We start from the raw sequence: 120,044 nt of genomic DNA, 5'->3' as shown, positions 1-120,044 counted from the left end.
AAAGTCCGTGTTGCCTGGCGACAGCCCCAAAACATGACAGATCTAGAGAAGATCTGCATGGAAGAGTGGGCCAAAATACCTGCTACAGTGTGTGCAAACCTGGTCAAGAACTACAGGAAACGTTTGACCTCTGTAATTGCCAAACGAGGTTATATTACAAAGTATTGAGTTAAACTTTTTGATTGTCCAAATATTTATTTTCCACAAGAATAAACAAATAAATTGTTTAAAAATCATACAATGTGATTTCCAGATTCTGTCTCTCACAGTAGAAGTGTACCTATGATGGAAATTACAGACCTCTCTCATCTTTGTAAGTGGGTCAACTTGCACAATCGGTGGCTGTCCAAATACTTTTTTGCCCCACTGTATCTATCAGTGTGTATCCACCTTTAGACTCCTAATGGAGAGTCTCACTATGGCCCTCATTCCGAGTTGTTCGCTCGTAAGCTGCTTTTAGCAGCATTGCACACGCTAAGCCGCCGCCTACTGGGAGTGAATCTTAGCTTAGCAGAATTGCGAACGAAAGATTCGCAATATTGCGAAAAGATTTCTCTCTGCAGTTTCTGAGTAGCTCGAGACTTACTCTTCCAGTGCGATCAGTTCATTGCTTGTCGTTCCTGGTTTGACGTCACAAACACACCCAGCGTTCGCCCAGACACTCCACCGTTTCTTCAGCCACTCCCGCGTTTTCCCCAGAAACGGCAGCGTTTTTTCACACACGCCCATAAAACGGCCAGTTTCCGTCCAGAAACACCCACTTCCTGTCAATCACACTCCGATCACCAGTACGAAGAAAAAACCTCGTAATGCCGTGAGTAAAATACCAAACTTCTTAGCAAATTTACTTGGCGCAGTCGCAGTGCGAACATTGCGCATGCGCAATTAGCGGAAAATCGCTGCGATGCGAAGAAAATTACAGAGCGAACAACTCGGAATGAGGGCCATTGTGTTGATTACTGAAAACACAGGGCCAATTACCAAAGAACTGTGTGAACATACTGTATACACAATTAATCCTTGCTAAAAAATACCATTCTTTGATGTTACTATAGTTGTATATGGAGACTATGGACTATTACATTTTTTTGGATATACATTTTTGTTTTTTACTATTTTACTGTGTACAGTTATTTAGGATCCACCTCCTAAAAGAAACAAATATAAAGTGCTATAGAGCATTTTTTATATTCATTTTAAAATGTGTGATTTTTATTGTATTGTGACCGTTCATTTATAATCTTTTTATTAAAATATATTATTCAACTATAGTAGTTGGAATCATTTGAGTTCTTGCCATACCATGTCCTAGAGTTCATAGCGCAGGGGAAAGTGGTTTAGTGTTCTTAAAAAGTATTACTATATTGATTGAACAGCTACCATTTTATATTGCTATTCTTAGAGGCATAGATTGGACCAGCATTTGGACGGAATGCTGGTCCCTGTAGTGCCATTTGGAAGATCATGGGGTGACTCCAGGTAAGTTGCCTCTCAATGTAGATATATTTTTGTATGTGCCATTTTCATGTGGCCTGACATTAGGCAATTATATGACCCAGAGTGGGCGCTGTTATTAATTTTAGGGAAAGTTTGTGGCGCGGCGCCTCCTTGGTTGGTGTGGTCGAGTTTCTTTAAGGTATCACACTATAACATTTTATTTAGCACTTTTTTTTTAACACTTTCAAATAATTTTTCCACTCTTACTACTTTTGTAGTATTTTATTTAAGACCTCTTCACCTGTATATCACCGTTTAATACATAGCTATTGCTTCTTTCTTATTAACACTCACTAACACCTTAGCCTCTCACTGGTGTGCTGCCCTGGGGTGTATAGCCTTCGCCAGCTTTTGTGGGGTTCCACTCCTGGACTTAAACATATTGTAGGGACCTCCAGTATCAGTGACGCCGTGACGTTGGCCTGGAGGCTTAACCATTTCTTTGCAAATATATGTAACTAAGATCTCTACATTTTCTATTACCACACAGAGTTCAAGTCCAGTTACTGATACCCATTGGTGTTCTGGGGCAAACCCCCGTTTGTTTCTTGTCTAGGATAACCCCTCCCTTTCAGCACCTGGGGGGTATTACGAGATTGATTGAGCAGTTTCCATTCTATATTGCAGCTCAGAGAGGCACAGATGGGACCAGCATTAAAGAGCATGCTGGTTCCAGTAGTGCCATTTGGAGGATCATGAGGTGACTCCAAGTAAGCTTAGATATATTTTTGTATGTGCCATTATCATGTGGCCTTACATTGGGCAATTACAGTATATGACCCAGAGTGGGTGCTGTTATCAATTTTAGGCATAAGTTTGGGGGCCGGTGTGTCCTAGGTTGGTGTGGCCGGGGCTGCTATGGGGTATAACACTATAACATTTTATTTAACACAAATAATGTTTCCACTAATACTACTCTTTTTTGTATTTTAATTAACACCTCTTCACCTGTGTACCACCTTTGAATACATATCTTTCTCTTACGTCCTAGAGGATGCTGGGGACTCCAAAAGGACCATGGGGTATAGACGGGATCCGCAGGAGACATGGGCACACTATAAGACTTTGAATGGGTGTGAACTGGCTCATCCCTCTATGCCCCTCCTCCAGACCTCAGTTAGATTCTGGGCCCAGGAGAGACTGGACACACACTAGGGGAGCTCTACAGAGTTTCTCTGGAAAAAGACTTTTGTTAGGTTTTGTATTTTCAGGGAGACCTGCTGGCTACAGGCTCCCTGCATCATGGGAGTGAGGGGAGAGAAGTCAGACCTACTTCTTCTGAGTTAAGGGCTATGCTTTTTAAGCTACTGGACACCATTAGCTCCAGAGGGTTCGATTACTTGGTGCGCCTAGCTGCTTGTTCCCGGAGCCGCGCCGTCACCCCCCTCACAGAAGCCAGAAGAAAGAAGCCGGGTGAGTATTGGAAGAACAGAAGACTTCAGTGATGGCAGAAGACTTCAGTAACGGAGTTACAGCGGTCGCGCATCACTCCATGCTCCCACACACACACCAACGGCACTCACGGGGTGCAGGGCGCTGGGGGGGAGCGCCCTGGGCAGCAGGTTACTGGTGCCTTTTTTCACTGGCAAAAACGCATATTAGGGGTGCCTGTATAATATTTTAAATTTGAGCGGGACTACAGCGCCCCGGGAGGGGGCGTGGCTTAGCCGCACAGCTTACCAGCGCCATTTTCTCTACTTCACAGTGCATGCAGAGACGCTGGCCTGGACCTCCACTCTCCTTACAAGCACAGGGAGCAAAACGGGGGGGGGGGGGGCAAAGGCAATTGGTGCTATATATTAACAGCGCAGTGATCATATATTATTTGTCAGTAGTATATGGGCGCTGGGGTGTGAGTTGGCATACTCCCTCTGTGTTCTCTCTACAGGCTTCCCTGTAGGTCTGTCCCCTTTGGCCAGTGTGAGTGTGGTGTGTCGGTATCGTGTGTCGACATGTCTGAGGCTGAGTGCTCCTCCCCGGAGGAGGTTACTGGGGGCGCAGAGAAGGATTTGGGAGTGACTCTGTCGGCACCGCCGACTGCTGATTGGGTGAATATGTTGAGTACATTGAATGCAAATGTGGCGTTATTGTCTAAGAGGCTGGATAAATCTGATTCTCAGAAACAAACGTGGAGAAAATCCATGGAGGACGCCTTATCCCAGGTACAGACCCCCTCAGGGTCACAAAAACGTTCGTTTACCCAGATGGCAGATACGGATACCGACACGGACAGGGAGAAATGGGAGTCGTCTCCCAATGTGGACAAGGCTCTGTCCCGACTGTCCAAAAAGGTGGCGCTTCCGTCTCATGACACGGCTGCCCTCAAGGATCCTGCGGATCGCAAGTAGGAAACGACATTAAAAGCCATTTATGTCACTACGGGTGCACTCCTCAGGCCTGCCGTGGCGTCGGCGTGGGTGAGTAGTGCTATTGCTAAGTGGGCTGATAATTTGGCATCTGACATGGATACCCTTGATAAGGATAACATTCTTTTGACTCTTGGTAATATCAAGGACGCTGCAGATTACCTAAAGGATGCGGCGAGGGATATTGGCCTCTTGGGATCAAGGGCCAATGCCATGGCGGTCTCGGCCAGGAGGGCGCTGTGGATTCATCAATGGAATGCTGATGCTGACTCCAAGAAAGCTATGGAAGCTCTCCCTTTTAAAGGTAGTGTCTTGTTTGGTGACGGCCTTGCTGACCTGGTGTCTACCGCTACTGCGGGTAAGTCATCTTTTCTTCCTTATATTCCCGCACAACAGAAAAAGACGCCCCATTATAAGGTGCAGTCCTTTCGGCCTAATAAATACAAAAAGGAAGGGGCTCATCCTTCCTCGCTTCAAAAGGTAGAGGAAGGGGAAAAAGGTCGCCTGCTGTGTCTGGAGCCCAGGACCAAAAGTCCTCCCCCGCCTCTACCAAGTCCACTGCATGACGCTGGGGCTCCCCTACGGGAGTCCGTGCCGGTGGGGGCCCGTCTCCGAATCTTCAGTCAGGTCTGGTTCCAATCGGGCCTAGATCCTTGGGTCTTAGACATAGTGTCCCAAGGGTACAAACTGGAGTTTCAGGAGATGCCCCCCCACCGATTTTTCAAATCAGCCTTGCCAGTTTCTATCCCAGAAAGGGAAGTAGTAAATGCTGCAATACAAAAGCTGTGTCAACAGAGGGTCATTGTCCCGGTTCCCCCGTCCCAACGGGGGGAAAGGTTCTATTCGAGCCTCTTTGTCATGCCAAAGCCGGACGGCTTGGTCAGACTGATCCTGAACCTAAAATCCCTCAATCCGTACTTGAAAACGTTCAAGATGGAATCTCTTCAAGCTGTGATCTCCAGCCTAGAAGGGGTGGATTTTATGGCGTCAGTCGACATAAAAGATGCCTACTTACACGTCCCAATTTATCCTCCTTATCAGGCCTTCCTGAGATTTGCGGTGCAGGATTGTCATTATCAATTTCAGACGTTGCCGTTTTGGGCTTTCCACGGCCCCGAGGGTCTTCACCAAAGTGATGGCGGAAATTATGGTACTCCTACGCAAGCAGGGTGTCACAACTATCCCGTACTTGGACGATCTCCTGATAAAGGCGAGATCAAAAGAGCAGTTGCTAAGAAATGTGGAACTTTCCCTGACGGTTCACCAACATCATGGTTGGATTCTAAATTTGCCAAAGTCTCAGTTGATCCCGACAACTCGGCTGCCCTTCTTGGGCATGATCCTAGACACGGAACTACAGAGAGTGTTGCTTCCGGCGGAAAAAGCTCTGGAAAGCCAGACCATGGTCAAGGAGATTCTGAAACCGGCAAGAGTGTCGATTCATCAATGCACTTGAGTGCTGGGGAAGATGGTTGCGGCTTACAAAGCCATTCCGTTTGGCCGGTTTCATGCCAGGGTGTTTCAGTGGGACCTGCTGAACAAATGGTCCGGGTCTCACCTGCACATGCACCGGAAAATAAGTCTATCTTCCAGGACCAGAATTTCTCTCCTGTGGTGGCTGCAAAGTTCTCACCTTCTAGAGGGACGCAGGTTCGGAATCCAGGATTGGGTCCTGCTGACCACAGATGCAAGTCTCCGAGGCTGGGGTGCAGTCACACAAGGAAGAAGTTTCCAGGGAAAATGGTCAAGCCAGGAATCTTGTCTCCACATAAATGTTCTGGAGTTAAGAGCCATTTACAACGGCCTTCTGCAAGCGAAAAACCTTCTTCAAGGTCTACCTGTCCTGATTCAGTCGGACAACATAACAGCGGTGGCGTACGTAAACCGCCAGGGCGGAACAAAGAGCAGAGCGGCAATGGCGGAGGCCACAAGAGTTCTCCGCTGGGCGGAACAGTACGTGAGCGCTCTGTAAGCAGTCTTCCTTCCGGGCGTGGACAACTGAGAAGCACACTTCTGCAGCAGACACGATCTCCATCCAGGAGAGTGGGCCCTTCATCAAGAGGTATTTGCAGAAGTGACAAGGCGTTGAGGAATTCCTCAAATAGACATGATGGCGTCTCGCCTCAACAAGAAGCTTCCGAGGTATTGTTCCAGGTCAAGGGACCCCCAAGCCAGTGCAGTGGACGCCCTAGTAACTCCGTGGGTGTTTCAGTCGGTGTATGTGTTCCCTCCACTTCCTCTCATTCCAAAAGTGTTCAGGATCATAAGACGAACAAGGGTTCAAGCAATACTCGTCGTTCCAGATTGGCCACTGAGGGCCTGGTATCCGGATCTTCAGGAATTGCTCATAGAAGATTCTTGGCCGCTTCCTCTCAGAGAAGACCTTTTACTGAAAGGGCCATGCGTATTTCCGGACTTACCGCGGCTGCATTTGACGGCGTGGAGGTTGAACGCCAAATCCTAGCTCGTAAAGGTATTCCCAGGGAAGTCATCCCACTCTCCTTAAGGCTAGAAAGGAGGTCACGGCGAAGCATTATCACCGTATTTGGAGAAAATATGTGTCGTGGTGTGAAGCCAAAACAGCACTGACGGAGGAGTTTCACTTGGGTCGTTTCCTCCATTTTTTGCAGGCAGGCGTGGATGCAGGCCTGAAATTGGGTTCCATCAAAGTGCAGATTTCGGCTTTATCTATTTTCTTTCAAAAAGAATTGGCCGCCCTTCCTGAAGTTCAGACTTTCATGAAGGGAGTGCTGCATATCCATCCTCCGTTTGTGCCACCCGTGGCACCGTGGGATCTTGAAGTGGTGTTACAATTTCTTATGTCTCACTGGTTTGAACCTTTGCGAAAGGTTGAGTTAAAGTTTCTCACTTGGAAAGTGGTCATGCTTTTGGCCTTGGCGTCTGCCAGACGAGTGTCAGAATTGGCGGCTTTGTCTCACAAGAGCCCATATTTGATTTTTCATGTGGATAGAGCGGAATTGAGGACTCGTCAACAATTTCTGCCGAAGGTGGTTTCTTCATTTCACATAAACCTATTGTGGTACCTGTGGCTACGGATGCTGTGGCGGTGCCAAAATCTCTTGATGTCGTAAGAGCTTTAAAAATTTATGTCGCCAGAACGGCTCTTGTTAGGAAAACGGAGGCTCTGTTTGTCCTGTATGCTTCCAACAAGATTGGAAATCCTGCTTCCAAGCAGACTATTGCACGCTGGATTTGTAATACGATTCAGCACGCTCATTCTTCGGCTGGGTTGCCGTTGCCGAAGTCAGTAAAGGCCCATTTTACCAGGAAGGTGGGCTCATCTTGGGCGGTTGCCCGAGGGGTCTCGGCACTTCAACTTTGCCGAGCAGCTACGTGATCGGGTTCAAACACTTTTGCTAAGTTCTACAAGTTTGATACCCTGGCTGATGAGGACCTCATGTTTGCTCAATCGGTGCTGCAGGGTCGTCCGCACTCTCCCGCCCGGTCTGGAGCTTTGGTATAGACCCCATGGTCCTTTTGGAGGGCGTTAGAGAAAATAGGATTTTAATACCTACCGGTAAATCCTTTTCTCCTAGTCCGCAGAGGATGCTGGGCGCCCATCCCAGTGCGTACTGTTACTTGCAGTTGTATCGTTGGTTGTTGTTTTGGTTACACGACGGTTGTGTATCGGTTATGTTCAGCTTGTTGCTGTTTTTTTCGTTCATACTGTTATCTGGTTTTCCTGCTAATCCAGTTGTACGGTGTGTTTGTGGTGTGAGCTGGTATGTATCTCACCCTTAGTTTAACAAAAATCCTTTTCCTCGAAATGTCCGTCTCCCCTGGGCACAGTTCCTATAACTGAGGTCTGGAGGAGGGGCATAGAGGGAGGAGCCATTTCACACCCAGTAAAAGTCGTATAGTGTGCCCATGTCTCCTGCGGAGCCCATCTATCCCCATGGTCCTTACGGAGTCCCAGCATCCTCTACGGACGGAAAAAAGTTTAGAAAATAAAGCTCGGAGTGTCTATAATATATACAGTACGGGAAGTACAGAGCTTATGTGATGTAATGAAAAAAGAACATACCAGCACTCACTTTTAGAGATGAAAAAACGATTGTTTATTCCTCATAAAGATTCCGTTGCATATAGACCGGCAGCTGCAGCCTGACAGCTGTTTCAACCAGCACAGAGAGGTTTTCTTCAGGGGCTGCGTACACATGGCTCTCTAAAAGTGAGTGTCAATATTAACCCTTTTTTGACCTTGCACCGCCATTTGTTTAGTTGGTTATATCTTTCAGTGAGTGCTGTCTTTTCCATGTGTGTGTGTGTGTGTATATATATATATATATATATATACAGTATATATATATATATATATATATAGTAAATTTCAATTATTTCTAATAAATATTTAAAATGCCAGCGTTAATATATACTGCAGAAGCAAGGCACATCTTATTACCATATACGATAAAAGTGCGCTGAACGTTGCAGCACTAAATCCCTCAAGGGAAAGCAAACAGTCGCACACATTGTAAGCTGAGGTTCAACGCTCAGAGATATATTTGATATTAAAAGGGGTATGCATACAAAATAACATATGTATAGTATATAATTCAGTTATAATATGTATATATATGGTTACAGAGTTACAATTACACAAGAAGCAGTTGTAGTTACAAAAGAATCAGTTACAGCCAGCATACTTCACCCTGTTGCTCAGTGCACAGTCGTCTCCATCTCTCTCCCCCTCAGCAAGCAACTTAAACTAACCATATCTTAGAAAACTGCCTGTATCCAAACAGTGGGAGTTAAAAGTCTGTTAGTTTTGGTCTCCTTCCATTGGTCCAGAGGCCAGACCTCTCAAGAACTCAACGGCTCATAGGTCAGTGTGAGGGCCTTTATCCTACGTTGCTGGCACATGTGTCTGCCCCCAGGGCCATGCTGTGGAGCTAGTTTCAAGTCTTCAGGAAGTCTTTTGTTCACTTAGAATGTGGCTTCATATTCATACATTTAATCATAACTAATCGTTGCAATGTGCTACAATTTACCCATAGCTATCAAATTGATCCACACATTCTCCTGATCATTTTGACACTAAGCATGATATATTTAACTTGTTCCGTTCCAATAATACATATATATCTGATGTTACACTCTATTATATAAATACATTATAATGTCTGGTGCTTGACATGTTTTGTCTATGTGTAATTTATGTGTTGTATGAAATATGTGTTGAATATATCTTTGTGGCTTGTCTGTGTGAATGCGTACGCTACTGTATATCTTGTGCATGCTGCGTGTATGCGCGCGAACAGAGACCTCTCTGTTTGGCGTTTGTATGTTAAAACATGTAAAACACCCCTTTCTCTGTGACCTCAGCCAGGTGTCTTTAGCACCCCTTTCGGGTGTCTGTAAGGGTCTCATAAGCATCTGCTTAAGGTTCGGTCCACAACGATAGGCCATCAATGGCACTTGTTGCATTTGTCCCTTCAGCATAGGGTCCGATGCCATTATTGGCCAATTATGTTTCATAGCTTTCTGTGCCACCCTGGAGCCTCCATCAAATCGACTGGTATATATCATCCTGTGTATAAGGAGTTTCTGTTCTTTTTGTCGTGTGTCACAAATTCTCTGCCTCGCTTTATGTAAGCACTTATCAACCGTTTTCTTTGTGTAACCACGGGCCATAAAACGTTCTCTCATATCAACGATTTGTTTTTCAGTTTTATCACTTTCACTATTAATGCGTAATATCCGCATGAATTGAGAGATAGGCAAACTCTCTTTTAGATTCTGCGGATGGTGGCTTGTAGCAAACAATAATGTGTTCCGATCTGTCTCCTTTTTATATAACGTTGTACACAATTGTGGGCCTTTTCTAAATACAGTCCCATCCAAGAAATCAATTGATTCCCTATCTAATTTGGCACTGAACCACACGGACTCTCCAGTTGGTTCAAATAAGTGACCATGTGCCAAAAACTCTCCTCTGTGTCATTCCATAGAAGAAATATGTCATCTATAAATCGATTATACATTATAATCAGTGAACCAAATTTTTTTAATATATGGGGGGTCATTCCGAGTTGATCGCTCGCTAGCAGTTTTTAGCAGCCGTGCAAATGCTATGCCGCCTCCCACTGGGAGTGTATTTTAGCTTAGCAGAAGTGCGAACGAAAGAATCGCGGAGCGGCTACAAAATTATTTTGTGCAGTTTCAGAGTAGCTCCAGACCTACTCAGCGCTTGCGATCACTTCAGACTATTCAGTTCCTGTTTTGACGTCACGAACAGGCCCTGCGTTTGCCCAGCCACGCCTGCGTTTTTCCTGGCACGCCTGCGTTTTTTTTCGAACACTCCCTGAAAACGGTCAGTTGACACCCAGAAACGCCCTCTTCCTGTCAATCACTCTGCGGCTGCCTGTGCGACTGAAAAGCTTCGCTAGTCCTTGTGTGAAACTACATCGTTCGTTGTAATAGTACGACGCGCGTGTGCATTGCGCCGCATACGCCTGTGCAGAAGTGCCGATTTTTTGCCTGATCGCTGCGCAGCAACCGAAATCTGCTAGCGAACAACTCGGAATGACCCCCATGGTTAGATTCGTAGTTATGCATAAAAATATTAGCATATGCCGGCGCGAGTTTACTGCCCATCGCTGTTCCGGACACCTGCTTAAAGAATCTACCATTATATACAAAATTATTCTCTTTCAACACCAATTCCAAAATAAATTTTACCAGAGGACTCTTATGTCGGGACGTTATCAGTAATTCTCTAGTACCATCAATTCCAGCAACATGAGGAATGGTTGTATATAGTGAATTTACATCTAATGTCGCCCGTAACCAATTATCACAACCAAGGCCTATATTATTGATTTTCAACAGAAAGTCATTGGTGTCACGAATATAACTTGGTAGTGTTACCACAACCGTTTGTAAAAATCCATCGACATATTGTGCCAAAGGCTGGAGTATGGAGCCCTGTGCCGATATTATCGGCCGCCCTGGCGGGTCGTGATTGGTCTAATGGTCCTTGGGTAGTGTATATAAGTATGGACATTTCTGTTTCTCCACTAGTAGAAATGGCGCTATATTCTGGTCTACCCAACCACTCATGACCGCACAACTTACACTCGCTTCAACCTTTTTATTAATGTTTGCCATCGGGTTCGTAGTACAAACAGCGTATGTATTGCTATCCGCTAATTGTTGTCTAATCTCTTTGTCATAGTCTGCCCAATCCTGGAGTACTGTTGCCCCACCTTTATCCGCGGGGTGTACTACCAGGTTTTGGTCAGCTCTAAGCTCTAAGTGATCGCCATGCCATACGCTGTTCCCTACTCAAGTTGTCAAAATTCACACAATTTGTTCCATTAATTGCAATCTCCTGTTCCACCATCCTAGAAAATAATCTTAATACTTGAATTTTGTGACTGGGGATCAAATGTACTAGGTTTCCTTAGGCCTCTCTCGCTATCAATGTCACACTGACTTTTGTCATTAAAGTACTCCCTCAACCGGAGTTTACGTCCAAATTTATACTGATCAACTGTATATTCAAATGGATCATTCACAACACTTGGAACAAAACTCAACCCCAATGAGAGAAGTGATGTCTCCGCCTCAGTTTATGGCTAGATAGATTGAATATTAGTTTAGAGTCCGTGGCCTGAGGCTTCGTCTCTTTGTAGACACCCCGCCGTGGATGTGGCCTCCTCCTCTTTCGTATAGGGGAGTTGTTCCAATGGCCCCAACCTGGGATCCTGTTTGTCCTAAAAAAAACCACTAGGTGGAAGATTATCCGATTGATCAGTGTCAGGTGCAGTTGCCGATGATGTAGTGTCAAAATTATATGCAGTCCTATTTCTGAAATTTCTCCTACTTCTCATGGGTCTATATTGTTCTTGTTCACCCCCATTCAGCCATCTGTACACATGATGATTTTTGTAATCATTATTTACTGTGATTAATTTATTTCGTTTGTAAGAGATCAAATCATTTTTGTATACATCTATTTGAGTCTGCAATTGTCAGTTTTATCATCCGACAATTGTTGTAAATATCGTTGTTCAAAGGTTGCAATCTCATCCCCCACTTGTTTTAATTTCACCCCTACCTCCTCAATGACCGGTAAGATTAAATGGAACGCACATTTATTTAGTACTCCGCACTATTTTGTGCAAAATGAGGGACTACTTCTCCCAATGGTGGGTGTAATCTCGTGGTATCCTTCTGGTTCTGTGGTACTCTGACAGAAATTGGCCGTGAAGGACCGTGAGGTAAATTTACTAAGATGGGAGTTCTATTTAAGATGGGGTGTTCTCCATAGCAACCAATCAGATTCTACTTCTAATTTATCTAGCACCTTCTACAAGATAATACCTGAAATCTGATTGGTTGCTATGGGCAACATCCCATCTTAAATAAAACAGCCATCTTAGTAAATTTACCCCCAAGTCAGTCTCTCTACGTTTCAGGCTTACTAGTCTATGAAAGAGGTCTAATGGCTTCTCATCTGGTAGTGTCTTAAACTCCTCACTAACAAACAACACCCTCTCCGCATCATCATCTGTTAACGGAATCAATCTATTTTCTGCCTCTAACAATAAAGCATCATCAATCACATTAGCTTTTCTCTGTGACATCTCAGCAAGACAAGGCTATAAACCAAATATCTACAAATACAAATGTGACCGATCTCATCCCCAGAGCTGTAACTAGACATTTTGGTATTCCCCCCGTCTTCTAGATCCATAAATATACGGTCATAAGAAAATTACCTAAAATATAGGGGCGTAAAATCATTATGATGCACAGTAGTCTCCATTATTCGGAATTACACCACACAATAGTACCACTTATCTACATTACGCCAGGTAGTGCACCTTATATAAATTACGCCAGATACAGCCCCCTTTTACATATTGCAACAGCTAGAGCCAGTCACACATTATTCCAGGTAGAGCACCCTTTTACACTGAGCCAGGTAGAGTTCCCTTTTACACTTTGCGCCAGGTAGAGCACCCTATTACACATGCCACTTCCCCCGGCGAGGGGAAGCGCCAAAAATATAGGGACCACAGAGTAGTACCAATTCACATGACACTGCACAGTAGTGTCCGTTATTCACATTACACCACACAGTAGTGTCCGTTACTCACATTACACCACACAGTAGTGTCCATTATTCACATTACACCGCACAGTAGTGTCCGTTAGTCACATTACACCTTACAGTAGTGTCCGTTAGTCACATTACACCGCACAGTAGTGTCCGTTAGTCACATTACACCGCACAGTAGTGTCTGTTAGTCACATTACACCGCATAGTAGTGTCCGTTACTCACATTACACCACACAGTAGTGTCCATTATTCACATTACACCACACAGTAGTGTCCGTTAGTCACATTACACCACACAGTAGTGTCCATTATTCACATTACACCGCACAGTAGTGTCCGTTAGTCACATTACACCGCATAGTAGTGTCCGTTAGTCACATTATACCGCACAGTAGTGTCCGTTAGTCACATTACACCGCACAGTAGTGTCCGTTAGTCACATTACACCGCACAGTAGTGTCCGTTGCTCACATTACACCACACAGTAGTGTCCGTTATTCACATTACACCACACAGTAGTGTCCGTTATTCACATTACACCACACAGTAGTGTCCGTTACTCACATTACACCACACAGTAGTGTCCGTTATTCACATTACACCACACAGTAGTGTCCGTTACTCACATTACACCACACAGTAGTGTCCGTTAGTCACATTACACCGTACAATAGTGTCCGTTAGTCACATTACACCGCACAGTAGTGTCCGTTACTCACATTACACCGCACAGTAGTGTCCGTTAGTCACATTACACCGCACAGTAGTGTCCGTTACTCACATTACACCGCACAGTAGTGTCCGTTATTCACATTACACCACACAGTAGTGTCCGTTACTCACATTACACCACACAGTAGTGTCCGTTATTCACATTACACCACACAGTAGTGTCCGTTACTCACATTACACCACACAGTAGTGTCCGTTATTCACATTACACCACACAGTAGTGTCCGTTACTCACATTACACCACACAATAGTGTCCGTTAGTCACATTACATCTCACAGTAGTGTCCGTTAGTCACATTACACCACACAGTAGTGTCCGTTATTCACATTACACCACACAGTAGTGTCCGTTAGTCACATTACACCACACAATAGTGTCCGTTAGTCACATTACACCACACAGTAGTGTCCGTTAGTCACATTACACCGCACAATAGTGTCCGTTAGTCACATTACACCACACAGTAGTGTCCGCAGCGACTTGGGGCTGTGGAACGCAGACCAGCAGCTGATAGATGGAGTAAGGGGGACTTCCGGTGGAAGTACTACCGGGAGCTATGGTACGCACGCGGCCCTGGAACGCAGAGGTGATTGGCGCGCTTCCCACGTGTATTTAGGATGTGCCGTGCTAGTGAACAGGTAACCATCTGGGAGATTCTGTTCCCAGCTGTATAGCTGTGTACATTGTTTTCTGCTGTAAGCTTGAAAAAGGTCCGGATGGGACCGAAACGTCGCTGAACATGGTATTGTAAGCACTTTATTGATTGAATAAAATCTGTTGCATTTAAAAAAGGAGAGTGCCTGGCTTTGGGATTGTAGGATTAGTACATAGATATATGAGACATATACAGTATATCTAGGATAAGTATATAGATATATATGAGGAATATACAGAATATATAAGATAGGTACATAGATATGAGGCATATACAATATATCTAGGATAAGTATATAGATACATGAGGCATATACAATTTATTTAGTATCTGTAAATAGATATATGTGGCATATACAGTATATCTAGGATAAGTATATAGATATATGAGGCATATATAGTATATCTAGGATAAGTATATAGATATATGAGGAATATACAGAATATAAGACAGGTACATAGATATGAGGCATATACAGTATATCTAGGATTAGTATATAGATATATGAGGCATATACAGTATATCTAGGATTAGTATATAGATATATGAGGCATATACAGTATATCTAGGATAGGTACATACTAGATATGAGGCATATACAATATATCTAGGATAAGTATATAATAGAAGAAGTCCAGCACTCTCATCTTCATAAGCAGCGACGGGGTGCACTATACAGAGAACCACCAAGGCAAAGGAGATTTCTGATAAATACAATCCAGACATAGGCACTCTCCAAACTTCAATAAACTTTAGGGTATTTTTAATCCAATACTCACAACATAGTAATGCAAGGCTTTTTATAGATGCATGGCAGTGAAATCAGCAACGTTTCGGTCCATATGGACCTTTATCAAGCTTATCATCATTACATGCCCATAAGAAATATAAGATAGCAGAGCTACTTACAGTGGAAGTGTCATACCCCATCGCTGGCTGCCCTTTAACGCTCAGATGCCGCTAAAACACACTCAGTCCCGGCGTGCGTTCCACCCATCACGTGGAACGCATCCGGAAGTACTTCCGGTACCGGTCACATGTCATTGTGGTCCAGCACCCGGCGTGGAACGCACGTCCAGGCCGGACACGCACTGTAACACGTACCACACGGACCATATTATGCAAAACATAATCAGTACAGAAGGTGCATAAGTACCATATATATATATCAGGCCACAGTTCCATCAGATAGTATCTATGGCACCAGACATACATAGCGCCACCTACGGGCAACATATACATGTACAAATGAGGTAATTATCTCGCCATACTATTTGAACCACAGAGAAAGCGCAGCTGAGTGATAATAACTCTCACAGCGCCCCCCCATGGCACCGATAATAAGATTTTAAACCTACCGGTAAATCTATTTCTCCTAGTCCGTAGAGGATGCTGGGGACTCCGTAAGGACCATGGGGTATAGACAGGCTCCGCAGGAGACATGGGCACTATAAAGAACTTTTAGTATGGGTGTGCACAGGCTCCTCCCTCTATGCCCCTCCTCCAGACCTCAGTTAGAGAAACTGTGCCCAGAGGAGATGGACAATATGAGGAAAGGATTTTGCTAATCTAAGGGCAAGATTCCTACCAGCCCACACCAATCATACCATATAATCTGGAACATACGCAACCAGTTAACAATATGAACAAAAACCAGTATCAGTCAAAGACCGATCACAACTGTACATAACCCTTATGTAAGCAACAACTATATACAAGTCTTGCAGATTTAGTCCGCACTGGGACGGGCGCCCAGCATCCTTTACGGACTAGGAGAAAAAGATTTACCGGTAGGTTTAAAATCTTATTTTCTCTTACGTCCTAGAGGATGCTAGGGACTCCGTAAGGACCATGGGGTTTATACCAAAGCTCCAAACCGGGCGGGAGAGTGTGGATGACTCTGAGCAAACGCGAGGTCCTCATCAGCCAGGGTATCAAACTTGTAGAATTTTGCAAAAGTGTTTGAACCCGACCAAGTAGCTGCTCGGCAAAGCTGTAATGCCGAGACGCTTCGGGCAGCCGCCCAAGAAGAGCCCACCTTCCTAGTGGAATGGGCCTTTACCGAATTTGGTAACGGCAATCCAGCCGTAGAATGAGCCTGCTGAATCGTGTTACAAATCCAGCGAGCAATAGTCTGCTTAGAAGCAGGAGCGCAAACCTTGTTGGCTGCATACAGGACAAACAGAGCCTCTGTTTTCCTAGCCCTAGCCGTCCTGGCTACATACATTTTTAAGGCCCTGACTACATCCAGGGACTTGGAGTCCCCCAAGTCACCCGTAGCCACAGGCACCACAATAGGTTGGTTCATATGAAATGAAGAAACCACCTTAGTCAAAAATTGAGGACGAGTCCTCAACTCTGCTCTATCCACATTGAAAATCAAATTGGGGCTCTTGTGAGACAAGGCCGCCAACTCTGACACCCGCCTTGCAGATGCCAAGGCCAATAACATGACCACCTTCCAAGTGAGAAATTTTAATTCAACCGTTTGAAGAGGTTCAAACCAGTGAGAATTTAGGAACCTTAACACCACGTTAAGGTCCCATGGTGCCACTGGGGGCACAAAAGGGGGCTGGATGTGCAGCACTCCTTTCACAAAAGTCTGGACTTCTGGGAGAGAAGCCAATTCCTTCTGAAAGAATATAGATAGGGACGAAATCTGTACCTTAATGGAGCCTAACTTCAGGCCCATATCCACTCCTGTCTGTAGGAAGTGGAGAAAACGGCCCAGATGGAAATCTTCCCTAGGAGCATTCTTGGCTTCACACCAAGATACATACTTCCTCCAGATACGGTGATAATGCTTCGCCGTCACCTCCTTCCTAGCCTTTATCAGAGTAGGGATGACTTCCTCCGGAATACCTTTCCCAGCTAGGATTCGGTGTTCAACCGCCATGCCATCAAACGTAACCGCAGTAAGTCTTGGAACATGCAGGGCCCCTGCTGTAACAGGTCCTCCCTGAGAGGAAGAGGCCACAGATCTTCTGTGAGCATTTCCTGAAGATCTGAATACCAGGCCCTTCGAGGCCAACCTGGAACAACGAGTATTGTCTGTACTCTTTTTCGTCTTATGATTCTCAATACTTTTGAGATGAGAGGCAGAGGAGGGAACACATAGACCGACTGAAACACCCATGGTGTCACTAGAGCGTCTACCGCTACTGCCTGAGGGTCCCTTGACCTGGCACAATACCTCCGAAGCTTTTTGTTGAGGCGTGACGTCATCATGTCTATTTGAGGAAGTCCCCAATGACTTGTTATCTCTGCAAAGACATCTTGATGAAGTCCCCACTCTCCAGGATGGAGATCATGTCTGCTGAGGAAGTCTGCTTCCCAGTTGTCCACTCCCGGTATGAAGACTGCTGACAGAACGCTTACGTGATTTTCCGCCCAGCGCAGAATCCTGGTGGCTTTCGCCATTGCCACTCTGCTCCTTGTCCCGCCTTGGCGGTTTACATGAGCCACGGCTGTGACGTTGTCTGATTGAATCAGCACCGGTAGGTCACGAAGAAGATTCTCCGCTTGTCGTAGGCCGTTGTATATGGCCCTCAATTCCAGCACGTTGATGTGTAGACAAGCCTCCTGGCTTGACCATAGTCCCTGAAAATTTCTTCCTTGTGTGACTGCTCCCCATCCTCGGAGGCTCGCGTCCGTGGTCACCAGAACCCAGTCTTGAATGCCGAACCTGCGACCCTCTAGAACATTGATTTTCAACCTTTTTTAACTCGCGGCACACCAAACAATATTTGAAAATTGCCAAGGCACACCATCAGTTCTCCACAGAAAAAAACATATACACACATTGGCCCTCACAGTAAATAAAACTCCACACATAAATTGGCCTACACAGAAAAATATATCACATTGCTCCCCACATAAATCTTGTTAAATTATTCACATTGTTCCCACCCATAAATCCTTTTGCTCCCCACATAAATCCTATTGCTCCCAACAGGAGAAATAAGATAACTAATATTAGCCCCTATCTGTCAGCTGTCCTCCTCCCTGTCTTTTAGTTGCGGGGGTTGTTCATAGTGGAGAGCGAATACTGAGCAGTGGGCGGTCGGGCAGGAGTGGATGAGGTGAGCAGGGAAAGTTTTTTATGCGGGTGGGAACTGGAAGATGTGTGTGTGTGTGTGTATGTGTGGGCTGGCTGGGTGGTGAGACGTGCTGGCTGTGACCTATGATGTCACACTGCTGCGTCTTCAAGGCATAAGCCACGACCGGGGCATGACTGATCCTCTAAGAAGAGCCCGGGCCAACAGATCACTCTGAAGGTGCAGGAAGTGGCTCTGACTCCGCGGCACACCTTGCAACTGGTTGCGGCACACTAGTGTGCCACGGCACACTGGTTGAAAAAGCCTGCTCTAGAAGGTGAGCACTTTGCAGCCACCACAGGAGAGACACCCTGGCCCTGGGGGACAGGCTTATCTTTTGATGTATTTGCAGATGGGACCCTGACCACTTGTCCAGAAGGTCCCACTGAAATGTCCTCGCATGGAACCTGCCGAAGGGGATGGCCTCGTAGGCTGTCACCATTTTCCCCAGAACTCGAGTGCATTGATGAACAGACACTCTTTTTGGTTTTAGCAGGTCTCTGACCATGTTCTGGAGGTCCTGGGCTTTTTCCATTGGGAGAAAAACCCTCTTCTGTTCCGTGTCCAGAATCATGCCTAGGAATGATAGTCGAGTCGTTGGAACCAATTGTGACTTTGGCAGATTGAGAATCCAACCGCGCTGTTGTAGCACTCTCAGGAAGAGCAACACGCTCTTCAGCAATTGATCTCTCGATCTCGCCTTTATCAGGAGATCGTCCAAGTACGAGATAATTGTGACTCCCTGCCTGCGCAGGAGCACCATCATCTCCGCCATCACCTTGGTGAAAATCCTCGGTGCCGTGGAAAACCCAAACGGCAACGTCTGAAACTGGTAATGACAGTCCTGTACAGCGAATCTCAGGTACGCCTGATGAGGAGGATATATGGGGACATGAAAGTAGGCATCCTTCACGTCCAGTGACACCATAAAATCCCCCCCCCCCCCCTTCCAGACTGGATATCACAGCCCGGAGTGATTCCATCTTGAATTTGAACTTTTTCAAGTACAGTTTTAGGGATTTTAGATTTAAAATGGGTCTGACCGAACCATCCGGCTTCGGGACCACGAACAGGGTTGAATAGTACCCTTTCCCCTGTTGGACCAGGGGAACCTTGACAATCACTTGCTGCTGACACAGCTTTTGAATTGCAGCTAATACTACTTCCCTCTCCGGGGGAGAAGCTGGCAAGGCCGACTTGAAAAAACGGCGAGGGGGCACCTCTTCGAATTCCAGTTTGTAACCTTGGGATACAATTTCCATCGCCCAAGGATCCACGTCTGAAAGAACCCAGACCTGGCTGAAGAGTGGAAGACGTGCCCCCACCGGTGCGGACTCCCTCCGTGGAGCCCCAGCGTCATTCGGTGGATTTAGCAGAAGCCGGGGAGGACTTCTGCTCCTGGCAACTAGCCGAAGCAGGTGTTCTCTTTCCTCTACCCTTACCTCTGGCGAGGAAAGAGGAGCCCCGACCTCTTCTGGACTTATGCGACCGAAAGGACTGCATCTGATATTGTGGAGTTTTCTTTTGCTGTGGGGGAACAAAAGGCAAAAACGTAGATTTACCCGCGGTAGCTGTGGAAACCAGGTCCGCGAGACCATCCCCAAACAAAACTTCACCCTTGTAAGGCAAAACCTCCATATGCTTCTTTGAGTCGGCATCACCCGTCCATTGGCGTGTCCACAGGGCTCGCCTAGCAGAAATCGCCATGGCGTTGGCTCTGGAACCAAGCAGCCCAACATCTCTTTGAGCATCTCTCATATATAAGACTGCGTCTTTAATGTGACCTAAGGTCAGTAAAATGGTATCCCTGTCTAGAGTATCAATGTCAGCTGACAAGGTATCTGTCCACGCTGCAACTGCGCTACATACCCACGCCGATGCTATCGCCGGCCTGAGCAAAGCACCCGTATGCGTATAAATAGATTTTAAGGTAGTTTCCGGTCTGCGATCAGCAGGATCCTTGAGGGCTGCCGTGTCTGGAGACGGTAGGGCCACCTTCTTGGACAGACGCGTTAAAGCCTTGTCCACCCTGGGCGAGGATTCCCACCGTACCCTGTCCTGTGCAGGGAAAGGATACGCCATAAGAATCCTCTTGGGAATCTGCAGTTTTTTGTCTGGAGTTTCCCAAGCTTTTTCAAATAATTCGTTCAGTTCATGAGATGGGGGAAATGTTACCTCCGGTTTCTTTTCCTTATACATGCGCACCCTCGTGTCAGGGACAGAGGGGTCATCTGTGATATGCAAAACATCTTTTATTGCAATAATCATATAATGAATACTTTTGGCCACCTTTGGGTGCAACCTTGCATCATCGTAGTCGACACTGGAGTCAGAATCCGTGTTGGTATCAGTGTCTGCTATTTGGGATAAGGGACGTTTTCGAGACCCTGAAGGGCCCTGTGACCCAGTCAAATCCGTGGATTGACTCCCTGCTTTTTCCCTGGACTCTGCTTTGTCCATTCTCTTATGTAATAAGGTCACATTTGCATTTAAAATATTCCACATGTCCAACCAATCATGAGTCGGCGTTGCCGACGGAGACACCACAATCATCTGCTCCACCTCCTCCTTGGACAAGCCTTCCGCTTCAGACATGCCAACACACGCGTACCGACACCCCCCCACACACAGGGATATATCTATAAGGGGACAGTTCCCGAATAAGGCCCTTTGGAGAGACAGAGAGAGAGTATGCCAGCACACACCCAGCGCCAACTGACACTGGAAAATTTTCCCAGATATAGCGCTCTTATATATATAATAATCGTGTAATACACTCACTGCGCCTACATGTGCCCCCCCCTTTTCAGCCCTGTGTCACCGTGTTCAGCAAGGGAGAGTCCGGGGAGCCAGCTTCTCTGCAGATCTCTGTGGAGAAAATGGCGCTGGTTAGTGCTGTGGGACCAAGCTCCGCCCCCTCCAGTGGCGGGCTTCGGTCCCGCTCAGTTGTATAAAAAATGGCGGGGGATTTATATATTAACTGCCTCCGCAGCCTATATTACTATAAATGCCAGTCCAGAGGTTTACATTGCTGCCCAGGGCGCCCCCCCTGCGCCCTGCACCCATCAGTGCCTGCTAGTGTGTGTAGTGTGTGGGAGCAATGGCCTATCACTTAAGTAGGTCTGCTTCTCTCCCCTCAGTCCCACGATGCAGGGAGCCTGTTGCCAGCAGTGCTCCCTGAAAATAAAAAACCTAACAAAATTATTTTTCAGAGAAACTCAGGAGAGCTCCCTGTAATGCACCCAGTCGCCTCTGGGCACAGGATCTAACAGAGGTCTGGAGGAGGGGCATAGAGGGAGGAGCCAGTGCACACCCATACTAAAAGTTCTTTATAGTGCCCATGTCTCCTGCGGAGCCCGTCTATACCCCATGGTCCTTACGGAGTCCCAAGCATCCTCTAGGACGTAAGAGAAATATAACAACAACAACAACAACAACAACAACAGAGAACCAACAAAGGCACTTGGGAGCAATCAAAAGGCAACCAGCGAGGTTCAGCAGTCTATATATCAAAAGCACATTAATAGTACATACAAGACAGAACACACATAGATAGAACACATAATTAAAAATATTGTGGTGGAGCCCATATATTATACCAGTGAAACATTTAAGAAAACATAAATAGATTATAACCATTAAGGTACATAACCTATTGTGAAAGAAGTTCCAAAATATTTTCTGAAAAAGAAACGCCAGATTAGCTACAGCAAAAAATTCTTAAGATTATTTTGCTCATTCAGACCCCTAGGGGCAATTGTATCCAACCGAAATATCCATTTGGATTCACATTTATGCAGTTCAAGGATCCTGTTACCCCCTCTGGCAGACGGGGGAATCCAATCAATGATCCGACACCAGAGCATTGGAATCTGATGTCCGGCCTCCATCCAGTGCCTTGCCACTGGTTTGTCCGACTGGCCGGTCTAGATTGCCTGCCTTATCGAGTCCGATGATTGGCCATTCGTTCTCTCAAGCACCGTTGCGTTAGGCCAACATAGACCAGCCCACATGGGCATACAATCAAATAAACTACATGATCCATTAAACCAGGGGTGGCCAACCAGGCAGAGACAAAGAGCCAAAAAATCTTGTTAGGTACGTCAAAGAGCCGACATTGAGCCAAAGGCGCGTGTGCAAAAATGGGGTGTGGCTTTATGCCAGCTAGGACACACCCCTTGTATAAAATACATTGAAAAAGACAGATCCAGCATAAAATACATTGAAATAGTAACTTTCACATAAAATAATTGAAAAAGCCAAATCCATATAAAATATATTGAAAAAGCCAGATTCACATAATACACTTCAGCTCCCCCATGTGTCACTCCAACCAGCTCCAACATATGTCACTCCAGCCAGCACCCTCCTACAGTATGTCACTAGTCAGCCCCCCCCCATTGTGTCTCTCCTGCCAGAACACTCCTGTGTCACTCCAGCCAGCCTCGACTTGTCACTCCAACCCACACTCATATGTCACTACAGTCCCCCCAACTTGTGCCCAGGAGCTGGCTGGGAAGGGGGGGGCAAGGTGCCATCTGACCCCTGGGCCAGTGCAATATAAGTGTTCCAGGGCCACTTGACTGCAAATTTCCTAAAAAAAAATGGGTCCGCTTGCTTGAGTCTGCCCACCAGGCTAAAGGTTGCCAAGCTCGTGATTGCAGCAGCCCCTTATGTGTCCTCTATTTGCAGTGGATGTCTCACCTATAGTATTTGGCTCCCTCAGTTTTCAGTCCCTGTAGTGCTGCTATGTGTGTCTGGCTGGAGTGCAGCAGTTTCTGTATCTGTTGTGGTCACGTGACTTTGAGTGTTGGGAGCCACATTTGAGTAAAGAAAGAGCCACATGTGGCTCAAGAGCCACAGGTTGGCCACCGCTGCATTAAACAATGGAGACGATGTTTAATACGTATCACTCAGCTGCGCTTTCTCTGTGGTTCAAATAGTATGGCGAGATAATTACCTTATTTGTACATGTATATGTTGCCCGTAGGTGGCGCTATGTATGTCTGGTGCCATAGATACTATCTGATGGAACTGTGGCCTGATATATATATATATGGTACTTATGCACCTTCTGTACTGATTATGTTTTGCATAATATGGTACGTGTGGTACGTGTTACAGTGCGTGTTCCACACCGGGTGCTGGACCGTAATGACATGTGACCGGAACCGGAAGTACTTCCGGATGCGTTCCACGTGATGGTGACACCCGGTACGCGCACGCGGTAAAAGGGGACGTGGTCGACAACAAAGGGGCGTGGCCTCGCTGGGGCGTCACTCCGGGGGCGTGCCCAACATCTCTGGAGATGTTGGGCTGTACTGAGCTGCCCCCGGAGACAGTCTACCAGCACTGTCGGCTCCTCTTCTATGACAGGAGCCGGGTGCTGTAGCAGACTTTCACACTGCAGTGCTTGGCTCCTGTCACTGCGGGGGAGCCCACAGTGTGGTGTCACCCCTTAGTAGGAGTCACACCCAGGTGCGGGCCGCACCCCCCGCACCCGGCTTGTGACGCCACTGTATAGGATAAGTATATAGATGAGGCATATATAGCGTATATAGGATAGGTATATAAATATATGAGGCATATATAGCATATGTAAGTACACAGATATGAGGCATATATATTATGTATAGGATTAGTATATAGATATGAGGCATATATATTATGTATAGGGTTAGTATATAGCTATATGAGGCATACACAGTATATATCTATATATATATATATATATATATATATATATATATACACATATATATTGGGGTTGATTCAATTCACCGACAGTTAAATAGCGCTGGGAATTAGCTCCTGGCATTATTCAATTCAGCTCATGTTAAGCCGGCGAATGCCCGTTCTCGCGTACTTAACAGGTTGATTTGTCGGGAGAACGGCATTCTCCAACTTAACTCCCCACCGCGATGCTGATTCCCGACAGAATCAGCTTTGCGCCGGCGCGCGGAGGCACTTTTGTCGGATTTCTTCTCTCATCCCCCGGGGGTGAGAGAAGAATTCCCGACAATTGAGTGTCACTTGGCTCTGTATTGAATAGCGCCGGGAGCTAATTTATACAGGCACTTATTTGCACAAGGCACTTTGGCACTTTATCTGACTGTTCCCCTGAAGATGGATACACCGAAAACGGCTGTTTGGGAGGTCACATGTGTTGTTCGTGCTTTCATACGATGAGTACACGCTGAGCCTTGTATCAATTCAATATGCATTTGGAGTAAATAGCACGTTTTTGAAGAAATTGCAGTGTGCTGGTTCTATCTATACTGGTGGCTATGTGGCAGGATGGATATGAGAGACTATGTTAATAGCAATTGACCGGGCACCTGCCTATTGCATCTGTGAGTGTCAGTGCGGCTTTCCGGATTCACCTCTGTGTCTGCCTATATATATATATATATATATATATATATATAGGATTAGTATATAGATATATGAGGCATACACAGTGTATGTATATATATATATATATATATATATATATGTACACAGCTATGAGGCATATATATATTACGTATAGGATTGGTATATCGATATGAGGCATATACAGTATATATAGGATTAGTATATAGATATGAGGCATACACAGTGTGTGTATATATATATATATATATGTACACAGCTATGAGGCATATATATTACGTATAGGATTAGTATATAGATATGAGGCATATACGGTATATATAGGATTAGTATATAGATATATGAGGCATACACAGTATATATATATATATATATATATATACACACAGCTATGAAGCATATATATATTACGTATAGGATTAGTATATAGATATGAGGCATATACAGTATATATAGGATTAGTATATAGATATGAGGCATACACAGTGTATGTATATAATAAGAATTTACTTACCGATAATTCTATTTCTCGGAGTCCGTAGTGGATGCTGGGGTTCCTGAAAGGACCATGGGGAATAGCGGCTCCGCAGGAGACAGGGCACAAAAAAGTAAAGCTTTACTAGGTCAGGTGGTGTGCACTGGCTCCTCCCCCCATGACCCTCCTCCAGACTCCAGTTAGGTACTGTGCCCGGACGAGCATACACAATAAGGGAGGCATTTTGAATCCCGGGTAAGACTCATACCAGCCACACCAATCACACCGTACAACTTGTGATCTAAACCCAGTTAACAGTATGACAACAGAAAGGGCCTCTTAAAGATGGCTCCTTAACAATAACCCGAATTAGTTAACAATAACTATGTACAAGTATTGCAGATAATCCGCACTTGGGATGGGCGCCCAGCATCCACTACGGACTCCGAGAAATAGAATTATCGGTAAGTAAATTCTTATTTTCTCTATCGTCCTAAGTGGATGCTGGGGTTCCTGAAAGGACCATGGGGATTATACCAAAGCTCCCAAACGGGCGGGAGAGTGCGGATGACTCTGCAGCACCGAATGAGAGAACTCCAGGTCCTCCTTTGCCAGGGTATCAAATTTGTAAAATTTTACAAACGTGTTCTCCCCCGACCACGTAGCTGCTCGGCAGAGTTGTAATGCCGAGACCCCTCGGGCAGCCGCCCAAGATGAGCCCACCTTCCTTGTGGAGTGGGCTTTTACAGTTTTAGGCTGTGGCAGGCCTGCCACAGAATGTGCAAGTTGAATTGTGTTACAAATCCAACGAGCAATCGACTGCTTAGAAGCAGGTGCGCCCAACTTGTTGGGTGCATACAATATAAACAGCGAGTCAGATTTTCTGACTCCAGCCGTCCTTGCAATGTATATTTTTAAGGCTCTGACAACGTCCAACAACTTGGAGTCCTCCAAGTCGCTAGTGGCCGCAGGCACCACAATAGGTTGGTTCAGATGAAATGCTGATACCACTTTAGGGAGAAAATGCGGACGAGTCCGCAGTTCTGCCCTATCCGAATGGAAGATTAGATAAGGACTTTTATAAGATAAAGCCGCCAATTCAGATACTCTCCTGGCAGAGGCCAGGGCTAGTAACATAGTCACTTTCAATGTGAGATATTTCAAATCCACCTTTTTCAATGGTTCCAACCAATGGGATTTGAGGAAATCTAAAACTACATTTAGATCCCACGGTGCCACCGGAGGCACCACAGGAGGCTGTATATGCAGTACTCCCTTGACAAAAGTCTGGACCTCAGGGACAGAGGCCAATTCTTTTTGGAAGAATATTGACAGGGCCGAAATTTGAACCTTAATGGATCCCAATTTGAGACCCATAGATAATCCTGATTGCAGGAAATGTAGGAAACGACCCAGTTGGAATTCCTCCGTCGGAACCCTCCGATCCTCGCACCACGCTACATATTTTCGCCAAATGCGGTGATAATGTTTCACGGTGACTTCCTTCCGTGCCTTAATCAAGGTAGGAATGACTTCTTCTGGAATGCCTTTCCCTTTTAGGATCTGGCGTTCAACCGCCATGCCGTCAAACGCAGCCGCGGTAAGTCTTGAAAAAGACAGGGACCCTGCTGTAGCAGGTCCCTTCTCAGAGGTAGAGGCCACGGTTCGTCCGTGAGCATCTCTTGAAGTTCCGGATACCAAGTCCTTCTCGGCCAATCCGGAACCACTAGTATTGTTCTTACTCTTCTTTGCCGTATGATCTTCAATACCTTTGGTATGAGCGGCAGAGGAGGAAACACATACACTGACTGGTACACCCAAGGAGTTACCAGTGCGTCCACAGCTATTGCCTGTGGATCTCTTGACCTGGCGCAATATTTGTCCAGTTTCTTGTTGAGGCGAGACGCCATCATGTCTACAATTGGTCTTTCCCAACGGTCTATTAACATGTTGAAGACTTCTGGATGTAGACCCCACTCTCCCGGATGAAGATCGTGTCTGCTGAGGAAGTCTGCTTCCCAGTTGTCCACGCCCGGGATGAACACTGCTGACAGTGCTATCACGTGATTCTCCGCCCAGCGAAGAATCTTGGCAGCTTCTGCCATTGCACTCCTGCTTCTTGTGCCGCCCTGCCTGTTTACATGGGCGACCGCCGTGATGTTGTCCGACTGAATCAACACCGGCTTTCCTTGCAGGAGAAGTTCCGCCTGGCTTAGAGCATTGTAGATTGCTCTTAGTTCCAGAATGTTTATGTGAAGAGACTTTTCCAGACTCGTCCATACTCCCTGGAAGTTTCTTCCTTGTGTGACTGCTCCCCAGCCTCTCAGGCTGGCGTCCGTGGTCACCAGGATCCAATCCTGAATGCCGAATCTGCGGCCTTCTAATAGGTGAGCCTTCTGCAACCACCACAGAAGTGACACCCTTGTCTTTGGTGACAGGGTTATTCGCAGGTGCATCTGCAGATGCGACCCTGACCATTTGTCCAACAGATCCCTTTGGAATATTCTTGCATGGAATCTGCCGAATGGAATTGCTTCGTAAGAAGCCACCATTTTTCCCAGGACTCTTGTGCATTGATGTACTGACACTTTTCCTGGTTTTAGGAGGTTCCTGACCAGATCGGATAACTCCTTGGCTTTTTCCTCTGGAAGGAAAACCTTTTTCTGAACCGTGTCCAGAATCATTCCTAGGAACAGCAGACGAGTTGTCGGGATTAAATGGGATTTTGGAATATTCAGAATCCACCCGTGTTGTCTTAGCACCTCTTGAGATAGTGCTAAAGCTGTCTCCAGCTGTTCTCTGGACCTTGCCCTTATTAGGAGATCGTCCAAGTATGGGATAACTAATACACCTTTTCTTCGAAGAAGAATCATCATCTCGGCCATTACCTTGGTAAAGACCCGAGGCGCCGTGGACAATCCGAACGGCAGCGTCTGAAACTGATAGTGACAGTTTTGAACAATGAACCTGAGGTACCCCTGGTGTGCGGGGTAAATCGGAACGTGTAGATACGCATCCTTGATGTCCAAGGATACCATAAAGTCCCCTTCTTCCAGGTTCGCTATCACTGCTCTGAGTGACTCCATCTTGAACTTGAACTTTTTTATGTAGAGGTTCAAGGACTTCAGATTTAGAATAGGCCTTACCGAGCCATCCGGCTTCGGTACCACAAATAGAGTGGAATAATACCCCTTTCCTTGTTGTAATAGGGGTACTTTGACTATCACCTGCTGAGCGTACAGCTTGTGAATGGCTTCCAACACCCTCTCCCTTTCGGAAGAGACGGTTGGTAAGGCAGACTTCAGGAAACGATGAGGAGGATCCGTCTCTAATTCCAACCTGTACCCCTGAGATATTATCTGCAGGATCCAGGGGTCTACCTGCGAGTGAGCCCACTGCGCGCTGTAATTTTTGAGACGGCCCCCCACTGTCCCCGAGTCCGCTTGAGAGGCCCCAGCGTCATGCTGAGGTTTTTGCAGGAGCCGGGGAGGGCTTCTGTTCCTGGGAAGGAGCTGCCTGTTGGTGTCTCTTCCCTCTTCCTCTGCCTCGTGGCAGGTACGACAAGCCCTTTGCTCTCTTATTTTTGTAGGAGCGAAAAGGCTGCGGTTGAAAGGTCGGTGCCTTTCTCTGTTGGGGAGTGACTTGAGGTAAAAAAGTGGATTTCCCGGCAGTAGCCGTGGCCACCAAGTCTGATAGACCAACTCCAAATAACTCCTCCCCTTTATACGGCAAAACCTCCATGTGACGTTTTGAATCCGCATCGCCTGTCCACTGTCGTGTCCATAAGGCTCTTCTGGCTGAAATGGACATAGCACTCACCCGAGATGCCAGTGTGCAAATATCCCTCTGTGCATCACGCATATAGATAAATGCATCCTTTATTTGTTCTAACGACAGTAAAACATTGTCCCTATCTAGGGTATCAATATTTTCAATCAGGGATTCTGACCAAACTACTCCAGCACTGCACATCCAGGCAGTTGCTATAGCTGGTCGTAGTATAACACCTGCATGTGTGTATATATTCCTTTGAATAACTTCCATCTTTCTATCTGATGGATCCTTAAGTGCGGCCGTCTCAGGAGAGGGTAACGCCACTTGTTTGGATAAGCGTGTGAGCGCCTTGTCCACCTTAGGGGGTGTTTCCCAGCGCGCCCTAACCTCTGGCGGGAAAGGGTATAATGCCAATAACTTTTTTGAAATTATCAACTTTTTATCAGGAGCAACCCACGCTTCATCACACACGTCATTTAATTCTTCTGATTCAGGAAAAACTGTTTGTAGTTTTTTCACACCATACATAATACCCTGTTTTACGGTATCTGTAGTATCAGCTAAATGTAACGTCTCCTTCATTGCCAAAATCATATAACGTGTGGCCCTACTGGAAAATACGTTTGAATTTCTACCGTCGTCACTGGAATCAGTGCCCGTGTCTGGGTCTGTGTCGACCGACTGAGGCAAAGGGCGTTTTACAGCCCCTGACGGTGTTTGAGGCGCCTGGACAGGCATTAATTGATTGTCCGGCCGCCTCATGTCCTCAACTGACTGTTTAAGGGAAGATAAACCATCACGTAATTCCACAAATAAAGGCATCCATTCTGGTGTCGACCCCCTGGGGGGTGACATCTGCATATTTGGCAATTGCTCCGCCTCCACACCAATATCGTCCTCATACATGTCGACACCACGTACCGACACACACCGCAAACTCACAGGGAATGCTCTAATGAAGACAGGACCCACTAGCCCTTTTGGGGAGACAGAGGGAGAGTCTGCCAGCACACACCACAAAGCGCTATATATACAAGGGATATCCTTATATTAAGTGCTCCCTTATAGCTGCTTTAATATATATATATATAGCCATTAATGTGCCCCCCCTCTCTGTTTTACCCTGTTTCTGTAGTGCAGTGCAGGGGAGAGACCTGGGAGCCGTTCTGACCAGCGGAGCTGTGACAGAAAATGGCGCCGTGTGCTGAGGAGATAGGCCCCGCCCCTTTTTCGGCGGGTTCTTCTCCCGCTATTTTTCCAGTCAGGCAGGGGTTAAATATCTCCATATAGCCCCTATGGGCTATATGTGAGGTATTTTTAGCCTTGTATAAGGTTTATATTTGCCTCTCAGAGCGCCCCCCCCCAGCGCTCTGCACCCTCAGTGACTGCCCAGTGAAGTGTGCTGAGAGGAAAATGGCGCACAGCTGCAGTGCTGTGCGCTACCTTATGAAGACTGAGGAGTCTTCAGCCGCCGGTTTCCGGACCTCTTCACGCTTCAGCATCTGCAAGGGGGTCGGCGGCGCGGCTCCGGGACCGGACTCCACGGCTGGGCCTGTGTTCGATCCCTCTGGAGCTAATGGTGTCCAGTAGCCAAGCAGCAAATCCACTCTGCATGCAGGTGAGTTTACTACTTTCCCCCTAAGTCCCACGTTGCAGTGATCCTGTTGCCAGCAGGACTCACTGTAAAGAAAAAAACCTAAACTAAACTTTCTCTAAGCAGCTCTTTAGGAGAGCCACCTAGATTGCACCCTTCTCGTTCGGGCACAAAATCTAACTGGAGTCTGGAGGAGGGTCATGGGGGGAGGAGCCAGTGCACACCACCTGACCTAGTAAAGCTTTACTTTTTTGTGCCCTGTCTCCTGCGGAGCCGCTATTCCCCATGGTCCTTTCAGGAACCCCAGCATCCACTTAGGACGATAGAGAAATATATTTATTATATATATGTACACAGCTATGAGGCATATATATTACGTATAGGATTAGTATATTTATTGATAGATGCGGGGAATATATGAGAGGGGATTATTATTAGTGGCTTTGTTATACACGTTATGGCAGTTCCCTATTACTGACTGACTGACAGAGCGGTTACGCCGCCCGCATCACCTCAGCCACTGCCAGTTTGTGATGTGATGACGTTGACGAGTGACCGACCGTTATCATTACTGCGGGAGGCGAGCTTCCCGCGCGATGGCCCGTGACCAGCAGCTAGCCAATCATAAGCCACGGAGGCACCGGGCAGCTTACCAACGAATCAGCCCGAGATGAGAGCGCATCGCAGTGGGCGGGGCCTGCACAAATAGACTCTTTAGATCCCCCATATGAGAGTGACTGACAGGAGTCCTTTCCCCGCCCACCAGTACAGCCATAGCCAATCAGCGGCGGGACACATGCACGAGCGCGCGGCGGCTGGGGGAATAGGGTGCGGCTGAAGGCGGGGCAGCCGGCAGTTGGCGAAGCAGCGAAGGAGGGAACGGACCGTCACACAGACAGCAGCAGCCGAGGCCGAGAACAACGCAGCATCCTCTACGTAGCGACAGACTCCAGTCATCACCATGGTAAGACCGCGGTCCCTGCCTCCCCCCACCCGGGGACCCGTACACCGGCGGCCGCCGGGCCCAGCTAGCGGGGGAGACAGCCGTCACTGTGCGGGAGGATGCCAAGATGTCATCGGAGGCTAGCGGGATACATAGCTGATCTGTGATTGGCTGATGCGGGAGTACAGAGATGCGCAGTGATTGGCTGGGAGGGATGTAGAGACCCGGCTGCGGTAATTGTCCCATCTTCCATTATGCAGCATCTTGTGCTCTAGCTGTACGTGCCCGCTCCCTGATCTCTGTCCATTCCCAGCCCGCTCCCTCATCTCTGTCCATTCCCAGCCCGATCTCTGTCCAGTCCCTGATCCCAGTCCATTCCCTGTCCCTGATCCCGGTCCAGTCCCTGATCCCGGTCCAGTCCCTGATCCCGGTCCAGTCCCTGATCCCGGTCCAGTCCCTGATCCCGGTCCAGTCCCTGTCCCTGATCCCGGTCCATTCCCTGTCCCTGATCCCGGTCCATTCCCAGTCCCTGATCCCGGTCCATTCCCAGCCCGCTCCCAGTCCCTGATCTCAGTCCATTCCCTGATCCCGGTCCAGTCCCTGCTCTCTGTCCATTCCCAGCCCGCTCCCAGTCCCTGATCTCGGTCCATTCCCTGATCCCGGTCCAGTCCCTGATCTCTGTCCATTCCCAGCCCGCTCCCAGTCCCTGATCCCGGTCCATTCCCAGTCCCTGATCCCGGTCCAGTCCCTGATCTCGGTCCATTCCCAGTCCGTGATGGTTCTTTCAGTCCCTGACGGTGCTCTCGGTCAGGTCCCTGATAATGCTCTTTGTTCGTTCCCTGTCCCTGCTGATGCTCTTTGCCCATTGCCATGGCTCCCTGCTGCATTTATGTCGGTATACTGTGAAGTAACATCAGAAACCTTTATGATGTACTGAATATAATTCATTACATAACGTAGGGGCATATGTAGTTCATGCTGAAAAACCCCAGGTGGGGCAGATATTGGGGCAGGGCTGGCATTGGCTGCTGTACAGTAATGCGTGAGATTAGGGCTGGCATTGGCTGCTGTACAGTAAGGAGCGAGATTGGGGCTGGCATTGGCTGCTGTACAGCAAGGCGCGAGACCGGGGCGGGGCTGGCATTGGCTGCTGTACAGTAAAGTGCGAGATTGGGGCGGCGCTTGCATTGGCTGCTGTACAGTAAGACGTGAGATTGGGGCGGGGCTTGCATTGGCTGCTGTACAGCAAGGTGCGAGGGCGGGGCTGGCATTGGCTGCTGTACAGTAAAACGTGAGATTGGGGCGGGGCTGGCATTGGCTGCTGTACAGTAAAACGTGAGATTGGGGCGGGGCTGGCATTGGCTGCTGTACAGCAAGGTGCGAGGGCGGGGCTGGCATTGGCTGCTGTACAGTAAGGTGCGAGATTGAGGCGGGGCTGGCATTGGCTGCTGTACAGCTAGGCGTGAGACTGGGGCGGGGCTGGCATTGGCTGCTGTACAGTAAGACGTGAGATTGGGGCGGGGCTGGCATTGGCTGCTGTACAGCAAGGTGCGAGGGCGGGGCTGGCATTGGCTGCTGTACAGTAAGGTGCGAGATTGAGGCGGGGCTGGCATTGGCTGCTGTACAGCTAGGCGTGAGACCGGGGCGGGGCTGGCATTGGCTGCTGTACAGCAAGGCGCGAGATTGGGACAGTGCTGGCATTGGCTGCTGTACTGTAAGGCGAGAGATTGGGGCGGCGCTGGCATTAGCTGCTGTACAGCAAGGTACAAGATTGGGGCGACGCTGGCATTAGCTACTGTACCACAAGGTGTGAGATTAGGGCGACGCTGGCATTAGCTACTGTACCACAAGGTGCGAGATTAGGGCGTGGCTGGCATTGGCTGCTGTACAGCAAGGCGCGAGATCGGGGCGGGGTTGCCATTGGATTCTGTTCAGTAAGGAATGAGACTGGGGCTGACATTGGCTGCTGTACAGTAAGGAATAAGCCTGGGGTTGCCATTGGATTCTGTTCAGTAAGGAATGAGACTGGGGCTGACATTGGCTGCTGTACAGGAAGGAATGAGACTGGTTGGCATTGGCTATAGTACAGCAAGGTGTGAAATTGGGGCGGGGCTGGCATTGGCTGCTGTACAGTAAGGAGTGCGATTGGGGCGGGGCTGGCATTGGCTGCTGTACAGTAAGGAATGGGGCTGCCATTGGCTGCCCTCCATACATATAACAGATGAATCAGATTCCGACCGCCGATTTCACGGGGATCTGCAAAATCCCAGATTTAGATTGTCCAACATGTTGAATTTGACGATCACATGACGGAGTCATCAGCCCAACAGGGAATTGCCTCAATTAAATATCGATATCTGGGCCCCTTCAGGCATGAGATTTGGGCTGAGGTGGGCCTGGCAGACCTGGGTATTGTGTCACCATGTGAGCTGCAATTGACGTAGGGAATATAAATAGCGGGAGGGTAATTATGTGGTCAGTGATTGGCAGCTTGGAGAAACGTAATGGGAAGGTGGAGAACAATTCTGATTCGCTGAAACTTCATAGTGAAGAGCAGTGAGCGACCACATCTAAGGAGGACGTATCGGGATGATGTCACGGGCCATTACACGGAAGGGTGTGACCCGCCTGCCAATCAGGTCCAAAGTGTGCAGCCCCCACACACCCACCAATTTCTGCAGAATGGCTCCCCACCTGGAAAAACCACCGCCCCTGTGTTAGCTGGTAGAGGAAGATTGGGACCATGTTTTCTAGTGGACTAAATGAGATATATATATATATATAAGATCATCTACAACTCTTGTTTATGTCAGACTCCTGTACTAAGGAAACTGAGAATCCTCCTTTTATTATTGCAGCGTGAGTGTATTTCCATCCACATTGGCCAAGCTGGCGTCCAGATGGGCAATGCATGCTGGGAGTTGTACTGTCTGGAGCATGGAATCCAGCCTGATGGACAGATGCCCAGTGATAAAACCATTGGTGGTGGAGATGACTCTTTCAACACATTCTTCAGTGAGACGGGAGCTGGAAAACATGTCCCCAGGGCTGTCTTTGTGGATTTGGAGCCCACTGTGGTTGGTAAGTGATGACGTTTGATAACTAATATCTCCAATTCCATCTTAGGGGAGAAATCAATTCAACATGATGTGATGGTTCCGACACATCGCACGTTTCGCCCCGCACCATGTAGAGGGGTGCAGTAAAAGTTACGATGTTGGTGGTAACTTAGCTGCCTGATGTGACCAGCCAATCGCATCACCTGTAATTGAATTCCTGCCTTTAATAATGTGCTGGAGGGAGACTTCAGTGGGATGACCAATCAGAAGCCACATGCAGACAGTGCAGCTTTTGATTGGTTTTCCCACTCAGACACGCCCTCCACAGGCATTTTATTGGCCTGAAGTGTTCTACTGCCGAGAACGGTCATGTACATTCTGAAGTCTAGCTGGGAGGATGTGTATATATTGCAGAGATGCAGCATCACGTGTGTGTATTTCTCTGTAGATGAAGTGCGCACTGGGACATACCGTCAGCTCTTCCACCCAGAGCAGCTGATCACAGGGAAGGAAGATGCGGCCAACAACTATGCACGGGGACATTACACCATCGGGAAGGAAGTCGTTGACTTGGTTCTAGACCGTATTCGTAAGCTGGTGAGTACGGAGGAAATGCTCTTCTACCTAAATATTTTTCTCTATCGTCCTAGTGGATGCTGGGGTTCCTGAAAGGACCATGGGGAATAGCGGCTCCGCAGGAGACAGGGCACAAAAAGTAAAGCTTTTCCGATCAGGTGGTGTGCACTGGCTCCTCCCCCTATGACCCTCCTCCAGACTCCAGTTAGATTTTTGTGCCCGGCCGAGAAGGGTGCAATCTAGGTGGCTCTCCTAAAGAGCTGCTTAGAGAAAGTTTAGCTAGGTTTTTTATGTTACAGTGATTCCTGCTGGCAACAGGATCACTGCAGCGAGGGACTGAGGGGAGAAGGAGTCAACTCACCTGCGTGCAGGATGGATTGGCTTCTTGGCTACTGGACATCAAGCTCCAGAGGGACGATCACAGGTACAGCCTGGATGGTCACCGGAGCCGCGCCGCCGGCCCCCTTGCAGATGCTGAAGACAGAAGAGGTCCAGAATCGGCGGCTGAAGACTCCTGCAGTCTTCTAAAGGTAGCGCACAGCACTGCAGCTGTGCGCCATTTTCCTCTCAGCACACTTCACACGGCAGTCACTGAGGGTGCAGGGCGCTGGGAGGGGGGCGCCCTGGGAGGCAAAATGAGTACCTATAAAGGCTAAAAATACCTCACATATAGCCCTAGAGGCTATATGGAGATATTTAACCCCTGCCTGATTTCTCAAAATAGCGGGAGACGAGCCCGCCGGAAAAGGGGCGGGGCCTATCTCCTCAGCACACGGCGCCATTTCCTCTCACAGCTCCGCTGGTCAGGACGGCTCCCAGGTCTCTCCCCTGCACTGCACTACAGAAACAGGGTAAAACAGAGAGGGGGGGCAAATTTATGGCGATATTTTTATATAACAAAGCAGCTATAGGGGAGCACTTATTATAAGGCTATCCCTGATATATATATAGCGCTTTTGGTGTGTGCTGGCAAACTCTCCCTCTGTCTCCCCAAAGGGCTAGTGGGTCCTGTCTTCATTAGGAGCATTCCCTGTGTGTCGGTACGTGTGTGTCGACATGTATGAGGACGATATTGGTGTGGAGGCGGAGCAATTGCCAAATATGGGGATGTCACCTCCTAGGGGGTCGACACCAGAATGGATGCCTTTATTTATGGAACTACGGGATAGTGTCAACACGCTAAAGCAGTCGTTTGACGACATGAGACGGCCGGACAATCAATTAGTGCCTGTCCAGGCGACTCAAACACCGTCAGGGGCTGTGAAACGCCCTTTGCCTCAGTCGGTCGACACAGACCCAGACACAGGCGATGACTCCAGTGGTGACGGTGACGAATCAACCGTATTTTCCAGTAGGGCCACACGTTATATGATTTTGGCAATGAAGGAGGCGTTACATTTAGCTGATACTACAGGTACCACTAAACAGGGTATTATGTGGGGTATGAAAAAACTACCTATAGTTTTTCCTGAATCAGAAGAACTAAATGACGTGTGTAATGAAGCGTGGGTTGCCCCTGATAAAAAGCTGATAATTTCAAAGAAATTATTGGCATTATACCCTTTCCCGCCAGAGGTTAGGGAGCGCTGGGAAACACCTCCTAGGGTGGACAAGGCGCTAACACGCTTATCTAAACAAGTGGCGTTACCCTCTCCTGAGACGGCCGCACTTAAAGATCCATCAGATAGGAGGATGGAAAATATCCAAAAAAGTATATACACACATGCAGGTGTTATACTACGACCAGCTGTAGCAACTGCCTGGATGGGCAGTGCGGGGGTAGTTTGGTCAGAATCCCTGATTGAAAATATTGATACCCTGGACAGGGACAATATTCTACTGTCGTTAGAACAAATAAAGGATGCATTTCTTTATATGCGTGATGCACAGAGGGATATATGCACACTGGCATCACGGGTAAGTGCTATGTCCATTTCGGCCAGAAGAGCTTTATGGACGCGACAGTGGACAGGCGATGCGGATTCAAAACGGCATATGGAAGTTTTGCCGTATAAGGGGGAGGAGTTATTTGGAGTCGGTCTATCAGATTTGGTGGCCACGGCTACAGCCGGGAAATCCACCTTTCTACCTCAAGTCACTCCCCAACAGAAAAAGGCACCGACTTTTCAACCGCAGCCCTTTCGTTCCTTTAAAAATAAGAGAGCAAAGGGCTATTCATATTTGCCACGAGGCAAAGGTCGAGGGAAGAGACAGCAACACGCAGCTCCTTCCCAGGATCAGAAGCCCTCCCCGGCTTCTACAAAAGCCTCAGCATGACGCTGGGGCTTCTCAAGCGGACTCGGGGACGGTGGGCGGTCGTCTCAAAAATTACAGCGCGCAGTGGGCTCACTCGCAAGTAGATCCCTGGATCCTGCAGATAATATCTCAGGGATACAGGTTGGAATTAGAGACAGATCCACCTCGCCGTTTCCTGAGGTCTGCTTTACCAACGTCCCCCTCCGAAAGGGAGACGGTGTTGGAAGCCATTCACAAGCTGTACTCTCAGCAGGTGATAGTCAAGGTACCTCTTCTGCAACAAGGGAAGGGGTATTATTCCACTCTTTTTGTGGTACCGAAGCCGGATGGCTCGGTAAGGCCTATTCTAAATCTGAAGTCCTTGAACCTGTACATAAAGAAGTTCAAGTTCAAAATGGAGTCACTCAGAGCAGTGATAGCGAACCTGGAAGAGGGGAACTTTATGGTATCCTTGGACATCAAGGATGCGTATCTCCACGTTCCAATTTACCCCTCACACCAGGGGTACCTCAGGTTCGTTGTACAAAACTGTCACTATCAGTTTCAGACGCTGCCGTTCGGATTGTCCACGGCACCTCGGATCTTTACAAAGGTAATGGCCGAGATGATGATTCTTCTTCGAAGAAAAGGCGTATTAATTATCCCATACTTGGACGATCTCCTAATAAGGGCGAGGTCCAGAGAACAGCTAGAGATGGGATTAGCACTGTCTCAAGAAGTGCTAAAACAGCACGGGTGGATTCTGAATATTCCAAAATCCCAGTTAATGCCGACAACTCGTCTGCTGTTCCTAGGGATGATTCTGGACACGGTTCAGAAAAAGGTTTTTCTCCCGGAGGAAAAAGCCAAGGAGTTTTCTCTAACGTCCTAAGTGGATGCTGGGGACTCCGTAAGGACCATGGGGAATAGCGGCTCCGCAGGAGACTGGGCACATCTAAAGAAAGCTTTAGGACTATCTGGTGTGCACTGGCTCCTCCCCCTATGACCCTCCTCCAAGCCTCAGTTAGATCTCTGTGCCCGAACGAGAAGGGTGCACACTAGGGGCTCTCCTGAGCTTCTTAGTGAAAGTTTTAGTTTAGGTTTTTTATTTTCAGTGAGACCTGCTGGCAACAGGCTCACTGCATCGAGGGACTAAGGGGAGAAGAAGCGAACTCACCTGCGTGCAGAGTGGATTGGGCTTCTTAGGCTACTGGACATTAGCTCCAGAGGGACGATCACAGGCCCAGCCATGGATGGGTCCCAGAGCCGCGCCGCCGGCCCCCTTACAGAGCCAGAAGACAGAAGAGGTCCGGAAAATCGGCGGCAGAAGACATCCTGTCTTCACCAAGGTAGCGCACAGCACTGCAGCTGTGCGCCATTGCTCCTCAGCACACTTCACACTTCGGTCACTGAGGGTGCAGGGCGCTAGGGGGGGGCGCCCTGAGCAGCAATAAAAACACCTTGGCTGGCGAAAATACATCACATATAGCCCCCAGGGCTATATGGATGAATTTTAACCCCTGCCAGAATCCATAAAAAAGCAGGAGAAAAGTCCGCGAAAAAGGGGCGGGGCCTATCTCCTCAGCACACTGGCGCCATTTTCCCTCACAGCTCAGTTGGAGGGAAGCTCCCCTGGCTCTCCCCTGCAGTCACTACACTACAGAAAGGGTTAAAAAAGAGAGGGGGGCACTAATTAGGCGCAGTATTAACAATACAGCAGCTATAAGGGGAAAAACACTTATATAAGGTTATCCCTGTATATATATAGCGCTTTGGTGTGTGCTGGCAAACTCTCCCTCTGTCTCCCCAAAGGGCTAGTGGGGTCCTGTCCTCTATCAGAGCATTCCCTGTGTGTGTGCTGTATGTCGGTACGTTTGTGTCGACATGTATGAGGAGAAAAATGATGTGGAGACGGAGCAGATTGCCTGTAATAGTGATGCCACCCCCTAGGGGGTCGACACCTGAGTGGATGAACTGTTGGAAGGAATTACGTGACAGTGTCAGCTCTGTATAAAAGACAGTGGTTGACATGAGACAGCCGGCTACTCAGCTTGTGCCTGTGCAGACGTCTCATAGGCCGTCAGGGGCTCTAAAGAGCCAGTTACCTCAGATGGCAGATATAGACGCCGACACGGATACTGACTCCAGTGTCGACTGTGAAGAGACAAATGTGACTTCCAGTAGGGCCACACGTTACATGATTGAGGCAATGAAAAATGTTTTACACATTTCTGATAATACGAGTACCACCAAAAAGGGGTATTATGTTCGGTGAGGAAAAACTACCTGTAGTGTTCCTGAATCTGAGAAATTAAATGAGGTGTGTGATGATGCGTGGTTTTCCCCCGATAACAACTGATAATTTCTAAAATGTTATTGGCATTATATCCTTTCCCGCCAGAGGTTAGGGTGCGTTGGGAAACACCCCCTAGGGTGGATAAAGCGCTCACACGCTTGTAAGGGCTCTACCCTCTCCTGAGATGGCCGCCCTTAAGGATCCTGCTGATAGAAAGCAGGAGGGTATCCTAAAATGTATTTACACACATACTGGTGTTATACTGCGACCAGCAATCGCCTCAGCCTGGATGTGCAGTGCTGGGTTGGCGTGGTCGGATTCCCTGACTGAAAATATTGATACCCTACATAGGGACAGTATATTTTTGCCTATAGAGCATTTAAAAGATGCATTTCTATATATGCGTGATGCACAGCGGAATATTTGCCGACTGGCATCAAGTCTAAGTGCGTTGTCCATTTCTACCAGTAGAGGGTTATGGACACGTCAGTGGTCAGGTGATGCGTATTCCAAACGGCATTTGGAAGTATTGCCTTAATAAGGGGAGGAGTTATTTGGGGTCGGTCTTTCAGACCTGGTGGCCACGGCAACAGCTGGGAAATCCACGTTTGTACCCCAGGTCGCCTCTCAACATGAGAAGACGCCGTATTATCAGGCGCAGTCTTTTCGTGGACAAGCGGGCAAAATGTTCCTCATTTCTGCCCCGTGACAGAGGGAGAGGAAAAAGGCTGCAGAAATCAGCCAGTTCCCAGGAACAGAAACCCTCTCCCGCCTCTGCCAAGCCCTCAGTATGACGCTGGGGCTTTAAAGCAGAATCAGGCACGGCGGGGGGCCCGTCTCAGTGAATTTCAGCGCGCAGTGGGCTCACTCGCAAGTAGACCCCTGGATCCTTCAGGTGATATCTCAGGGGTACAAATTAGAATTCGAGACGTCTCCCCCTCGCCGTTTTCCTAAAGCCGGCTTTACCGATGTCTCCTTCTGACAGGGAGACAGTTTTGGAAGCCATTCACAAGCTGTATTCCCAGCAGGTGATAATCAAGGTACCCCTCCTGCAACAGGGAACGGGGTATTATTCCACACTGTTGTGGTACCGAAGCTGGACGGCTCGGTGAGACCGATTCTAAATCTAAAATCTTTGAACACTTACATACAGAGGTTCAAATTCAAGATTGAGTCACTCAGAGCAGTGATTGCGAACCTGGAAGAAGGGGACTACATGATGTCTCGGGACATCAAGGATGCTTACCTTCATGTCAAAATTTACCCTTCTCACCAAGGGTACCTCAGGTTTATGGTACAGAACTGTCACTATCAGTTCAGACGCTGCCGTATGGATGGTCCACGGCACCCCGGGTCTTTACCAAGGTAATGGCCGAAATGATTATATTCCTTCGAAGGAAGGGAATTTTAGTTATCCCTTACTTGGACGATTCCCTGATAAGGGTAAGATCCAGGGAACAGTTGGAGGTCGGTGTAGCACTATCTCAGGTAGTGTTGCGGCAGCACGATTGGATTCTCAATATTCCAAAATCGCAGCTGGTTCCGACGACTTGTCTTCGGTTCCTAGGGATGATCCTGGACACAGTCCAGAAAAAGGTGTTTCTCCCGGAGGGGAAAGACAGGGAGTTATCCGAGCTAGTCAGGAACCTCCTAAAACCGAGCCAAGTCTCAGTGCATCAATGCACAAGGGTTCTGGGTAAAATGGTGGCTTCCTACGAAGCAATCCCATTCGGCAGATTCCACGCAAGAACTTTCCAGTGGGACCTGCTGGACAAATGGTCCGGGTCGCATCTTCAGATGCATCAGCGGATAACCCTGTCACCAAGGACAAGGGTGTCCCTCCTGTGGTGGTTGCAGAGTGCTCATCTTCTAGAGGGCCGCAGATTCGGCATTCAGGACTGGGTCCTGGTGACCACGGATGCCAGCCTGCGAGGCTGGGGAGCAGTCACACAGGGAAGGAATATCCAGGGCTTATGGTCAAGCCTGGAGACATCACTTCACATAAATATCCTGAAGCTAAGGGCCATTTACAATGCTCTAAGCTTAGCAAGACCTCTGCTTCAAGGTCAGCCGGTGTTGATCCAGTCGGACAACATCACGGCAGTCACCCACGTAAACAGACAGGGTGGCACAAGAAGCAGGAGGGCAATGGCAGAAGCTGCAAGGATTCTTCGCTGGGCGGAAAATCATGTGATAGCACTGTCAGCAGTATTCATTCCGGGAGTGGACAACTGGGAAGCAGACTTCCTCAGCACGACCTCCACCCGGGAGAGTGGGGACTTCACCCAGAAGTCTTCCACATGATTATAAACCGTTGGGAAAAACTCGACAGGTATTGCGCCAGGTCAAGGGACCCTCAGGCAATAGCTGTAGACGCTCTGGTAACACCGTGGGTGTACCAGTCAGTGTATGTGTTCCCTCCTCTGCCTCTCATACCCAAGGTACTGAGATTGATAAGATGGAGAGGAGTAAGCACTATATTCGTGGCTCCGGATTGGCCAAGAAGGACTTGGTAACCGGAACTTCAAGAGATGCTCACGGAGGATCCGTGGCCTCTACCTCTAAGAAGGGACCTGCTCCAACAAGGACCCTGTCTGTTCCAAGACTTACCGCGGCTGCGTTTGACGGCATGGCGGTTGAACGCCGGATCCTGAAGGAAAAAAGGCATTCCGGATGAAGTCATCCCTATCCTGATCAAAGCCAGGAAGGATGTAACCGCAAAACATTATCACCGCATTTGGCGAAAATATGTTGCGTGGTGCGAGGCCAGTAAGGCCCGACGGAGGAAATTCAACTGGGTCGATTCCTACATTTCCTGCAAACAGGAGTGTCTATGGGCCTGAAATTGGGGTCCATTAAGGTTCAAATTTCGGCCCTGTCAATTTTCTTCCAAAAAGAACTAGCTTCAGTCCCTGAAGTTCAGACGTTTGTAAAAGGGGTACTGCATATACAGCCTCCTTTTGTGCCTCCAGTGGCACTTTGGGATCTCAATGTAGTTTTTTGGGTTCCAAAAGTCACATTGGTTTGAACCACTTAAATCTGTGGAGTTAAAATATCTCACATGGAAAGTGGTCATGCTGTTGGCCCTGGCCTGGGCCAGGCGCGTGTCAGAATTGGCGGCTTTATCCTGTAAAAGCCCTTATCTGATTTTCCATTCGGACAGGGCGGAATTGAGGACTCGTCCTCAGTTTCTCCCTAAGGTGGTTTCAGCGTTTCACCTGAACCAACCTATTGTGGTGCCTGCGGCTACTAGGGACTTGGAGGACTCCAAGTTGCTAGACGTTGTCAGGGCCCTGAAAATATGTTTCCAGGACGGCTGGAGTCAGAAAATCTGACTCGCTGTTTATCCTGTATGCACCCAACAAGCTGGGTGCTCCTGCTTCTAAGCAGACTATTGCTCGTTGGATTTGTAGTACAATTCAGCTTGCACATTCTGTGGCAGGCCTGCCACAGCCAAAAATCTGTAAATGCCCACTCCACAAGGAAGGTGGGCTCATCTTGGGCGGCTGCCCGAGGGGTCTCGGCTTTACAACTTTGCCGAGCAGCTACTTGGTCAGGAGCAAATACGTTTGTAAAATTCTACAAAATTGATACCCTGGCTGAGGAGGACCTGGAGTTTCTCTCAATTGGTGCTGCAGAGTCATCCGCACTCTCCCGCCCGTTTGGGAGCTTTGGTATAATCCCCATGGTCCTTACGGAGTCCCCAGCATCCACTTAGGACGTTAGAGAAAATAAGAATTTACTTACCGATAATTCTATTTCTCGTAGTCCGTAGTGGATGCTGGGCGCCCATCCCAAGTGCGGATTGTCTGCAATACTGGTACATAGTTATTGTTACCAAAAAAATCGGGTTATTGCTGTAGTGAGCCATCTTTTCTAGAGGCTCCTCTGTTATCATGCTGTTAACTGGGTTCAGATCACAAGTTGTACAGTGTGATTGGTGTGGCTGGTATGAGTCTTACCCGGGATTCAAAATCCTTCCTTATTGTGTACGCTCGTCCGGGCACAGTATCCTAACTGAGGCTTGGAGGAGGGTCATAGGGGGAGGAGCCAGTGCACACCAGATAGTCCTAAAGCTTTCTTTAGATGTGCCCAGTCTCCTGCGGAGCCGCTATTCCCCATGGTCCTTACGGAGTCCCCAGCATCCACTACGGACTACGAGAAATAGAATTATCGGTAAGTAAATTCTTATTATCCGATCTTGTCAGGAACCTCCTAAAACCAGGAAAGGTGTCTGTACATCAATGCACAAGAGTCCTGGGAAAAATGGTGGCTTCTTACGAAGCGATTCCATTCGGCAGATTCCACGCAAGAATTTTCCAAAGGGATCTGTTGGACAAATGGTCAGGGTCGCATCTTCAGATGCACCTACGGATAACCCTGTCTCCAAGGACAAGGGTGTCTCTTCTGTGGTGGTTGCAGAGTGCTCATCTATTGGAGGGCCGCAGATTCGGCATACAGGATTGGATCCTGGTGACCACGGACGCCAGCCTGAGAGGCTGGGGAGCAGTCACACAAGGAAGAAACTTCCAGGGAGTATGGACGAGCCTGGAAACGTCTCTTCACATAAACATTCTGGAACTAAGAGCAATATACAATGCTCTAAACCAGGCAGAACCTCTGCTTCAGGGAAAACCGGTATTGATCCAGTCGGACAACATCACGGCAGTCGCCCATGTGAACAGACAGGGCGGCACAAGAAGCAGGAGGGCAATGGCAGAAGCTGCAAGGATTCTTCGCTGGGCAGAGAATCATGTGATAGCACTGTCAGCAGTGTTCATCCCGGGAGTGGACAACTGGGAAGCAGACTTCCTCAGCAGACACGATCTTCACCCGGGAGAGTGGGGACTTCATCCAGAAGTCTTCCACATGCTGGTAACCCGTTGGGAAAGACCAATGGTGGACATGATGGCGTCTCGCCTCAACAAAAAACTGGACAGGTATTGCGCCAGGTCAAGAGATCCGCAGGCAATAGCTGTGGACGCGCTGGTAACGCCTTGGGTGTACCAGTCGGTGTATGTGTTTCCTCCTCTGCCTCTCATACCAAAAGTATTGAGAATTATACGGCAAAGAGGCGTAAGAACGATACTAGTGGTTCCGGATTGGCCAAGGAGGACTTGGTACCCGGAACTTCAAGAGATGATCACGGAAGATCCGTGGCCTCTACCTCTAAGGAGGGACTTGCTTCAGCAGGGTCCCTGTCTGTTTCAAGACTTACCGCGGCTGCGTTTGACGGCATGGCGGTTGAACGCCGGATCCTAAAGGAAAGAGGCATGCCGGAAGAAGTCATTCCTACTTTGATTAAAGCAAGGAAGGAAGTAACCGTGCAACATTATCACCGAATTTGGCGAAAATATGTTGCGTGGTGCGAAGATCGGAGTGCTCCGACGGAGGAATTTCAACTGGGTCGATTCCTACATTTCCTGCAATCAGGATTGTCAATGGGTCTCAAATTGGGATCTATTAAGGTTCAAATTTCGGCCCTGTCGATTTTCTTTCAAAAAGAATTGGCTTCAGTCCCTGAAGTCCAGACCTTTGTTAAGGGAGTGCTGCATATACAGCCTCCTGTGGTGCCTCCAGTGGCACCGTGGGATCTAAATGTGGTTTTGGACTTCCTAAAATCTCATTGGTTTGAACCACTAAAAAAGGTGGATTTGAAATATCTCACATGGAAAGTGACCATGCTTCTAGCCCTGGCTTCTGCCAGGAGAGTGTCAGAATTGGCAGCTTTATCTTACAAAAGCCCATATCTGATTTTCCATTCGGACAGGGCAGAACTGCGAACTCGTCCGCATTTTCTCCCTAAGGTGGTGTCAGCATTTCATCTGAACCAGCCTATTGTAGTGCCTGCGGCTACAAGTGACTTGGAGGACTCCAAGTTACTGGACGTTGTCAGAGCATTAAAAATATATATTGCAAGGACAGCTGGAGTCAGAAAATCTGACTCGTTGTTTATATTGTATGCACCCAACAAGATGGGTGCTCCTGCGTCTAAGCAGACGATTGCTCGTTGGATCTGTAGCACAATCCAACTTGCACATTCTGTGGCAGGCTTGCCACAGCCTAAATCTGTAAAGGCCCACTCCACAAGGAAGGTGGGCTCATCTTGGGCGGCTGCCCGAGGGGTCTCGGCATTACAACTTTGCCGAGCAGCTACGTGGTCAGGGGAGAACACGTTTGTAAAATTTTACAAATTTGATACTCTGGCTAAGGAGGACCTGGAGTTCTCTCATTCGGTGCTGCAGAGTCATCCGCACTCTCCCGCCCGTTTGGGAGCTTTGGTATAATCCCCATGGTCCTTTCAGGAACCCCAGCATCCACTAGGACGATAGAGAAAATAAGATTTTACTTACCGATAAATCTATTTCTCGGAGTCCGTAGTGGATGCTGGGCGCCCATCCCAAGTGCGGATTATCTGCATAAGTTGTACATAGTTATTGTTAACTAATTCGGGTTATTGTTAAAGGAAGCCATCTTTCAGAGGCTCCGCTGTTATCATACTGTTAACTGGGTTTAGATCACAAGTTGTACGGTGTGATTGGTGTGGCTGGTATGAGTCTTACCCGGGATTCAAAATCCTCCCTTATTGTGTACGCTCGTCCGGGCACAGTACCTAACTGGAGTCTGGAGGAGGGTCATAGGGGGAGGAGCCAGTGCACACCACCTGATCGGAAAAGCTTTACTTTTTGTGCCCTGTCTCCTGCGGAGCCGCTATTCCCCATGGTCCTTTCAGGAACCCCAGCATCCACTACGGACTCCGAGAAATAGATTTATCGGTAAGTAAAATCTTATTATTGGGCGGCAATGTGTTCCATGGCCCTGTACAGTCCTATGTGGTGGTTTATAGCCGTCGGCTCTGCAGACGGTCCCTGCTATGTTTAGTCCGTATAAATGTCTTTGTCTGCAGCCACCCCTATTGTCCCTGAATGACGGGCGCTGCTGCAGTGTGACATGGCGGAGACGCCTACGCAATGTCACCAGCTTAAAGTGTTGTACTACTGGTGACATGATGTGTATCTTCTCTCCGCAGGCTGACCAGTGCACAGGGCTACAGGGCTTCTTTATCTTCCACAGCTTTGGAGGAGGCACTGGCTCCGGATTTGCCTCCCTTCTCATGGAGAGACTTTCCGTTGATTACGGGAAGAAGTCTAAGCTTGAGTTTGCCATCTACCCAGCGCCACAAGTCTCCACAGCGGTGGTGGAGCCGTATAACTCCATCCTGACCACCCACACGACCCTGGAGCACTCCGATTGCGCTTTCATGGTGGACAACGAAGCCATCTACGACATCTGTCGCCGGAACCTGGACATTGAACGTCCAACATACACAAATTTAAACCGCCTGATTGGGCAGATTGTGTCTTCCATTACCGCCTCCCTAAGGTTTGACGGAGCTCTGAATGTGGATCTCACTGAATTTCAGACCAACCTTGTTCCATATCCTCGCATCCACTTCCCACTGGCCACATACGCCCCGGTAATCTCTGCAGAGAAGGCCTACCACGAGCAGCTGTCTGTCGCCGAGATCACCAACGCTTGCTTCGAGCCGGCAAACCAGATGGTGAAGTGTGATCCTCGTCACGGCAAATACATGGCTTGCTGCATGTTATACAGGGGGGACGTGGTGCCCAAGGACGTCAACGCTGCCATTGCAACCATTAAGACAAAGCGCACCATCCAGTTCGTAGACTGGTGTCCTACAGGATTCAAGGTCAGTCCCAGTGCTCAGAAGGGTAATCCAAAATCTACATTCCTGTGGTGGTGGTGGTGAGGCAACTGATATTAATCATACTCTTAAGTCAGAGGTTCCAAAACCTCGCCATTACAGTCCATGTTTTAAGGATATCCATGGTTGGGCCCAGTTGGTTAAATCAGTTTGACTGGGGTACTAGTGAAGTTACGGCGGGGTTTGGGAAACCTTGCTCTAAATGCATGTATCTAGTGTTCACTCCAGGGTTCTTTGTGGCATCGTGCTGCCCCCTGAGGATGGTACAGTAGAATTCTGAATGGCAAAATGATCATATGTGCTGTAATATAATACCCCAGTTCACATTAGGCCACACTGTAGTATTGTCTTTACAGAAGAATGAGAACTATAGTGGGTGTGCTATCTGCGCCCTCCTTTCTGACTCCCGGTTAGTCCTGTAAGCGGTTGTGTGCCTCCCAGTGGCTGGGTGATGTCCGGGCGCCTGGCTGTTTATGGCTCTGTGGTGGCTTCCAGCCTCTATCTGCACCATAACCTGTAAGTGCAGGGCCCAATCCAGCACTTCCGAAATGGGCAGGGTGCGATGCCCCACCAATGATGCCTAGTGTAGACACTGCATATCCTCTGCACATACTGGAGGCCTGTCATTGTGCTAGAAACTAGTACCTCATGCCTCAGCTAGTGTTCCTTCTAGGCTGTTTCTGCAGGGTGCTGCACCCTGCCCTTTTTCAGTGCACCCTGCAGGACCATAAATCACCCCCTTGTATACAGAATGCAACAGTCAGAGTGCATGTTACAATGTTATTGTCTACTCCTTGCCCATCTCTGAAATTGGAACTCAATTTCTATCCTTAGCCAACTGGATGGCAGATGAGGCACTGTAAATGGCATCACCTCTGTGGCTGCCTGCATAACACAGCACTCTGATATAGAGGGAAAGAACAGGGTAAGCAGTGAGCATGTACTGCTTACAGGATTTCCCTAGTAGAACAGATTTTATTTTAACCCTCTGCGTAACTTTTCCGTTTTATAACACATACGGATTATAACCACTTCAGCACTGGAGGAGACATTTACGATTATCTACTTATGTATATGCTACAGTCAATCTTTCAAGAAGACTGGACATATAAAGTATGGTTCTCAGAACAGATGTTGGGTGTCATATGTATGTATGTGTATATGATATACTAAGGGGAAAATGTATGTACAAAAACTATAAACATATGCGCTATGCTTTTTGCGCAAAGCGTCACATCAAAAATGTGCCCTCCTCAATGATCAGCACCCTGCCCAGCAATACCACTAGACATTAGTGACCTGATGGGTGCATATTGGTTAAGCGAACCCACATTACTGTGTATTTACCTGGGCTGTAATAAATAGTGGGGCAAATGTATTAAGCCAGGAGATGGCATAAGTGATAAACCAGTGATAAGTGCAAGGTGATAATGCACCGGCCAATCAGCTCCTAACTGTTCATTTACATACTGGAGCCGATTGGCTGGTGTGTTTATCACCTTGCACTTATCACTTCCTTACGTCTTCTCCAGGATAATACATCTGCACCAGTGTGCTCTGTAACAGCAGCTAAAACCTTGTGTTACGTTTTTATAGCAATATAACAGGACGGCAAGTCTGGAACTTCTCTAACCCACAATGATTCCTCTCGCTGGCTTGTGTACGTTGCCCAGGGTAACCTCCAATGTGTTAGTCTATCATATAGAGTAAAAGCTGGTGAGGTTGACATTACCCCCGAGTAGCCCTAATTGTGTCCCACACTATAAGTGGTAACCGTGATCTGTTTTCTGTACAGGTGGGGATCAACTACCAGCCCCCGACGGTGGTGCCAGGAGGCGATCTGGCCAAGGTGCAGCGCGCTGTGTGCATGCTCAGTAACACCACCGCCATCGCGGAGGCCTGGGCTCGGCTGGATCACAAGTTCGACCTCATGTACGCCAAGCGCGCCTTCGTGCACTGGTACGTGGGGGAGGGGATGGAAGAGGGGGAGTTCTCCGAGGCCCGAGAAGATCTGGCTGCTCTGGAGAAGGATTACGAAGAGGTGGGCGTGGATTCCGTGGATGAGGAGGCTGAAGAGGGAGAGGAGTACTGAGGTGTAAAAGTGTTACTAATGCTAAATGCTTGTTGAGTTTAAAATTTGTGAAATAAGTTTAAATGTTTTAATTAAATTACTTCTGTTGTATAATAGCCAGTTCTGCTTTACCCTTCCGAGAGTGACACAAATAAACAGAACAAAGTGATGATAAAAGGCTGAAATCATTTACTATAGTAAAACACACCATGTGATGATCTGACGGAAAAGTCACCAAGAGTTCTCCAGTGGCGCAAATGTCACTGACTTCCACAGCTCCGCCCACTTATTGCAGGATGTGAGTAATGAGAAACTTAACAGTAGCTGGACCCTAATTGGCTTAATTAAAGTGCTTGTGTGATGACTTGTGTACAGATGGTGATCATCGCCTGAGGCTGGCAGGAAGTGATGATCACATGGGATGGAGGGGATGACAATGTAACAGGAAACTGCAGGGTTATGATCTCTGGGTGCCTCGCAATGCGGGTATTACTACCTGGGATGTTTGCGACTTGGAACGTTGCATAGATGCACACGGCTAAAAGTTGCAAGAGCTATCTCCAAAACTCACTTGCATTCGCTCCCAAATCAGGGATTCTATAATAACCGTATAATCAGTGGCACATAAGAATTACACAGGGTCTGTGGCTGACTTCAGCAGATCGCTTGGTTTTTATCAGCCACAGAAGCTGTGTAATTCAGGTCTCCCTTATTAAAGGGACATTATAGCAACCCTAAGCTTACTTTACTGACAGTGTGTCTATAATATAGTCTGAGCCCAACAGCTTACATTCTGAGGATTTCCAGAAACAGGTAGGATAGATACTGGTTCAGTCACATGGACTAAGTCACCTGTGCATGATTAAGGAAATCCTGAAAACCTGGGGTGCTGGAATGATCTGAGCAGTTCCTGACAGGTAACGCTCCAATTGGAAGAAGTTCTACCGTTGGCACCAGGCTAGAAAAGAAATCTTTATTTACACTCCACAGACAGATGCGCAGAGACGTCATTCAATGCTGAGGTATTTCCTCTTCTTAGCGGTGTTGGTGTACGGGTGCCAGCGCCACTCCACTTCTGCCGTGTTCTCATTCTCCAGGGTGCCCAATCTAATCATATACACTGTAAATGGAACGTGGAATTAGTCCAACTAGTGACAGATCAATGCTACAGTAACATTTGATTAATAGCTGTAGCATCCCAGCCGTTGGTAAATCCCGCCTGGCAGTCTCCCCTGGGCTGGCTGAGGTCACATGACACATGGCAGGCAGCAGCGGCTGGATCATGTGAGTAGGGCTGATCATCCTATACATCTGTCCTAACCCCCTTTAGCCAATGTCTGCATTTCCCATAAACACTCCAGTGGTGACCGCACTTGCAAGAGAGGCGGCTTCACTTACAGATCTACAGCACACCGGTCATTCTCTCTTAAGAGAAGATGGTAACAATCGCTGGTAAGTTTAATACTTACCCTTCATATCAAAGCGAGGGCCCACCTCCGATAGCTCAATGTTGCGGTGATCCGTCTTCTTGTAAACATGGTGCCTGCCATAGAGTATGCCGATCAGTAAGTTACACGTCACCTATAGACAACGCAATGCCACAGCTGGTACTCACCTGAATGAGATGTAGTCGTCTTGGTTAGCAAAGGTTATGACTCTCTTGCTCTCTTCCTTGGGGACCGGGAATAAATATTTCATGATGTTGGAGACCTATAAAGTAACACGTATTTAGCCCCTGCTCACGCCCCCTCCCCCCGCCATGTTGCGTACAGCAGATTCGAATGTCGGCCTTACCCGCTGTCCGAGCCGGGAGGTGAAGTTGTGGAAGATGAGATGTGGATAAGCCTCTGACATAGTGCCCAGGTCTGGAATATCGTGTCTCATGATGACGTTACACAGGGTGAAATACGCAGTGGGCCCAAAAGGCAAGTGACACACGATCAAGCCATCTGTAAGGCAAGTGACACGCAATCAGGCCATCTGTAAGGCAAGTGACACGCAATCAGGCCATCTGTAAGGCAAGTGACACGCAATCAGGCCATATGTAAGGCAAGTGCCACGCAATCAGGCCATCTGTAAGGCAAGTGACACAATCAGGCCATCTGTAAGGCAAGTGACACGCAATCAGCTTTTTGGTAAGGCAAGTGACACGCAATCAGGCCATCTGTAAGGCAAGCGACACGCAATCAGGCCATCTGTAAGGCAAGCGACACGCAATCAGGCCATCTGTAAGGCAAGCGACACGCAATCAGCTCTTTGGTAAGGCAAGTGACACAATCAGGCCATCTGTAAGGCAAGTGACAAATAATCAGGCCATCTGTAAGGCAAGCGACACACAATCAGGCCATCTGTAAGGCAAGCGACACAATCAGCTCTTTGGTAAGGCAAGTGACACAATCAGGCCATCTGTAAGGCAAGCGACACAATCAGCCCTTTGGTAAGGCAAGCGACGTGCAATCAGGCCATCACCTCTAAGGGAAGCGACACGCAATCAGGCCATCTGTAAGGCAAGCGACACGCAATCAGGCCATCTGTAAGGCAAGCGACACGCAATCAGGCCATCTGTAAGGCAAGCAACACGCAATCAGGCCATCTGTAAGGCAAGCGACACGCAATCAGGCCATCTGTAAGGCAAGTGACACGCAATCAGGCCATATGTAAGGCAAGTGACACGCAATCAGCTCTTTGGTAAGGCAAGTGACACAATCAGGCCATCTGTAAGGCAAGTGACACACAATCAGGCCATCTGTAAGGCAAGTGACACGCAATCAGCTCTTTGGTAAGGCAAGTGACACGCAATCAGGCCATCTGTAAGGCAAGCGACACGCAATCAGGCCATCTGTAAGGCAAGCGACACGCAATCAGCTCTTTGGTAAGGCAAGTGACACAATCAGGCCATCTGTAAGGCAAGTGACACATAATCAGGCCATCTGTAAGGCAAGTGACACATAATCAGGCCATCTGTAAGGCAAGTGACACACAATCAGGCCATCTGTAAGGCAAGCGACACAATCAGCTCTTTGGTAAGGCAAGTGACACAATCGGCCCTTTGGTAAGGCAAGCAACGTGCAATCAGGCCATCACCTCTAAGGCAAGCGACACGCAATCAGGCCATCTGTAAGGCAAGCGACACGCAATCAGGCCATCTGTAAGGCAAGCGACACGCAATCAGGCCATCTGTAAGGCAAGCGACACGCAATCAGGCCATCTGTTAGGCAAGTGACGCACAATCAGACCATCAGTAAAGGCAAGCGACGCGCAATCAGGCCATCTGTAAGGCAAGTGACGCACAATCAGACCAGTAAGGCAAGCGACGCGCAATCAGGCCATCTGTAAGGCAAGTGACGCACAATCAGACCATCAGTAAGGCAAGTGACGCACAATCAGACCATCGGTAAGGCAAGCGACGCACAATCAGGCCATCGGTAAGGCAAGTGACACTAGGATCATGTGTACGTTGTGTAGATGTGCTCGGAAACCGTCACAAGAGCTGCCCTTTATGTGCGACACCAACCTGGCATTCCCCGGTGCTCATGTACAACCACAAGGTCACTGACATCATTGGCCCGGCACGCCTGGACGAGTGACCCCACCTCGTGCTTCCCTCTGTTCATGCGCTGGGCGTTGGGGAACACCAGCTTCAGCTCCTGGAGAGAATTGTACACTATAACCAGCAGGAGGGACCAGAGCTGCCGACTGAGGCTACGGCAGTGGTTCTCAAACGAGTGGTCTTCAGTATGCCGAATGTCGGGATACCGGCGCACAGTATGCCGGCGCCGGAATCCCGACACCCGGCATATATTCTCCCTCGTGGGGGTCCACGACCCCCCTGGAGGGAGAATAAAATAAGAATTTACTTACCGATAATTCTATTTCTCATAGTCCGTAGTGGATGCTGGGAACTCCGTAAGGACCATGGGGAATAGCGGCTCCGCAGGAGACTGGGCACAAAAAGTAAAAGCTTTAGACTAGCTGGTGTGCACTGGCTCCTCCCCCTATGACCCTCCTCCAAGCCTCAGTTAGGATACTGTGCCCGGACGAGCGTACATAATAAGGAAGGATCTTGAATCCCGGGTAAGACTCATACCAGCCACACCAATCACACCGTACAACTCGTGATCTGAACCCAGTTAACAGTATGATAACCGTAGGAGCCTCTGAAAAGATGGCTTCCAACAATAAACAACCCGATTTGTTTGTAACAATAACTATATACAAGTATTGCAGACAATCCGCACTTGGGATGGGCGCCCAGCATCCACTACGGACTATGAGAAATAGAATTATCGGTAAGTAAATTCTTATTTTCTCTGACGTCCTAGTGGATGCTGGGAACTCCGTAAGGACCATGGGGATTATACCAAAGCTCCCAAACGGGCGGGAGAGTGCGGATGACTCTGCAGCACCGAATGAGAGAACTCCAGGTCCTCCTCAGCCAGGGTATCAAATTTGTAGAATTTAGCAAACGTGTTTGCCCCTGACCAAGTAGCTGCTCGGCAAAGTTGTAAAGCCGAGACCCCTCGGGCAGCCGCCCAAGATGAGCCCACCTTCCTTGTGGAATGGGCTTTTACAGATTTTGGCTGTGGCAGGCCTGCCACAGAATGTGCAAGTTGAATTGTACTACAAATCCAACGAGCAATCGTCTGCTTAGAAGCAGGAGCACCCAGCTTGTTGGGTGCATACAGTATAAACAGCGAGTCAGATTTTCTGACTCCAGCCGTCCTGGAAACATATTTTCAGGGCCCTGACTACGTCCAGCAACTTGGAGTCCTCCAAGTCCCTAGTAGCCACAGGTACCACAATAGGTTGATTCATGTGAAACGCTGAAACCACCTTAGGGAGAAATTGAGGACGAGTCCTCAATTCCGCCCTATCCGAATGAAATATCAGGTAAGGGCTTTTATAGGATAAAGCCGCCAATTCTGATACGCGCCTGGCTGAAGCCAGGGCCAACAGCATTACCACTTTCCATGTGAGATATTTCAAATCCACTGTGGCAAGTGGTTCAAACCAATGTGATTTTAGGAACCCTAAAACTACATTGAGATCCCAAGGTGCCACTGGAGGCACAAAAGGAGGCTGTATATGCAGTACCCCTTTGACAAACGTCTGATTGATCAGGGTAGAGATGACTTCATCTGGAATGCCTTTTTCCTTCAGGATCCGGCGTTCAACCGCCATGCCGTCAAACGCAGCCGCGGTAAGTCTTGGAACAGACAAGGTCCCTGCTGGAGCAGGTCCTTCCTTAGAGGTAGAGGCCACAGGTCCTCCGTGAGCATCTCTTGCAGCTCCGGGTACCAAGTTCTTCTTGGCCAATCCGGAGCCACGAGTATCGTTCTTACTCCTCTCCTTCTTATGATTCTCAGTACTTTTGGTATGAGGGGAAGAGGAGGGAACACACATACCGACTGGAACACCCACGGAGTTACCAGAGCGTCCACCGCTATTGCCTGAGGGTCCCTTGACCTGGCGCAATATCTGTCCAGTTTCTTGTTGAGACGGGACGCCATCATGTCCACCTTTGGTTTTTCCCAACGGTTTACAATCACTTGGAAGACTTCTGGATGAAGTCCCCACTCCCCCGGGTGGAGGTCGTGTCTGCTGAGGAAGTCTGCTTCCCAGTTGTCCACTCCCGGAATGAACACTGCTGACAGTGCTATCACATGATTTTCCGCCCAGCGGAGAATCCTTGCAGCTTCTGCCATTGCCCTCCTGCTTCTTGTGCCGCCCTGTCTGTTTACGTGGGCGACAGCCGTGATGTTGTCCGACTGGATCAATACCGGTTGACCCTGAAGCAGAGGCCTTGCTTGACTTAGGGCATTGTAAATGGCCCTTAGCGCTAGGATATTTATGTGAAGAGACGTTTCCATGCTTGACCACAAGCCCTGGAAATTTCTTCCCTGTGTGACTGCTCCCCAGCCTCTCAGGCTGGCATCCGTGGTTACCAGCATCCAATCCTGAATGCCGAATCTGCGGCCCTCTAGAAGATGAGCCTTCTGTAACCACCACAGGAGAGACACCCTTGTCCTTGGAGATAGGGTTATCCGCTGATGCATCTGAAGATGCGATCCGGACCATTTGTCCAGCAGATCCCACTGAAAAGTTCTTGCATGGAATCTTCCGAATGGAATCGCTTCGTAAGAAGCCACCATTTTTCCCAGGACTCTCGTGCACTGATGCACTGACACTTGTCCTGGTTTTAGGAGGTTCCTGACTAGCTCGGATAACTCCCTGGCCTTCTCCTCCGGGAGAAACACCTTTTTCTGGACTGTGTCCAGAATCATCCCTAGGAACAGTAGACGTGTTGTTTGAATCAGCTGTGATTTTGGGATATTTAGAATCCACCCGTGCTGACGTAGCACTACCTGAGATAGTGCTACTCCGACCTCTAACTGTTCCCTGGACCTTGCCCTTATCAGGAGATCGTCCAAGTAAGGGATAATTAATACGCCTTTTCTTCGAAGAAGAATCATCATTTCGGCCATTACCTTGGTAAAGACCCGTGGTGCCGTGGACAATCCAAACGGCAGCGTCTGAAACTGATAATGACAGTTTTGTATCACAAACCTGAGGTACCCTTGGTGAGAAGGGTAGATTGGGACATGGAGATAAGCATCCTTGATGTCTAGAGATACCACATAGTCCCCTTCTTCCAGGTTCGCTATCACTGCTCTGAGTGACTCCATCTTGAATTTGAACCTTTTTATGTAAGTGTTCAAAGATTTTAGATTTAAAATTGGTCTCACCGAGCCGTCCGGCTTCGGTACCACAAACAGCGTGGAATAATACCCCTTTCCCTGTTGTAGGAGGGGTACCTTGATTATCACCTGCTGGGAATACAGCTTGTGAATAGCTTCCAATACTGCCTCCCTGTCGGAGGGAGACGTTGGTAGAGCAGACTTCAGGAACCGGCGAGGGGGAGACGTCTCGAATTCCAATTTGTACCCCTGTGATACTACCTGCAGGATCCAGGGGTCCACTTGCGAGTGAGCCCACTGCGCGCTGAAATTCTTGAGACGGCCCCCCACCGTGCCCGAGTCTGCTTGCAGAGCCCCAGCGTCATGCTGAGGACTTGGCAGAAGCGGGGGAGGGCTTCTGCTCCTGGGAAGAGGCTGCATGGTGCAGTCTTTTTCCCCTTCCTCTGCCCCGGGGCAGGAACGAGCGGCCTTTTTCCCTCTTGCCCTTATAGGGACGAAAGGACTGGGTTTGAAAAGACGGTGTCTTTTTCTGCTGAGAGGTGACCTGGGGTAAAAAGGTGGATTTTCCAGCCGTTGCTGTGGCCACCAGGTCCGATAGACCGACCCCAAATAACTCCTCCCCTTTATACGGCAATACTTCCATATGTCGTTTGGAATCCGCATCACCTGACCACTGTCGCGTCCATAACGTTCTTCTGGCAGAAATGGACATCGCACTTACTCTAGATGCCAGGGTGCAAATATCCCTCTGTGCATCTCGCATATATAGTAATGCATCCTTTAAATGCTCTATAGTTAATAATATACTGTCCCTATCCAGGGTATCAATATTTTCAGTCAGGGAATCCGACCAAGCCACTCCAGCGCTGCACATCCAGGCTGAGGCGATCGCTGGTCGCAGTATAACACCGGTATGTGTGTATATACCTTTTAAGATATTTTCCAGCCTTCTATCAGCTGGTTCCTTAAGAGCGGCCGTATCAGGAGACGGTAACGTCACACACCTCATTTAATTCATCTGACTCAGGAAAAACCACTGGTAGTTTTTTCACACCCCACATAATACCCTTTTTTGTGGTACTTGTAGTGTCAGAAATGTTCAATGCCTCTTTCATTGCCGTGATCATGTAACGTGTGGCCCTACTGGACATTACGTTTGTCTCGTCACCGTCGACACTGGATTCAGTATCCGTGTCAGGGTCTGTGTCGACCATCTGAGGTAACGGGCGTTTTAGCGCCCCTGACGGTGTCTGAGACGCCTGAACAGGCACTAATTGATTTGTCGGCTGTCTCATGTCGTCAACAGTTTTTTGCAAAGTGCTGACATTGTCACGTAATTCTTTAATTACTACCATCCAGTCAGGTGTCGACTCCCTAGGGGGTGACATCACTAACACAGGCAATTGCTCTGCTTCCACATCATTTTCCTCCTCATACATGTCGACACAATCGTACCGACACCCAGCACACACACAGGGAATGCTCTGATAGAGGACAGGACCCCACTAGCCCTTTGGGGAGACAGAGGGAGAGTTTGCCAGCACACACCAGAGCGCTATATATATACAGGGATAACCTTATATAAGTGTTACTCCCTGTTATAGCTGCTGTATTTATATATTTGCTGCCAATAGTGCCCCCCCCTCTCTGTTTTACCCTGTTTCTGTAGTGCAGGACTGCAGGGGAGAGTCAGGGAGCCGTCCTTCCAGCGGAGCGGTGAAAGAAAATGGCGCTTGTGTGCCGAGGAGAAAGGCTCCGCCCCCTTCACGGCGGCCTTTTCTCCCGCTTTTTTCAGGAAACTGGCAGGGGATAAATGCATCCATATAGCCCAGGAGCTATATGTGATGCATTTTTTTTTAGCCATATAAGGTTTTTATATCGTTTTTATTGCGTCTCAGGGCGCTCCCCCCCAGCGCCCTGCACCCTCAGTGACCGGAGTGTGAAGTGTGCTGAGAGCAATGGCGCACAGCTGCAGTGCTGTGCGCTACCTTATTTGAAGACAGGAACGTCTTCTGCCGCTGCTTTCTCCGGACCTCTTCGCTCTTCTGGCTCTGTAAGGGGGCCGGCGGCGCGGCTCCGGGACCCATCCAGGCTGAACCTGTGATCGGCCCTCTGGAGCTAATGTCCAGTAGCCAAGAAGCCCAATCCACTCTGCAGTCAGGTGAGTTCGCTTCTTCTCCCCTTAGTCCCACGATGCAGTGAGCCTGTTGCCAGCAGGACTCGCTGAAAATAAAAAAAATATTTTCTCTATCGTCCTAGTGGATGCTGGGGTTCCTGAAAGGACCATGGGGAATAGCGGCTCCGCAGGAGACAGGGCACAAAAAGTAAAGCTTTAGGATCAGGTGGTGTGCACTGGCTCCTCCCCCCATGACCCTCCTCCAAGCCTCAGTTAGATTTTTGTGCCCGGCCGAGAAGGGTGCAATCTAGGTGGCTCTCCTGAGCTGCTTAGAATAAAAGTTTAGTTAGGTTTTTTTATTTTCAGTGAGTCCTGCTGGCAACAGGCTCACTGCATCGTGGGACTAAGGGGAGAAGAAACGGACTCACCTGAGTGCAGAGTGGATCGGGTTTCTTAGGCTACTGGACACTAGCTCCAGAGGGACGATCACAGGTTCAGCCTGGATGGGTCACCGGAGCCGCGCCGCCGTCCCCCTTACAGAGCCAGAAGAGACGAAGAGGTCCGGTGAAATCGGCGGCAGAAGACATCCTGTCTTCAGACTAAGGTAGCGCACAGCACCGCAGCTGTGCGCCATTGCTCTCAGCACACTTCACACTCCGGTCACTGAGGGTGCAGGGCGCTGGGGGGGGAGCGCCCTGAGACGCAATATAACGGAATACCTTAGGTGGCAAAACAGAATACATCACATATAGCTCCTGGGCTATATGGATGTATTTTAATCCCCTGCCATTTTACACAGAAAAGCGGGAGATAAGGACGTCGTGAAGGGGCGGAGCCTATCTCCTCAGCACACAAGCGCCATTTTCCCTCACAGCTCCGCTGGAAGGACGGCTCCCTGACTCTCCCCTGCAGTCCTGCTTCAGAATCAGGGTAAAAAAAGAGAAGGGGGGGCATTTTTGGCAGCAAATAACGATAATAACAGCAGCTATAAGGGAATAACACTTATATAAGGTTATCCCTGTGTATATATATATATATATATATATATATATATATAGCGCTGGGTGTGTGCTGGCAGACTCTCCCTCTGTCTCTCCAAAGGGCTAAGTGGGGTCCTGTCCTCTATCAGAGCATTCCCGGTGTGTGTGCTGTGTGTCGGTACGCGTGTGTCGACATGTATGAGGAGGAAAATTATGTGGAGGCGGAGCAGTTGCCTGTGTTGGTGATGTCACCCCCTAGGGAGTCGACACCTGACTGGATGATTGTATTTAAACAATTAAGTGATAATGTCAGCAATTTGCAGAAAACTGTTGACGACATGAGACAGCCGGCAAATCAATTAGTGCCTGTCCAGGCGTCTCAGACACCGTCAGGGGCGCTAAAACGCCCGTTACCTCAGTGGGTCGACACAGACCCTGACACAGATACTGAGTCTAGTGTCGACGGTGACGAGACAAACGTAATGTCCAGTAGGGCCACACGTTACATGATCACGGCAATGAAAGAGGCATTGAACCTTTCTGACACTACAAGTACCACAAAGAAGGGTATTATGTGGGGAGAGAAAAAACTACCAATATTTTTTCCTGAGTCAGAGGAAATAAATGAGGTGTGTGAAAAAGCGTGGGTTTCCCCCGATAAAAAACAGCTAATTTCAAAAAAATTATTAGCATTATATCCTTTCCCGCCAGAGGTTAGGGCGCGTTGGGAAACACCCCCTAGGGTAGATAAGGCGCTCACACGTTTATCAAAACAAGTAGCGTTACCGTCTCCTGATACGGCTACCCTCAAAGAACCAGCTGATAGAAGGCTGGAAAATATCCTAAAAAGTATATACACACATACTGGTGTTATACTGCGACCAGCAATCGCCTCAGCCTGGATGTGCAGTGCTGGAGTCGCATGGTCGGATTCCCTGACAGAGAATATTGATACCCTGGATAGGGACAATATTTTGTTAACTATAGAACATTTAAAGGATGCACTACTATATATGCGTGATGCACAGAGGGATATTTGCACCCTGGCATCAAGAATAAGTGCTATGTCCATCTCTGCCAGAAGAGCGTTATGGACGCGACAGTGGTCAGGGGATGCGGATTCCAAACGGCACATGGAAGTATTGCCGTATAAAGGGGAGGAGTTATTTGGGGCTGGTCTATCGGACCTGGTGGCCACGGCAACGGCTGGAAAATCCACCTTTTTACCCCAGGTCACTCCACATCAGCAGAAAAAGACACCGTCTTTTCAAACTCAGTCCTTTCGTTCCCATAAGTACAAGCGAGCAAAAGGCCACTCTTTTCTGCCCCGGGGCAGAGGAAGAGGAAAAAGACTGCACCATGCAGCCGCTTCACAGGAGCAGAAGCCCTCCCCTGCTTCTGCCAAGTCTTCAGCATGACGCTGGGGCTTTACAAGCAGACTCAGATATGGTGGGGGCCCGTCTCAAGAATTTCAACGCGCAGTGGGCTCACTCGCAAGTGGATCCCTGGATTCTACAGGTAGTATCGCAGGGGTACAAACTGGAATTCGAGGCGTTTCCCCCTCGTCGTTTCCTGAAGTCTGCTTTACCAAAGTCTCCCTCCGACAGGGAGGCAGTTTTGGCAGCCATTCACAAGCTGTATTCCCAGCAGGTGATAATCAAGGTACCCCTCCTGCAACAAGGAAAGGGGTATTATTCCACGCTGTTTGTGGTACCGAAGCCGGACGGCTCGGTGGGACCAATTTTAAATCTGAAATCCTTGAACACTTACATAAAAAGGTTCAAATTCAAGATGGAGTCACTCAGAGCAGTGATAGCAAACCTGGAAGAAGGGGACTATATGGGGTCTCTGGACATCAAGGATGCTTATCTCCACGTCCCGATATACCCTTCTCACCAAGGGTACCTCAGGTTTGTAGTACAAAACTGTCATTATCAGTTTCAGACGCTGCCGTTTGGATTGTCCACGGCACCTCGGGTCTTTACCAAGGTAATGGCCGAAATGATGATTCTTCTAAGAAGAAAAGACATTTTAATTATCCCTTACTTGGACGATCTCCTGATAAGGGCAAGATCCAGGGAACAGTTAGAAGTCGGAGTAGCACTATCTCAGGTAGTGTTGCGTCAGCACGGGTGGATTCTAAATATTCCAAAATCGCAGCTGATTCCAACGACACGTCTACTGTTCCTAGGAATGATTCTGGACACAGTCCAGAAGATGGTGTTTCTCCCGGAGAAGGCCAGGGAGTTATCCGAGCTAGTCAGGAACCTCCTAAAACCAGGACAGGTCTCAGTGCATCAGTGCACGAGGGTCCTGGGGAAAATGGTGGCTTCTTACGAAGCGATTCCATTCGGAAGATTCCATGCAAGAACATTTCAGTGGGATCTACTGGACAAATGGTCCGGATCGCATCTGCAGATGCATCAGCGGATAACCCTGTCGCCAAGGACAAGGGTGTCTCTCCTGTGGTGGCTGCAGAGTGCTCATCTACTAGAGGGCCGCAGATTTGGCATTCAGGATTGGATCCTGGTAACCACGGATGCCAGCCTGAGAGGCTGGGGAGCAGTCACACAGGGAAGGAATTTCCAGGGCCTGTGGTCAAGCCTGGAAACGTCTCTTCATATAAACATTCTGGAACTAAGGGCCATTTACAATGCCCTAAGTCAAGCAAAACCTCTGCTTCAGGGTCAGGCGGTGTTGATCCAATCGGACAACATCACGTCAGTCGCCCACGTAAACAGACAGGGCGGCACGAGAAGCAGGAGGGCAATGGCAGAAGCTGCAAGGATTCTTCGCTGGGCGGAAAATCATGTGATAGCACTGTCAGCAGTATTCATTCCGGGAGTGGACAACTGGGAAGCAGACTTCCTCAGCAGACACGACCTTCACCCGGGAGAGTGGGGACTTCACCCAGAAGTCTTCCACCTGATTGTAAACCGTTGGGAAAAACCAAAGGTGGACATGATGGCGTCCCGCCTCAACAAAAAACTGGACAGATATTGCGCCAGGTCAAGGGACCCTCAGGCAATAGCAGTGGACGCTCTGGTAACGCCGTGGGTGTACCAGTCAGTGTATGTGTTCCCTCCTCTGCCTCTCATACCAAAAGTACTGAGAATCATAAGAAGGAGAGGAGTAAGAACTATACTCGTGGTTCCGGATTGGCCAAGACGGACTTGGTACCCGGAACTTCAAGAGATGCTCACGGACGAACCGTGGCCTCTACCTCTAAGAAAGGACCTGCTACTGCAGGAGCCTTGTCTGTTCCAAGACTTACCGCGGCTGCGTTTGACGGCATGGCGGTTGAACGCCGGATCCTGAGGGAAAAAGGCATTCCAGAAGAAGTCATCCCTACTCTGGTCAAAGCCAGGAAGGACGTAACCGCAAAACATTATCACCGCATTTGGCGTAAATATGTTGCGTGGTGTGAGGCCAAGAAGGCCCCTACAGAGGAATTTCAACTGGGTCGTTTCCTTCATTTCCTGCAAACAGGACTGTCTATGGGCCTAAAATTAGGGTCCATTAAGGTTCAAATTTCGGCCCTGTCGATTTTCTTCCAGAAAGAACTGGCTTCAGTACCTGAAGTTCAGACATTTGTAAAAGGGGTGCTGCACATACAGCCTCCTTTTGTGCCTCCAGTGGCACCTTGGGATCTCAATGTGGTGTTGAGTTTTCTAAAGTCACATTGGTTTGAACCACTTTCCACTGTGGACTTAAAATATCTCACATGGAAGGTGTCGATGCTGTTAGCCTTGGCTTCAGCCAGGCGTGTGTCAGAATTGGCGGCTTTATCATATAAAAGCCCTTACTTAATTTTTCATTCTGACAGGGCGGAATTGAGGACTCGTCCTCAATTTCTACCTAAGGTGGTTTCTGCATTTCACATGAACCAACCTATTGTGGTACCTGCGGCTACCAGGGACTTAGAGGACTCTAAGTTGCTTGACGTTGTCAGGGCCTTGAAAATATATGTTTCCAGGACGGCTGGAGTCAGAAAATCTGACTCGCTGTTTATCCTGTATGCACCCAACAAGCTGGGTGCTCCTGCTTCTAAGCAGACGATTGCTCGTTGGATTTGTAGTACAATTCAGCTTGCACATTCTGTGGCAGGATTGCCACAGCCAAAATCAGTAAAAGCCCATTCCACAAGGAAAGTGGGCTCATCTTGGGCGGCTGCCCGAGGGGTCTCGGCTTTACAACTTTGCCGAGCAGCTACTTGGTCAGGGGCAAACACGTTTGCTAAATTCTACAAATTTGATACCCTGGCTGAGGAGGACCTGGAGTTCTCTCATTCGGTGCTGCAGAGTCATCCGCACTCTCCCGCCCGTTTGGGAGCTTTGGTATAATCCCCATGGTCCTTTCAGGAACCCCAGCATCCACTAGGACGATAGAGAAAATAAGAATTTACTTACCGATAATTCTATTTCTCGGAGTCCGTAGTGGATGCTGGGCGCCCATCCCAAGTGCGGATTATCTGCAATACTTGTACATAGTTACAAAAATCGGGTTATTATTGTTGTGAGCCATCTTTTCAGAGGCTCCGCTGTTATCATACTGTTAACTGGGTTCAGATCACAGGTTGTACAGTGTGATTGGTGTGGCTGGTATGAGTCTTACCCGGGATTCAAAATCCTTCCTTATTGTGTACGCTCGTCCGGGCACAGTATCCTAACCGAGGCTTGGAGGAGGGTCATGGGGGGAGGAGCCAGTGCACACCACCTGATCCTAAAGCTTTACTTTTTGTGCCCTGTCTCCTGCGGAGCCGCTATTCCCCATGGTCCTTTCAGGAACCCCAGCATCCACTACGGACTCCGAGAAATAGAATTATCGGTAAGTAAATTCTTATTTAAACTTTTACTTCTAAGCAGCTCAGGAGAGCCACCTAGCTTGCACCCTTCTCGTTCGGGCACAAAAATCTAACTGAGGCTTGGAGGAGGGTCATAGGGGGAGGAGCCAGTGCACACCAGCTAGTCTAAAGCTTTTACTTTTTGTGCCCAGTCTCCTGCGGAGCCGCTATTCCCCATGGTCCTTACGGAGTTCCCAGCATCCACTAGGACGTCAGAGAAAATAGCGTGGTAGCGCACCACCGTGCCTGTAGCGTGGCGAGCCCGCATGGGGCTCCTTTGCGCTCGCCACGGTGTCGGTATGCCGGCGGTCGGACTCCCGGCGCCGGTATGCTGGTCGCCGGCATACCATACTACACCCTCTCAAACTGTGGGCCTAGGCAGCCTGGGTAGCTGGTCCAGAACCAATTTATATAATTTATAGTCCATGTGATAGGCAAAACCATATGTGGACAAACAAGTGAATCCCGTCCCCACACAATTCAACCCCAAGGAGGACATATAAACACAATTTATTTAATATTTCTCTAACGTCCTAGTGGATGCTGGGGACTCCGAAAGGACCATGGGGAATAGCGGCTCCGCAGGAGACTGGGCACAAAAGTAAAAAGCTTTAGGACTACCTGGTGTGCACTGGCTCCTCCCCCTATGACCCTCCTCCAAGCCTCAGTTAGATTTTTGTGCCCGAACGAGACGGGTGCAGGCTAAGGGGCTCTCCTGAGCTGCTTAGTGTAAAAGTTTAAAGTAGGTTTTTTATTTTCAGTGAGACCTGCTGGCAACAGGCTCACTGCACCGAGGGACTAAGGGGAGAAGAAGCGAACTCACCTGCGTGCAGAGTGGATTGGGCTTCTTAGGCTACTGGACATTAGCTCCAGAGGGACGATCACAGGCCCAGCCATGGATGGGTCCCAGAGCCGCGCCGCCGTCCCCCTTACAGAGCCAGAAGACGGAAGAGGTCTGGAAAATCGGCGGCAGAAGACGTCCTGTCTTCAATAAGGTAGCGCACAGCACTGCAGCTGTGCGCCATTGCTCTCAGCACACTTCACACTCCGGTCACTGAGGGTGCAGGGCGCTGGGGGGGGGGGGCGCCCTGAGACGCAATAAAAACACCTTTTTGGCAAAAAAAATACATCACATATAGCTCCTGGGCTATATGGATGTATTTAACCCCTGCCTATTTTTACATAAAAAAGCGGGAGAAAGGCCGCCGAAAAAGGGGCGGAGCCTATCTCCTCAGCACACTGGCGCCATTTTTTCCTCACAGCTCCGTTGGAGGAAGGCTCCCTGACTCTCCCCTGCAGTCCTGCACTACAGAAACAGGGTAAAACAAGAGAGGGGGGGCACTAAATTGGCATATAAATATATACAGCAGCTATATTAGGGAAAAACACTTATATAAGGTTATCCCTGTATATATATAGCGCTCTGGTGTGTGCTGGCAAACTCTCCCTCTGTCTCCCCAAAGGGCTAGTGGGGTCCTGTCCTCTATCAGAGCATTCCCTGTGTGTGTGCTGTGTGTCGGTACGTTGTGTCGACATGTATGAGGAGGAAAATGGTGTGGAGGCGGAGCAATTGCCTGTGTTAGTGATGTCACCCCCTAGGGAGTCGACACCTGACTGGATGGTCTTATGGAAAGAATTACGTGATAGTGTCAGCACTTTACAAAAGACTGTTGACGACATGAGACAGCCGGCAAATCAGTTAATACCTGTACAGGCGTCTCAAACACCGTCAGGGGCTCTAAAGCGCCCGTTACCTCAGGTCGATACAGACACGGACACCGACTCCAGTGTCGACGGTGAGGAAACAAACGTATTTTCCAGTAGGGCCACACGTTACATGATCACGGCAATGAAGGAGGTTTTGAACATTTCTGATACTACAAGTACCACAAAAAAGGGTATTATGTGGGGTGTGAAAAAACTACCCGTAGTTTTTCCCGAATCAGATGAATTAAATGAGGTGTGTGATGAAGCGTGGGTTTCCCCCGATAAAAAACTGCTAATTTCTAAAAAGTTATTGGCATTATACCCTTTCCCGCCAGAGGTTAGGGCGCGTTGGGAAACACCCCCTAGCGTAGATAAGGCGCTCACACGCTTATCAAAACAAGTGGCGTTACCGTCCCCTGATACGGCCGCCCTCAAGGAACCAGCTGATAGGAAGCTGGAAAATATCCTTAAAAGTATATACACACATACTGGTATTATACTGCGACCAGCAATCGCCTCAGCCTGGATGTGCAGTGCTGGGGTGGCTTGGTCGGATTCCCTGACTGAAAATATTGATACCCTGGACAGGGACAATATATTATTGACTATAGAGCATTTAAAGGATGCATTTCTATATATGCGAGATGCACAGAGGGATATTTGCACTCTGGCATCAAGAGTAAGTGCGATGTCCATTTCTGCCAGAAGAGGGTTATGGACGCGACAGTGGTCAGGGGATGCGGATTCCAAACGGCATATGGAAGTATTGCCGTATAAAGGGGAGGAGTTATTTGGGGTCGGTCTATCGGACCTGATGGCCACGGCAACGGCTGGAAAATCCACCTTTTTACCCCAAGTCACCTCGCAGCAGAAAAAGATACCGTCTTTTCAGGCTCAGTCCTTTCGTCCCCATAAGGGCAAGCGGGCAAAAGGCCACTCATATCTGCCCCGGGGCAGAGGAAGGGGAAAAAGACTGCAGCAGACAGCCTCTTCCCACGAACAGAAGCCCTCCCCCGCTTCTGCCAAGTCCTTAGCATGACGCTGGGGCCTTACAAGCGGACTCAGGCACGGTGGGGGCCCGTCTCAAGAATTTCAGCGCGCAGTGGGCTCACTCGCAAGTGGACCCCTGGATCCTGCAGGTAGTATCTCAGGGGTACAAATTGGAATTCGAGACGTCTCCCCCTCGCCGGTTCCTGAAGTCTGCTTTACCAACGTCTCCCCCCGACAGGGAGGCGGTATTGGAAGCCATTCACAAGCTGTATTCCCAGCAGGTGATGATCAAGGTACCCCTCCTACAACAGGGAAAGGGGTATTATTCCACGCTGTTTGTGGTACCGAAGCCGGACGGCTCGGTGAGACCCATTTTAAATCTGAAATCCTTGAACACTTACATAAAAAGGTTCAAGTTCAAGATGGAGTCACTCAGAGCAGTGATAGCGAACCTGGAAGAAGGGGACTATATGGTGTCTCTGGACATCAAGGATGCTTACCTCCATGTCCCAATTTGCCCTTCTCACCAAGGGTACCTCAGGTTTGTGGTACAGAACTGTCACTATCAGTTTCAGACGCTGCCGTTTGGATTGTCCACGGCACCCCGGGTCTTTACCAAGGTAATGGCCGAAATGATGATTCTTCTTCGAAGAAAAGGCGTCTTAATTATCCCTTACTTGGACGATCTCCTGATAAGGGCAAGGTCCAGAGAACAGTTAGAGGTCGGAGTAGCACTATCTCAAGTAGTACTACGACAGCACGGATGGATTCTAAATATTCCAAAATCGCAGCTGATTCCGACGACACGTCTGCTGTTCCTAGGGATGATTCTGGACACAGTACAGAAAAAGGTGTTTCTCCCGGAGGAGAAAGCCAAGGAGTTATCCGACCTAGTCAGGAACCTCCTAAGACCAGGCCAAGTGTCAGTACATCAATGCACAAGGGTCCTGGGAAAGATGGTGGCTTCTTACGAAGCGATTCCATTCGGCAGATTCCACGCAAGAACTTTTCAGTGGGATCTGCTGGACAAATGGTCCGGATCGCATCTTCAAATGCGTCAGCGGATAACCCTGTCTCCAAGGACAAGGGTGTCTCTCCTGTGGTGGTTACAGAGTGCTCATCTCCTAGAGGGCCGCAGATTCGGCATTCAGGATTGGGTCCTGGTGACCACGGATGCCAGCCTGAGAGGCTGGGGAGCAGTCACACAGGGAAGAAATTTCCAGGGCTTGTGGTCAAGCATGGAAACGTCACTTCACATAAATATCCTGGAACTAAGGGCCATTTACAATGCCCTAAGTCAGGCAAGACCTCTGCTTCAGGGTCAGCCGGTGTTGATCCAGTCGGACAACATCACGGCAGTCGCCCACGTAAACAGACAGGGCGGCACAAGAAGCAGGAGGGCAATGATGGAAGTGGCAAGGATTCTTCGCTGGGCGGAGAATCATGTGATAGCACTGTCAGCAGTGTTCATTCCGGGAGTGGACAACTGGGAAGCAGACTTCCTCAGCAGACACGATCTTCACCCGGGGGAGTGGGGACTTCACCCAGAAGTCTTCCACATGATTGTGAACCGTTGGGAAAAACCAAAGGTGGACATGATGGCGTCCCGCCTCAACAAAAAACTGGACAGATATTGCGCCAGGTCAAGGGACCCTCAGGCAATAGCTGTGGACGCTCTGGTAACACCGTGGGTGTACCAGTCAGTGTATGTGTTCCCTCCTCTTCCTCTCATACCAAAAGTACTGAGAATCATAAGAAGGAGAGGAGTAAAGACTATACTCGTGGCTCCGGATTGGCCAAGAAGGACTTGGTACCCGGAAATTCAAGAGATGCTCACGGAAGACCCGTGGCCTCTACCTCTAAGAAAGGACCTGCTCCAGCAGGGACCATGTCTGTTCCAAGACTTACCGCGGCTGCGTTTGACGGCATGGCGGTTGAACGCCGGATCCTGAAGGAAAAAGGCATTCCGGATGAAGTCATCCCTACCCTAATCAAAGCCAGGAAGGATGTAACCATACAACATTATCACCGTATTTGGCGTAAATATGTTGCGTGGTGCGAGGCCAGGAAGGCCCCTACAGAGGAATTTCAACTGGGTCGTTTCCTGCATTTCCTGCAAACAGGACTGTCTATGGGCCTCAAATTAGGGTCCATTAAGGTTCAAATTTCGGCCCTGTCAATATTCTTCCAAAAAGAACTGGCTTCTGTTCCTGAAGTTCAGACGTTTGTCAAGGGAGTACTGCATATACAGCCTCCTTTTGTGCCTCCAGTGGCACCTTGGGATCTCAATGTAGTTTTGGGATTCCTAAAATCACATTGGTTTGAACCACTCACCACTGTGGACTTAAAATATCTCACATGGAAAGTGGTAATGCTGTTAGCCCTGGCTTCAGCCAGGCGTGTCTCAGAATTGGCGGCTTTATCCTATAAAAGCCCTTACCTAATTTTTCATACGGACAGGGCAGAATTGAGGACTCGTCCTCAATTTCTCCCTAAGGTGGTTTCAGCTTTTCACTTAAACCAGCCTATTGTGGTGCCTGCGGCTACTAGGGACTTGGAGGATTCCAAGTTGCTGGACGTAGTCAGGGCCCTGAAAATATATGTTTCCAGGACGGCTGGAGTCAGAAAATCTGATTCGCTGTTTATCCTGTATGCACCCAACAAGCTGGGTGCTCCTGCTTCTAAGCAGACGATTGTTCGTTGGATTTGTAGTACAATTCAGCTTGCACATTCTGTGGCAGGCCTGCCACAGCCAAAATCTGTAAAAGCCCATTCCACAAGGAAGGTGGGCTCATCTTGGGCGGCTGCCCGAGGGGTCTCGGCTTTACAACTTTGCCGAGCAGCTACTTGGTCAGGGGCAAACACGTTTGCTAAATTCTACAAATTTGATACCCTGGCTGAGGAGGACCTGGAGTTCTCTCATTCGGTGCTGCAGAGTCATCCGCACTCTCCCCGCCCGTTAGGGGGCTTTGGTATAATCCCCATGGTCCTTACGGAGTTCCCAGCATCCACTAGGACGTTAGAGAAAATAAGAATTTACTTACCGATAATTCTATTTCTCATAGTCCGTAGTGGATGCTGGGCGCCCATCCCAAGTGCGGATTGTCTGCATTACTTAAAAAAGAAAAAGTATATTTCTCTAACGTCCTAGTGGATGCTGGGAACTCCGTAAGGACCATGGGGAATAGCGGGCTCCGAAGGAGGCTGGGCACTCTAGAAAGATCTTAGACTACCTGGTGTGCACTGGCTCCTCCCACTATGACCCTCCTCCAAGCCTCAGTTAGATTTCGTGCCCGGCCGAGGTTGGATGCACACTAGGGGCTCTCCTGAGCTCTTAGAAAGTTATAGTCTTAGAATTTGTTATTTTCAGTGAGACCTGCTGGCAACAGGCTCACTGCAGCGAGGGACTAAGGGGAGAAGAAGCGAACTCGCCTGCTTGCAGCCGGATTGGGCTTCTTAGGCTACTGGACACCATTAGCTCCAGAGGGATCGACCGCAGGCCCAGCCTTGATGTTCGGTCCCGGAGCCGCGCCGCCGTCCCCCTTACAGAGCCAGAAGCAAGAAGATGGTCCGGAAAATCGGCGGCATGAAGACTCTGTCTTCACCAAGGTAGCGCACAGCACTGCAGCTGTGCGCCATTGCTCCTCTCACACACTTCACACTCCGGTCACTGAGGGTGCAGGGCGCTGGGGGGGGCGCCCTGAGGCAGCAATAAAAACACCTTGGCTGGCTAAAATACCTCAATATATGGCCCCAGGGGCTATATATGAGGTAAATACCCCTGCCAGAATTCCATAAAAAACGGGAGAATAGGCCGCGAAAAAGGGGCGGAGCCTATCTCCTCAGCACACTGGCGCCATTTTTCCCTCACAGCTCGGCTGGAGGGAAGCTCCCTGGCTCTTCCCTGCAATTCTACAGTACAGTAAGAGGGAAAAGAGAGGGGGGGCATTAAAATTGGCACTGTATACAGTATATTATATAAAAGCTATTAGGGACATAACTCAGTTAGTCCCTGTATATATATAGCGCTCTGGTGTGTGCTGGCATACTCTTACTCTGTCCCCCCAAAGGGCTTTTGTGGGTCCTGTCCTCGTTTAGAGCATTCCCTGTGTGTCTGCGGTGTGTCGGTACGGCTGTGTCGACATGTTGAATGAGGAGGCTTATATGGTGACAGAACAGAGGCCGATATATGTGATGTCGCCCCCTGTGGGGCCGACACCAGAGTGGATGGATAGGTGAAAGGTATTAACCGACAGTGTCAACTCCTTACATAAAAGGGTGGATGACGTAGCAGCTGTGGGACAGCCGGCTTCGCAGCCCGCGCTTGCCCAGGCGTCTCAAAGGCCATCAGGGGCTCAAAAACGCCCGCTCTCTCAGATGGCAGACACAGATGTCGACACGGAGTCTGACTCCAGTGTCGACAAGGTGGAGACATATACACAATCCACTAGGAACATCCGTGACGTGATCCCGGCAATAAAAAATGTGTTATACATTTCTGACTTTAACCCAAGCACCTCTAAAAATGGGTTTTAGGTTTGGGGAGAAAAAACAGGCAGTGTTTTGTTCCCCCATCAGATGAATAAATGAAGTGTGTGAAAGCGTGGGTTCCCCCGTTAAGAAACTGGTAATTTATAAAAAGTTACTGATGGCGTACCTTTTCCCGCCAGGTGGATAAGTTACGCTGGGAGATATCCCCTAGGGTGGATAAGGCGCTCACACGTTTGTCAAAAAAGGTGGCACTGCCGTCTTAGGATACGGCCACTTTAATAGGTACCTGTTGATAAAAAACAGGAGGCTATCCTGAAGTCTGTATTTACACACTCAGGTACTAGACTGAGACCTGCAGATAGTGCTGCTGCAGCGTGGTCGGTGACCCTGTCAAACAGGGATACTAGTTGGCAAACATAAAAACATATTAAAGACGTCGTCTTATATATGGGGGATGCACAGAGGGATATTTTGCCGGCTGGCATCCAAAATAAATGTAATGTCCATTCTGTCAGGAGGGTATTAGAGACCTGTCACTGGACAGGTGATGCTGACTTAAAAAGCGCATAGAGAGCCTTATAAGGGTGAGGAATTATTTGGGGATGGTCTCTGGGACCTCGTATCCACAGCAACTGCTGGGAAGAAATAATTTTACCTCAGGTTTCCTCACAGACAAAGGTACAGTCCTTTCGGCTTCAGAAAAGCAAGCGGGTCAAATGGCGCTTCCTTTCTGTACAGAGACAAGGGTAGAGGGAAAAAAGCTGCACCAGTCAGCCTGTTCCCAGAATCAAGATTCTTCCCCCGCCTCCTGTGAGGCCACACCATGACGCGGGTGCTCCACAGGTGTAGCCAGGTACGGTGGGGGGCCGTCTCAAAAATTTCAGCAATTAGTGGGCTCGCTCACAGGTGGATCCCTGTTTCTTTCAAGTAGTATTTCAGGGGTACAAGCTGAAATTCGAGATGTCTCCCCCCAGCCGTTTCCTAAAATATGCCTTGCTGACAACTCCCTCAGGCAGGGAGGCTGTGCTAGAGGCAATTAATAAGCGGTATTCCCAGCAGGTAATACTCAAAGTGCCCCTACTTCAACAAGGACGGGGTTACTATTCCACACGGGTTGGGGTACCGAAACCGCATGGTTCGGTGTGACCCATTTTATATTTAAAATCCTTGAACACAAAAATTCAAGTTCAAGATGGAATCGCTCAGGGCGGTTATTCCAAGCCTGGACGAGGGGGATTACATGGTATCCTGGGACATCAAGGATGCTTACCTGCATGTCCCCATTTACCATCCTCGCCAGGAGTACCTCAGATTTGTGGTACAGGATTACCATTACCAAGTCCAGACACTGCCGTTTGGACTGTACATGGCACCGAGGGTGTTTTATCAAGGTAATGGCCGAAATGTTGATACTCCTTCAAAAAAAGGGAGTTGTAATTATCCCGTACTTGGACAATCTCGTTATAAGGGCGAGGTCCAAGGAGCAGTTGGTAGTCGGGGTAGCACTATTTTGGAAAGTGCTACAACAGCATGGTTGGATTCTAAACAGTCCAAAGTCACAGCTGGTTCCTATGACACGTCTACTGTTCCTGGGGATGGTTCTGGACATAAACCAGAAATAGTGTTTCTCCCGGAGGAGAAAGCCAAGGAGTTGTCATCTCTAGTCAGAGACCTCCTGAAGCCAAAATAGGTAGCGGTGCATCATTGCACGCGAGTCCTGGGAAAAATGGTAGCTTCCTACGAAGCAATCCCATTAGGCAGGTTCCATACAAGAACTTTTCAGAGGGACCTGTTGGACAAGTGGTCCGGATCGCATCTTCCGATGCATAGGCTGATAACCCTGTCTCCAAGGACCAGGGTATCTCTACTGTGGTGGCTGCAGAGTGCCCATCTTCAAGAGGGCCGCAGGTTCGGCATACAGGACTAGGTCCTAGTGACCATGGATTCCAGCCTTTGAGGCTGGGAGGCAGTCACACAGGGAAGAAATTTCCAGGGACTTTGGTCAAGTCAGGTTATTTCCCTACACATAAATATTCTGGACCTGAGGGCCATTTACAATGCCCTGAGGCCGGCAAGGCCTCTGCTTCAAAACCAGCCGGTACTGATCCAATCAGACAACATCACGGCAGTCGCCCATGTAAACCAACAGGGCGGCACAAGAAGCAGGATGGCGATGGCAGAAGCCACAAGGATTCTCCGATAGGCGGAAAATCATGTGTTAGCACTGTCAGCAGTGTTCATTCCCGGAGTGGACAACTGGGAAGCAGATCTTCTCAACAGACACGACCTCCACCCGGGAGAATGGGGACTTCCTCCAGAAGTCTTCCAATAGGATTGTACACCATTGGGAAAGGCCACAGGTGGACATGATGGCGTCCCGCCTCAACAAAAAGCTATAAAAGATATTGCACCGGGTCAAGGGACCCTCAGGCGATAGCTATGGACGCTCTGGTAACACCGTGGGTGTACCAGTCGGTTTATGTGTTCTCCCCTCTGCCTCTCATACCAAAGGTACTGAGAATAATAAGAAGGCGAGGAGTAAGAACGATACTCGTGGATGGCCAAGAAGAGCTTGGTACCCAGAACTTCAAGAATTTATATCAGAGGATCCATGGCCTCTGCCACTCAGACAGGACCTGCGGCAGCAGGGGCCCTGTCTGTTCCAAGACTTACCGCGGCTGCGTTTGTCGGCATGGCGGTTGAACGCCGGATCCTGAAGGAAAAGGGCATTCCGGAGGAAGTCATTCCTACGCTTACTAAAGCCAGGAAAGAGGTTACAGCAACTCATTATCACCGCATATGGCGAAAATATGTTGCATGGTGTGAGGCCGAAAGGGCCCCAACAGAGGAATTTCAACTAGGTCGATTTCTGCATTTCCTGCAAGCAGGAGTGACTATGGGCCTTAAATTGGGTTCCATTAAGGTACAGATCTCGGCTCTGTCGATTTTCTTTCAAAAAGAACTAGCTTCAGTACCTGAAGTTCAGACATTTATAAAAGGAGTGCTGCAGAGTCAGCCCCCGTTTGTGCCTCCTGTGGCACCTTGGGATCTCAACGTGGTGTTGAGTTTCTTAAAATCACATTGGTTTGAACCACTAAAAACCGTGGATCTGAAATATCTCACGTGGAAGGTGGTTATGTTATTGGCCTTGGCTTCTGCCAGGCGAGTATCAAAGTTGGCGGCTTTGTCTTGTAAAAGCCCTTATTTGATTTTCCATATGGATAGGGCAGAATTGAGGACTCGTCCCCAGTTTCTCCCAAAGGTGGTGTCAGCGTTTCACCTGAACCAGCCTATTGTGGTGCCTAGGCTACTAGGGACTTGGAGGACTCCAAGTTGCTAGACGTTGTCAGGGCACTGAAAATATATGTTTCCAGAACGGCTAGAGTCAGAAAATCTGACTCGCTGTTTATCCTATATGCACCTAACAAGCTGGGTGCTCCTGCTTCTAAGCAGACTATTGCTCGTTGGATTTGTAGTACAATTCAGCTTGCACATACTGTGGCAGGCCTGCCACAGCCAAAATCTGTCAATGCCCATTCCACAAGGAAGGTGGGCTCATCTTGGGCGGCTGCCCGAGAGGTCTCGGCTTTACAATTTTGCCGAGCAGCTACTTGGTCAGGGGCAAACACGTTTGCAAAAATTCTACAAATTTGATACCCTGGCTGAGGAGGACCTGGAGTTCTCTCATTCAGTGCTGCAGAGTCATCCGCACTCTCCCGCCCGTTTGGGAGCTTTGGTATAATCCCCATGGTCCTTACGGAGTTCCCAGCATCCACTAGGACGTTAGAGAAAATAAGAATTTACTCACCGGTAATTCTATTTCTCGTAGTCCGTAGTGGATGCTGGGCGCCCATCCCAAGTGCGGTTTATCTGCAATACTTGTACATAGTTATGGTTAACTAAATCGGGTTATTGTTGAGCCATCTGTTGAGAGGCTCTATTGTTTCATACTGTTAACTGTGTTTCATATCACGAGTTGTACGGTGTGATTGGTGTGGCTGGTATGAGTCTTACCCGGGATTCAAAATCCTTCCTTATTGTGTACGCTCGTCCGGGCACGGTACCTAACTGAGGCTTGGAGGAGGGTCATAGTGGGAGGAGCCAGTGCACACCAGGTAGTCTAAGATCTTTCTAGAGTGCCCAGCCTCCTTCGGAGCCCGCTATTCCCCATGGTCCTTACGGAGTTCCCAGCATCCACTACGGACTACGAGAAATAGAATTACCGGTGAGTAAATTCTTATTATATATACCTCGGCGCTGACTAAGTAAGGGATCTCCTCTATAAAGCAAAAATGTCCGGATATGCTGCAGCTCTATCCAGGAGATCACTGATTCTCCCAAAAAAGTATACGGAACAAACTGATTACAAAATAAAGCGCTGCATACCGGAAATCAATTTGTGCTTTTTTAATAACACATTAAAAACAATTAATTACAAGACATAAACATGATACACACACATAGACCCGTTAGTATTAAAATTAACTTATTGATAAAATTTATCAACCCATAAATGTAGATCTCACATCTATAACATGACCTATCAATGATGCATCACTGGTATATTAAGCGACTGATATCTAAATAACCTTAAGCTGGGGGGCCCCCTATTCTCCGTTATTCAATCACAGTTATGTCCGTCTAGGCCAATAATTGTCGAAGATGTTAGTTTCCAAATGACCAGTTAGTAGGTTAGTATAGCCAGCAATGTCCATTCACTGATGATTAGTAAGTAACTGCAGTCCTCCAAGGTTAGCATGGACATACAACCATAATGTTAAACAGCTCTGAATAGAGTTCTCATATGCTGTCCTGGACACTGGTTACTGGGTAGGCTTTAATTGTCAGGGGTTCTCACCGACCAGCTGATTGTCTGCTCAGGCAAAGTCTCTGCTGCCGACTCCTCCCTTATATCGCGCCTCACCTCAGACCCGTTCAGGTAAATGTGTCCCAGAAATCGATGTGGCTAGGTCCATGTGCGTTAGCCCTCTCTCTCTCAACGCGTTTCTCCGCCTCGAGACTCAGCGGCTTCCTCAGGAGAAATATTATTACGACTCTCATTCACCCATTTAAATAGCTCGTAGATCATTCATTTCCGGGCGCCATCAAATCGCGCACAGCGCACCCTTTGCGTGTCACGTGCGTTCCAGGGTTTTGGAGACAGCTGACTTTCGATCCTATTGCGCACGCGTATTGATTGCGTCTCACGTGCGGTTCAAATTATTATCATTTCCTCTTATATCATCTTATCTGTCGAGGTTATACGCACGTATCTTAATTGCATCTCACATGCGGTTCATATTCTGTTCTGCTCAAAACTGCATTTCATGTTATTAGATATAACCAACCCTCCTATGTCTATTGACCTTATTACACAATCATTTATAGCTTCCCTGAAATTACCTAGAACATTATAATAGTATTAAGTAAATAAGTTTAATTATAACCAGAACCTTAATAATGACTTAATATAAGTAATCACCTCTGATTACTCCCAATGATCCACGTCTATCAATTCATACAATCTCTAATGAACAATATAAAAAAATAAAAAATATAATAAAATTAAATTAAATTAAATATTCTACAGAGATCCCTATACTACTATAGTGCATAATGTCCCAACTCGATAAACCACATTGTTCCATTCTATCCATAAATAGAGATAATACCTAGAGATGTCAATATCCCAAATAAATTTCTCAACTAATTTATTAACCAATTAATCTCACAGGCTAAGACCCACTTAGATACCTATATAATTAAATGGTATAAGAGATACACACAGATTATATTTCTTTAATCAATTTGACTCACAAGCTAAGACCCCTTCAAAACATATATGATAAAATATTAAAAATACACACAGATTATGATGATGGTCCTATAACCATAGAAATGACACACGGGAAATGGGAATCTATTTTAAACAATAAAACCACCCCTTCCCCCTATAGCCTGTCTAATGTTTAAGGTGCATATAGTGACATGTAGCCATGCATACAGATATGTACACATATCATAGGTGTATGCATATCACTAATTATCATTATTCATAGGCCTGTGCACATATCTAAATGTAAACATGCAAGACAGCAACTGACCGATAACACATTGGGGCTATCTGCCCCTGTTTATGCTAAATCGGAACTTAAAGTATACATTCCTGGTTCAATCTAACAATGGTCTAATAGATGTTATTAAGTTCGACTGTGTCATTCAGACCACCTGGTACCATTGTTCCCAGGCAAAATATCCAGTAGGCCTCTCTCTTACAGAGGAGCCCATATCGATCCCCGCCTCTAGCTGTTTTATGAACTTGCTCTATTCCAAACATCTGAATATTCTTTACATTTCCCAGTTCACATTTACTGATATGATTATAAAGGCTCTGTCTTCTTGTCCCATTGGTTATATTCCTTTTATGCTCCATCAGTCTAACATGTAACATTCTAATCGTCCGGCCAATATATTGCTTAGAATGTTACATGTTAGACTGATGGAGCATAAAAGGAATATAACCAATGGGACAAGAAGACAGAGCCTTTATAATCATATCAGTAAATGTGAACTGGGAAATGTAAAGAATATTCAGATGTTTGGAATAGAGCAAGTTCATAAAACAGCTAGAGGCGGGGATCGATATGGGCTCCTCTGTAAGAGAGAGGCCTACTGGATATTTTGCCTGGGAACAATGGTACCAGGTGGTCTGAATGACACAGTCGAACTTAATAACATCTATTAGACCATTGTTAGATTGAACCAGGAATGTATACTTTAAGTTCCGATTTAGCATAAACAGGGGCAGATAGCCCCAATGTGTTATCGGTCAGTTGCTGTCTTGCATGTTTACATTTAGATATGTGCACAGGCCTATGAATAATGATAATTAGTGATATGCATACACCTATGATATGTGTACATATCTGTATGCATGGCTACATGTCACTATATGCACCTTAAACATTAGACAGGCTATAGGGGGAAGGGGTGGTTTTATTGTTTAAAATAGATTCCCATTTCCCGTGTGTCATTTCTATGGTTATAGGACCATCATCATAATCTGTGTGTATTTTTAATAATATTTTATCATATATGTTTTGAAGGGGTCTTAGCTTGCGAGTCAAATTGATTAAAGAAATATAATCTGTGTGTATCTCTTATACCATTTAATTATATAGGTATCTAAGTGGGTCTTAGCCTGTGAGATTAATTGGTTAATAAATTAGTTGAGAAATTTATTTGGGATATTGACATCTCTAGGTATTATCTCTATTTATGGATAGAATGGAACAATGTGGTTTATCGAGTTGGGACATTATGCACTATAGTAGTATAGGGATCTCTGTAGAATATTTAATTTAATTTAATTTTATTATATTTTTTATTTTTTTATATTGTTAATTAGAGATTGTATGAATTGATAGACGTGGATCATTGGGAGTAATCAGAGGTGATTACTTATATTAAGTCATTATTAAGGTTCTGGTTATAATTAAACTTATTTACTTAATACTATTATAATGTTCTAGGTAATTTCAGGGAAGCTATAAATGATTGTGTAATAAAGGTCAATAGACATAGGAGGGTTGGTTATATCTAATAACATGAAATGCAGTTTTGAGCAGAACAGAATATGAACCGCATGTGAGATGCAATTAAGATACGTGCGTATAACCTCGACAGATAAGATGATATAAGAGGAAATGATAATAATTTGAACCGCACGTGAGACGCAATCAATACGCGTGCGCAATAGGATCGAAAGTCAGCTGTCTCCAAAACCCTGGAACGCACGTGACACGCAAAGGGTGCGCGTGCGCGATTTGATGGCGCCCGGAAATGAATGATCTACGAGCTATTTAAATGGGTGAATGAGAGTCGTAATAATATTTCTCCTGAGGAAGCCGCTGAGTCTCGAGGCGGAGAAACGCGTTGAGAGAGAGAGGGCTAACGCACATGGACCTAGCCACATCGATTTCTGGGACACATTTACCTGAACGGGTCTGAGGTGAGGCGCGATATAAGGGAGGAGTCGGCAGCAGAGACTTTGCCTGAGCAGACAATCAGCTGGTCGGTGAGAACCCCTGACAATTAAAGCCTACCCAGTAACCAGTGTCCAGGACAGCATATGAGAACTCTATTCAGAGCTGTTTAACATTATGGTTGTATGTCCATGCTAACCTTGGAGGACTGCAGTTACTTACTAATCATCAGTGAATGGACATTGCTGGCTATACTAACCTACTAACTGGTCATTTGGAAACTAACATCTTCGACAATTATTGGCCTAGACGGACATAACTGTGATTGAATAACGGAGAATAGGGGGGCCCCCAGCTTAAGGTTATTTAGATATCAGTCGCTTAATATACCAGTGATGCATCATTGATAGGTCATGTTATAGATGTGAGATCTACATTTATGGGTTGATACATTTTATCAATAAGTTAATTTTAATACTAACGGGTCTGTGTGTGTGTATCATGTTTATGTCTTGTAATTAATTGTTTTTAATGTGTTATTAAAAAAGCACAAATTGATTTCCGGTATGCAGCGCTTTATTTTGTAATCAGTTTGTCTGCATTACTTGTACATAGTTATTGTTACAAAAATCGGGTTATTGTTGTTGTGAGCCATCTTTTCAGAGGCTCCTTCTGTTATCATGCTGTTAACTGGGTTCAGATCACAGGTTGTACGGTGTGATTGGTGTGGCTGGTATGAGTCTTACCCGGGATTCAAAATCCTTCCTTATCGTGTACGCTCGTCCGGGCACAGTATCCTAACTGAGGCTTGGAGGAGGGTCATAGGGGGAGGAGCCAGTGCACACCAGGTAGTCCTAAAGCTTTTTACTTTTGTGCCCAGTCTCCTGCGGAGCCGCTATTCCCCATGGTCCTTTCGGAGTCCCCAGCATCCACTACGGACTATGAGAAATAGAATTATCGGTAAGTAAATTCTTATTTTCCTTCTAAATTTCTCAATGAGAAACTTTTGGCCATGGGGTGGCGTGAAAACATTCTGATGCTCTAGTCTAGGGCGTCATGATTCAAAAAAGTTTGGCAACCACTGGGCTAAGGGGTAAATTTACGAAGCAGTGGCCGACGCCTCTTCACGCTGGGTCTAACCCCAACTTCTAAGCTGCAATGATATTAAAAAGCAAAACATTAGAACTGACGCCATTTTACATTCCCGAGTTGCACTTGGCGAGAAGCGGCGGCTTCTTCATGATCAGCGTTTATTTATAAGGCAGCTCTGTACACACCATGATATATCGTCCGATCAATCAGCGAACGATATACATCGCTATCCTGCAGATATATCGGTACACCTGGCTGTGTGTTGCAGCAACAGTTGAATATGACGTTACAAGGGTGCGGTCATATTCAAATAACTGCTGCCAAACACATCGGGTGGCGGAAAATTGTACCAATCAATAGATCGATTGGCCGCGCAGGTGTTCCGTCTGCTACGTGGCCTAATAGTGTTAACAGAGGGTAACATGACAAACAACCACAGAGGTGCAAATGTGGACATTGGGGGTAATTCAGACCTGATCGTAGCAGCAAATTTGTTAGCAGATGGGCAAAACCATGTGCACTGCAGGGGGGGGGGCAGATGTAACATGCAGAGAGAGTAAGATTTGGGTGGGTTATATTGTTTCTGTGCAGGGTAAATACTGGCTGCTTTATTTTTACACTGCAATTTAGATTCATTTTGAACACACCCCACCCACATCTAACTCTCTCTGCACATGTTACATCTGCCTCCCCTGCAGTGCACATGGTTTTGCCCATCTGCTAACATTTGTTGCTGCGATCAACTCTGAATTACCCCCATAAAGATAATAATAAGATTTTACTTACCGATAAATCTATTTCTCGTAGTCCGTAGTGGATGCTGGGACTCCGTAAGGACCATGGGGAATAGCGGCTCCGCAGGAGACAGGGCACAAAATAAAAGCTTAAGGATCAGGTGGTGTGCACTGGCTCCTCCCCCTATGACCCTCCTCCAAGCCTCAGTTAGGATACTGTGCCCGGACGAGCGTACATAATAAGGAAGGATATTGAATCCCGGGTAAGACTCATACCAGCCACACCAATCACACCGTACAACTTGTGATCTGAACCCAGTTAACAGTATGATAAACGCAAAGGAGCCTCTGAAAAGATGGCTCACAACAATAATAACCCGAATCTATGTAACAATAACTATATACAAGTATTGCAGACAATCCGCACTAGGGATGGGCGCCCAGCATCCACTACGGACTACGAGAAATAGATTTATCGGTAAGTAAAATCTTATTTTCTCTGACGTCCTAGTGGATGCTGGGACTCCGTAAGGACCATGGGGATTATACCAAAGCTCCCAAACGGGCGGGAGAGTGCGGATGACTCTGCAGCACCGAATGAGAGAACTCCAGGTCCTCCTCAGCCAGGGTATCAAATTTGTAGAATTTAGCAAACGTGTTTGCCCCTGACCAAGTAGCTGCTCGGCAAAGTTGTAAAGCCGAGACCCCTCGGGCAGCCGCCCAAGATGAGCCCACTTTCCTTGTGGAATGGGCTTTTACTGATTTTGGCTGTGGCAATCCTGCCACAGAATGTGCAAGCTGAATTGTACTACAAATCCAACGAGCAATCGTCTGCTTAGAAGCAGGAGCACCCAGCTTGTTGGGTGCATACAGGATAAACAGCGAGTCAGATTTTCTGACTCCAGCCGTCCTGGAAACATATATTTTCAAGGCCCTGACAACGTCAAGCAACTTAGAGTCCTCTAAGTCCCTGGTAGCCGCAGGTACCACAATAGGTTGGTTCATGTGAAATGCAGAAACCACCTTAGGTAGAAATTGAGGACGAGTCCTCAATTCCGCCCTGTCAGAATGAAAAATTAAGTAAGGGCTTTTATATGATAAAGCCGCCAATTCTGACACACGCCTGGCTGAAGCCAAGGCTAACAGCATCGACACCTTCCATGTGAGATATTTTAAGTCCACAGTGGAAAGTGGTTCAAACCAATGTGACTTTAGAAAACTCAACACCACATTGAGATCCCAAGGTGCCACTGGAGGCACAAAAGGAGGCTGTATGTGCAGCACCCCTTTTACAAATGTCTGAACTTCAGGTACTGAAGCCAGTTCTTTCTGGAAGAAAATCGACAGGGCCGAAATTTGAACCTTAATGGACCCTAATTTTAGGCCCATAGACAGTCCTGTTTGCAGGAAATGAAGGAAACGACCCAGTTGAAATTCCTCTGTAGGGGCCTTCTTGGCCTCACACCACGCAATATATTTACGCCAAATGCGGTGATAATGTTTTGCGGTTACGTCCTTCCTGGCTTTGACCAGAGTAGGGATGACTTCTTCTGGAATGCCTTTTTCCCTCAGGATCCGGCGTTCAACCGCCATGCCGTCAAACGCAGCCGCGGTAAGTCCTGGAACAGACAAGGCCCCTGCAGTAGCAGGTCCTTTCTTAGAGGTAGAGGCCACGGTTCGTCCGTGAGCATCTCTTGAAGTTCCGGGTACCAAGTCCGTCTTGGCCAATCCGGAACCACGAGTATAGTTCTTACTCCTCTCCTTCTTATGATTCTCAGTACTTTTGGTATGAGAGGCAGAGGAGGGAACACATACACTGACTGGTACACCCACGGCGTTACCAGAGCGTCCACTGCTATTGCCTGAGGGTCCCTTGACCTGGCGCAATATCTGTCCAGTTTTTTGTTGAGGCGGGACGCCATCATGTCCACCTTTGGTTTTTCCCAACGGTTTACAATCAGGTGGAAGACTTCTGGGTGAAGTCCCCACTCTCCCGGGTGAAGGTCGTGTCTGCTGAGGAAGTCTGCTTCCCAGTTGTCCACTCCCGGAATGAATACTGCCGACAGTGCTATCACATGATTTTCCGCCCAGCGAAGAATCCTTGCAGCTTCTGCCATTGCCCTCCTGCTTCTCGTGCCGCCCTGTCTGTTTACGTGGGCGACTGACGTGATGTTGTCCGATTGGATCAACACCGCCTGACCCTGAAGCAGAGGTTTTGCTTGACTTAGGGCATTGTAAATGGCCCTTAGTTCCAGAATGTTTATATGAAGAGACGTTTCCAAGCTTGACCACAGGCCCTGGAAATTCCTTCCCTGTGTGACTGCTCCCCAGCCTCTCAGGCTGGCATCCGTGGTTACCAGGATCCAATCCTGAATGCCAAATCTGCGGCCCTCTAGTAGATGAGCACTCTGCAGCCACCACAGGAGAGACACCCTTGTCCTTGGCGACAGGGTTATCCGCTGATGCATCTGCAGATGCGATCCGGACCATTTGTCCAGTAGATCCCACTGAAATGTTCTTGCATGGAATCTTCCGAATGGAATCGCTTCGTAAGAAGCCACCATTTTCCCCAGGACCCTCGTGCACTGATGCACTGAGACCTGTCCTGGTTTTAGGAGGTTCCTGACTAGCTCGGATAACTCCCTGGCCTTCTCCTCCGGGAGAAACACCTTCTTCTGGACTGTGTCCAGAATCATTCCTAGGAACAGTAGACGTGTCGTTGGAATCAGCTGCGATTTTGGAATATTTAGAATCCACCCGTGCTGACGTAACACTACCTGAGATAGTGCTACTCCGACTTCTAACTGTTCCCTGGATCTTGCCCTTATCAGGAGATCGTCCAAGTAAGGGATAATTAAAATGCCTTTTCTTCGTAGAAGAATCATCATTTCGGCCATTACCTTGGTAAAGACCCGAGGTGCCGTGGACAATCCAAACGGCAGCGTCTGAAACTGATAATGACAGTTTTGTACTACAAACCTGAGGTACCCTTGGTGAGAAGGGTATATCGGGACGTGGAGATAAGCATCTTTGATGTCCAGAGACACCATATAGTCCCCTTCTTCCAGGTTCGCTATCACTGCTCTGAGTGACTCCATCTTGAATTTGAACCTTTTTATGTAAGTGTTCAAGGATTTCAGATTTAAAATTGGTCCCACCGAGCCGTCCGGCTTCGGTACCACAAACAGCGTGGAATAATACCCCTTTCCTTGTTGCAGGAGGGGTACCTTGATTATCACCTGCTGGGAATACAGCTTGTGAATGGCTGCCAAAACTGCCTCCCTGTCGGAGGGAGACTTTGGTAAAGCAGACTTCAGGAAACGACGAGGGGGAAACGCCTCGAATTCCAGTTTGTACCCCTGCGATACTACCTGTAGAATCCAGGGATCCACTTTCGAGTGAGCCCACTGCGCGTTGAAATTCTTGAGACGGCCCCCACCATATCTGAGTCTGCTTGTAAAGCCCCAGCGTCATGCTGAAGACTTGGCAGAAGCAGGGGAGGGCTTCTGCTCCTGTGAAGCGGCTGCATGGTGCAGTCTTTTTCCTCTTCCTCTGCCCCGGGGCAGAAAAGAGTGGCCTTTTGCTCGCTTGTACTTATGGGAACGAAAGGACTGAGTTTGAAAAGACGGTGTCTTTTTCTGCTGATGTGGAGTGACCTGGGGTAAAAAGGTGGATTTTCCAGCCGTTGCCGTGGCCACCAGGTCCGATAGACCAGCCCCAAATAACTCCTCCCCTTTATACGGCAATACTTCCATGTGCCGTTTGGAATCCGCATCCCCTGACCACTGTCGCGTCCATAACGCTCTTCTGGCAGAGATGGACATAGCACTTACTCTTGATGCCAGGGTGCAAATATCCCTCTGTGCATCACGCATATATAGTAATGCATCCTTTAAATGTTCTATAGTTAACAAAATATTGTCCCTATCCAGGGTATCAATATTCTCTGTCAGGGAATCCGACCATGCGACTCCAGCACTGCACATCCAGGCTGAGGCGATTGCTGGTCGCAGTATAACACCAGTATGTGTGTATATACTTTTTAGGATATTTTCCAGCCTTCTATCAGCTGGTTCTTTGAGGGTAGCCGTATCAGGAGACGGTAACGCTACTTGTTTTGATAAACGTGTGAGCGCCTTATCTACCCTAGGGGGTGTTTCCCAACGCGCCCTAACCTCTGGCGGGAAAGGATATAATGCTAATAATTTTTTAGAAATTAGCTGTTTTTTATCGGGGGAAACCCACGCTTTTTCACACACCTCATTTATTTCCTCTGACTCAGGAAAAAATATTGGTAGTTTTTTCTCACCCCACATAATACCCTTCTTTGTGGTACTTGTAGTGTCAGAAAGGTTCAATGCCTCTTTCATTGCCGTGATCATGTAACGTGTGGCCCTACTGGACATTACGTTTGTCTCGTCACCGTCGACACTAGACTCAGTATCTGTGTCAGGGTCTGTGTCGACCCACTGAGGTAACGGGCGTTTTAGCGCCCCTGACGGTGTTTGAGACGCCTGGACAGGCACTAATTGATTTGCCGGCTGTCTCATGTCGTCAACAGTTTTTTGCAAATTGCTGACATTATCACTTAATTGTTTAAATACAATCATCCAGTCAGGTGTCGACTCCCTAGGTGGTGACATCACCAACACAGGCAACTGCTCCGCCTCCACATCATTTTCCTCCTCATACATGTCGACACACGCGTACCGACACACAGCACACACACCGGGAATGCTCTGATAGAGGACAGGACCCCACTTAGCCCTTTGGAGAGACAGAGGGAGAGTCTGCCAGCACACACCCAGCGCTATATATATATATATACAGGGATAACCTTATATAAGTGTTACTCCCTTATAGCTGCTGTTAATATATTTATTTGCTGCCAAACGTGCCCCCCCTTCTCTTTTTTACCCTGATTCTGAAGCAGGACTGCAGGGGAGAGTCAGGGAGCCGTCCTTCCAGCGGAGCTGTGAGGGAAAATGGCGCTTGTGTGCTGAGGAGATAGGCTCCGCCCCTTCACAACGTCCTTATCTCCCGCTTTTTTGTGTAAAATGGCAGGGGATTAAAATACATCCATATAGCCCAGGAGCTATATGTGATGTATTCTGTTTTGCCACCTAAGGTATTCTGTTATATTGCGTCTCAGGGCGCTCCCCCCCCAGCGCCCTGCACCCTCAGTGACCGGAGTGTGAAGTGTGCTGAGAGCAATGGCGCACAGCTGCGGTGCTGTGCGCTACCTTAGTCTGAAGACAGGATGTCTTCTGCCGCCGATTTCACCGGACCTCTTCGTCTCTTCTGGCTCTGTAAGGGGGACGGCGGCGCGGCTCCGGTGACCCATCCAGGCTGAACCTGTGATCGTCCCTCTGGAGCTAGTGTCCAGTAGCCTAAGAAACCCGATCCACTCTGCACTCAGGTGAGTCCGTTTCTTCTCCCCTTAGTCCCACGATGCAGTGAGCCTGTTGCCAGCAGGACTCACTGAAAATAAAAAAACCTAACTAAACTTTTATTCTAAGCAGCTCAGGAGAGCCACCTAGATTGCACCCTTCTCGGCCGGGCACAAAAATCTAACTGAGGCTTGGAGGAGGGTCATAGGGGGAGGAGCCAGTGCACACCACCTGATCCTTAAGCTTTTATTTTGTGCCCTGTCTCCTGCGGAGCCGCTATTCCCCATGGTCCTTACGGAGTCCCAGCATCCACTAGGACGTCAGAGAAATATAATGAGTAATAGTGACCCAAATCAGCTATCCGACACAGGTGGACGAGGGGAGGGGGGAGTAACATTAGGAGGGTAGATATTACATATCACATACATGCTTAGTAAATACCCCTGCAGGATAATATAACACATTCGATGCTCGGCGACTGCATTACGCCAGTAATGGCTGACACAGTGATTATTCGGTACCATACATCTCATACCTTAGCGAACATCTTCAGCCGGGAACTGGGGTCCCTGGATGTTGTAATCATGATTTTTGGATCTTCCACACCTGCCCACTTGTACTCGTCATCCATATGTGAGGACACCCCTGGGAGAATTCAGATTGAACAAGACGCTACGTTAAATCAGAACAAGTGGCTGGATGTATACGTAGAACTGGAGTTCCACGGCACAATGTTCTAGTATAGAGCCTGTGTCTTGCAAACTGTTGTAGAACTACAGGGCCCAGCAAGCTAGGATTTGCGCACCAGCTGGAGCCACCTCTGGTCTAGTGAGCAGATATAAGGTAAGTCTCTCTCACCTTCACCCCCCTCATCATCAAACTCCAGCTGCTTCTGTAGAGTCAGGGCCTCCCTGCGGATCTCGGTGGGGATGAGCCTGTTTTCTGCGGACATAGAGGGCACTGTCAGTACTGATCCCCTTCATGTATAGCGTACACAGTATAGATATATAGATTATATATATATATATATATATATATATATATATATATATATATATATATATATATATATATATATATATATATAGAGAGAGAGAGAGATATATATAGAGATATATATATAGAGATATATATAGAGATATATATATAGAGAGAGATATAGAGAGAGATATATATATATATATATATATATATATATATATGTAGAGAGAGATATAGAGAGAGATATAGAGATATAGAGATATAGATATATATATCCATTGTACACACCATCCAGCGCCCGCTTCAGCCGCAGCTTCTTGTCCTCGATGTTGTGCTGTTTGGCCTCTTGTGCTTTCCTGTAGAGGTACTCCCTCCGGAGACGGGCCTCCCTGCGGAGCTAAAGGAAACAGAGTTACTTACATCTGCCCCCACTCCCTCCATCCCTGCGGCAGGTCAGTGACCGGGCGCACTGTAGGTGGACACGGGGCACTAGAACATCAATAAGCCTGTATAGACAGCACAGGGAATGAGCAGACATTCTGTACGGATGGGATTACACCTGGGCCTATGCCAGCCGCTTGGTCATCACAATCTCCGGACATGAAATCCCTGACTGCGGAATGCACAGTATCACTAGGAGACGTCTGCAATGCAGCTGTGTATGTGCTGCCGCCTGGAGAGATCCCCCTCACAGTGTCATCAGGAGAACCCATCCCAATCTAGAACTAATCCGTCATGGGAAAATGCAACCCCCCCTTCCCCCCACCCCATTCTCTTGTCAGGAAGGAACACATAGCGGGTTATGTAACAGGATCCGAGATTATGGCAGATATAAGGCTATATGACAGTAGTAGTATCAGCAGAAGTGGTAGTGTGCTGATATGACTTCGTGTTCATTCTAGCACCCTGCACCTTTCGAAACGTGCTGTTCCTCTTTCCTGCCTGGGGTGTCGCTCTCTGCTCTGGTGCTTCTCAAAACTATATGCCTAACACCACCAGATACGGAGTTACAGAGTATATGACAGAAGTAGTACTGTGCACATATAACTAATGACACCAGATACTGAGTTACAGAGTATATGACAGAAGTAGTACTGTGCACATATAACTAATGACACCAAATACTGAGAGTTAGAGTAGATGAGAGAAGTAGTACTGAGCACATAACTACACACACAGAACCCCCTGATACTGAGCGCTACATAGAATATGAGAGAAGCAGTACTGAGCAGATATAACTATACACATAGAAACCCCTGATACTGAGAGCTACAGAGAATGAGAGAAGTAGTACTGAGCAGATATAACTATACACATAGAAACCCGATACTGAGCTACAGAGAATATGAAGGAAGTAGTACTGAGCAGATATAACTATACACATAGAAACCCGATACTAAGAGTTACAGAGCATATGAGAGAAGTAGTACTGAGCAGATATAACGATACACATAGAAACCCCTGAGACGGAGAGCTGACACAGTATATGAGAAGTAGTACTGAGCAGATATAACTATGCACACAGAAACCCCTGATACTGAGAGTTACAGAGCATATGAGAGAAGTAGTACTGAGCAGATATAACTATACACACACAAGCCCCTGATACTGAGAGCTACAGAGAATATGAGAGAAGTAGTACTGAGCAGATATAACTATACACATAGAAACCCCCGATACTGAGAGCTACAGAGTATATGAGAGAAGTAGTACTGAGCAGATATAACTATACACACACAAGCCCCTGATACTGAGAGCTAGAGAATATGAAAGAAGTAGTACTGAGCAGATATAACTATACACATAGAAACCCCTGATACTGAGAGCTACAGAGTATATGAGAGAAGTAGTACTGAGCAGATATAACTATACACACACACACAAGCCCGATACTGAGAGCTACAGAGAATATGAGAGTAGTACTGAGCAGATATAACTATACACATAGAAACCCCTGATACTGAGAGCTACAGAGAATATGAAAGAAGTAGTACTGAGCAGATATAACTATACACACAGAAACCCCATGATACTGAGAGCTACAGAGTATATGAGAGAAGTAGTACTGAGCAGATATAACTATACACATAGAAACCCGATACTAAGAGTTAGAGCATATGAGAGAAGTAGTACTGAGCAGATATAACTATACACATAGAAACCCCTGATACTGAGTTACAGAGCATATGAGAGAAGTAGTACTGTGCAGATATAACGATACACATAGAAAATAAGAATTTACTTACCGATAATTCTATTTCTCATAGTCCGTAGTGGATGCTGGGACTCCGTCAGGACCATGGGGAATAGCGGGCTCCGCAGGAGACAGGGCACATCTAAATAAAGCTTTTAGGATCACATGGTGCGTACTGGCTCCTCCCCCTATGACCCTCCTCCAAGCCTCAGTTAGGTACTGTGCCCGGACGAGCGTACACAATAAGGAAGGATCTTGAATCCCGGGTAAGACTCATACCAGCCACACCAATCACACCGTACAACTTGTGATCTGAACCCAGTTAACAGTATGATAACAAAAAACGAAGTAGCCTCTGAAAAGATGGCTCACAACAATAGTAATAACCCGATCTTTGTAACAATAACTATGTACAAGTATTGCAGACAATCCGCACTTGGGATGGGCGCCCAGCATCCACTACGGACTATGAGAAATAGAATTATCGGTAAGTAAATTCTTATTTTCTCTAACGTCCTAGTGGATGCTGGGACTCCGTCAGGACCATGGGGATTATACCAAAGCTCCCAAACGGGCGGGAGAGTGCGGATGACTCTGCAGCACCGAATGAGAGAACTCCAGGTCCTCCTTAGCCAGAGTATCAAATTTGTAAAATTTTACAAACGTGTTCTCCCCTGACCACGTAGCTGCTCGGCAAAGTTGTAATGCCGAGACCCCTCGGGCAGCCGCCCAAGATGAGCCCACTTTCCTTGTGGAGTGGGCCTTTACAGATTTAGGCTGTGGCAGGCCTGCCACAGAATGTGCAAGTTGGATTGTGCTACAGATCCAACGTGCAATCGTCTGTTTAGACGCAGGAGCACCCATCTTGTTGGGTGCATACAATATAAACAACGAGTCAGATTTTCTGACTCCAGCTGTCCTTGAAATATATATTTTTAATGCTCTGACAACGTCCAGTAACTTGGAGTCCTCCAAGTCGCTAGTAGCCGCAGGCACCACAATAGGCTGGTTCAAGTGAAAAGCCGAAACCACCTTAGGGAGAAAATGAGGACGTGTCCGCAGTTCTGCCCTGTCCGAATGGAAAATCAGATATGGGCTTTTGTATGATAAAGCCGCCAACTCTGAAACTCTCCTGGCTGAAGCCAGGGCCAATAGCATGGTTACCTTCCATGTAAGGTATTTTAAATCTACCGATTTTAGAGGCTCAAACCAATGATATTTGAGAAAATTCAAAACTACGTTCAAATCCCACGGAGCCACTGGAGGCACTATTGGGGGTTGTATATGTAGTACACCTTTGACAAAAGTTTGTACTTCAGGCACTGATGCCAATTCCTTCTGGAAGAAGATTGATAAGGCCGAAATTTGAACTTTAATGGACCCCAATTTTAGGCCCATAGACAATCCTGCTTGCAGGAAATGTAAGAATCGACCCAATTGAAATTCTTCCGTTGGAGCCTTCTTGGCCTCACACCACGCAACATATTTTCGCCAAATGCGGTGATAATGTTGTACAGTCACTTCCTTTCTAGCCTTAATCAAGGTAGGAATAACTTCCTCTGGAATGCCCTTTTCTTTTAGAATCCGGCGTTCAACCGCCATGCCGTCAAACGCAGACGCGGTAAGTCTTGGAACATACAAGGTCCCTGCTGAAGCAGATCCCTTCTTAGAGGTAGAGGCCATGGATCCTCCGTGAGCATCTCTTGAAGTTCCGGATACCAAGTTCTTCTTGGCCAGTCCGGAGCCACCAGTATTGTTCTTACTCCTCTTTTCCGTATAATTCTCAGTACCTTTGGTATGAGAGGCAGAGGAGGGAACACATACACTGACTGGTACACCCACGGTGTTACCAGAGCGTCCACAGCTATTGCCTGAGGGTCTCTTGACCTGGCGCAATATCTGTCCAATTTTTTGTTGAGGCGAGACGCCATCATGTCCACCTTTGGTCTTTCCCAACGGTTCACAATCATGTGGAAGACTTCTGGATGAAGTCCCCACTCTCCCGGGTGAAGGTCGTGTCTGCTGAGGAAGTCTGCTTCCCAGTTGTCCACTCCCGGGATGAACACTGCTGACAGTGCTATGACATGATTCTCCGCCCAGCGCAGAATCCTTGCAGCTTCTGTCATTGCTCTTCTGCTTCTCGTGCCGCCTTGTCGGTTTACGTGGGCGACTGCCGTGATGTTGTCCGACTGGATCAACACCGGCTGACCCTGAAGCAGCGATTTTGCCAGGCTTAGAGCATTGTAGATCGCTCTTAGCTCCAGTATATTTATGTGAAGGGACGTCTCCAGGTTTGACCACACGCCCTGGAAGTTTCTTCCCTGTGTGACTGCTCCCCAGCCTCGTAGGCTGGCATCCGTAGTCACCAGGACCCAGTCCTGTATGCCGAATCTGCGGCCCTCTAACAGATGGGCACTCTGCAACCACCACAGGAGAGACAACCTTGTTCTTGGTGACAGTGTTATCCGCTGATGCATGTGCAGATGCGATCCGGACCATTTGTCCAGCAGATCCCACTGAAATGTCCGTGCATGGAATCTGCCGAATGGAATCGCTTCGTAAGAAGCCACCATCTTTCCCAGGACTCTTGTGCATTGATGTACTGACACAGTTCCTGGTTTTAGGAGGTTCCTGACAAGTTCGGATAACTCCCTTGCTTTCTCCTCCGGGAGAAACACCTTTTTCTGAACCGTGTCCAGAATCATTCCCAGGAACAGCAGACGAGTTGTCGGGGTCAATTGAGATTTTGGAAGATTCAGAATCCACCCGTGTTGCTGAAGCACTACCTGGGTTAGTGCTACACCGACTTCCAGCTGTTCTCTGGACTTTGCCCTTATCAGGAGATCGTCCAAGTAAGGGATAATTAATACGCCTTTTCTTCGTAGAAGAACCATCATTTCGGTCATTACCTTGGTAAAGACCCGAGGGGCCGTGGACAAACCAAACGGCAGCGTTTGAAACTGATAATGACAGTCTTGTATCACGAACCTGAGATACCCTTGGTGTGAGGGGTAAATTGGGACATGCAGATAAGCATCTTTTATGTCCAGGGACACCATGAAGTCCCCTTCTTCCAGATTCGCTATCACTGCTCTGAGTGACTCCATCTTGAACTTGAATTTCTGTATGTACAGGTTCAAGGATTTCAGGTTTAGAATAGGTCTTACCGAACCGTCCGGCTTCGGTACCACAAATAGTGTGGAATAATACCCCTTTCCCTGTTGTAGGAGGGGTACCTTGACTATCACCTGCTGAGAATACAGCTTGTGAATGGCTTCCAAAACCGACGTCCTTTCTGAGGGAGACGTTGGTAAAGCAGACTTTAGGAACCGGCGAGGGGGAGACCTTTCGAACTCCAACATGTAACCCTGAGATATTATCTGCAGGATCCACGGGTCCACTTGTGAGCGAGCCCACTGATTGCTGAAAATCTTGAGTCGACCCCCCACCGCTCCCGAGTCCGCTTGTAAAGCCCCAGCGTCATGCTGATGGCTTTGTAGAACCCGGGGCGGGCTTCTGGTCCTGGGCAGGGGCTGCTTGCTGCCCTCTCTTACCCTTTCCTCTGCCTCGCGGCAGATAAGACTGTCCTTTTGGTCGCTTGTTTTTATAGGAGCGAAAGGACTGCGGCTGAAAAGACGGTGTCTTTTTCTGTTGGGAGGGGGTCTGAGGTAAAAAAGTGGATTTGCCGGCAGTTGCCGTGGCCACCAGGTCCGAAAGACCGACCCCAAATAATTCCTCTCCTTTATATGGCAATACTTCCATATGCCTTTTGGAATCCGCATCACCTGACCACTGTCGCGTCCATAAACTTCTTCTGGCAGATATGGACATCGCGCTTACTCTTGATGCTAGAGTACAAATATCCCTCTGAGCATCTCGCATATAAAGAAAAGCATCCTTTAATTGCTCTAGAGTCAATAAAATACTGTCCCTATCCAGGGTATCAATATTTTCAGTCAGAGAATCCAACCACACTACCCCAGCACTGCACATCCAGGCTGAGGCTACTGCCGGTCGCAGTATAACACCAGTATGTGTGTATATACTCTTCAGTGTAGTTTCCAGCCTCCTATCTGCTGGATCCTTGAGGGCGGCCGTATCAGGAGACGGCAACGCCACTTGCTTTGATAAACGTGTGAGCGCCTTATCCACCCTAGGGGGTGTTTCCCAGCGCGCCCTAACCTCTGGTGGGAAAGGGTATAATGGCAATAACTTCTTGGAAATTAGCAGTTTTCTATCTGGGTTAACCCACGCTTCGTCACACACGTCATTCAATTCCTCTGATTCTGGAAAAGCTACAGGTAGTTTTTTCACCCCCCACATAATACCCCTTTTTGAGGTACCAGCAGTATCAGAGATCTGCAAAGCCTCCTTCATTGCCGTGATCATATAACGTGTGGCCCTATTGGAAAATACGTTTGTTTCTTCACCGTCGACACTAGATTCATCTGTGTCGGTACCCGTGTCGACTGACTGAGGTAAGGGACGTTTTACAGCCCCTGACGGTGTCTGAGACGCCTGAGCCGGTACTAACTGGTTTTCCGGCCGTCTCATTTCGTCAACTGACTTTTGTAATGTGCTAACATTATCACGTAATTCCATAACTAAAGCCATCCATTCCGGTGTCGACTCCCTAGGGGGTGACATCACCATTACCGGCAATTGCTCTGCCTCCACACCAACATCGTCCTCATACATGTCGACACACACGTACCGACACACAGCAGCCACACAGGGAATGCTCTAATCGAAGACAGGACCCTCTTAGCCCTTTGGGGAGACAGAGGGAGAGTTTGCCAGCACACACCAAAAGCGCTATAAATGTATATAAACAACCCTAGAAGGTGTTGTTTTTGATATAAGCGCTTTTAATATATCAATATCGCCAAATTATGCCCCCCTTCTCTTTGTTACCCTGTTTCTGTAGTGCAGTGCAGGGGAGAGTCCTGGGAGCCTTCCTCACCAGCGGAGCTGAGCAGAAAAATGGCGCTGAGTGCTGAGGAGAATAAGCTCCGCCCCTTTTTCGTCGGGCTTTTCTCCCGGGTTTTAAGAAAACTGGCCTGGGTTAAATACATACATATAGCCTTAATGGCTATATGTGATGTATTTATTTTGCCACTAAAGGTATTTAATATTGCTGCCCAGGGCGCCCCCAGCAGCGCCCTGCACCCTCCGTGACTGAATCAGTGAGACGTGTAGCAACAATGGCGCACAGCTGCAGTGCTGTGCGCTACCTTCATGAAGACTGAGGAGTCTTCTGCCGCCTGCTTTCCGGACCTCCGTCTTCAGCGTCTGTAAGGGGGATCGGCGGCGCGGCTCCGGGACGAACCCCAGGAGGACCTGTGTTCCGACTCCCTCTGGAGCTAAGTGTCCAGTAGCCTAAGACTCCAATCCATCCTGCACGCAGGTGAGTTGGAAATCTCTCCCCTAAGTCCCTCGATGCAGTGATCCTGTTGCCAGCAGGATTCACTGAGATTTAAACCTAAAAAAACTTTTTCTAAGCAGCTCTTTAGGAGAGCCACCTAGATTGCACCCTTCTCGGACGGGCACAAAAACCTAACTGAGGCTTGGAGGAGGGTCATAGGGGGAGGAGCCAGTACGCACCATGTGATCCTAAAAGCTTTATTTAGATGTGCCCCGTCTCCTGCGGAGCCCGCTATTCCCCATGGTCCTGACGGAGTCCCAGCATCCACTAGGACGTTAGAGAAACCCCTGATACGGAGAGCTGACACAGTATATGAGAGAAGTAGTACTGAGCAGATATAACTATACACATAGAAACCCCTGATACTGAGAGTTACAGAGCATATGAGATTAGTAGTACTGAGCAGATATAACTATACACATAGAAACCCCTGATACTGAGAGTTACAGAGCATATGAGAGAAGTAGTACTGGGCAGACATAACTATACACATAGAAACCCCAGATACTAAGTTACAGAGCATATGATAGAAGTAGTACTGAGCAGATATAACTATACATATAGAAACCCCTGATACTGAGAGCTACAGAGTATATGAGAGAAGTAGTACTGAGCAGATATAACTATGCACACAGAAACCCCAGATACGGAGTTACAGAGCATATGAGAAAAGTAGTACTGTGCAGATATAACTATGCACACAGAAACCCCTGATACTGAGAGCTGACAGAGTATATGAGAGAAGTAGTACTGAGCACATAACTATACACACAGAACCCCCTGATACTGAGCGCTACATAGAATATGAGAGAAGCAGTACTGAGCAGATATAACTATACACATAGAAACCCCTGATACTGAGAGCTACAGAGTATATGAGAGAAGTAGTACTGAGCAGATATAACTATACACACACATAAGCCCGATACTGAGAGCTACAGAGAATATGAGAGTAGTACTGAGCAGATATAACTATACACATAGAAACCCCTGATACTGAGAGCTACAGAGAATATGAAAGAAGTAGTACTGAGCAGATATAACTATACACACAGAAACCCCTGATACTGAGAGCTACAGAGTATATGAGAGAAGTAGTACTGAGCAGATATAACTATACACATAGAAACCCGATACTAAGAGTTACAGAGCATATGAGAGAAGAAGTAGTACTGAGCAGATATAACTATACACATAGAAACCCCTGATACTGAGTTACAGAGCATATGAGAGAAGTAGTACTGTGCAGATAATAAGAATTTACTTACCGATAATTCTATTTCTCGTAGTCCGTAGTGGATGCTGGGGACTCCGTCAGGACCATGGGGAATAGCGGCTCCGCAGGAGACAGGGCAGAAAAGTAAAAGCTTTAGGATCAGGTGGTGTGCACTGGCTCCTCCCCCTATGACCCTCCTCCAAGCCTCAGTTAGGATACTGTGCCCGGACGAGCGTACACAATAAGGAAGGATTTTGAATCCCGGGTAAGACTCATACCAGCCACACCAATCACACTGTACAACCTGTGATCTGAACCCAGTTAACAGCATGATAACAGCGGAGCCTCTGAAAAGATGGCTCACAACAATAATAACCCGATTTTTGTAACAATAACTATGTACCAGTATTGCAGACAATCCGCACTTGGGATGGGCGCCCAGCATCCACTACGGACTACGAGAAATAGAATTATCGGTAAGTAAATTCTTATTTTCTCTGACGTCCTAAGTGGATGCTGGGGACTCCGTCAGGACCATGGGGATTATACCAAAGCTCCCAAACGGGCGGGAGAGTGCGGATGACTCTGCAGCACCGAGTGAGAGAACTCCAGGTCCTCCTCAGCCAGGGTGTGCCCCTGACCAAGTAGCAGCTCGGCAAAGTTGTAAAGCCGAGACCCCTCGGGCAGCCGCCCAAGATGAGCCCACCTTCCTTGTGGAATGGGCATTTACATATTTTGGCTGTGGCAGGCCTGCCACAGAATGTGCAAGCTGAATTGTACTACACATCCAACTAGCAATCGTCTGCTTAGAAGCAAGAGCACCCAGTTTGTTGGGTGCATACAGGATAACAGCAAGTCAGTTTTCCTGACTCCAGCCGTCCTGGAAACCTATATTTTCAGGGCCCTGACAACATCTAGCAACTTGGAGTCCTCCAAGTCCCTAGTAGCCGCAGGTACCACAATAAGCTGGTTTAGGTGAAACGCTGACACCACCTTAGGGAGAAACTGGGGACGAGTCCGCAGCTCTGCCCTGTCCGAATGGACAATCAGATATGGGCTTTTGTGAGACAAAGCCGCCAATTCTGACACTCGCCTGGCCGAGGCCAGGGCCAACATCATGGTCACTTTCCATGTGAGATATTTCAAATCCACAGATTTGAGCGGTTTAAACCAATGTGATTTGAGGAATCCCAGAACTACGTTGAGATCCCACAGTGCCACTGGAGGCACAAAAGGGGGTTGTATATGCAGTACTCCCTTGACAAACTTCTGGACTTCAGGAACTGAAGCCAATTCTTTCTGGAAGAAAATCGACAGGGCCGAAATTTGAACCTTAGTGGACCCCAATTTGAGGCCCATAGACACTCCTGTTTGCAGGAAATGCAGGAATCGACCGAGTTGAAATTTCTTCGTGGGGCCTTCCTGGCCTCACACCACGCAACATATTTTCGCCACATGTGGTGATAATGTTGTGCGGTCACCTCCTTCCTGGCTTTGACCAGGGTAAGAATGACCTCTTCCGGAATGCCTTTTTCCCTTAGGATCCGGCGTTCAACCGCCATGCCGTCAAACGCAGCCGCGGTAAGTCTTGGAACAGACATGGTACTTGCTGAAGCAAGTCCCTTCTTAGCGGCAGAGGCCCTGAGTCCTCTGTGAGCATCTCTTGAAATTCCGGGTACCAAGTCCTTCTTGGCCAATCCGGAGCCACGAGTATAGTTCTTACTCCTCTACGTCTTATAATTCTCAGTACCTTAGGTATGAGAAGCAGAGGAGGGAACACATACACCGACTGGTACACCCACGGTGTTACCAGAACGTCCACAGCTATTGCCTGAGGGTCTCTTGACCTGGCGCAATACCTGTCCAGTTTTTTGTTCAGGCGGGACGCCATCATGTCCACCTTTGGTCTTTCCCAACGGTTCACAATCATGTGGAAGACTTCCCGATGAAGTCCCCACTCTCCCGGGTGGAGGTCGTGCTGAGGAAGTCTGCTTCCCAGTTGTCCACTCCCGGAATGAACACTGCTGACAGTGCTATCACATGATTTTCCGCCCAGCGAAGAATCCTTGCAGTTTCTGCCATTGCCCTCCTGCTTCTTGTGCCGCCCTGTCTGTTTACGTGGGCGACTGCCGTGATGTTGTCCCACTGGATCAATACCGGCTGACCTTGAAGCAGAGGTCTTGCTAAGCTTAGAGCATTGTAAATTGCTCTTAGCTCCAGTATATTTATGTGGAGAGAAGTCTCCAGACTTGATCACACTCCCTGGAAATTTTTTCCTTGTGTGACTGCTCCCCAGCCTTTCAGGCTGGCATCTGTGGTCACCAGGACCCAGTCCTGAATGCCGAATCTGTGGCCCTTTAGTAGATGAGCACTCTGCAGCCACCACAGAAGAGACACCCTTGTCCTTGGAGACAGGGTTATCCGCTGATGCATCTGAAGATGCGATCCGGACCATTTTTCCAGCAGATCCCACTGAAAAGTTCTTGCGTGAAATCTGCCGAATGGAATCGCTTCGTAAGAAGCCACCATTTTTCCCAGGACCCTTGTGCAATGATGCACTGACACTTTTCCTGGTTTTAGGAGGTTCCTGACTAGCTCGGATAACTCCCTGGCTTTCTCCTCCGGGAGAAACACCTTTTTCTGGACTGTGTCCAGAATCATCCCTAGGAACAGCAGACGTGTCGTCGGAGACGGCTGCGATTTTGGAATATTTAGAATCCACCCGTGCTGTCGTAGAACTACTTGAGATAGTGCTACTCCGACCTCCAACTGTTCTCTGGACCTTGCCCTTATCAGGAGATCGTCCAAGTAAGGGATAATTAAGACGCCTTTTCTTTGAAGAAGAATCATCATTTCGGCCATTACCTTGGTAAAGACCCGGGGTGCCGTGGACAATCCAAACGGCAGCGTCTAAAACTGATAGTGACAGTTTTGTACCACGAACCTGAGGTACCCTTGGTGAGAAGGGCAAATTGGGACATGGAGGTAAGCATCCTTGATGTCCAGGGACACCATATAGTCCCCTTCTTCCTGGTTCGCTATCACTGCTCTGAGTGACTCCACCTTGATTTGAACCTTTGTATGTAAGTGTTCAAATATTTCAGATTTAGAATAGGTCTCACCGAGCCGTCTGGCTTCAGTACCACAATATAGTGTGGAATAATACCCCTTTCCTTGTTGTATGAGGGGTACTTTGATTATCACCTGCTGGGAATACAGCTTGTGAATTGTTTCCAATACTGCCTCCCTGTCGGAGGGAGACGTTGGTAAAGCAGACTTCAGGAACCTGCGAGGGGGAGACGTCCCGAATTTCCAATCTGTACCCCTGGGATACTACTTGTAGGATCCAGGGGTCCACTTGCGAGTGAGCCCACTGCGCGCTGAAACTCTTGAGACGACCCCCCACCGCACCTGAGTCCGCTTGTACGGCCCCAGCGTCATGCTGAGGACTTGTCAAAAGCGGTAGAGGGCTTCTGTTCCTGGGAATGGGCTGCCTGCTGCAGTCTTCTTCCCTTACCTCTATCCCTGGGCAGATATGACTGGCCTTTTGCCTGCTTTCCCTTATGGGGACGAAAGGACTGAGGCTGAAAAGACGGTGTCTTTTTCTGCTGAGATGTGACTTGGGGTAAAAAAGGTGGATTTTCCAGCTGTTGCCGTGGCCACCAGGTCCGATGGACCGACCCCAAATAACTCCTCCCCTTTATACGGCAATACTTCCATGTGCCGTTTGGAATCTGCATCACCTGACCACTGTCGTGTCCATAAACATCTTCTGGCAGATATGGACATCGCACTTACTCTTGATGCCAGAGTGCAAATATCCCTCTGTGCATCTCGCATATATAGAAATGCATCCTTTAAATGCTCTATAGTCAATAAAATACTGTCCCTGTCAAGGGTATCAATATTTTCAGTCAGGGAATCCGACCAAGCCACCCCAGCGCTGCACATCCAGGCTGAGGCGATCGCTGGTCGCAGTATAACACCAGTATGTGTGTATATACTTTTTAGGATATTTTCCAGCCTCCTATCAGCTGGCTCCTTGAGGGCGGCCGTATCTGGAGACGGTAACGCCACTTGTTTTGATAAGCGTGTGAGCGCCTTATCCACCCTAAAGGGTGTTTCCCAACGCGCCCTAACTTCTGGCGGGAAAGGGTATAACGCCAATAATTTTCTATCGGGGGAAACCCACGCATCATCACACACTTCATTTAATTTATCTGATTCAGGAAAAACTACAGGTAGTTTTTTCACACCCCACATAATACCCTCTTTTGTGGTACTTGTAGTATCAGAAATATGTAACCCCTCCTTCATTGCCCTTAACATGTAACGTGTGGCCCAAATGGAAAATACGTTTGTTTCTTCACCGTCGACACTGGAGTCAGTGTCCGTGTCTGTGTCTGTGTCGACCGACTGAGGTAAATGGGCGTTTTAAAGCCCCTGACGGTGTTTGAGACGCCTGGACAGGTACTAATTGGTTTGCCGGCCGTCTCATGTCGTCAACCGACCTTGCAGCGTGTTGACATTATCACGTAATTCCCTAAATAAGCCATCCATTCCGGTGTCGACTCCCTAGAGAGTGACATCACCATTACAGGCAATTGCTCCGCCTCCTCACCAACATCGTCCTCATACATGTCGACACACAGCACACACACAGGGAATGCTCTGATAGAGGACAGGACCCCACTAGCCCTTTGGGGAGACAGAGGGAGAGTTTGCCAGCACACACCAAAACGCTATATTATACAGGGACAACCTTATATAAGTGTTTTCCCTTATAGCGTCTTAATATATAATAATATCGCCAAATAAGTGCCCCCCCTCTCTGTTTTAACCCTGTTTCTGTAGTGCAGTGCAGGGGAGAGCCTGGGAGCCTTCCTAGCAGCGGAGCTGTGTAGGAAAATGGCGCTGAGGAGAATAGGCCCCGCCCCCTTTTCGGCGGGCTTCTTCTCCCGTTTTTCTGACAACCTGGCAGGGGTTAAATACATCCATATAGCCCCAGGGGCTATATGTGATGTATTTTTAGCCAGCATAGGTACTTTCATTGCTGCCCAGGGCACCCCCCCAAGCGCCCTGCACCCTCAGTGACCGTTGGTGTGAAGTGTGCTGAGAGCAATGGCGCACAGCTGCAGTGCTGTGCGCTACCTCATGAAGACTGAGAAGTCTTCAGCCGCCGATTTCTGGACCTCTTCTCTCTTCAGCATCTGCAAGGGGGTCGGCGGCGCGGCTCCGGTGACCCATCCAGGCTGTACCTGTGATCGTCCCTCTGGAGCTAGTGTCCAGTAGCCTAAGAAGCCAATCCATCCTGCACGCAGGTGAGTTCACTTCTTCTCCCCTAAGTCCCTCGTTGCAGTGAGCCTGTTGCCAGCAGGACTCACTGACAATAAAAAAAAAAAACCTAACAAAACTTTTACTCTAAGCAGCTCTTTAGGAGAGCCACCTAGATTGCACCCTTCTCGGCCGGGCACAAAAACCTAACTGAGGCTTGGAGGAGGGTCATAGGGGGAGGAGCCAGTGCACACCACCTGATCCTAAAGCTTTTACTTTTGTGCCCTGTCTCCTGCGGAGCCGCTATTCCCCATGGTCCTGACGGAGTCCCCAGCATCCACTTAGGACGTCAGAGAAATAACGATACACATAGAAACCCCTGATACGGAGAGCTGACACAGTATATGAGAGAAGTAGTACTGAGCAGATATAACTATACACATAGAAACCCCTGATACTGAGTTACAGAGCATATGAGAAAAGTAGTACTGGGCAGACATAACTATACACATAGAAACCCCCGATACTAAGAGTTACAGAGCATATGAGAGAAGTAGTACTGAGCAGATATAACGATACACATAGAACCCCCGGATACTGAGAGTTACAGAGCATATGAGAGAAGAAGTAGTACCGAGCAGATATAACTATACACATAGAAACCCCTGATACTGAGAGCTGACAGAGTATATGAGAGAAGTAGTACTGAGCAGATATAACTATACATTACACATAAAACCCCCTGATACTGAGAGTTACAGAGCATATGAGAGAAGTAGTACTGGGCAGATATAACTATACACATAGAAACCCCTGATACTGAGAGTTACAGAGCATATGAGATTAGTAGTACTGAGCAGATATAACTATACACATAGAAACCCCTGATACTGAGAGTTACAGAGCATATGAGAGAAGTAGTACTGGGCAGACATAACTATACACATAGAAACCCCAGATACTAAGTTACAGAGCATATGATAGAAGTAGTACTGAGCAGATATAACGATACACATAGAAACCCCTGATACGGAGAGCCGACACAGTATATGAGAAGTAGTACTGAGCAGATATAACTATACACATAGAAACCCCCGATACTGAGAGCTACAAGAGTATATGAGAGAAGTAGTACTGAGCAGATATAACTACACACATAGAAACCCCTGATACTGAGAGTTACAGAGCATATGAGAGAAGTAGTACTGCGCAGATATAACTATACACATAGAAACCCCTGATACTGAGAGTTACAGAGCATATGAGAGAAGTAGTACCTGGCAGATATAACTATACACATAGAAACCCCTGATACTGAGAGTTACAGAGCATATGAGAGAAGTAGTACTGGGCAGATATAACTATACATATAGAAACCCCTGATACTGAGAGCTGGCAGAGTATATGAGAGAAGTAGTACTGAGCAGATATAACTATACATTACACATAAAACCCCCTGATACTGAGAGTTACAGAGCATATGAGAGAAGTAGTACTGGGCAGATATAACTATACATATAGAAACCCCTGATACTGAGAGCTGACAGAGTATATGAGAGAAGTAGTACTGAGCAGATATAACTATACACATAGAAACCCCTGATACTGAGAGCTGACAGAGTATATGAGAGAAGTAGTACTGAGCAGATATAACTATACATTACACATAAAACCCCCTGATACTGAGAGTTACAGAGCATATGAGAGAAGTAGTACTGGGCAGATATAACTATACACATAGAAACCCCTGATACTGAGAGCTGGCAGAAGCAGCACTGTGGTGGATGTGTGTGTGTGTATATATATTATATATATATATATATATATATATATATATATATATAACCCGGGACTATCCCGCAGTGCTATGACTGGAGAGCACAGGGGCTCTGTAGTACCACACTGACAACCACACACCCAGCTATCCCCCAATGTGTCCCCAACACTCACCATGATACCGGCTGCCTGGGTCCCACACGTGGAAAGGAAGGAAGGATCCCTACAATGATCTCCCGACTGACCAATCCCGAGCCAGGGAACAGCTGCCCTCAGTAAAGATGGCGGCGCGTTGCTGAGCCACCCCCGGAAGTGGCATATGACATGTACTAGTATTTCCGGGCTAGAGGCGGTCACTGGTCACATGACTTGACAAGTACATACCAGTCTACAAGGTGAGCCGAAGAAGGGTTCCACTGGCGGGTAGGGGCAGTAAGTAGGGGGAGAGGATAGGACACCCATGTCACCTACCTCATACCTCACTGAGGGTGTCAGACTATAGGACCTGTCACCTACCACATACCTCACTGAGGGTGTCAGACTATAGGACCTGTCACATACCTCACTGACGGTGTCAGACTATAGGACCTGTCACCTACCTCATACCTCACTGACGGTGTCAGTCTATAGGTCCTGTCACCTACCTCATACCTCACTGAGGGTGTCACACTATAGGACCTGCCACCTACCTCATACCTCACTGAAGGTGTCAGACTATAAGTCCTGTCACCTACCCCCATACCTCACTGAGGGTGTCAGTCTATAGGTCCTGTCACCTACCTCATTGAGGGTGTCAGACTATAAGTCCTGTCACCTACCCCCATACCTCACTGAAGGTGTCAGACTATAGGACCTGTCACATACCTCACTGAGGGTCTCGGATAAGGGGAGACGGTTGCAGTGACACTGGTCTGGTAGGTTGGGTCATCAGAAGATGTAAGTTGTGGAAGGAGAAGCATTGCATGGTCTAGAATCTGGTTGGAGGAGAGAGGGATTGTCCTGGTGCCCAGGATACGTCTCTCATCGCCAGCCTGTACCCTTTCTCTTCTAGAGCATGGCACCCGCTCCGGAAGAGAAGCTGAGCGAGGTGTGCCAGAGGCTGGATCAGCTGGTCCTGCTGCTCATGGAAGACCTGGAAACCCTGCAGGAGAAGCGGGAGCGTCTGAACGGCCTCATCGAGAAGGTGAGTGATGGCTATGTGCATCTAATCGCTGTCAGTATTTACACATGTCACCTGTGCAGTGGGCATACGGATATAACATCCATGTGAATGCAGCCTACCAAGTCACTAGGAATTTGTGATATCGCTGAGGTATAAGGCACTCGTGCCTCAGTGATATCATTAGGTCCTAGCGAATTGGTATGCTGAATACTGGTTCAGCTGACAAGACGTGTGCTTCTGCTGACTCCATGTAAGGTCCACTTTACAATATCACCTGCCCACGCCTGTGGATTTTCTCTTTTCCCCCCAGGGATGGTTCCTCCTCTCTCAGTCTCGATATTCTATGGGGAATAAGTTTGTGTCCTCTCTGCAGTACACACAGGATATGGTGGCTTCTGTCTGTGTCCGGGACAGGTGAGACTTCCAGCTTTGTTATATCTATGGAAATCTTATATGGAACCTATGTGCCTGACCAGGCCTGGCCAACCTGTGGCTCTCAGCTGTTGTGAAACTACAAGTCCCAACATGCCCTGCCACAGTTTTGCTGGTAGAGAATGCTAAAACTGTGGCAGTGCATGCTGGCATTTGTAGTCTCACAGCAGCTGGGGAGCCACAGGTTGGCCAGGACTGGGCCCGATTCTGAATCAGAGGCCTGCGGGGGTGCATCTTTTGCCGCAGTCACACCTGAGATGCACACTTGAAGCGTTTTGTGACAGTGCATTTCCGTCTCTGTGGACCACCATCAAACTTTGCACAAGTCCTATGGCTGACTTAAAACATTGGGTCACTGCGTCTGACTCAGAATCAGAATATATATGTGATGACGGTATATTGGGGGGAATGTAACCCTCTCTTCCCTTTGCTCATGTCTCCCTCTTCTGGGTCTGACGTAATTCCAGCGCTGAAGACGATGATGGTGCAAGGTCTTTTCATGTTGAACACATTGAGCCCGGGCGGTTTGAGGACCAAAAACCAGAAGCTCTTCTAGAGGTGGAGGATGTGGGAGCAGCAGATCAGGGTGAGTTTGTGTAGCAAGCCTGTTCTTCATGATTCTTTTTGGTCCACAGTTCACAGATGTACCTATATGCTCTCAGAGCTACTAGTTAAGAGACTTGACTGTACACAGAGAAGAAGAGGGTGGGATTGGAACCCATGGAGTGTAGGTAGGTACAATAAAGAGAAGATCCAGCAGATTAAACAGGATAAGTAGGGGGGTTGGGTTCCAGAAGAGCAAAGTAGCAGGAGATCCTATGGGTCACAGAGGTGAGGCAGAGGAGGAGATCCCCATTACACATACGGGAAGGGAAGAAAGGGTCCTGGCAGGGAGGGAATGGATGAGGAAGGTCGGCAGGAGAAGTGACAAGGTGATGGGAACATCATTAAGGGGATTGGTGACAAAAACTGGAGGAGGAAGATGGAGCAGTAGAGGAATGAGTCTGGCAGTGTGGGGAGGTCACAGAGACTGTCCTAGAATTAGGGTAAGGGGGACAACCAGGATTGGAATCACTGGAGAAAAGGCTTGGAAGAGAAATAAGTGTGTGAGATATAGGAAGGCTCAGTGAAGTGACCTCTTCAGAGGAACAAATCCATATTCATCTCAATAGCGATAAAGAAAAATCCATATATTCAAAAATAAAATAGGACTTTCTATTCTCTCCCAGTGCTGAGACACCGAGGGACTTCTGAGACGCAAAAACCCCCTAAGACTGAGAAAACCGAGAAGCCGAAGCCACCGCCCTCTCACGACCCACTGCGCTGGTTTGGGGTCCTGGTTCCTCAGAGTTTACGGCAAGCACAGAGCACATTCCGCCAGGGTCAGTCGGTGGCACATGTAACGGTTCTTATAGGTAGTTGCGTGAAACGCGGCCGAGCCCAGGGATCGCTCACCGTTTCTGTCTTCCTCTTCAGGTGTCGCCCTCAGCGCTGAAGTGACCTCACTACAGAGCAGCATTGATGAGACCCGCAGGCAATACCGCACCCTGCTGGCCAGGAAGAAAGAGATTCAGGCGCGGTCTGGCTGAGACCTCTCCGATAGGACCCGTGAACCACTAAGGGGCATGGGATTGGGGAAAGTTCACAGTGGGTGAATTACCACAGTGCGTTACCGTGGTCTCACCTGTGCCTTGGGAGGTGTCGGCAGGTGTATGAGTGTATTTATGTGTGTTGGTAGTCTCTCAGAGTTACGTTACAAGTGTCGCCGTCGATCTGGAATACTGTAAAACCCCACAGCAGTGTCCCCTGTGACGGAGAGAAGGAGATTCTGAAACCTAATGATGACGCAGGCTGGTGCGCAGGGAACGTCTGGAACCTATCAGACTTTGCTGCCACCTTCTGGACTGTCCTAGAAAAGGATCATCTGTTTTTTCACCATTACTTGTGGAAGGTTTTATAGAACAGCGCCCCCTTGTGTTCACCGGGCAGGACTCTGCCTCTGTTCAGATTCTCCTGCCGTTGAGTTTTAGACCTGTACACGCTGGGAATATTTACATGTTTAATTGCTGCCTTTATGTGTTTGTGATTTCACAGTCGTCTGGTGATAAAATCCTATGGAGAGTCGTATGCTTTGTGCAGCTATTACGGCAGAAATAAATAAGGGTCGTTTTCACTCATGTTTTATTTATGATGAAGGTGAAAATAAAAATCTGCAAGAAAATCCCAATTCATAGAGACACTAAGCTGATGGGGGCACAGCAGGGATACTAAGGGGGAAGTGAGAGGAGACTATGGGGGTCATTCCGAGTTGTTCGCTAGCTGCTGTTGTTCGCAGCACAGCGATCAGGCAAAAAAAAAATCGGCATTTCTGCGTATGGTACGCACTGCGCACGTGCAACGTACTTTCACAAAAGCCGATGCAGTTTTACACAATCTCTAGCGACGCTTTTCAGTCGCACTGCTGATCGTTGAGTGATTGACAGGAAGTGGGTGTTTCTGGGTGGTAACTGACCGTTTTAGGGGAGTGTGCTGAAAAACGCAGGTGTGCCAGATAAAAACGCAGGAGTGGATGGGGAAACGGGGGAGTGGCTGGCCGAACGCAGGGCGTGTTTGTGACGTCAAAACAGGATCTAAATAGTCTGAAGTGATCGCAAGGTAGGAGTAGGTCTGCAGCTAGTCTGAAACTGCACAATTTTTTTTTTTTGTAGCCGCGCTGCGATCCTTTCGTTCGCACTTCTGCTAAGCTAAGATACACTCCCAGAGGGCGGCGGCTTAGCGTTTGCACGGCTGCTAAAAGCAGCTAGCGAGCGAACAACTCGGAATGAGGGCCTACAGGAGTAGGTTGATTAGATTAGAACAAAGGAGGAGGGAGGAGGGGTCGCAGCCAGTGTCCCCGTATCGTGTGCAAGGCAGCCATATTCGTGTGGAGTAGGCAGATGCCTGTCTCCCAGTTACAGGGCCTGATTCAGCATTTTGCACAAGCCTGCCATATTGTGTATTTGGGAATAAGGGGCTAATTCATGTTGGTTCGCAAATAGCGATCCAACAGAAATTTTTACGACCGCCCCATGGGCGCATGTGCGGGCGCCCTGCAGAAAAAGTGAACGCCTCTGCCTGTCAGTCAGACAGAGGCGTTCGCGGGGGGATGGTGCGGCAACGCTCCATTTCCCAGGAAGCTGCGTGATGCCACACACAGCTGCTGCGATCACAAAAATGGCGGCGGGCCTACTCAGCCAGGCTGCGCCAGCAGGAGGCTACCCTATTTTTAGCGATCGCAATTTCAGTATGCTCAAGGGGGGGGGGGGGGCGCGGTAAGCATTCTGGGTGGTCCTTTGACTGAATTACATCTGACTCCATGAATATAAATGCGTCTTATGGGGTGGGATGTAATGGCGCCCGAGATCGCCGGAAGTGCGGGATGCCGGATGACCTCGGACGTTTTTTTAAAGGGGCAATTGCTTACAAGGCTTGGTTTGGCAATAAAATCTGTGTCGACCGTTCTCATCAGGATCAACTGTATTGGCCAAATATACATCCGTACACCAGGAATTAATCTCTGGTTTACTATCGCGTCACGTACTTACATAAAACACATAAAAACAACATACATTCAATGACAACACACAACTACAATACATAAATAAATAATACAGAAATAATGAAAACCTCTATATAAAAACGTCCTATGGCGTGTATTCATGAAAAGGGTGGAGAAAAAGACCAGTGGAGAAGTTGCCCTTGGCAACCAATCAGCTTTGAAGGAAGCCTTTATCAATTCATCTATAAGGGAGATGCTGATTGGTTGCCACGGGCTACTTCTCCACCGGTCTGTTTCTCCACACTTTTCACTACCACTCCCCTAAACATGGGCCCCTACCACTGTATTCCCCCGGTGGTCCCTTCATACCCCAGTCTGGCACTGCTCCCAGGTTACTCAGGATGGCCATGTATTCCAGGCGTGTGGGGCCAGGAAATCTGTTTCCAAACCATGGCCTTGGAACGCCTACACGTCACCGCCCCTGCTCTGCCACCCAAACCAGGCGCTGCGAGCGAGATCGCAGACAGAGATCGGCAGATGTACAGGCCCTGCACCAATCACTACACATCGGGGGTTGAGTGTAAACTATCAGGTAAAACAGCGGTGGCCAACCCGCGGCTCTCGAGCCGCAATCGGCTCTTCCATCCTCCGCATGCGGCTTGGTCAGCTCATGGCCACTGCTGCCCGTCACACACGTCCCCCCCCCCCCCCCCCCCCCCTCCCTCCAAGTGCTGTGGGGTCGTGTATCTGGCACTGGGGGCATATCTGGCACAGTGGGGGCATGTGTACCTGGCACTTTGGGGCATATATGTACCTGGCACTTTGGGGCATATATGTATCTGGCACTCTGTGGACATGTGTATCTGGCACTGTGGGGCGTATATGTATCTGGCACTCTGTGGACATGTGTATCTGGCACTGTGGAGCGTATATGTATCTGGCACTGTGGGGGTATATATGTTTCTCTATCGTCCTAGTGGATGCTGGGGTTCCTGAAAGGACCATGGGGAATAGCGGCTCCGCAGGAGACAGGGCACAAAAAGTAAAGCTTTTCCAGATCAGGTGGTGTGCACTGGCTCCTCCCCCTATGACCCTCCTCCAGACTCCAGTTAGATTTTTGTGCCCGGCCGAGAAGGGTGCAATTCTAGGTGGCTCTCATAAAGAGCTGCTTAGAGAAAGTTTAGCTTAGGTTTTTTATTTTACAGTGATTCCTGCTGGCAACAGGATCACTGCAACGAGGGACAGAGGGGAGAAGAAGTGAACTCACCTGCGTGCAGGATGGATTGGCTTCTTGGCTACTGGACATCAGCTCCAGAGGGACGATCACAGGTACAGCCTGGATGGTCACCGGAGCCGCGCCGCCGGCCCCCTTGCAGATGCTGAAGTAAGAAGAGGTCCAGAATCGGCGGCTGAAGACTCCTGCAGTCTTCTAAAGGTAGCGCACAGCGCTGCAGCTGTGCGCCATTTTCCTCTCAGCACACTTCACACGCAGTCACTGAGGGTGCAGGGCGCTGGGGGGGGGCGCCCTGGGAGGCAAATGTAAACCTATATAAAGGCTAAAAATACCTCACATATAGCCCCCAGAGGCTATATGGAGATATTTAACCCCTGCCTGTATTCACAAAATAGCGGGAGACGAGCCCGCCGGAAAAGGGGCGGGGCCTATCTCCTCAGCACACGGCGCCATTTCCTCTCACAGCTCCGCTGGTCAGGACGGCTCCCAGGTCTCTCCCCTGCACTGCACTACAGAAACAGGGTAAAACAGAGAGGGGGGGCAAATTTAATGGCAATATCTTGATATATATAAAGCAGCTATAAGGGAGCACTTATTATAAGGCTATCCCTGTCATATATAGCGCTTTTTGGTGTGTGCTGGCAGACTCTCCCTCTGTCTCCCCAAAGGGCTAGTGGGTCCTGTCTTCGTTTAGAGCATTCCCTGTGTGTCTGCTGTGTGTCGGTACGTGTGTGTCGACATGTATGAGGACGATATTGGTGTGGAGGCGGAGCAATTGCCAAATATGGGGATGTCACCTCCTAGGGGGTCGACACCAGAATGGATGCCTTTATTTATGGAATTACGGGATAGTGTCAACACGCTAAAGCAGTCGTTTGACGACATGAGGCGGCCGGACAATCAATTAGTGCCTGTCCAGGCGCCTCAAACACCGTCAGGGGCTGTAAAACGCCCTTTGCCTCAGTCGGTCGACACAGACCCAGACACAGGCACTGATTCCAGTGGTGACGAATCAACCGTATTTTCCAGTAGGGCCACACGTTATATGATTTTGGCAATGAAGGAGGCGTTACATTTAGCTGATACTACAGGTACCACTAAACAGGGTATTATGTGGGGTGTGAAAAAACTACCTATAGTTTTTCCTGAATCAGAAGAATTAAATGACGTGTGTGATGAAGCGTGGGTTGCCCCTGATAAAAAGCTGATAATTTCAAAGAAATTATTGGCATTATACCCTTTCCCGCCAGAGGTTAGGGAGCGCTGGGAAACACCTCCTAGGGTGGACAAGGCGCTAACACGCTTATCAAAACAAGTGGCGTTACCTTCTCCTGAGACGGCCGCACTTAAAGATCCATCAGATAGGAGGATGGAAAATATCCAAAAAAGTATATACACACATGCAGGTGTTATACTACGACCAGCTATAGCGACTGCCTGGATGTGCAGTGCTGGGGTAGTTTGGTCAGAGTCCCTGATTGAAAATATTGATACCCTGGACAGGGACAATATTTTACTGTCGTTAGAACAAATAAAGGATGCATTTCTTTATATGCGTGATGCACAGAGGGATATCTGCACACTGGCATCACGGGTAAGTGCTATGTCCATTTCGGCCAGAAGAGCTTTATGGACGCGACAGTGGACAGGCGATGCGGATTCAAAACGGCATATGGAAGTTTTGCCGTATAAAGGGGAGGAGTTATTTGGAGTCGGTCTATCAGATTTGGTGGCCACGGCTACAGCCGGGAAATCCACCTTTCTACCTCAAGTCACTCCCCAACAGAAAAAGGCACCGACTTTTCAACCGCAGCCCTTTCGTTCCTTTAAAAATAAGAGAGCAAAGGGCTATTCATATCTGCCACGAGGCAGAGGTCGAGGGAAGAGACAGCAACAGGCAGCTCCTTCCCAGGAACAGAAGCCCTCCCCGGCTTCTACAAAAGCCTCAGCATGACGCTGGGGCTTCTCAAGCGGACTCGGGGACGGTGGGAGGTCGTCTCAAAAATTACAGCGCGCAGTGGGCTCACTCGCAGGTAGATCCCTGGATCCTGCAGATAATATCTCAGGGGTACAGGTTGGAATTAGAGACAGATCCACCTCGCCGTTTCCTGAAGTCTGCTTTACCAACGTCCCCTTCCGAAAGGGAGACGGTTTTGGAAGCCATTCACAAGCTGTACTCTCAGCAGGTGATAGTCAAGGTACCTCTTCTACAACAAGGGAAGGGGTATTATTCCACTCTATTTGTGGTACCGAAGCCGGATGGCTCGGTAAGGCCTATTCTAAATCTGAAGTCCTTGAACCTGTACATAAAGAAGTTCAAGTTCAAGATGGAGTCACTCAGAGCAGTGATAGCGAACCTGGAAGAAGGGGACTTTATGGTATCCTTGGACATCAAGGATGCGTATCTCCACGTTCCAATTTACCCCTCACACCAGGGGTACCTCAGGTTCGTTGTACAAAACTGTCACTATCAGTTTCAGACGCTGCCGTTTGGTTTGTCCACGGCACCTCGGGTCTTTACAAAGGTAATGGCCGAGATGATGATTCTTCTTCGAAGAAAAGGCGTATTAATTATCCCATACTTGGACGATCTCCTAATAAGGGCAAGGTCCAGAGAACAGCTAGAGATGGGATTAGCAATATCTCAAGAGGTGCTAAAGCAGCACGGATGGATTCTGAATATTCCAAAATCCAAATTAATGCCGACAACTCGTCTGCTGTTCCTAGGGATGATTCTGGACACGGTTCAGGAAAAGGTTTTTCTTCCCGAGGAAAAAGCCAAGGAGTTATCCGACCTGGTCAGGAATCTCCTAAAACCAGGAAAGGTGTCTGTGCATCAATGCACGCATCTTCAGATGCACCTGCGGATAACCCTGTCTCCAAGGACAAGGGTATCTCTTCTGTGGTGGTTGCAGAGGGCTCATCTATTGGAGGGCCGCAGATTCGGCATACAGGATTGGATCCTGGTGACCACGGACGCCAGCCTGAGAGGCTGGGGAGCAGTCACACAAGGAAGAAACTTCCAGGGAGTGTGGTCGAGCCTGGAAAAGTCTCTTCACATAAACATTCTGGAACTAAGAGCAATCTACAATGCTCTAAGCCAGGCGGAACCTCTGCTTCAAGGAAGACCGGTGTTGATCCAGTCGGACAACATCACGGCAGTCGCCCATGTAAACAGACAGGGCGGCACAAGAAGCAGGAGTGCAATGGCAGAAGCTGCCAGGATCCTTCGCTGGGCGGAGAATCACGTGATAGCACTGTCAGCAGTGTTCATCCCGGGAGTGGACAACTGGGAAGCAGACTTCCTCAGCAGACACGATCTTCACCCGGGAGAGTGGGGACTTCATCCAGAAGTTTTCCACATGCTAATAAACCGTTGGGAAAGACCAATGGTGGACATGATGGCGTCTCGCCTCAACAAAAAACTGGACAGGTATTGCGCCAGGTCAAGAGATCCGCAGGCAATAGCTGTGGACGCGCTGGTAACACCTTGAGTGTACCAGTCGGTGTATGTGTTTCCTCCTCTGCCTCTCATACCAAAGGTATTGAGAATCATACGGCAAAGCGGAGTAAGAACGATACTAGTGGCTCCGGATTGGCCAAGAAGGTCTTGGTACCCGGAACTTCAAGAGATGGTCACGGACGATCCGTGGCCTCTACCTCTAAGACAGGACCTGCTTCAGCAGGGACCGTGTCTATTCCAAGACTTACCGCGGCTGCGTTTGACGGCATGGCGGTTGAACGCCAGATCCTAAAAGGAAAAGGCATTCCAGAAGAAGTCATTCCTACCTTGATTAAGGCAAGAAAGGAAGTCACCGCGAAGCATTATCACCGCATTTGGCGGAAATATGTTGCGTGGTGCGAGGATCGGAGTGCTCCGACGGAGGAATTTCAACTGGGTCGTTTCCTACATTTCCTGCAATCAGGATTGTCTATGGGTCTCAAATTGGGATCTATTAAGGTTCAAATTTCGGCCCTGTCAATATTCTTCCAAAAAGATTTGGCCTCAGTTCCTGAGGTCCAGACTTTTGTCAAAGGAGTACTGCATATACAGCCTCCTGTGGTGCCTCCGGTGGCACCGTGGGATCTAAATGTAGTTTTAGATTTCCTCAAATCCCATTGGTTTGAACCACTAAAAAATGTGGATTTGAAATATCTCACATGGAAAGTGACTATGTTACTGGCCCTGGCGTCCGCCAGGAGAGTATCTGAACTGGCGGCTTTATCTTATAAAAGCCCTTATTTAATTTTCCATTCGGATAGGGCAGAGCTGCGGACGCGTCCGCATTTTCTCCCTAAGGTGGTATCAGCATTTCACCTGAACCAGCCTATTGTAGTGCCTGCGGCTACAAGCGACTTGGAGGACTCCAAGTTGTTGGACGTTGTCAGAGCTTTAAAAATATACATTTCAAGGACGGCTGGAGTCAGAAAATCTGACTCGCTGTTTATACTGTATGCACCCAACAAGTTGGGTGCGCCTGCTTCTAAGCAGTCGATTGCTCGTTGGATTTGTAACACAATTCAACTTGCACATTCTGTGGCAGGCCTGCCACAGCCTAAATCTGTTAAGGCCCATTCCACAAGGAAGGTGGGCTCATCTTGGGCGGCTGCCCGAGGGGTCTCGGCATTACAACTCTGCCGAGCAGCTACGTGGTCAGGGGAGAACACGTTTGTAAAATTCTACAAATTTGATACCCTGGCAAAGGAGGACCTGGAGTTCTCTCATTCGGTGCTGCAGAGTCATCCGCACTCTCCCGCCCGTTTGGGAGCTTTGGTATAATCCCCATGGTCCTTTCAGGAACCCCAGCATCCACTAGGACGATAGAGAAAATAAGAATTTACTTACCGATAAATCTATTTCTCGGAGTCCGTAGTGGATGCTGGGCGCCCATCCCAAGTGCGGATTATCTGCAATACTTGTACATAGTTATTGTTAACTAATTCGGGTTATTGTTTAGGGAGCCATCTTTCAGAGGCTCTTCTGTTATCATACTGTTAACTGGGTTTAGATCACAAGTTGTACGGTGTGATTGGTGTGGCTGGTATGAGTCTTACCCGGGATTCAAAATCCTCCCTTATTGTGTACGCTCGTCCGGGCACAGTACCTAACTGGAGTCTGGAGGAGGGTCATAGGGGGAGGAGCCAGTGCACACCACCTGATCTGGAAAAGCTTTACTTTTTGTGCCCTGTCTCCTGCGGAGCCGCTATTCCCCATGGTCCTTTCAGGAACCCCAGCATCCACTACGGACTCCGAGAAATAGAATTATCGGTAAGTAAATTCTTATTATCTGGCACTGTGGAGGGGGGTATATGTATCTGGCACTGTGGAGGTACCCATTTTTTGGGATTTTTATATGTATGTGGCCCTGTACTGGGGCATTATATGTATGTGGCACTGTACTGGGGCATTATATGTATGTGGCACTGTGCAACATGACTAAAAACGGGGCTATGATGCAAGGTCATACTCCTACAAACGTCATAACGAAAGGTGTGCGCACAAAAATGGGGTGTGGCTTTGTGACAACTAGGCCACGTCCCCATTTTTGCGCGCGCATGATAGTGGCTCTTGCCCTTAACTACAGATCTTTTCTGGCTCTTTGCCTGTGACTGCTTGGCCATCCCTGCCCTAAAAGATAGCCCACCTCGCCCATACCTTACTGGAGTATTCAGTTTTCTCTGATGTCCTAAGTGGATGCTGGGACTCCGTAAGGACCATGGGGAATAGCGGCTCCGCAGGAGACTGGGCACAACTAAAGAAAGCTTTAGGACTACCTGGTGTGCACTGGCTCCTCCCACTATGACCCTCCTCCAGACCTCAGTTAGAATCTTGTGCCCGGCTGAGCTGGATGCACACTAGGGGCTCTCCTGAGCTCCTAGAAAGAAAGTATATTTTAGGTTTTTTATTTTACAGTGAGATCTGCTGGCAACAGACTCACTGCAGCGAGGGACTAAGGGGAGAAGAAGCGAACCTACCTAACTGGTGGTAGCTTGGGCTTCTTAGGCTACTGGACACCATTAGCTCCAGAGGGATCGACCGCAGGACCCGACCTTGGTGTTCGTTCCCGGAGCCGCGCCGCCGGCCCCCTTACAGAGCCAGAAGCAAGAAGTGTTCCGGAAAATCGGCGGCAGAAGACTTCTGTCTTCAACAAGGTAGCGCACAGCACTGCAGCTGTGCGCCATTGTTCCTCATGCACACCTCACACTCCGGTCACTGATGGGTGCAGGGCGCTGGGGGGGGGCGCCCTGAGGGCAATATAAGACACCTTGGCTGGCAAATCATCACAATATATAGTCCCAGGGCTATATATGTGATAAATTACCCCTGCCAGAATCCATGAAAAAAGCGGGAGAAAAGTCAGCCGAAAAAGGGGCGGGGCTATCTCCCTCAGCACACTGGCGCCATTTTTTCTTCACAGTGCAGCTGGAAGACAGCTCCCCAGGCTCTCCCCTGTAGTTTTCAGGCTCAAAGGGTTAAAAAGAGAGGGGGGGCACTAAATTTAGGCGCAATATGTGTATACAAGCAGCTATTGGGGGAAAAATCACTCAGTTATAGTGTTAATCCCTGCATTATGTAGCGCTCTGGTGTGTGCTGGCATACTTTCTCTCTGTCTCCCCAAAGGACTTTGTGGGGTCCTGTCCTCAGAGCATTCCCTGTGTGTGTGCGGTGTGTCGGTACGGCTGTGTCGACATGTTGGATGAGGAAGGTTACGTGGAGGCGGAGCAGAGGCCGATAAATGGGATGTCGCCCCCTGTGGGGCCGACACCAGAGTGGATGGATAGGTGGAAGGTATTAACCGACAACAATCCACTAGGAACATCCGTTGCATGATCTCGGCAATGAAAAATGTGTTACACATTTCTGACATGAACCCAAGTACCACATAAAAGGGGTTTTATTTTTGGGGAGAAAAAGCAGCCAGTGTTTTGTTCCCCCATCAGATGAGTGAATGAAGTGTGTAAAGAAGCGTGGGTTCCCCCGATAAGAAACTGGTAATTTCTAAAAGTTACTGATGGCGTACCCTTTCCCGGATAGGTCACGTTGGGAGATATCCCCTAGGGTGGATAAGGCGCTCACACGTTTGTCAAAAAAGGTGGCACTGCCGACTTAGGATACGGCCACCTTGAAGGAGCCTGCTGATAAAAAGCAGGAGGCTATCCTGAAGTCTGTATATACACACTCAGGTACTATACTGAGACCTGCAATTGCCTCAGCATAAATAGTGCTGCTGCAGCGTGGTCTGATACCCTGTCAGATAATAAAGACGTCGTCTTATATATGAAGGATGCACAGAGGGATATTTGCCGGCTGGCATCCAGAATTAATGCAATGTCCATTCTGCCAGGAGGGTATTAGAGACCCGGCAGTGGACAGGTGATGCTGCCTTTAAAAGGCACATGGAGATTCTGCCTTATAAGGGTGAGGAATTGTTTGGGGATGGTCTCTGGGACCTCGTATCCACAGCAACAGCTGGGAAGGAAAAATTTTTACCTCAGGTTTCCTCACAGCCTAAGAAAGCACCGTATTTTCAGGTACAGTCCTTTCGGCTTCAGAAAAGCAAGCGGGTCAAAGGCGCTTCCTTTCTGCACAGAGACAAGGGAAGAAGGAAAAAAGCTGCACCAGACAGCCAGTTCCCAGGATCAAAAATCTTCCCCCGCTTCCTCTGAGTCCACCGCATGACGCTGGGGCTCCACAGGTGGAGACAGGTGCGGTGGGGGCGCGTCTCGGGAACTTCAGGGACCAGTGGGCTTGCCCACAGGTGGATCCCTAGGTTCTGCAAGTAGTATCACAGGGATACAGGCTGGAGTTCGAGGCGACTCCCCCTCGCCGTTACCTCACATCAGCCTTGCCGGCTGCCCTCGGAGAAAGGGAGGTAGTACTGGCGGCAATTCACAAGCTGTACTTCCAGCAGGTGAAATCAAGGTACCCCTCCTTCAACAAGGCCGGGGTTACTATTCCAAAATGTTTGTGGTACCGAAACCAGACGGTTCGGTGAGACCCATTCTAAAATTGAAATCCTTGAACACTTATATACGAAGGTTCAAGTGCAAAATGGAATCGCTCAGGGCGATTATTGCAAGCCTGGAGAATTTCATGGTATCACTGGACATCAAGGATGCTTACCTGCATGTCCCTATTTACCCTCTTCACCAGGAGTACCTCAAAATTGTGGTACAGGATTGTCATTACCAATTCCAGACGTTGCCGTTGGTCTGTCCCCGGCACCGAGGGTATTTACCAAGGTAATGGCCGAAATAATTATCCCGTACTTGGACGATCTCCTTATAAAGGCGAGGTCCAGGGAGCAGTTTTTCGTCGGAGTAGCACTATCTCGGGAAGTGCTACAACAGCACGGCTGGATTCTGATTTAAAAGTCGCAGCTGGTTCCTACGACGCGTCTTCTATTCCTGGGTATGGTTCTGGACACAGAACAGGATAAAAAGGGTTTCTCCCGGAGGAGAAGTCCAAGGAGTTGTCGTCTCTAGACAGAGACCTCCTAATACAAATACAGGTGTCGGTGCATCAATGCACGCGAGCCCTGGGAAAGATGGTAGCTTCTTACGAAGAAATTCCATTTGCCAGGTCCCCTGCAAGGATCTTCCAGTGGGATCTGTTGGACAAGTGGTCCGGGTCGCATCTTCAGATGCATCGGCAGATAACCCTGTCTCCAAGGGCCAGGGTGTCGCTGTTGTGGTGGCTGCAGAGTGCTCATCTTCTAGGGGGCCGCAGATTCGGCATACAGGACTGGGTCCTGGTGACCACGGATGCCAGCCTTCGAGGCTGGGGTGCAGTCACACAGGGAAGAAACTTCCAAGGACTATGGAAAAGTCAGGAGACTTCCCTACACATGAATATTCTGAAACTAAGGGCCATTTACAATGCCCTAGGTCAGGCTAGACCCCTGCTTCAACACCGGCCGGTGCTGATCCAGTCAGACAACATCACGGCGGTCGCTCATGTAAACCGACAGGGCGGCACAAGAAGCAGGATGGCGATGGCAGAAGCCACAAGGATTCTCCGATGGGCGGAAAATCATGTGTTAGCACTGTCAGCAGTATTCATTCCCGGAGTGGACAACTGAGAAGCAGACTTTCTCAGCAGACACGACCTCCACCCGGTAGAGTGGGGACTTCATCCAGAAGTCTTCCAAATGATTGTACACCGTTGGGAAAGGCCACAGGTGGACATGATGGCGTCCCGCCTCAACAAAAAGCTACAAAGATATTGCGCCAGGTCAAGGGACCCTCAGGCGATAGCTGTGGACGCTCTGGTAACACCGTGGGTGTACCAGTCGGTGTATGTGTTCCCTTCTCTGCCTCTCTTACCCAGGGTAATGAGAATAATAAGAAGGAGAGGAGTAAGAAATATACTCATTGTTCCGGATTGGCCAAGAAGAGCTTGGTACCCAGAACTCCAAGAAATGATCTCAGAGGAACCATGGCCTCTGCCGCTCAGACAGGACCTGCTGCAGCAGGGAACCTGTCTGTTCCAAGACGTACCGCGGCTGCGTTTGACGTCATGGCGGTTGAACGCCGGATCCTGAAGGAAAAGGGCATTCCGGAGGAAGTTATCCCTATGCTAATTAAAGCTAGGAAAGAAGTGAACGCAAACCATTATCACCGCATATTGCGGAAATATGTTGCGTGCTGTGAGGCCAGGAAGGCCCCAAAGGAGGAATTTCAGCTAGGTCGATTTCTGCACTTCCTACAGTCAGAGGTGACTATGGGCCTAAAATTGGGTTCCATTAAGGTCCAGTTTTCGGCTCTATCGATTTTCTTCCAAAATAGAACTGGCTTCACTGCCTAAAGTTCAGACTTTTGTTAAGGGAGTGCTGCATATTCAGCCCCCGTTTGTGCCTCCAGTGGCACCGTGGGATCTCAACATGGTGTTGGATTTCCTGAAGTCGCATTGGGTTGAGCCACTTAAATCCGTGGAGCTACAATACCTCACGTGAAAAGTGGTCATGCTGTGGGCCTTGGCGTCGGCCAGGCGTGTATCAGAATTGGCGGCTTTGTCATGCAAAAGCCCTGATCTGATTTTTTTATATGGATAAGGCGGAATTGAGGACTCGTTCCCAATTCCTTCCTAAGGTGGTATCAGTCTTCATGTGAACCAACCTATTGTGGTGCCTGCGGCTACTTGGGACTTGGAGGATTCCAAGTTACTGGACGTAGTCAGGGCCCGGAAAAATATATGTTTCCAGGACGGCTGGAGTCAGGA

The 120,044-nt window shown here is 48.2% G+C and overlaps 3 protein-coding genes across 5 annotated transcripts; 2 read left to right on the top strand and 1 right to left on the bottom strand.

Moving 5' to 3' along the window:
* Positions 1-31,336: 31,336 nt before the first annotated feature.
* TUBA3E (tubulin alpha 3e) lies at positions 31,337-49,741 on the top strand. Its single transcript, XM_063936038.1, has 5 exons — positions 31,337-31,622; positions 34,460-34,682; positions 35,109-35,257; positions 46,798-47,478; positions 49,289-49,741. The coding sequence occupies exons 1-5, from the start codon at positions 31,620-31,622 to the stop codon at positions 49,583-49,585; spliced, it is 1,353 nt and encodes a 450-aa protein (XP_063792108.1). The 5' UTR covers positions 31,337-31,619; the 3' UTR covers positions 49,586-49,741.
* IMP4 (IMP U3 small nucleolar ribonucleoprotein 4) lies at positions 49,737-103,816 on the bottom strand. Its single transcript, XM_063936039.1, has 9 exons — positions 103,631-103,816; positions 87,860-87,968; positions 87,449-87,532; positions 87,126-87,235; positions 53,079-53,211; positions 51,359-51,513; positions 51,180-51,274; positions 51,034-51,107; positions 49,737-50,684 (listed from the first exon to the last, which is right to left on the bottom strand). The coding sequence occupies exons 1-9, from the start codon at positions 103,631-103,633 to the stop codon at positions 50,572-50,574; spliced, it is 876 nt and encodes a 291-aa protein (XP_063792109.1). The 5' UTR covers positions 103,634-103,816; the 3' UTR covers positions 49,737-50,571.
* Positions 103,753-107,223, top strand: CCDC115 (coiled-coil domain containing 115). Of its 3 annotated transcripts, none has more exons than XM_063936040.1 (6): positions 103,753-103,851; positions 104,508-104,639; positions 104,929-105,032; positions 105,518-105,636; positions 106,280-106,432; positions 106,527-107,223. In XM_063936040.1, the coding sequence occupies exons 2-6, from the start codon at positions 104,511-104,513 to the stop codon at positions 106,637-106,639; spliced, it is 618 nt and encodes a 205-aa protein (XP_063792110.1). In that variant the 5' UTR covers positions 103,753-103,851; positions 104,508-104,510; the 3' UTR covers positions 106,640-107,223. The 3 variants fall into 3 exon arrangements, with proteins under 3 accessions (XP_063792110.1, XP_063792111.1, XP_063792112.1); XM_063936041.1 differs by having other exon boundaries at positions 103,833-103,888; XM_063936042.1 differs by lacking the exon at positions 103,753-103,851 and adding an exon at positions 103,858-103,879.
* The last annotated feature ends 12,821 nt before the right edge of the window (positions 107,224-120,044 follow it).

This window comes from Pseudophryne corroboree, chromosome 8, assembly GCF_028390025.1.
Source record: "Pseudophryne corroboree isolate aPseCor3 chromosome 8, aPseCor3.hap2, whole genome shotgun sequence".
NCBI classification, from domain to species: domain Eukaryota; kingdom Metazoa; phylum Chordata; class Amphibia; order Anura; family Myobatrachidae; genus Pseudophryne; species Pseudophryne corroboree.
This window is presented reverse-complemented; position numbering and strand designations above follow the sequence as displayed.

Bases quoted from the DNA above. Each gene is read 5' to 3' on its own strand.
- TUBA3E (XM_063936038.1), top strand. The intron at 34,683-35,108 runs GTAAGTGATGAC...ATTTCTCTGTAG, and splicing joins TTTGGAGCCCACTGTGGTTG to ATGAAGTGCGCACTGGGACA. The intron at 35,258-46,797 runs GTGAGTACGGAG...TTCTCTCCGCAG, and splicing joins TAGACCGTATTCGTAAGCTG to GCTGACCAGTGCACAGGGCT.
- IMP4 (XM_063936039.1), bottom strand. The intron at 87,533-87,859 runs GTGTGTACAATG...CTATGTCCGCAG, and splicing joins GCTGAAGCGGGCGCTGGATG to AAAACAGGCTCATCCCCACC. The intron at 53,212-87,125 runs GTATGAGATGTA...AATTCTCTCCAG, and splicing joins GGCTGAAGATGTTCGCTAAG to GAGCTGAAGCTGGTGTTCCC.
- CCDC115 (XM_063936040.1), top strand. From the start codon at position 104,511: ATGGCACCCGCTCCGGAAGAGAAGCTGAGCGAGGTGTGCCAGAGGCTG. The intron at 105,637-106,279 runs GTGAGTTTGTGT...ATTCTCTCCCAG, and splicing joins TGTGGGAGCAGCAGATCAGG to TGCTGAGACACCGAGGGACT. The intron at 106,433-106,526 runs GTCAGTCGGTGG...CTTCCTCTTCAG, and splicing joins ACAGAGCACATTCCGCCAGG to GTGTCGCCCTCAGCGCTGAA.